Raw genomic sequence first — 144179 nt, forward strand, 5'->3', positions numbered from 1 at the left:
TACCAAAAGGACCAGAATGAAAACGGAGGGCCACGGTTTCTCTGAGGCATTTTATATCAGTAAGTTTTATTGCAGACAAACTAGTGGGGTCTGTGCACGAATGGCTGATAACACATTAGGAAGCCCACTTCCTACTAGTAAAGGAGGTGTAGTTAAAACAGTCTGAAAGGAATAATAGTCTGCAAAATATATGAAATGCCTTAATTTCTCGTTGAACTCCAAGGCACATGATAGGTATGGTGGAATAATGGCCCCCATAATATGCCCACCTCCTAACGCTCACAACACCTGAGTATGTTATCTTGCATGGAAAATGGGGATTTCTCTGATGTGATTAAGGATCCAAATGGGACTGTAAACCTGGATTATCTAGTGGGTTCCATGTAATCACAAGGGCCCTCACAAGAGGGGAGGCAGGGAGTTCAGTTAGTAGTAGGAGCTGTGACACAAGGGAGAGGTGGGAGTGATATGAGGCAGGGACAGTGAGCTAAAGAATTCAGACCAACTGAAAAAACGGAGGAAATGGATGCTCACCTGAAGAAGGAATGCAGACCTGTGATACCTTGAGTTTAGACTTCTGACCTCCAGAACCCTAATCCAATAAACGCTGTTGTTTTACTCTTTAAGTTTGGAATAATTTGTTACAATAGGAAGACATTAAACAGTAGATGTTAAGAAGTATTTACATGAAAGTTCAAAGGAAGGAAATACACATTTAACCATATTCAGTGAATCCCAGAAAAGAACCATTGATGTTCATTATAAACAATGCATTTTGTATTTTTTGGTCCTGACTACCAACAAGTATAGAAAATCATTTCTCTGTTCTTTTTTGTTGCCTAAAAGAAAGGATAAATTCCAAGGTCAAACCTTTACTATTAAAGGACTTCAGCTGTTTCCTCCAAAAATATACAAATGACCAATAGTACATGAAAAGATGTGCAACATCACTCATCATTAAGAAAATGCAAATCAGCAGGTTAGGCAACTCAGGGAGGCCCTGAGCAACTTAATGAGACCTTGTCTCAAAAAAATAACAAGGGCTGGGGATGTGGCTCAGTAGTTAAATGCCTCTGGGTTCAATTCTCAGTACCAGTTTTAAAAAATGCAAATCAAAATCACAGAGAGGTACCATTCACCCCCACTAAGATGGCTATTGTTATTGAAACAAGTAAGATAACAAAGATTGACAAGGATGTGGAGAGACTGGAATCCTTGTACAGTGCATGTGGGAATGTAAAGTAGAGCAGCCACTGTGGAAAATAGTGTGGCATTTCCTTGAAAAATTGAACATAGAATTAAATGACCCAGCAATTCCACTTTAGGATATATACCCAAAAGAATTGAAAGCAGTATCTCAGATACTTATATACCTACATTCATAATAGCATTATTCACAGTAGCCTAAAGGTAGAAAGAACCCAAGTGTTCATCAACAAACAGATAAAATAGGTATATTTATATGCATAACAATGGAATATTATTCAGCCATAAAAAGGAATGAAATTCTAATTCGTGCAATTTATCATGAGTAAACCTTAAAGGCATTCTGTGCTAAATTAAAATAAGCTAAACACAAAAGGACAAGCATAATTCTATTTGTATGAGGAAGTCACATTCATAGAGACAGAAAGCAGAATAATGGTCCGTAGGGTTTGTGGGAAGAAGGGAATAGGGAGTTTGATGTATGCAGAGTTATAGTTTGGGTTTTTAATAAAGTTCTAGAGAATAATGGTGATAGTTGCATAAAAATATGAATATACTTAAAGCTGTTGAATGATACATGTAAAAATAGTTAAAAAGATACATTTTATGTTGTGTATATATTACCACAATAAAAAATAAAAACAATTTTAAGTTTTGTATTTTTAAAAATTTTTTTCTGTTGTTGATTACCTTTGTTTTATTCATTAATTTATATGTGGTGCTGAGAATCAAACCCCAAGTATTCTTGACTCTTTTGGGGGGCTGAATTTATAAATTTTGTCCTGTTTCTGTTGTCTTGGGCATTTAGGCTACAATAACAAAATTCCATAGATTTGGTGGCTTGTGAACAACTGACATTTCCTAAAATTCAGGAAGCTAGGAAGTTCAAGTCAGAGCAGACCTGGTGTCTGGTGAGAGACTGTTTCCTGGTTCAGAGATGGCTCCTCCGTATGTCCTCACCTGTTACAAGGGACAGGGCAGCTCTCTGAGGCCTCTAAAGACACTAATCCCATTCATGCAGTCTGTGCCCTCAAGACCTAATCCCTTCCCAGAGCCCTACTTTCTAATAACAACACATTGGTGACTAGGTTTCAACATATGAATTTGGGGGAGATGTAAACATTCAAACCATAATAAAAATTGTGCACTGCCTGCTTTATATTTTTCTCTGCTCATGACAAATGTAGTGAAATAGCATATAGATCAGTTAAAAAATTTAGTAGCTGTTAGCATTCTCTAGAGGAACAGAACCAGTAAGATATGTATCTGTAGGATTATAAAAGGGGATTTATTAGATTGGCTTACATCATCAGAAGCTAGATAGTCCCGCAGTAGAGAAAGCAGTAGCTGCTCAGTCCAAGAAGCTGGAACCTCTGTCTGAGAGTAGAGGCCTGGGAAACTCATCTGGATAATTGTTAGTCAGAAATCATCTCGAAAAAGTGAAGGAACTGGTGTCTGATTTCCTTGGACAGTGGCAGCAGCAATGGATTCACCCTCTTAAGAAGAATCAAGTTTATAATTGCTATAGCTTCCTCCTCCACCTTTTGTTCCATTTGAACCCCCAACCTATTGGACAATGCTGCCTACATTCAGGGAGGATCTCCCCCCTCAATTTGCAGTTCCACATACCAAATATCTCTGGAAACACCCTTATAGACACTCCCAAAAGTCTCTTAATCCTAGGCATTTTTCAGTCCAATCAAGTTGACAATCCAGATTAACCCCATGCATAGCAGCCCAATGCACTTTGGAGATATATCAAGTAGTCACAATTTATTTTCTTTATAATTTGTTGATCACTAATATTTAATATCAAAACCTAGGTGAGTTTACAATTTTTTCTTTTGTAACTTGAAAATGGAGTAAAATAAAACTAAATTATGTGGTTGGCATCTTTATTACTAGATTCCTAACAGGCAAACATAGTTGTTTACTGTCTCCTTTGACCATATCCTCCTCATTCTTTCCTTGTTTCCTAAGTAGACAGGAACAGATTATGAAGATTATCAACTTCAGGGACAAGAAATGTGAACTTTAACATATTTACAGTGGTAAATCACTAGATATTACTGATTTGGGTGAGCAACCAAGTGATCCACCTTAAACCAATAAATGTATTTTGTCAAATGGTGGTGGTTGTCATTAAAGTAATGCAACAAATGAATTATGCTTTCTTACATTTAAACCCACATGTAGGCTTCTCCCTTATTTACTCCTTGATGGGCCATGCGATTTGCTTTGGCCAAGGCGACAATGGCAAACAATACAACAGTTTAAAAGCACTTGCACATTGCATCCCTGAGAATGTCATGTGAAAGAAGCCCACACTAACATCTTGAAGGATAAGAACACAGACTATGGAGACAAGCCACCTCAACAGAGGTTCTATAGACCAAGCAGCCTCCAGGCTATGTACCAACAGAGTGCGGCTTTATTTTTTTATTTGGATTCTGGGGATTGAAGCCAGGAGTACTTTTACCACTAAGCTACATCCCCATTCCTTTTTTTATTTTTATTTTTTTGTGGTACTGGTGGGGATTGAATTTAGGGTCTTGCACATGCTACATAAGTGCTTGGCCACTGACTTATGTCCCTCATCCCCAGTTCTTATATTTTTAGTTTGAGAGTTCTCATTAAGTTGCTGAGGGTCTCACTAAGTTGCCTGGGCTGGCCTTGAACTTGCAATTCTCCTGCCTCAGCCTCCTGAATTGCTGGTATTATGGGCATGTGCCACCATACCTGGCTGGTTACAGCTTTATTATTGATCCTGGACAAGAAGAGGAGAACTGCCCAGCTGACCCTAGCCAACACTGCTAGTTCATAAAATCAAATGACGACTTTTACATAGGGTCTGTAATTATGTATTTGTAGATAAATGAGATGCAGTATTTACTACAGTTTGGATCCCTCAAACACCCATGTGTTAAAGGCTTGGTCCCCAGCCTGTGGCACTATCGAGAGATGACAGAACCTTGGGAGGGGAGTGTTGGCACTAGTGGAAGTAAGTTAGGTATTGAGGGGGTGTGACCTTGAAAGAGATATTGGAATGCCAATGTCTTCCTTTCTCTTGCTTCCTGAGCATCATGAGTCAGGAGGTTTTGCTCTGCTACATACTTCCCACCATGATGTTCTGCCCTGCCACAGGCCCAAAAGCAAGTGGCCATATGCTGAAACAAACAGAAGGTTGTTTCCTTTCTATTCCCTCAAATTTTAGGTCAATGCTTAGATAAGTTGAAACCACCCTTTTTGTGATCTACCCTTATTCTTTATCTCAATACCAACTGATTTCATTTTCAGTACTTTTTGTGTTTTTGTTTCTCTTTAAAGATTAATACAAAGACATTTCTGCCTAAAAGTTTATTAGTATGAATACTTTTACTTATATGGAGCCTCACTAAAATTAGATGTGTGTGTGTATGTATATTTTAAAGTTATATTCAGAGATTTATTTTCCTATAAGCAATACTACAGTATGTTTCCTTCAAGGTTTAGAGGTCTACTATTTGCTTTTATTGCATTTTATGATTTTTTTTGAAGTTTGGCAATAAATTTCTTCTCTCTCATATTTTCCACAAATCACTTTTTGTTTTAGAGGTTATAAGAAAAAGGCTAACTGACTTGTTATGGTCTTACAATGAATCGGTAGAAGAAACTAGAATGCTATCTAGGTTTCTGAACTTGTGTCAATGTCTTTATTCACAATTTTGCTAAAAGTGTCCAAGGACAAACATTGGGGTTTTCTCTCCAACCCTGTGACTACCTCTAAGGTGGGCCAAGTGACTTAAGGAGAAACAAACCAATAGTGAAGGGAAAGATGCAACACACACTTAAAGATCTACCTGCTTACATTGTCTAGCATTCAAAATTGTCAAATAGTCCCTTATTAATTTTATCCATAGGTGTTAAGGAAAATGCTTCCCATCTTAGATAAGAGAACAGTTAAGGCAACCTTATGGCACATTTAACAGGCTTGTCAGTATTCACCAGTAATAAGGACTACAAATAAAGTAACCCTTCTTATCCCTTATAACTGTTAGAACTCAGCGCTGACTACCGGGAAGGAATACCTAGATGATAATTTAAAACCTGATTTATAGGTGCAGTGGTACATGCCTATAATCCTAGTGACTCAGGAGGCTGAGGCAGGAGTATCTCAAGTTCCAAAGCCAACCTCAGTAACTAAGTAAGACCCCAAGCAACTTAGTGAGACTCTGTTTCAAAACAAAAAATATAAAGGGCTGGGGTTGTGTCTCAGTGATTAAGCACCCCTGGGTTCAATCTCTAGTATCAAACCAAACCAAACCAAACCAACCAACAAACAAAAACCCCTGTTTTAGGACCTCCTCCTCTTTAGTACCTTCTGATCCTAGGTATTCTCTTATGTCCTCTCGTTATGGGCTGATTATGAGGTTCCCCGCCCCAAGAGCACTGTAGTGATGTTCAGAGGTGAAATGATTAGATTATGAGATATATGACCTAATCAGTGGATTTATCCACACAAATTATTAATCAAATGTATTAAGGGGTGGTAACTGTAGGCAGGTGGGATAGATGGAGGAAGTGGGTCACTGGGGGAGTCCCCTTGGGGATTATACATCTTGTCGCTGGCTCCTCTCTGCTTTCTTGGCTGCCATGAGCTGAGTTGTTTTCTTCTACCACCCACTTCTGCCACAACGTTTTGACCCATCTCAGGCCTAGAGCAATGAAATCTGCAGACCATGGACTAAACACATGAACCAAAATAAACTAAGTCGTTCTTGTCAGGTATTATCTTACCTTACCTCTCAGTGTTATTCAAACCTTGTACAGTGTAGAGGTCTATCTACTATCTGCTAAGGGTAAGTGCTGACTTAGCAGTAATATACAGTATGTCTTGAGTCCGTTTTCTGACCATGGGTTTACATTGCCCCAGTTCCGTATTACTCTTAGGGAAAATGTACTCATGTGTTAGAAAGATCATCATGAGTTACAGACCTGGGCTTTCAGTAAATGTCTGCCAGTTTGCCCTTTACTGACTCAAATTATAGTAACTTGGCTCTTGTCAGGGCTAGCTAAGGTGATGATTATTCTCACAAAACAACACAATTAAACACCTTTAAACATGTAATACAGGGGCTGGGGAGATAGCTCAGTCGGTAGAGTGCTTGCCTTGCAAGCACAAGGCCCTGGGTTCGATCCCCAGCACCCAAAAAAAAAAAGAGAAAAAAAAAAAACCTGTAATACAGGTCTTAGGCTCATGTATTTCAACCCTGTTTTTTTTTCTGTTTTCCTGTAACATGGGATGACTAATTCACAGTTTTTAAGAATTACTACATATAGTGGTTAAATGTACAAATTTTGAAGTGAATCCTAGCTCTATTTATTGGCTCTGTGATGTTGAACAAGTGAATTTACATCCTGTGCTTCAATTTCCCCATGTGTAGATGAAGATAATCTCTATCAGGATTGTTATATGAAATGAAGTTTGTCTAATGCTTAGAATAGAATCTGGTACACAGTAAGTGTTCAGTTAGTAACTATCATTGTGAACTATGGGTTTATATTGGAAAACAAAATATCTTCATACGTCCTTGTTTAAATATTGATATAATTATTGGTAATAAGTTACCAGTCTTTATATGAAATAATTTGAATTTGTAAGGTACACTTTGAGACTCTCCAATGTATAAATATTAATTATTTTAGAGGCAAAAGAGCTTATTCAAAATAATTATACTGCTTTTATTTTTTAAAAAAGGACAGATATGAAAGATAGTTTTTGGTTGTGTTTTTGTTTTTGGCACCAAGGATTGAACCCAGGGATGTTTAACCACTGAGCCACATCCCCAGCTCTTTTTTATTTTTATTTTTTTGTTTTAAAACAGGGTTTCACTAAGGTGCTTAGGATCTTGTTTAGTTGCTGAGGCTGACCTAGAATTGGTGATCTTCCTGCCTCAGCCTCCTGAGTCATAGGGATTACAGGCATGGGCCACTGTGCCTGGCTAGTTACTTCTTTTGATGTCATCACCTTGGCATGGCAAAGGCACATTTGGCATGAGGTACTTGTTCTTAATTTTTTTCTTAGGAGGTATAAGAGAGAATGAAACTCTCCATGAATAGCAATTAGTATCAAAAACAAAAAGTTTTACAAAAATGAAAAATGTGAATTTGTTTTTATATAGATATGTAAAATAACTCACTTGCATACAATTTTAACCATCAGAGATTATTTTTAGAACTTACTTCATTTTCTATTTGAAATCCATGTGCCATTCCAAAGAAATTTATTATGAAGACATGGAATGAATGCCTAGGTAAACTATACTTTCTATGGACACCAGTGTCTTTTGAACAACTTCTTGGATAATACTTCATTTAAAAAGAATATCCACTAAACATTTTAGCTTATTTTTAAACAATGTTGAGTGCTGAATTTTTCCTTTATTGAAATAACACAGTGATACTTATTCACAAATGGAATGATTACTTATAGAAAAACAGTATAATCACTGTATCTGAAAATACATTTTAATCCTTATTTTTCTTATATGCTGTAAGGAAAGCTGAATGTAAATCCATTTATTGGAAAACAACAGAAGTTTAAAAATAATTAAATTATTCATTAAAGTGGCATGGAGAGAGTTCCTAGGCTCATGCCCTTAAACATTTTCCATATTCTTATCTTTATTTCTCACCCTTCTCGAAACTGCCTCTTCTTCCCTTCCTCTTTCCATCCTTGATTTGCCCTTCTACTCTTTCGTACTTTTAAAACAATCTCTTCAGAATTCTATTATTTCCATTATCCAGCAAAGATATATGTTACTTTATTGGTTTTAGCACTACTGTAATCACCTGGGTTTGTGTAGCCTATTGGCGTCGGTAGTCTCAGAAAGCATCATGTGTATACTACCGGGTGGGACCAGGATAGAAGAGGCAAATATGTAATATAAAAATTATTTGGACCACTCGTTTTCGTGGGTAACAGCATTTGCACTGAACAGTTGGCAATAAAAAATACAGAATTGGAGCTAAACTAATTATGGCAGCTATGTACACCCCTTTAGCAACCAGGCAGATTTCTTCGGCCTTTCCATAAGTAGGTAACGCTGGTTTCCTTTACTCCACATTTGACTGATTCCTTACCTAAGACAGCAGGGTGGGATGGAGGGGTTTGTTAGTGGAAAATTGCTAAAAGTGAGGAACAGAAATGGTTTCCGTTTAAAGAGCGGGCGAAAACAAGGCAGACATTTGGGGGGGCTGTAAGAACAGTTAGGAGGTTATTTGTAGGTGATGATCAGAGGGCGGAATTGTGGGATCACCTACTTGAGTTAGAGAATTAAAAAGGCTCCCGACACCTGCAGCAAAATTTTCCATCAACAGACGGTATCCTGGGGGAGTGAAGAGGGGGAGCGCGGGAAAGAGCAGGGTTCGCTGCGATTGGTCGCCACCTCCCCCCGAGGGGCAGCGGCCTGCCGGACCCCGCCCCCGCACCGCGGGTGGGTGGCCGGCACCTCCCAGCTGTCACTCTGGCCGCAGTGGCCCTCCGCCCCATCCTGGCACGCACTCCGGGGCCGTCCCCGCCCCCGCCCCGCGTCAGGCATCGCAGGCTTCAGTCACAACACGGTCCCGCTACCTGGGCGCGTCCGGCCCGGCAGCTGCGGGCCCGGCGCCGGCTGGCGGCGCTGAGGGGCCGCTGGGAGGGGCTCGGCAGAGTCTGTTGGAGCCGTTCCCTCGGAGGGCCGCCGGCTAGGGCATGAGAACCCGCTCCCCCTGCCTCCCGAGCGGCGGCGGGAACGGCGAGGCGGGGAGGCGCCGCGCAGAGGCCACCGTCCAGGGCAGCGCCGGGGGACAGCGGGGCAGGAGATGTGCCTGTCCTTAGCGGCACTGGAAGCAGCATGCACCCCGATGCCACCGACAGCAGCAGCGCCGGCCTCAGCCCCGCGCCGGCCGCAGGCGCCGGCGGCCATCCTGCCCCGGGCTTCGCTGGCGGGCAGCGGCCAGAGTTGCTGGAGAACGCCGAGGCGGCGGCGGCGGCGGCGCCCAGGGGTCCGGGCGGCGGTTGCTGGCGGGTGCCGGTGGCCGTGGCCGCACTCGCCGCCGTGGCGCTCTCCTTCTTGGGGCCCGGCTGCTGGGAGGCGGCGGGAGGCGCCGGGCCGTGCACCGTCCTGCTCCGGCTCACCCTGTACCTGAGCTGCGCCGCGGCCGCCTTCCTGCTGGGGACCCTCTTCGCCCTCGTCTGCCGGAGCCCTCGCGCCCCGCCGCCCGACTTCGTCGCCGCCTGGAGCCGGCTGGCCGCTGCCGCCGGCTGCCCGCTGCGGGTGAGTACCCCTCTCCGCTGCCTCGCGCGCCCGCGGCCTCGGCCCGCTCTCTCGCTTCCGGTGCGAGCCTCCCGCTCTGCGAGACCCCGCGGGCCGCGGCGTGGCCCTCCTCGCCCGCCCCGGGCCCCTGCTTGTAGCTGGAAACGCGAGAGGAACGGGCGAGGTGTGTGGGCCCACGCGAGGCGGCTCCAGGCTCCGTGGGTGTGGGCAGAGGCAGGGCACTAGGTAGGCTCTGTAGCCACCCCTCCGCCATCCTGTCACCGCGATCGCCTAACAGGCAAGCCGTGCAGCTGGGGAGTCGGAGTGTTCCGGGGAGAACCTGTAAGGTCTCACTGTGCCTCAGGCACCGCACTCAGCACTGGCGATCCAGTTTGGGTCTGGGAACCGATTTTGTTGGGAGGTAGCTTTACAGCCATTGCCAGGTGAGGAAACTTGGTTAGGTCACCCACCTAGGACCTCACACCAGAGCCGGTACACACTTCCTACCACTCGGTTCTGTCTTCCACCATGTTGATAACTAGGAACCGGACGGCAGAAATCACTGCAGTTTGCAAAGAAAGGCAAGTTATCTGAGCCACGTCTGGGACCTTGGAGCTATGATTAGGGACTGTGGCAAAGAACTGTATTTTAAGTGAGCTTTTCTTGAGTGCCAAGCCCACTACTTTACTTACCTCTTATCTTCTTATAATCCCTTGAAAGGAACCCTATTCTATTGTAGCTTGATGTTCACTGCTTGACTGAATGATACCATCATTTAACTGAAATTGTTCAAGCACTTTGGGGTCAGTGAAATGGCAGTGGCTCAATTTCATAAGAATGTTTGTTAGAGTGACCATCATCTCCAGGGTTTGCCTTTACTGATAACATGACCTGCTTACTCATATGTAAAAAAGCATCACACACTCCTCCAAAATGACTCTCCCCAGAGTCTATGTCGGTCAGAGTGATGTGCTGGAGTAATGACTGACGGTTTGGAGGCAAGGAAGGCATCAGATATCCTTCCTCCGATTGATAATCAACTGGGTGTAGTAAGGGGTAGGAGACTCTTGGTTACATAAGTAGTCCCTCAAATCGGTAATGGTTATTTCTTTTAAAAATCTTCACTTAGCTGTCTAGTTTTTCATTTCTAATGTAGCAAGAGTTGGTGAAAAGATAATGTTTTCCTTTTGCTTTTTTTTCCCCACACTGATAAGAAGGATCCCAAGTTCATTTATAGATCTGTAAAAGATGTCTCAGTTCTTGCTAGAATAGTGTGAGAAGTTATAATTCATTCAGTACATATTTATTGATCATCTCCTAGGAACCAAATTCTACTGTATTCTGGAAGCTGGGGTTGAACTGACAAGACACAGAAAAGTTATTCTCTCTGGAAGTTATATTCCTGTGAAAGACCAGACTATAAATAGATACTTTAGGGTAAAGATAAATGCTTATTAAATAAAATGCGGTTAAGAAGCCAGGCACTGGGGCTAGAGTTGTGGCTCAGTGGTAGAGCACTTGCCTGGCATGTGTGAGACCCTGGGTTTGATCCCCAGTATTGCATATAAAATAAAATAAGTAAAAGATCCATTGACAACTAAGAAATAAAATAAATAAATAAATAAATAAATAAAAGAAGGCCAAGCACTCACCTGTAAACCCAGCAGTTCACTGAGGCAGGAAGATGGAAAGTTGAAAGCCAGCCTCAGCAACTTAGACCCTATCTCAAAATAAAAATAGGGCTTGGAATCAGGCTTAGTGGTTGAGCATCTCTGGGTTCAATCCCTGGTTCCCCCATCTCCTCCAAATGCACACACACACATACATATGATTAAGAGATAAGTGATTAAGAGTGACTAGTACTGTGGGGAATGAAATTTAAATGGTGAGATCAGGGTCAAAATCATGGTATTGTGGGCCACCTCTGAGGGTCTGGAAGCCTGGTGTTATAGATTACCACTATTTCCTGCAAAACACATTCTTCCACATTTCACAGCTCACTTGCACCTCTATGTAGGTAAAATTTGGATTATCATCTAGAAAGATGGTTTCATAGAATTTTGAAAAGAATTCTTTGCAGGTGACAGAAAATGAAACAACATGTATAGTCTCTCCTGTATATCACCCCAAGATTTCAGATAATAGCGGAGGGAAGTATAATCTAAGGAAAGTGATTACTGAGCATTCTTTATGAACTTGAATTCCTATAATAGCTTTAAGTAAGAAAATAAGCAATTAGGAAAATACTTTCAAAGTTATATATTACTGAGAATTGAAATACATGTTTTTCCCATGAAATTGTTTTCTTTACAGTGCTGGGACTAGTTACTTGAGCCTGTAGTTTGCTCTATTTGCAGTAACTTGTGCTTTTTAAAAATATTCTCTTCTTTATGAATGGAAGGATGGGAAGCATAACCATGTGGTGTAGTATAAGATATCTGTCAGTTATGTGGGGGTAGGAGCTGGACCACACAGGTCATTTAACATATGTGGAGGGGGAGGCTGTTTAGCAGTGAACCAAATGGAGCTTCTTTCTTATAATAACAGTGACTACTACAGAAATCTGGATTCTGCACAAAGAAAAAAATCCTCTTTTATTCTTATACATGTTGAATTTTTCCAATCTGAGCTAGATATGCAGATACTGGGATCCATCCTTTTATCTACCCATACCCCCCCCCCCACCTTTTTTTCCTTCTTGGCTTCTTTCACTAGAAGAAAACACATACACTTTTAAAAGCAGGTAACTAGAGAAATCTAAACTGAAAGGGAAAAAGTGTTTTCATGTCTAGAGGTATTTGAATGCTTTACCATATTGTTATTAATTGTAAACTCCAAGAAATCAGGACCTATAATTGACATCTTTTGTTATTCCTTACACCTAGTAGGAGCTCAGGGCTCCTCAAAGTTTGCTGATGATAATGAAAAAAATTTGATCTGTTTGTGGTTACTAACCTAATGCTTTTCTCCTCCAATTAATCCAGTATCCGACATCTCCCATGAATTAAATTTACTTAGATGGGAACCACTATTGGTTAAAGTAATTAAAACAGCTTTTCTCCCAGATAGAAATTGCATCCCAAATGGAATTTTCAGGTAATAGTAAAGCTTTTGTGTAAGGTCAGGAAGGTTGACTTAAAGTCTTGACTGTTGATATCTGGACCCAACTTAAGAAAAACTTGGACTTTGTTACAGGTCAGCAGACTGGATCCGTGATGCTCTGTTGCTGACCAGCTCCTAGCATAACAGATGTTATCCCCACTTTACTGAGTGGGTCATCATAGTGCAATGTTCCTAGTCCAAGTTTGTGTTTGGTATTCTACAAGCCAGTTGACATCAGATTTACTAGCCACAGTTCCTTGACCCTAGCTTCTGATCTCACCAAAGCAAGAGCAAGAGAAATAGGGCAAGTATGAATTAATGGTTTAGGAACTTATTATCATTATGAGACCAGCAATTCAAAGTACATCTTATAACGGAAAAGAGGGAAATATTTCTTAAATTTCCATGATAGGAAGGTAAGAGAGAATAACTTCTTAGACAAGTTTTCTGCTACTTAATCTATGGACTTTTTTCTTTGACACAGTTTAGTAGATACTTAAAAAATTATAATAAATTGGCAGTTTATAGTTGTGTTTATTTTTAAGGTAAAAGGTGATCTGATTTATGAATATAATGTTAAATAATTAAATCAAGCTATATAGCATATTAGTTTCTCAAACTTAACATTTTTACTCTAGATACTTCCTGACTTATACCTCTTAAGTTCAAAATAAATAAGCAATTAATTAATGAGTTTTGAAGGGCTGATACAAGAACATCCACAAAAGTTGAGTGATTAGTAGTATTCAGGAAACTTCCATGGTGGAAGACAGGACCAAGTGGTAGGAAGTGTATACAGGCTTTGGTGTGGGCATGTGAAGAAAACATTAATGAAAGACTTCCAAGTTCAGCCAGATAGAAGAATTTAAGAAGTTCATCAAATATAATTAGTAAGCATTTACTGAATGTCTGCTACACATCTCATGTTCTGAACTTGTTAGCTAATTTTTTGCCTAGTTAGTTTCTGAGTGCCAGTGCCGCGCACATAGTATACTCTCAGTAGGTAGATTTTGATGTGAACAATTGAAGTTCCCAGCGGACAGTTTTAGATTTGAAATTTCAACCAGTTTCCTAGGGTAGGGCTAGAGTCTTGCTAATGGAAGCGTTAAAAGCTTTAATAATAATTTTTTTTTTTAATAAGTGCATGTTATGGTTTGTGGAGTTGAGGAGGATTCAGACATGAACAAGAATATCCCCTGTCCCTGCCCTCTTAGTCTGAGTAGATCAGAATGATAGAGAACCCTGGATGGGAAGGCAGATGTTTACAAAGACAGTAAAAACATTCACACAGCAATCAACTGCTCTAGTTGGCCTGGGTTAGACTTCTAGAATTCCTAAATGGGTTCTTTTACTAATACAAATGTTCTTTGAGTAAAACAAACTTAATTTAGTTACTTGAGGGGAAAAGGAAGAGAAACAGGAATTAGGGAGACTATACATAGCCTCTTTGTGGCTTTCCTTTTTTATGCTAATATGCTAAGCTAATCTTCAATAATTTGATAATGGATAATGGCACAATATATTTACTGTCTTCAGAATATTTGTTAGCATTTTAACTAGAGGATTTAAGTGTGGTGACCAATGAGAAAAAAAATTTTTTTTTTTTTTTTTAGGAATATGGTGTGTAGAAAATCCCTTAAACCATAGGATTCTTCCTAATTTGTGGCGTAAGGGACGTTGTGCTTAAAATTCATAGTATGCATATTTTAATTTTTATAGGTTGTGCTTAAAATTCATAGTATGCATATTTTAATTTTTATAGGTTGTACAATCACATGATTAATAAAATCAAAACATTTAGAAAGGTAAACAATTAAAAAAATTTCCCTTCCCTACAGGCAGCCACTATTAATAGTTGTTTTTTCTTCCAGGTATATTTTATGCATATATAAGTAAATACAAATATGTATTCAAAAAGAAGTTTTTAATATCTATATTTTTTTCAGTACTGGGTTGAACCCAGGGATGCTGTAGTAGTAAGCTGCACCCACTCCCCAGCGCTTTTTTTTTGTTTGTTTTGAAACAGTCTCCCTAAATTGCTGAGGTTGGCCTTGAACTTGTGAGCTTCCTGTGTCAGCCTCCTGAGAATTGGGGCACCTATCATCTCTTGATTTATCAACAGTGATTACACATAAAGGGAAGTTATTAATTTTCACTGTTTTCTGTTAGGAATAAACTCTTCCTTAAGGTTGGGGAATTTAAGACAACTAACAGTAAGACACAGTTATATATGAATAGTGATAACTTCAAAAGGAAGATAGAATACATGGAACATAAAAAAATACCAATCAAATGAAGCAAATGTATCCTAGGAAATGAGGCAAGTGTGTATTTGAATTTGGCAAAACTTTCTAAAGGAAAAGCAATATATATTTTTTTAATTTGTTAAAAGAATCCGGAAAACTGTTTAGAGACAAAGTACATGTACCATTTGGGATTTGAGTTGCTAGTGCGACTATGAGATGAGTCACAGAAGCTGGGATTGGAAAGGAAGTTTTGGCCAGGTTGTGGAAGTCTTCAAATGGGAGAGAGAGTAGCTTTGGATTTTAGTCTGTGGGCATGGTAGCTGTTGACATTTTCTGAGTACAGGAGTGATAGCATCCAAGCTCGGATGCTAGAAATGTTAAATGGAAATGTGATTCTACTGGACTTCAAAGGGGAAATACAGTGTAGCCATAGTGATCAAAAGTGAGAGCTAATGAACCTGTGTGAATGGAGACTAGAGGAATAAATTTTAAGAGTGAGATTTTTCTTTGATGTTAGATATCATTGGTTATCATTACAGAAAGTCTCAAGAGTGTTTTCAATGAGGTAGGTATTTGGGAATAAAGGGAGAGATACTGAATCTCAAAGGGAGTGCCCATGAACCATTGAAAAGCAGAAAGCACCTATAAACAATTGCTACTCCAAAGTGACAGGCCCTTGTAACATGAAGGTAAGGCGGAAGGGCAGGAAAAACTGGTGAGAAATTATGTAGCTCCACTCTGGATCCGCCTCTAGTCAAGGGTATTCAGGAGAACTTCTGAGGAATTCTATAAATATTAACACTCCACACCAACTGGTTGCTGTTTCTGCCTCTGGAGATAAACTTTAAAATGTGAATTCCTTGCTTTACCCCAAAGTATCTCTCTCTTGAGATTGCCACCATTCTCCCTTGAATATAGATCTGTTTTCCTAAATAAACCCCCATCTATTCCTTTAACTGGATTGCTGAAATTCTTTTCTGTCAGGTAACTCCATGCCAATCCCCACTGGTTTTGAGTTAAGTTTCCTTTCCTCTCTGGGAACTCCTCAGATCCTTCTTCAGAGACATCTCTTTTGTGACGTAAAGAGTAGCCTTATATTCCTTTTAAACCATATGTTCATACCCAAACCAGAGGGTCACACTTGAAATACAAATTCGAAGACTAAATAAAGCCTTGAAACTTGAATGTTCTCCTTTGAACCTTCTTAATTCTGGTCATTCCCAGGGGGGTTATTTTTAACTCTTGATTCTTAAACTGCTTTTCGAGGGGAGCATACTGTGACATCATACTGGTGATTGATGTTGCCTCCTTAAAAATATTTTAGGTTTTATTTTCCAAGTATATCATTTTGGGGTAGGAAGTGCCCTAGATTTCCTAAAATGTATGCTTCCTTGTAGTCAGAAATGGTGCACAGTTTTACTAAAAAGGTGACTCAGCAGATTTGCTGCTGAGAGTTCAGGCTGCAGAGAACAGTGTCTATGGGAGGCTGTTAGTATTCAAGTGATCGTGTCCAAACTTGTTTTTTTGTTTTTGTTTTGTTTTGTTTTGAATTACAGCTTTACTTGTGAAAGAAAAAAAACATAAATGTAGAATTTGAATTTTTACCCTTCTCTATTGGGTTAACTTCCAAGCTAGGATCGATTGGTTGAATGGAAAGACATGTTAGTTTTCAGCCCTTCTCTGAAATTCTCCTGGATACTTGAGGGCAAGGATTTAGGACCAAGCCTCACCCTGTTTTGGAATGTGTGCTTCTGTAGTTTCTCCAAACACAGTGGTGCTTTCCAGAAAACCCAATGGGTTTGGATGTGTTTTGGTGGGCTTCTCAACTCATACACTGCTTTGGGAGAAAGTAGTTAGGAGTTTAAGATATGCCTGCTGTGACACTGGAGCTAGCCAGCACTTACTAGATACTCCAGACACTGGCTAGTCCTGGTACCTCTGTTAGCCTGGGGTTCCATGTATGAATAGCCACAAGCCGGATGTAAAGAGAAATTAATACAGTAACTCAAAGTAAAATGCCTTTGAGGTCAAGGAAGAAAGGAGGAATTGTCCTTTTTTTTTGGATAAGACACATGAACTTGTTTAGGCTACTGGGATCCATTTAATAAGTCTTTTATTTTAGCATTGAATACCGTTTTAGTGAGCTTTTAGTGAACTGTTTAGAGGAGGAAAAGTTTATTTTGGGGGGTCACATTTTCAGAGGTCTCATAGAACTCTCTCCATTTCTCAGGGCTCCAGTGAGGCAGGGCCCAAGCAGAGAGGGAGAGAGAGAGAGAGAGAGAGAGAGAGAGAGAGAGAGAGAGAGAGAGAGAGAGAGAAGGAGAGAGACACTCCACTTGCCAGATACAAAATACAAACCCAAACACCCCCAATGACCTACTTCCTCCACCATCCTACCTGCCTTCAGTTACCACTCAGTTAATCCTTATCAAGGGATTAATTCCCTGATTGGGTTAAGGCTCCCAGTCATTTCACCTGTAAACCTTTCATTGTCTCACACATGAGCTTTTGGGGGAAACCCAATATCTAAGCCATAACAAATACACTGTTTGGGAAATTAGTTTACAAATATTCATTGCTAAAATTATCTGAATGTCTGTAGTTCTCACTCACCTGAATGTATGAATGAGTTTATGTAATAGCAGTAACTAAAAATGCTTAGGTGTTTGCTCCTCTCTGCTCATAAGAATCTCATCATTTTGCAGTACTCTTAAGCTCACTTAGATTCTTCCATTCTTGGTGCCTGCAAAGTTTTTGAGGGAGACTTCTGTACTGTGCCACTACTAGCCAGTGTGTAAAATTGTGTGTTGCCCGTTGGAGAACCACTGCCTCTATCCCCAGAGCTGTACATTCATGAATGCTTGCTCCTTTTGTTTATCTTGAACCAAAACCATATTATATATTTTATAGAAGCTTGCAGTATTGCTGGTTTTCTCCCTCAGACAGGTTAAAAAAAAATTTTTTTTAACCTTGTGGAAGCTAAGGAACTTATGACTCTGTTTACACCTCCTGTGAAGACAGATTCTCCTCTCTCCCTGTACTCCTTCTTCTTTCTTCTTTTTCTTCTTCCTTCTTTTTTTCCTGGCCTTATCTTCTCTCCATCTGACCTAGAATAGCCCCTAGGATCAAGCTAGGACCCTCTGGTTTCTACTCTCCAACCTAAGCCTTTGCACACAAACCACCTCTTCTTCCTATACAAATCAGTTCATAGAAATATAAGCCTGAGGGCTGCATGCAGGATTTGTCAACTTGTTAGACATGAAATTAATGTCTTCAGTATTCCAGAAATTTCCATGTGTTTTTTCTGATGCAGACTTATTAATTTTTCTATTCCATTTCAGTATACCTTTCTGAGATTTTGACCTGTAGATAGCTGAGAAGGTTGGTTTGTTTTCCAAATTTTAATCTTGGTCATTCTCTAGGTCTCATTTTTTGATTCTTCCTTTCTTAGGTAGTCTCATGTTGAGCCCCCTTCAATAGCCATCTCTACATTGAAGACTTTGAGGGTTATTCCTCAGATTTAACTGCTTAACTTGACATGTCCATGTGGCGGTCCCAGTGGTACCTGAAATTCAAGTCCAAAACATCTTGTGATCAGTGTCTCCATTTGCCTTTTCTCTGTGGCAGTGAGTGGCACCTCTGGAAGTTATGTCCCACAGCTTGAAGCCTAGGAGTCCTTCCTGACATCTTCTCCTCATACCTGTAAGCACCACATCATCAAGTCCTGTCTTCTTACCTCTTGAGTACTTTGCATCCATCTGCTTCTTTCCAGCTCTCTTACTTGGTCCCAGCTAACATCATGGCCCACCTAGATGATTATGACCTCATCTTGTAATTTATTCTTTTAAAAATGCAAGCCTAGTCATATCCCTCGTAATGAACATGTTTAATTAAAATCCCTCTGTAGTGTCCTGATGTTCTTCCAAGCCTTGTACCCTAATCTTCTGTCATAATTACCCTCTTTCCTCATGCTGTGTCCTTAGACCTTGCAGTGCCAAGCTCCCTCTGTCTGTAGGAACCTCATGTGTGGTTGCCTCTGTGTCTCGTGCTCCACTCTCTGTCCCTTTTACCTATTAACTTCTCTCCTCTTCCTTCAGATCTCAATCATCACTTTGGCAGAGAAGCTTTCTCTGTCTTCCAACTTTATGTTTTGTGGTACTAACTACTTCTTCTTCATTGTACTTATCACAATTGCTGTTTTAGATCCATTTGAATGGTTCCTTGCCCTTTTTTTTTAACCCTTGAATTCCATGCATGCATGCCCTTCTGTATCTTAACACTTAGGTGATTTACTAGATGAGCAATAAATGTTTCTTGAATGAATGAATAAGTGATTGAATTAGTAGTACATAGGCATTAAGAATGGTTTTGGAGTCAGTCATTTTTCTGGATTTGAACGTTGGCTCCCTCCTAATACTCTGTGATTAGAATAACTTGCCTAAGATTTCTAAGCCCATTCCCCCTCATCTGAAAAACAGAGGTAGTAAGGGTTATTTGGAATAATGTGATAATCTTTGTAAAATGTGGAATAAAGTGCTTTGGATACAGAAAATGTTAAGTGGTAGCTTTTACACTTTAATTTTTAAAAAACTTTTTAATTATAAAATTTTTAAATTTAGATTCAGAAAACCACATAAACTAAATGATTAGTGGATGAATGACTTGACTCTAGTACTTTCTTCCTTGCATGTTATAGTTTTATCATCCAAATGTGCATCTGTGGACATCATAGTTTTGTCTTGACCACTGAAAAAAGTTTCCATCTCTCTGTCCTTTTTATAAATGGTTTATCTATTGAAGAACTTGGAATATTTGTGGTATAAAATATCCTACATAGTATGGATTTTGCTGATAGGTCATAAAGGACACAGTTCAGCATGTACCTCTCCTCTCTACAGCCTGCATTTTGACAGCCGGATCCAGAGGCTTGATCAAACTCATGTTTGATTCCTTTGGTAGGACTTTGGGTGGTAATGCTCCCTCATCAGGAGGCACATAATATCTTGTCTTTCTTTTTGTGATATTAGTAGCAGTTACTACTTAATATCTAGATCCAGTAACTTCTAAAGTGTAACAAAATGGTGATATTTTAATTCTGATGTCTATTTTTTAGTGTTATTAGTATAAATACTAAAAAAAGGAGACATGTTTTCTGTCATTTACTATTTGGTTACACAGTTCGTACAGAAAAATTGGATAAATATGTGATTCTTTCACTTTGCCAGTTACCAAGATAATGAGTTGGTTTCCTGCCATCCTCTGAAGGTGACCAATTAGTGTGAGTCAAAAAAAATATTATTCCAAACTCATGGATTTGAATATATTTGAGATTTCAATAAATTCTAATTATGTTCTTTTTTTGAAGCTTATTATGCTATCTTTGGCCAGTGGGGACCTTTTCAGGTTGACTCCTGAGTTCTTTTGACATGACCATCTTTGAGAGGGTCTTTTTTTTCCTTTTTTTTTTTTGGTACCAGGGATTGAATCCAGGGGCACTTAACCACAGAGCCACATCCTCAGCCCTTTTATTTGTCTATTTTTTATTTTGAGATGGGGTCTCACCAAGTTGCTGGGACAGGCCTAGAACTTGTGATCCTTCTGCTTCAGCCTCTTGAGCCGCTGGGATTATAGGCATTCACCACCACACCTGGATTATATGTCTTCTTAATGGCAAGTGCTTTGTAATCTTCTTTGCCACTTGCTTATAGTATATATTGGCATTGTTTTTAATTATTTTTATTTTATTTATTTATTTTTTAGATGTTGATGGACCTTTATTTTATTCATTTACTTATATGCCATGCTGAGAATCAAACCCAGTGCCTCACACATACTAAGCAAGCACTCTACCACTGAGCCACAACGCCAGTCCCTATATTGGCATTGTTGATGAGTTCAGGAAATTGGTTTCTGTGCCTTGGTTTATTTTATCCTGATCCATGGTGGTGAATATAATTCACAAATATAAGTATTACAGGAGTCATAATGTGAATGTTACAAAGTGAGTGCCTTAGCAATTAATAAACTTTAAAATATTTATTGCACTTGGAGTTTGTAGGTACATGATGCATTAACATACAGATCAATATAATCTTTACTCCTCTACCATATGAGATATGGACTGTTTTTCTTATTTCACATGTGGAAAAACTCAGGTTAAATAATGTGCCTATGCTACATTATTTAACATTATTTTACATTATTTAACAAGTGGCAGAGCTTGTAATTGGACCCATGGCTTTCCTACTCTGGAACCTATACACTTAACCACTTTACATTTTTAATTGTCAAAAGTTAGTCTGGCCAGGTATAGTGGCACACACTGGTAATCCCAGCGACTTGGGAAGCTAAGGCAGGAGTGTCTTGAGTTCGAGTCCAGCCTGGGCAACTTAGCAAACCCCTGTCTCAAAGTAAAAAATAAAAAGGGCTAGGTTGTAGTGGAGTGGTACATGGTTCCTGGATTCAATCCCCAGTATTGGGGTGGGAGGGAGTTAGTTGGGCCTGATTCAGGTTTTAAAAAACTCTGGAATCTTTGCAGGCTGGTTTTTGAATCTACTTAGAAATTAGTGTCACTGCAGTCACAGAATGAACTTGAATGATGACACAGCTGCCTCTTCTATGCTCATGACAATCATTACTAATCAAGTCAGGCTATTTTTCTTCCTACTGCCATCTGGGCAAGACCACAGAATCCCTCTTAAAATTCACTAGTATTCACATATAATGTGTGAAACATATCTGCCTTTCTGAGTAGAACTTCATAGAATGACATGATTCTTTGTATTCCCAGATCACTTTTTCTCTGCCTACAGTACTCTGTCATTGCCATACTATATAATAATAGTCATATGCTTTTTTGATCCCATCTGGTAAAACATCAGTCCCCCTGCCCTGGAAAAAAAAATCAGTTTCCCAAACAATGATCCATTAATAATTCTGGTAGGTGCTTTTAGGCGTTCCTCAAAAAGAAAGAGAAAGGACCAGAGGAATACATGGTGGTCACATGAATTTGAAAAAAACTAAATTCTTAAAGTTTTAAAATGTACATTATTATATTAGTGTTCTGAGAAACTCTGTGGTCAAGACACTTGTTTAAATGTTGTTAATCCAGTACTTTCCAACCATGATTGATCCCAGTATCCCCTCTCTCTTTTTAAAAGTTTTTTTAACAATAAGGAGATTTATTATCTTAAGAAGTAACACATAGTCCAGAGGCAAGACAGGCTCAGGGTGGGTAGATTCCATGTGGGGAACATGGAGCCATCAGTGCCATTTTGCTCTGCCTTCCCCTGTGTGTCAACTCTTGTGCTGTTGGTTAGATGAGTGCATTGGTTTCAGGCACCATAGCCACACACATAGCTAATGATAGCAATTAGAAAAATAAGAAAAATGTTTTGAACAAGTAAAAACATCCTTAGAAATGCCCCTGCAGTGTTCCTCTCATATCTTATTGGGCAGGTTTGGGCAAGTGCCTATTCCTAACAAATTTTGTCTAGAGAAATAAAATTTCTGACTGGCCTAGGTCAGCCATTTAGGAGAAAGGAGACTCCCGAGCCAAAGCAGTGAATACTTAACCTCACACAGGAGGTCTTCATGAAGAGCTAACCTCCACTGTTAGCCTTGCCTACCTCTACTCACTCTTCATGCTAACTACTTGCTGTTTCTGATTTTATCTTTGTGTGGCATAGGCATGTAGGCATGCATATACCCACAGGAAGACCCTTGCCCCCATTTTCATGCATTCAGTTCTATTTGTTGTTAGAGGTACAACTCAATTGCCCTTCCATCCAATCAGCTTTCTCATACTCTTCATTTCTGACCAATAAACATTTACTGAGGGAAGAAGGAGAAATTCTAGTTTTATAGGTTTTGACTTGGGTGATGGAGTGCATACAGGTGCCATTTGTATAGGTTTGGTGTGGTGGAAGTTAGGGATATGAATGTTTGGGCCATGTAGGTTTTGAGATGCCTGTGGTAGTCCAGCATGCAATTAGATATGCAGATCTGCAATTTTAGGGAGGCACCAGGGTTAAATAAGTAGATCTGTTGTTAGTTAGAATACCCAGGTTAGTTAAAACTGTAGGGACAATGAGCATGTAGTGGTTGAAAAGTAGGGAGCCACAGGGCAGACAAAGGAGGAGCAGTCCATTGAGAAGTGACAGAGTAAACATTCAGAGACTTGAGTAGGAGAGAAATACCCAGAGGAGCCACAAGAGAGGCAGGGAGTAAATGGCCAACAGTGTCAGAGCAGAGAGGTTCAGAACAAAGATGGAGGTGTCCCCTGGATTTGGCAACTTGTTTGGGGAGGTGAGGGTGGACTTGGGACAGAAATGACATCCTGTAGTTAAAGAGTGAGTGGGAGGTGAAGAAACAGAGAGTGTAGACCTGGTGTTCTAGAAACTTGGCAGAGGAGGAAAGAGAAGGCAGCATTTAGAGAATGGAGTGGTGTGTGTGTATTATGGGATAGATTTTATTGTTTGTTGAGAGAGAGATGTACATTTCTAGGTTAAGATAAAGACTGCAAAGCAGAGAGGAGAGACCTAAAAACCCCAGAGGAGCTGATTGATAGAGCAGTGTTCAGGAACAAAAGGAGGGAATTTAGACTTGAGACTAGTGAAAAAGAGGTAAATGGGAGGACCTAGAACTTTGTGGGAGGTTGGCAGGGAATTAAGATATTCCAAGCTAGGTAGCCTTAAATATCTGAGTAAGTGGGAGGAAAAATTAATAATTGATGTATGAGGAGGGCATTCTATAGAGGGTGATTTTAAGAAAAGTGATAAAAGTTTGGAAAAGATAATCATTGGATAGGATAACATCATACATATTATTTTAGTCCTTACTATATGCCAGGTATTATATTATAAAATATACTCTCATTTAATTCTCATAGATATCTCATGAAATACTATTATTCCCATTCTATGGATTAGGAAACAGGTTTAAGGAGGTTAAGTGACTTCCAAAGGTGACAAAGCTAGTAAATGGTGGATGGTTCTAGACTTTTCATGGTATGACAGGTGAGAGCCCAAGAATATTTGATGAGAGTTGCTCATGTATCATCCAAGCCAAGGGAGGAACTGAGGCCAGGAGGGTACTGAGAACCTGGAGAAAAAGGGCCAGAGGGATGGAAAGTGCCTGCCACGCCAAAGCCTTCTGTGTATCTCTGCGGATGGGTTCCTGAGGTGGAGTGGAGAGGAGCTAAGGGTTGCTGGAGTAGAGGGGGTCAGGGCACGGTGTGGCTGTGATCTGCTCCACTGTTCTGTATTGCTTATTTTCTCTTTTGACTTGAGGAGTTGTAATCCAGAAGTTGCTGGTAAAACACTGTCAGGCATGGAAGATTGCATTGTACATTGTGAATCAGAGGGAATGAGAGAAGCCAGGGATGGGTAGGGTAGAGGTTGCTATCTCTTGACTATTTTGCCCAAGGCCGCCTCTGACTACCATGGTCGTTCAGACATTTACTTGTACCCGTGTGTAGGAACAGTTTCTCTGATTAAATGTAACAGAAGCCAGGTCTTGGGGGAAAAGAATTAATATTTTTCTGCTTTAGAGAAGTATATTTTAAGCACATCGAATTTCCAAGAATGGTTTATTTGCTGCTTGAACACAGTGTAGACAATTATAGGAATATGAATGATTTTTTATTCAAACACTGAATTTAAAACTGCTTATCTTTAATTTAACTGATTTTCCTTTTATGATTTGTTTATATCATTGTGGAATAGAAATTTGTAGAAAAAGAGTTCACAGCACCTCCTTTCTTTATGAGGATACAAGTAAAGTATTTATAATTACCATTTCAATTAACTTAGCAAAGTTTTAAGTTATGAATGCATCTTTTGTGACCCTGATCCCAATTCATATAGAATGATTGTTATATTCTTATATGAAAATGAATCTTTCTGATTTTCTTATTAATAAAATACTTTTTCTGTTTTTATTTAGAGATCATAATTTTTGTCATCAATACCACTTAGCAGTGTATCTCAAAGTGTGGTCTAAGGATTGCAGAAATGATTAGGAATTCTTGTTAAAAAAATACTTGTGTATTCCAAAGATATATCCTAAACTTTCCAAAGTAAGAATCTCAGAAAGGTCTAGAAATGTACGTTTGCACAACTTCCCTAAGACATTCTTGAAAATTGATTGAGAGTTTTTTCAAACTACGGATAGGGTCTTCTGGTGTCAATAAGGATCAAGGAAACTGAGTCACGTTTAATATTCACATGTTTATATATCCACATCTATAAGTATGCATTTCTCAGTCATCTCTGCTCAGAGGTAGAATGACTTCTGCACAAAGACAAGTCTTAATACCGTGTTTCTTTTAAGAGGAAGTTTTAGTTTTTTTAATTCAACACATTTAATTTAGATAGGAATGGATGAAATAATTTTTAGGATCTAGATCCAGGGTGAAGATACTTTATTCACCAGTTAGGAGTGATATAAAAGGTTAGGGTCGTGGCTCAGTGTTAGAGTGCTTGACTAGCACATGTAAGGCACTGGGTTTGATCCTCAGCACCACATAAAAATAAATAAATAAAATAAAAGCATTATGTCCTCCTACAACTAAAAAAATAAAAGAAGTCATATAAAATCAGCCTCTTTGAGTTGATTCAATTGAATTATATCTTTAGTTTTATGCAACCTTAATTTTATGTCAGTAATTCAACTCACACATCTCAATATCTTAAACTTGTGTGTTATCTGGGTCACTCTGCCTGGTACACAGTTTGTTGCTTCAATGGAGCTATGAAATAGAGATCCCACTGAATCAATTTACCAATGTAATATTTTTCTAACTAGGTACTAAATATTTTATCACCAGTTTTTATTTAAAAGTCAGCCAACAAATTAATAAGAAAATGGTATTATCATATTCCAGGGCAATAATGGAGTATGAAAAAAGTGAAAAAAGCACTTCTGTGTGACTCATATAGTTGTTGAATTACATAAAAGCCTTGAAGTAGGGATAACTACTCTGGTTTCTTCATAACTTATGTTCAGTAGTATCAGTGAGAATGCTTATGAAATGGGAATTGTTTTTGTAATATATTTAAATATGTATCAATCTCAAAATTCTTATGAAATGATCTCATGGATTGAGTGATTGAGTGAGTGACTTTCTTCCCTGACCTGGACAGGAAAGTGAAATGTAGAGAGGATTCCAGGATAGAAAGAATATTAGAATTCCTAAGCTTAACCTATCATAGTAGTGTGGCTCATTAGTTACTCTATTATGAGCTTCCATCAACAATAGATTAAGCCCCTAGAGTACAGAGAATGTAATTTCTATATTATTGTCTCTCTAGTACCCAACTAAATGCCAGGCACACAGAGTGAGTCCTCAGTAAATATTAGATTATTGAATGAATTAATGGAAATGTGATTAATATCATGGAAACCTATGATTTCCCCTATGAAACTATGAACTCAAAATTACAATAGAAGCCAGTAATAAAATGATCACAGACATTTTATCACACCAGCCTTTTCAGGAATGCAAAAAACTAATGTCATTATTTTCAATTACCTTTTCCTAAACCAGTTTCTGTTTTTCATTCTTTTTCTTCAGCCCTATTATCTATTCTATACTTGACAATTTATATCAATTTTATGCTACTGTATATTTTCAAGGGCATGTTAGGATATCAGCTTCCAAATCTATGTCTGATTTAAAATATGCTTAAATTTTTCTTAATCAAGTGGAGTATTTTTTAAGGATCTTCAGATTTGGATCTTAGAAATAAAACATGTTTTTCCCCCATAAGTAGAACTCCTCCAACTAACTGAAACAACATTCTTAAGTATTATTATCTCTGTTGATCAGTTAATAGAAATTTTGCCTTTGTGTTAATATCGTTTCTCTCTTAGAAAGCAGATTAATTACCAAGAAATATTACTAAAGGGATCTGCTTATGATGATAAAATCTGAATGCATGACAGGTCATTATACCCACATAATAAACTATAATCATTCTTTGGAAAGGAAACTAGCATTGTACAAAATTTAGACTATGACTTTGGAATTATAATAGCAACCTATATCTGCATACTGCTTTATAATTTTTAAAGTATTTTTACATGCATATCTTTCTTGAATGCATAACAAATCTTTAAATAGTGCAAACATTATTCCAATTGCAGTGAATCTTGAGAAGTAGATATGTTCATTATAATTCAGCAAGTTAATGGCACAGAATCAACTACAGAATACATCTTTCTTGGTTTTAATTGAATACCCCTGCCACAATAATGTGCTCTCATATGCTTTTGTCATAGTAATAATAAAGGGACTATATCACAGCATGAAGCACATTTGAATTTCATATTTGTTCAAAGAAAAGATGTGATTTCATATCCCTTCATAACGTCTATTCTCAGGGCTTATCTTAATAGATGTTATCTTTATGGAAATATAAACATAACCTTGAATGTTACATTTGATACATGCAGGTAGGGTTGATCTTTAGCTTGAGCACAACATACACTTTGATAAATGGTATAATAAGATACTGAAGCTACTGATGATCTAACTCACCATTCATTTCTTGCCAAGTCCATATTAGGTAATATCATGGTAGCAATTTATACTTCAGGAGGCCAAGTGGACTTTATATAGTAGTGAAAATTTCCTGTCTGGAGGTATGCTGCACAGAGTACCTGAATTTTAAAACACATGATTTAGGGTTGGTTGAAGAGGATGAAAAGGGATTTTTTCCATTTTACTTATATATAATTTATACTTCAGCCAGGTGTGGTGGCACATACTTGTAATCCCAGAGGCTTGGGAGGCTGAGGCAGGAGGATCCCACGTTCAAAGCCAGCCTCATTAACAGCAAGGCACTAAGCAACTCAGTGAGACCCTGTCTCTAAATAAAATAGAAAGACTGGGATGTGGCTCAGTGGTCGAGTGCCCCTGAGTTCAATCCCCAGTACCAAAAAAAAAAAAAAAAAAAAACAAACCCACAAAACATAATTGTACTTCACAGCTAGAAAAGCTTAGTCCTCCTCCTTGGCCCCCTCACTGTTTTTTCCTTCAGTTTCTTCTCATCTGGTAAAGACTCTTTTTGAAGCACAAGAAAATTCTTGATACATTAAATCCTTTGAATGAAATTAGAATCCAACAATAGATTTCGTAGACATTTTTAGTATCTTTTAGAACATTTTTGGCTATACTTAGACCAACAGCATAGAAATGAAAATACTTTTCATTTAAAATAGAAAAAAAGATGGAGACAAAGTAAATGAAAATAAGAGAATAGTTAAATTATGGCATAAGTCATTGAAAGCATTCCATTCTGTTATATATCAGGTCTTTTTCTCTTTTTTTGTTGTTACTCTTCATGAACTACATCTACTTATACTTGTTTTAATTGGTGCGTATTAAATATATAGAGTTTCATTGTGACATGTTCATAAATGTACATACTTTAATTTGATCATTTTCACTCCTTAGCACCTTTACTTCCTCCCCTCCTCCTTCCCTGGATCTGCTTCTTCTACCCTAATGGTTTCCCTTCTGTTTTCATGAGAACCTTTCCTTTTCCCCTAGCTTCTATATATGAGAGAAAACATACGACATCTGTCTTTCTGAGTCTGGTTTATTTTGCTTAACATGATGCTCTCCAGTTCCATCCATTTTCCTGCAAATGACATAATTTCATTCTTTTTCATGGCTGAATAAAACTCTGTTGTGTATATATTCCACATTACTTTATCTGTTTACCTGTTGATGGACTCCTAGACTGGTTCCATAAATAGGCTATTGTTACTTATGCTGCTGTATACACTGGAATGCATATGTCTCTAAGATATTCTGGTTTTAGTTCTTTTGGGTAAATACCGAGGAATGGTATAGCTGGATCATATGGTAATTCCAGTTTTAGTCTGTGGAAGAACCTTTATATTCTACAGTGGCTGTACTAATTTATATTTCCACCAACAGTATATGTGTCCCAGGTCTTTTATTAAAGAAAAGATGCTTATAATATAATATTGAGTGTAAAAGGCTATATAAAGAATTGTGGGTATACTATGATCCCAGTTTCTTTAAAAAAGTATACAAATGGGAAAAGAACCAATAATAATTTATAATTATTAATGTGTCATCAGAAGATGATGATATACTTCATGTGTATTCATTCAGTTAATCTCACATTAACTCTAAAAGGTAGGTACTATTGTTATCTCTGTTACAGATGAGGAAATTGAGGGACTGAAGAGTAACTTACTGAAGGTTACTTAGTAAGTGTTAGACACATTAACTAGAAGGAAACACGCCAAAATGTCAGTAGTTATATTCTCGGGATGATGATGGGTCAATTTAATTCTTTACATCTATAATATATTATAGAGTGTATCTCTGCTGTTTATATGATTGGAAATAACATTCTTTTTTAAATAATATTTTGTTTTCATTGTGGATAGACACAATACCTTTATTTTATTTTTATGTTGGTGCTGAGGATAGAACCCAGGGCCCCACACATGCTAAGTGAGCACTCTACCACTGAGCCACAGCCCCAACCCTGGAAATAACATTCTAAAGAGAAATTGTAACATGTTTGAAATGTTGAAAAAGAGCAATATGAGAAAATTTGTAGATTTGAATTAAAAATATAACTTCTCATATTTAAAATAGAAATTAGGGTTGGTTGAGAAGGGGGAGTCTGGTGTGCTATTGATCGCACAGTGGGATGACTATAGATAACAATTATGTACTGTACATTTCAAAAAGCTAGAAAAAAGAAATTTTTTTTCTTTTGAAACAGGATCTCACTATGTTGCCCAGGTTGGTCTAGAATTCCTGGACTCAAGCAATCCACTTACTTCATTCTCCAGAGTATGTGGGACTACAGGCCTGACTTGAAGAAAGGGTTTTTAAAGTTTTTACCATAAAGAAATGATAAATGCTTGAGGAGATAGCTATGTTTAATCATTGTGCAATGTTTAAATCAGGTTAAATGTATGGTACATTGTGCAATGTTTAAATCAGGTTAAACATGGTACCCCAATGATATGTATAGTTTTTATGTTTTGTATTTTTATACATCAATTAAAAATTAATTTGAGTACAAATAATGAAAATAAAAAGATACCATTTTCAAACAAATAAAAGGAGGGTGGGGAAAGAAAAAGACATAAATACACCACTTTTATCAATGTAAAATTACCTAAATGATAACCTCTCAGTATATGTGCTTGACAATTTTCTTTTATTGACAAGGAAAACAAGATATTTTTTAGTTCGTGACTACACATAATAAAACACCTTCCAGGAAAGTGACTTTTCTCAAATGAGACTTTGTTTTGATTCTTAAGTACTTGACCAGTAATAGAAAATGTAAAGGCGCATACACAGTAGGACGTCTCCAGGAAATGTGTACTTTCCTCTTTGTAAAGCTATCCTCCAAGACCAAAATATTCCAGGAATGGTGTGCTCTATTGTCTTACTCTGGGTGCTTAACTTCTCAGCCCTTTGTTGCTTTCATTTCCACATTTCCTGTCCACTTAGAGTCGATCAGTTGGTCATGCAGCCAATTAATCAACTTTCAACTTGTTGAAATTTGGTAACATTGTGAGTTTTATTAGTGATAATAGCTGTACTTTGCCACTGTATACCAGGCATTCTGCCAAGTGCTTTATGTGAGGGAGCAGTTATAGACTAGATGCCCATGGGTTGAACATGGCTCATGTTGGGATGACTTCCCTTGCCCATGTCCCCATCTCTTGTCAGAGTCTTAGTCTACTTGGATAGCCTTTCAAGTTTTTTAGTCTCTTCTTATCCTTCTGAGGAGACATATGCCTCTTTCTTCATTTCTTTGGTTTTGAATAAATTGTGTTTTGAGGCCAAGGCAGGATATGATTGTTTTGAAAGGACTTTGGTTCTGAGAATAACAGTTCAGAAGTGAAAATGCTAGTCATGGGATCTCAGTAGATTGTCACATGCTGAGAATACTTGGAAAGACTCAGCCATGTGGATAGCTCCACGTGGTTAATGATGATTTGGGGGGTTTGTATTTTTGTAAGCTAAACAACTGTTTTAATACTTTACAGGAAATTATACCCCTCATCCACTAAACTGTAGAATTATTGAACTCTGTGCAACTGCTAATCTTTTAAAAATGAATTTTTTAAAAAAATGTGCATTGGAAAAATGTTAAACATACATAATGAAGGAGAGAGGCACTTGTTTATTTGAGTAGTGCAGGTAAAGCATGAAAGGAATTAAAATCACAGATTGGCTTGGAAGCAACCCAGAAAAGAGAGCCATTTAAAAACAGAGGACAGGGTGGCTTATGTATTGGTTGGATTTCAGATAGATCCTGGTTGTTTAATTGTTAATAGTGCCAGAATACCCAGCTTTCTCTGGGTATTGTTTCCTCAGGAGAGGGTGTCTTTTAACCTTGACACAAGGAGAATGTGAGTGTACTGACTGAAAAGTGATAAATATTCAGGAGAGGGTTTATTAGTATGATGTCTGTTCTTGATGCAAAAATCTAGTAATGTGTATTAGAGGAAAGCTTTTAGGTTTTGCCCTGTCTTTAGAAAATGTTTTTATAATTAGCAATTATATGTTGAGAGTCTAATTTTCTTCCTTCTGAGAACTCACTAAATGATTAAAGATGATCTTGGTAAGTTGTTTAAGTTAGATTTAAATCTTAAAATGAAGACAGGCTCGTTTATTTTAATTAAATAAAAAGATGGTTTGTTTGTTTATATAATAGCAATTTGGTTCACCAAAAGTTTTTATGAGTTAATTTTGTGATGTGGATACTAAAATCTTAAGGCAAGAACAAAGTGGTCAGACTACATATGAAGATGTAATTTCTGGACTAGGACATTAAAGGTTTCTAGTACTTATTCTTCATGACAAAGAAATACACGTTTTTCTTTCATCTTTTTTAAACCAGCATTTTAGGAAACTGATTGTCAGAAGGAGGTAGGCTTTATCTCAGTAATGAGGCCTGTGCCAATGCAGATAGGAGAAATTAACATTTGCCTTTAAGAACAAGTCTTTGGAGAAGTTGGTCTGTGGAATATCTTTTTTCAAATCTATAAATGTTTGCAGCATTTTAGTTTCCTTCCTACCTGCCTTTCTTCCTTCTTTCCTTCCTTCCTTTGGAAAAATTCTGCTTTGGGACAATGATTTAGTAAAATCTATCTATCCTGTGACCTGAAAGAAAATAGAGTATGGAGTGGCTAAATTAGATTCATTTCAACATGAGATTCTGGCTCCATAAATATTATATCCTTAAAAAAGGAATTTATGTGCATAGTAAGTCGCCCACTTAGTTTTGGCCCATGAGTTTTGATTTTTGTTTTGTGTTTTATTTTGTTTGAGTTAGGGAGGAGATTCTCTATGTTGCCCAGGCTGGTCTCCAAATCATGAACTCAAGTGATCCTCCTGCCTCAGCCTCCCAAATAGCTGGGACTATAGGTGTGTGCCACCACAATTGACTGGCCCATGATGTTTTATTCTTTCATCTTCCTTTTCTCCTTAATTTTAGATTTTCTATTAGGCTGTGAGGGTGGGATAAGGATAAGAACTTTTTTTCCTTTATAATAAGGGTCGGTGACACCTGGGGGGAGGGTAAGGGAAATCCAGAACCAGATTGAAAAATAATAGAGCTTTTGCTTAAAGAATGAAAACAGAAAATGTTACTCTCATAAGCCACTGCCCCCAATTTATTTAGTGTGGTAAAATACTCATAATTTACCATCTTTTTTTTAAGCATACAGTTCAGTGGTATTAAATAACTTTCATAATGTTGTGTAACCATCACCACCATATATCTCCATAACTCTACTTTGTAAAATTGAAACTGTGCCCATTAAACACCAACCTCTGGTAGCCACCATTCTACTTTCCTTTCTAAGCTTCTTAAATTGAAGGCACCCTGTTCAGATGCAGTCAGTATTTTTTATATATTACACATAGGTATCAAGTGGAGAACTAAAAGAAATATGCAGACACATGGCAAGAAATGATAGCTCCATAACTAAGGACACACACAAAAAGGAAAAAGAATTTACAAATTTAAAGTTTTGAACGAAGTTGTAAAAGAGAGAGGTGCACAGAATGTGCTTCAGATATATTTGTTAGTCAGCTTTCTGTTACTGTAACAAATATTGAGATAAATCAACTTATACAGAGGAAGGGTTTATTTGGCTCACAGTTTCAGAGGTTTCAGTCCATGGTCACTTGTCCCTGTTGCCTTGGGTCTGCGACAGACTTATACATCACGGTGGGAAGTGTATGACAGAGGAAACTGCTCACTTCATGGTGACTGAGAAGCAAAGAGAGATAGGAAGGGGCTGGAGTTCCAATTTTCCTATCAAGGGCATGCCTCCACTGACCTTGCTTCCTTCATCTAGGTCCTAACTCCTAAAGGTTTCATCCCTCCAAATAGCACACATGCTGGGGATCAACCCCTCAACATATGGCCCTTAGAGAATATTCAAGATCCAGACTAAAGCACGTTTGCTGCCTGTCATTTACATTCATATCTGTTTCTCTTCCAGTCTTAAAAAAGAGTTTCCAGTTTAAGAATCCAAATTCAGGTACTTCTCCAATAAGTGTTTGACTTCAGTTTTACCATGTGATCACTATAGGTCACTAAAACTACTGTAACTATATTTGGGAAACTAACCAGACTACTCACCAAAACCTTGAGAATTATGATTAACTCAAAGTTTAACCAAAAAATAAGTTTCTTAAACATCTGTCTCATGTTTTAAAAGCACTAATTTAAAGTTCCTCTCATTTCTTTAGTTTTTCTTCCTTTCATGAATCCATAAAAAGTTAAGTTAGAATAAAATCTACGGATCATATAATTTGTTAGCAAGCTACCAAGAGACTAAAAAATAGTTTTAAATGGTTGAGAATATGTTTTTTTTTTTTTTTTATTGTAAACAAATGGGATACATGTTGTTTCTCTGTCTGTACATGGCGTAAAGGCATACCATTTGTGTAATCATAAATTTACATAGGGTAATGTTGTTTGATTCATTCTGCCATTTTTTCCCTTCCCCCCCTCCCCTCCCACCCTTCTCCTCCATCTATACTGTCCTTCCTTCCTCCATTCCTGCCCCCCTCCCTAAACCCAACTCCAACCCCAACACTAACCCTTCCCACCCCCCATTATGTGTCATCATCCACTTATTAGCGATATCATTCTTCCTTTGGTGTTTTGAGATTGGCTTATCTCACTTAGCATGATATTCTCCAATTTCATCCATTTGCCTGCAAATGCCATAATTTTATCGTTCTTTATGGCTGAGTAATATTCCATTGTATATATATATACCACATTTTCTTTATCCATTCATCAATTGAAGGACATCTAGGTTGGTTCCACAATCTGGCTATTGTGAACTGAGCAGCTATGAACATTGATGTGGCTGTATCTCTGTAGTATGCTGATTTTAAGTCCTTTGGGTATAGGCCAAGGAGTGGGATAGCTGGGTCAAATGGTGGTTCCATTCCAAGTTTTCTAAGGAGTCTCCACACTGCTTTCCAGAGTGGCTGCACTAATTTGCAGCCCCACCAGCAATGTAAGAGTGTACCTTTCTCCCCACATCCTCGCCAACACCTGTTGTTGCTTGTATTCTTGATAATTGCCATTCTAATTGGGGTGAGATGGAATCTTAGGGTGGTTTTGATTTGCATTTCTCTTATTACTAGAGATGTTGAACATTTTTCCATATGTTTGTTGATTGCTTGTATATCTTCTTCTGTGAAGTGTCTATTCATTTCCTTAGCCCATTTGTCAGTTGGATTATTTACATTCTTGGTGTAGAGTTTTTGAGTTCTTTATAGATTCTGGAGATTAGCGCTCTATCTGAAGTATGATTGGCGAGAATATGTTTTTTTAATGCATTGAGTGATTATGAAGTTTTGGATAATTCTTTGGGAAAGTGTTGAATGCTATATGTTAATTTGTAGCATAAAGGAATGTCTGTTCTTTCATATCTTAAGGCTTTGTGAAAAAAATTCTACTTAGAAATATTAAAATAAAATAAATAATAAAATATTAAAACTGCAACTTTTTAGTTGTTTTTAATAATAACATGCATGGATAGAGATGACACTTGGCACTTGACCCATGGATAGCATGAAACTAAGCCAAGGACTAGAAATTATCCACTCCCTATTGGGTGACCTATGGCCATGAAATTGATTGCAGCTGTGCTGGTGTGGCATACTTGAGAACAAAGTGATTTCCTCATGCTTGTTTTTGGATGCAAGTGATAATAATATTAGCCATTTAGATCTCCTAAGTGATATAATGCTGAACAAGCACTTGTACTTTTAGTTTCATTATTTTCCTTCCACACCCAGTTATATTACACATTTCAGTCACTTTGAATATGATCTAATAAGAAGTTTTTCTTTGGGACTGGGGTTGTAGCTCAGTGGGAGAGCATTTGCCTAGCATGTGTGAGGCACTGGGTTCGATCTTCAGCACCGCATAAGAATAAGTGAATAAAATGAGGGCATTGTGTCTATCCGCAACTAAAAGTATTTTTTAAAAAAGAACTTTTTCTTTAATGATATTGGCAAGATAGTGGCATTTTAATATTGTACAGTCTACCTGTTTTGAAAAAAGTAATTTTAAACATTAAGCAGTTATATAGTTTACCCTTTTTAAACATTATTGACATAGAGAGTGAGAAGGTTAAATTCTATGCCTCACTGAGAGAAAAACAACTTTTTTTTTTTTTTTTTTTTGCTTGTGATTGAACCCTGGACACTCCACAATTGAATTATATTCCCAACCCTATTTTATTTTGGTTATAGGGTCTTACTAAGTTGCTCAGGCTGACCTTATACTTGTGATCCTTCTACTCAGCCTCCTGGGTAGCTGGAATTACAGGAGTGTGACATCATGCCCAGCAAGAAACCATTATTAATAGTTTATTAATTATTAATATTTTCTCAAGATGGAAAACGTTCCATGAAGGAATATATATATATAATATATATATCCTATGTATTATATATATCCCTAAAGCATGTTTTTAATCATGTACTATAATTTAGCCTTTTTATTTTTTTCCATCTCTGTTAGAGATCAAACCCAGGGCCTATATGTGCTAGGCAAGTGCTCTCCCGCTGAACTATATTTCCAGCACTACACTCTTTGTTGATTTATACCTGGGTTATTTCCAATCAGTAGCAGTGGAATGTTTTGTACGTATACTTTTTTGCATGCATGCAAGTATTTTTTTTTTGATAGATTTGGAAGAGTAGAATTGCTGAATCAAAAGATAGTTCATTTAAAATTCTAGTATTTGTGATTCATCTGTTTTCTTAAAAACTTTTAGAAATGTTCATCGTCCTAATTATATGAAAGCAACCATTTACCCAAACCCTTGTCAACATGTCTTTCCCATTTTGGCAATCTGATGGTTTATGTTATTGCTCCAGTTTACATTTCTTTAATAAAAAGATGGGGTAGTTTTTCATATGTGTATGTTTATGATTACCCTTTCAGGTTTTTTGCTTGGTTTTCATTTTTTCTTGCTTCAAGATATATGTATAAAATAGTCCTTTGTTCAATATGTTGTAGATATTGTCTCCTAATCTATCATTTATATATTGTTTTTAGCATCTTTGGTGAAATAAGAGTTTTCTGTTTTAAATGGTCATATTTGTCTTTGTTTTCCTTTATAACTTTTACATTTGGGGCTGTATTTTAAAAAAGCCTCTTTATCACATGATTATAAACAGCTTTTGCCATATTTTAATTATTTTTTAGTTTAAGGAAATATTTAGCTCTTCATTCAATTTTGAGTTATTTGTATATAAATGGTAAAACTGTAACCTTTTCCCCACATGAATATAAAATGATCCCAACACTGTTAATTGAATAGTGTTTATCCCTTTCTGTATTAATTTCAAATTTTTCTTATGTGTTTAATTCCCACATATAGATGCTTTTATTTTTTGTGCTTTCTTATCATTCTGTTGATTTGTTTATTTCTACACTATCACCATACTGTTATGGTATGTGGTAGGGAAAATTCTTCCTTAATCTTTTTTTTTTTTTTTTCAAAAAAAATTTTAACTAACTACAGCATTTACTTTTCCAGAAGAACATTATAATCTGATAAAGCTTATCTTAATGGTTGTTATATGACATTTCACACCTTTGATTTTATTTTTATAAGTAATTTATTCATTCAATAATCTTTATCTTTTTTCCCCCTCATATTTCAGAGTCCTGTGTGTGGAAACTTACATGAGACAGTTCAGTCTAGAAGGGTAGTAATTTCTCATAATATGGATAAAGCTCTGAAAGAAGGTAAGGATTAAGTGAGAGTATATAATGACTATGTAAAGCGATTCATTATGTTCTAAAAAGAAATAATCATCTAGCACATTAATCTATCCTTCTTGTAGCATTAGGAATTTTTCTTCATAGTTTATATTTGATGACTAAATAAATGTGTCCATATTCTGGTTGAATGGAAGGGATTTAAACATTTATTGAGTAGGAATTTCTAAATCATAGGAGGTTAGCCAGCCACATGGGGCTTCTTCTAACCATAGGAAGCACAGATCTTTGTTTCCTAAAATAGGGATCAGGAAATATTTTTTTCTTCTAGATATAACCTACAGAAGGTGTGTTGGTGATGAATAGACCCAGATTCACTCACAGGCAAAACAATTAACCAAATTAAGTGATGGCAGGCAGTCTTACAGAAGAATGAAGAGAACATACAAGTGAAGCTGGTATTGAGAGGGCTGAAAGGAAGATTGTGGAAGGTACACTATGGTTCTGTGGAAGTGGAAATAGAAGTTTAGTTATAAATATGAAAAATTTAAGAGGCAGTATATTTTGAAGATCAAATTAAGGTTTAAAAAGATTTTAAAAATCAAATTTCTAAAAACTTCGACAATTTTAGTTATTGTGCAGGAAAAAAATTGAGTTTTTTAGGTGAATGCCTTGTGATAGTATAAACTTAGGAGAAAACTGAGTGATACATAAATAAGCACATATGTTTTACTTATAGTTCACAGAAATAACCACACTAAAATTGAAGATTTGTACTTTGACAATAAAGAAAGTTTGAAATTGTGTGGAGTCATAGAATTTTAGAACTTAGTAAACTATAAACTTTAAAAATATTTCTATTACATTAGTAGTTTAAAAAATGACTTTTCTGTAATTTATTGGATTTAAAATTTGACTTTTATTGTTTATAACCTCAAAATAATGGGCTTAAAGAGTATTGATGGTTTTTCTGAAGTAAAATTTACATATTTTGAGAAACACACAAATATTAAATGTACAATTCAATAATTTTCTTAAATATTTGTAACCATATTCTCACCATCCCAATCAAAATAAAGAATATTTCTACCATTCCAGAAAAATTTCCTCATGCTCTCCTTCAATCAAAACCTACCATCCATTGTTTGAATTCTATCACTTTATATTAGTTTAAACTAATTTACTGTTCCTAGATGGCACAGAAATGGAATCATGTAATGTGTACTTTTTCTGTTCTCAGTTTCTTTCACTAAGCATAGAATTTTTAAGATAAATCCATATTGTGTATATCAGTTTATTCTTTATTATTGCTGGTTTGTATACCATTATGCTGATAATGACCTATTTCAATACATTTATCCTTTTTCCTGTTATACATTTGGGTTGTTCCTAATTTTTGGAAACAGTGAATAAAGTTGACATGAATAAGTATTTCTGTGGATAATGTATTTTCATTTCTCTTGAATAAATACCTAAGAGTAGAATTGCTAGGTCATGGAATAGTCATATGTTAAACTTTATCAGAAAATGCCAATTAGTATTCTAATGTGATTGTATTATCTTTTTAGACTCCCACCAATAATGTATGAGAATTCTAATTATTTTACATTATCACCAGCATTTGCTATTGTCACTCTTTTTATTTAACCCATTCTGATGGGTATGGAATAGTATTTTATTATGTTCTTAAATTGTGTATCCCTGTAAACCATAATATTGAACACTTTTTCATATGTTATTGACCATTTTTACATAATTATATTTTTATATAATTTGTGATGTCTCTATAAATCTTTCTTTTTGATACTTAAAATTTATTTGTTGTTGACAGTACATATTTTGAATTATTTTGCTTTAGTATATACAGGTATAGCAAATATTCTTTTTGTTTGTGAATTGCCTTTTATTTTCTTAATGGTTCTTTGGAAGTTCAAAGGTCCAATTTATAATCATTTTTTTCTCTTTCTGCTTTAGAGGGTTTTTTTTTTTTTTTTTTTTTTTGGTGGAGGGGGCGGTACCAGGGATTGAACTCAGGGACACTCAACTACTGAGCCACACCCCCAGCCCTACAATATTTTATTTAGAGACAGGGTCTCAATGAGTTGCTTAGTGCCTCTCCATTGCTGAGATTGGCTTTGAACTCGCGATCCTCCTGTCTCAGCCTCCCAAGACACTGGAATTACAGGCATGTATCACCACGCCAGGATTATCTTTATGCTTTAGGGGGTAATTTTTATTCATTGTTCTTCACATTCAGTGACCTTTTTTCTCTGTTGTCTTTAATCTGTAGTTAAGTGCATCTAGTGAATTTTTAAATTTTTTATGAGATTTCTCATGTCTAGATTTTCTATTTAGTTTTTTCTTCTTCTTTTTTTTCCTTCAGTTTTTGCTTCTCTCCTAGTGTTTTCCTGTCACTTATCTTGACCATTTTAATCTTTAATTCATTAGACACGTTTATAATAGTTGCTTCAAAGTCTTTATATGCTAATTCTAACATCTGAGCCATCCTGGGATTGCTATTGATTGCTTTATTTCTTGAGTGTGTGCCACTTTTGGGGGTTTCTTGTGTTGTTATTTTTAATCCTATGCTGAACAGCATGAATGCTACTTTTTAAACATTCTAGATTCTTTTATTCTCCTCTGAAAAATGTTAGTTTTGGTTTAATATGCAGTTTGTTGACTGACCACCTTGAAGATAGTTGATTTCATACATTTTGGGGCTAGGTCTGTTTAGATTTTGTCCTTAGTTCAAGGTCAATCCTTTAGTTCTAGCAGTCAATCATCAGTCTCAGTGGGAGACAGTGGTTGAAGTTATCTGCTCAGCTATTCAGTCCTCCCGCTGTTGCTTTCCACCGCCATATGTACACTTACGTGTGTATTCAGTCTTAGCAATGGGTTTGAGGATTTGTACCTAGTTATTGTGTCTCCATCCTTTTTGTGTTTCCTGCCTCCATTTTCATCTTCTTCTGGCAACTCCTATTTTCTGTTATCTGTATCTTAAATGATAAGATATGATAAGATATGATAATACCGAATCTGGTATCTTTAATAATTATTATTATAACACCAATAATAAAAAGTAATCATTCTGAATTCAAACTACCTGTGCTTCAACTGTGGTTGCCTTTAGGGGAAAGTTGTATAGAAACATATCTTATCCAATACCATTACCTTCTTTCAAGGGTAGATTCATCTCCAGTGCCTTTAAATAATCTTTGATGTTTTTTCCAGAGTTTCTAATTGTATTTTGCTATAGGAAGATTAGTCTGATATAAGCTATTTCCAACATCTCTGAAACTGGAACTCTATCCTTAATTAAAAAAAAAAAAGTTAATGGTATAATTGTATTTTAATGTTTCCTTCATTTTTAAGGTTGAGTAATATTCCATTGTGTATATATACCACATTTTGTTTATTCATTCTTCCAGTAATGGACAATTGTCAATTCCACCTTTTGGCTTTTTAATTTTTTAAGTCTCAGAAATTTCTCTGCACTTGGACATAGCCTTTTCTATTGGATGGTCCAGTTTGTTTTAGAAGTATTTATGGAAAAAACAAAGACAGGAAAAGAGCAGTGGCCTAGGTGACAGAAATAAAAAATGCATTGTCTTTGAGCTAATTTTTGTGCAATGATTTCTTGAAAGGAAAATGTTATCCAAAGCCCTTGGGTAAGAGCTTTAGTTAATTACATTTTAGTAAGTTTTTTTTTAACCACATTTCTTAATGTTCAGATTTCCTGTCCTTTGTTTTAAATAAAATAATTTTCAGGGAAGTTGAGCATTGTATGATGTACCAAAAAGAAAGCAATTGAGTGCTGTTGAGTGTTGGAGTAAACTTTATCCAATTGGCAGTAGTTATTAATAAACAAAAAACAAGGCAAAACTAGAATCACCTTCTAAAAATTTTGCCAGTGAAACTCATGGTGAATTAGAATCTAGAAATATATGTTGTAAAAGCTAAGCGGTTTCATAAGCATTTAGAAAATCCACAGTGATTATAATTTGCATGTCTGCAGTATTTTAATTTACATTTCTGAATCCTGGTACCAATATGTTTAATTGGAATTCAGGATATTTTTAGCTAGTTTAATAGACTTAGTGTTGATAAAATTGAGAGTCTCTGTGTTTCTGAAACTTAGTACACTTATTCAGGCTTCGGCTATTTGAATACAGTTTGATTTTAATTGCTCATGAAGTATTTATTTAAAAATTTCCTTTTAAAGTTAATTCCAACTAGATGATAATATTATGCCATTTTATCTTTATATTTTTACTTAATTTCTTTTGGAATATATAATTTAAAAACAGATTTGTTCAAAGAGTTCAGTAAAATATAAAGTGAATGAGCATGGATCTCTGCACATCGGCGTGTTTTACATGTTTTTTTGTTACTCAAGTATTTCTGTTGTAGCTGGATCTAAGTTAGGGTTTGTTGGGAAGGGAGGAGTTATGGGAATAGGAAAGACAGTAGAATGAATTGAACATAATTTTCCTATGTTCATATTTGAATACACGACCAGTGTAACTGTGCATCATGTACCACTACAAGAATGGAAAGTTATAATCTATGTATGTATGATATGTCAAAATACTCTCTGTCATGTATAACTAAAAAGAACAAATAAATTTTTTTTTTAAAGAAAATCACACACCAAAAAAAGAGCCGGAGATGGCGCTCAGTGGTAGAGCACCCCTGGGTTCAATCCCCAGTAATGCAAAAAAAGAAAAAATAAATGACAGTGGCTGCATCATTTTGTATTCTTGATTAAATATAAGGGTTCCATTTTCTCCACATCCTGGCCAATACCCATTGTTCTGATTTTAGCCATCCTACTGAGTGTGAAGTATCTTATCTTAGTTCTAATTTGAATTTCCCTGATGACTAATGATATGGAACACATTTTTATGCATTTATTGACTATCGATATATGTCTGCTTTGAAGAAATGTCTATTCATATTCTTTGCCCATTTTTAATTGGATTATTTGTCATTTTTTTTTATTAAGAGGTTCTTATAGTCTAGATACAAGTCCCTTATTAGACATACAATTTACAAATACTTTTCACTACTCTGACTTGTCATTTTACTTTATCAATGGTGTCCCTTGAAAATACAAATGTTTTTAGTGTTGAAGAAAAAAATGTTAGGGTTTGTCTTAAGTCTACAGATTGAATTATAGGAAGAAAGAAGTATCGTGAATAATACAGGGTAAATAATATAGTTAGGCTTTGTGTAGAACAATAAGAATTATGCTACAAATGCTGGAAGTTAAATGGCATGCTGGCGGAAGATGATCAGAGCACATTATTACTGTTTTGTTTCCAGTTTAAAATCTAAAAACTATATATTTAGAGGTTCTGATATAGTATAAATGAACTACATGTCTGTTTGAGAAGTCAGAACAGTTACTGTTCTATACCAAATACCCTTAAAAGTTTCTCCTTAAAATTACATTTCTTGGAAAGCAGACAGAAGATGGGGGTTAGGGGAAGGACTTCTAAAAATATTTTTGATTTACTATTAAATCTTATTAGATCTGTTGCCTAATTTTCACTAGGTTACCCTGAATTATCTCACTAATGTAAACCAGGTTATTTAATTCCATAATTACCAAGTACTTGCTGTTTGCTTGGTATAGTTTTCTGAATGTTAAATTGAAAAAAAAAATTTTTTTTCATACTGGGGATTGAGCCCCAGGGTGTTTTAGCACTGAGCTACATCCCAAGCCCTTTTTATTTTATTTTTTTTAATTTTGAGAAGGATCTCAGTTAGTTGCTGAGGTTCTCACCACATACCTGTCACAGACCTTGATCTTGTGATCCTCCTGCCTTAACCTCCCAAGTCACTCAAATTATAGGTGCGCACCAACACACCAGGCTAAACTGAAAATTCTTGAATCGCAAGTACAGTTATCTCTAAGATTTTATCCTTTGCAAAGCATTGGGGATGCTGACCTAGACTTTTGTCTTGTGTGACTCTGTCTGAAAGTCTTAGACATACCATTACCTTTATTATTTTTTTGTGGTTGTCTTCACATTGCAATTAATGTTACATGTATATTTCAAGAGTGGATCTATTTCTGTTAGTTTTGATTGAGTCTTAATGCTTCGCTGTTCATTTTTGGTACTAGTCAACAAACCTGTAGCCTTTCATGTGCTAGGCAAGCTCTGTACCACTGATCTAAATCCCTGGCCCATTAATTTATTTTTGAATTTCAGTGGTAAATATGCCTGTAAGTAAATTATCTAGGTTATGCACAGGGCCACAACTTGAAAATGATTGTGATAGCAGAAGATATAGGAAGATCATTATCCACGTGTAACAGAACTTTTAGTTTCTTTGAAACAGGTCTTAGATACGGCAAACCTGATGTAGTAATTTTTTACTAGACTGCCCTTGTGGCACAGGGGTGAACACTTGGTTCTAGAAGATACCAGCATGGGGTGAGTTGTAGCTCAGTAGTAAAGCACATGTGAGGCTCTTGGTTCAATTCTCAGCACCACATAAAAATAAATAAATACAATAAAGGTATTGTGTTCATCTACAACTAAAAATAATAATAAGAAAAAGATGGATGTTCATTGGACAAGGAAGCTGCTTCAGATTTTTCTTATCTTTCATTCATGTGACTGACTTTGTTCTACTTATGTGTAGGACTACAGTGTGCTGAGTGGAAAGGTGTTTGACCAACTGACAGGAGACTTGACTATCACTGCCTTCACTAAGTTATTTCACCTCCTTGAGCCTCAGTTTCCTAAAGGGATGGAACTCAATTACTGCGTAGGAACCTCTTTGTTAACTGCCAATAAATAAAATTGTAAGATTGACCCCATTCCTGTTTTTTGCCATAATTTCTTACATTTGGGTCAGAAATTGTATCTGCTTTCTTCTTAATGGAATAGTCCAATTGGTAATGAGATCGGACAACTTTTTACAAAATCTAGAGAACATAACAGCCACTTATTCAAATTAATATCTGGATGTCTGCATAAAAGGACTGAGAGTGTTAGGAGATGACTTCTTTGGTTTACTTTTATTTTGCCTTTTTCATATTCAGTGGTTAATGGTGTGGATATTGATGCCACCTTATATACTGGAAGCTTCCTGTAAATATTTATTTAAAGAATGGTTAAAGAAGAAGGCAGGATCTCTTTTTCTGTCTCTGGCATGTCTTTATTCTCAGCTAGAAGGCACAATTATCCTACTAAGACTGAAGCTATGGAATCACTGTAAATTTAAACCTTTCTCTGTGCATGTGAACAAAATTCTTTTCTCTATAATGATTTTGAGCAACGAGATTTAAGATACTGTTTTGTAAATTGTGGTAAAGCTGAATGGAAGAAATTTGGAGATGTGAAAAACATTGGATGAACTTCCGTGGTTGATGTTTCAAGAAAAAAAAGCTGTCCCAGAATATCAAAACAAGAATAGTGTTTCTTTGGACCTGTGGGCATTTGCAGATATGTAGAATTGTCATATTGGGTGAATACTGAACCTGAGCTCAAGGTTCTATTTGCCTTTTAGTTTTCTAAGAAATATGACTCATGCCGTTCCTTTTCACTGTCCCCCTCAAAAACTACCTAAATTTATTATTTTTAAGTCTCTCAGTTGGCATATAGTGGTCAAGAAGAATAACATGAATATCAAATACGAGGTTCAAAAATTATTTGAGAATTACACATTAGTCCTTTGTATGCCAGGTGTAAAATAAATCTGGTTCACAAGTTATGTTTTGTTCCTGAGGATTTCTGGGGATGAAATGGTATAACAAACAAGCAAAGAAAAGCAGGAGGATAAATTCATCATTTGAAATAATACATAGTCACATCTGAAATTAAACCAAATCAAGTCATGTTTGAAAATGAAAAAAATATTTGAGAAATAAGAATTCACGTTTTAAAAATTTATCCTGGTTCTTGAACCTGGAATAGGATTGTGTGACCAAATGTTAGTGTCTCCCTTGGGGCACTTGGAGGTGTCATAACTTAAGTCTGGTAGCATTTTATTCTTCAAAAGACATAGTTTCTTACAAAGGTCACATTGACTTTTTTTTTCTCTCTTTTGGGCTAGAGTTATACTGTCCAACATAGTAACCACTAGGCCTATGTGTGACTGGTAAGCACCCAAAATGTGACCTGTCCAATTTGAGATTGCTGAAAATGTAAATATACACCAGATTACAAAGCTTAGCTTGAAAAAAATAATGAAAAATATTTCATTTTTGAACACTGATTTTTAAATATTACCTATTAGAATAATGTTGTGTGAGATGAATGTTATTAAAATTAATGCCACCTTTTAACTTTTTTAATGTGGTTACTAGAAAAGTTAAAATTACATACATGGGTCTCATGTTTCTTTTAGTTGACACTAGTCTAGAGCTAGGGCTATCTAATTTTGAGGCATTGAATTTATTCAGAATTAAGAAAACAGATTAGATAGCTTCCAGTGAAGGTGACAGGCCACATGTGCTGAGCCTAATGTGATATCTGGCACTGATATACGGGATTCATCCTGTGTTACCTGAGGTATTAGGAGATAGTAACTGAGCAGGGAAAACTGAATATAAAGAATCATTACCTTATAGCATGGACTTAACTACTAAGAGGTCAAAAGAACTCTAAGGATATAGGAAGAGCAGATAATGGGAGCTGCCACTACCTCTTTGCTGAGGAAGAGCATCTTAAGAATGGAGTAAATTAGTAAGAAGTGTTTTTCACCCTGGGGTGGAGGCACAGGTCTCATTAGAGTGACCATGATTGTGGTTCTATAATGAGTAAGAAGTTTGGGGGAATACCAAAAGCTGGAGGAAAATGTGTCGTCACTGTGTTAAGATGCTCTTTTATTGTTTGTTTCTTTGATTGTTTGTTCTATAAATTTTAAGTAGAGTGGAACCAAGATCAAATATTTCACAAGATTAGATTCTGTAAGAAAGTCCAGGACATGCGTTCCATATACCCAACATACCAGTTAGTCTTTCATCTTAAAATGTCTGCCTTCCCTTGACTTCTGTTTTCTCTTTAAGTTTTAAACAATGAGTATTAAACAGTGGGTGGCCCATTTGCAATAGAAATGCTTTATTGCTTTTTCTTCTTTTATCTAAGTGTTCCTCACTGCTTTTGTTTATTCCTGGTAGTGTTCGACTACAGTTACAGAGATTACATTCTCTCCTGGTATGGAAATCTCAGCAGAGATGAGGGGCAGCTTTACCATCTGCTCTCAGAAGACTTTTGGGAAATTGCCAGACAGCTGCGACAAAGATTGAGTCACGTGGATGTGGTTAAAGTTGTCTGCAATGATGTTGTAAGAACTTTACTCACTCATTTCTGTGACCTGAAAGCTGCTAATACCAGGTAACTGATAACATGAACAACCCATTCCTCTTTTTCATATTAAAAGATTTTTTTTCTAATTGAATAATAAAATCAAGACAATACTATAGAATATTCGGCCTCTTTCTGGCACTTGAGTTGAAAATGCAAATGTTTCAAGGGGGAATAATTATAGTGTTCTGATAGAATAGATTTGGGGGTGATTTTCTAATAGGTGTATTTAATTTTGTAAATAACTTAAATAGTGAAATGAATTTCACTGAGCCAGCATCATGATAAACTTCCTTATAGTATTATAAGTACCTAAGAATAGAAAAACTTAAATATAATATTTTATAATGTGATCAGTGTCAATGAGTTTACAAATTTTGGAAAAATGTAAATATTGTTCGGGTTTTTTTTCCTTGCGACCCCTATGTTAAGAGCTGAATTGCATCAAAATGTCCTGAAAACTGATTTTAAAGGAACTTAAATTTGGAGCTGTGGTCTCTAATTAGAGGATTTGTTTCATTGTGAAAATAGCTAATATATAGGTTTATTAGCCCCTTGTGTTATTACATTGAAAAGATCTGTCTGTACCTATTAGATAAGAAGGTGAGAACCTGCCCATGAAAGAAGACTTCAACAAAGCCATTTCTGTACATATTACAAATTCTTATTTTCTCCAATTTACTGATAGGATTTTGAATTTATATCTTACTTAAATTTATGTCTTACTCTTGAATAAGTGCAAGGATAATGCCTTATAGCACTTCGAACTTGTTTATAAATATGAAATGAGTAGTCTTCTGTCTGCTTGGGTATGGACTTATTTGGAGTAGGAATGGAATTACCTATAGTTAATATGGCCTAGTCTCACTTTCAGGAAAGAGACTGAGTATTGAAAGTATACAAGGGAATGAGTCAGCATCAGCATCTTATTGGGCAGGTGGTAACTCATATTCTCTTCTCAGAGGCTCTGTTTGATGTCATCAGAAACAGTCCCTATTCTGTCCTGTGATGTTGCACAGGGAACTAGTTGCTAAATGTGGTTGTGCAGCAGATCTTCATTTTCAAGTTCCAGAGCAATTACATGCCCACTCTTTCCCAGTTTGCTGCCCCTGTGTTTTGCAAACTTTAACTATAAAGCATAGTGTGAAATACATTTTAAATTGTGGCACACTTTTATAAAAGGGTTCTTTTATTACCTGTGATAACTTTGGTGTCATTTATTCTAAACACTTTTTTAAAATGCCATTTCAGATCAATTCCGTTTTATTGTGCTACTTCTTGGTCACGACCTGTGGTCTGAAAAATATTACCATAGAGAAATGGCTCTCAGAGTTTTTGGGCTCAGAATTTTTCGACAATCTTAAAAGCTATGAAGAACCTTTTATGTGGGTCATTTCTAATGGCCTGCTGGAGCCAACTGGTACTGGCATGCAAGAGCTGATTGTGCACATCTCTTCCCGACTCTGAGTTCAGTGAAGTCCTATTGTTGACTTGGAATCAACTGTTTACACGGTGGAATGGGCAACTGCTTTAAATCACAATTTTTTTTCCCATGGAGAACCAGTTTTTAAACATTTACCAGCACCACTCAATATTTACCACATTAGATATTAAAACCAAGAAGTTTTTAAAGTGCATACAGTACACTTTCCATTCATTATCAGGATGATGATGTCATCACACATCACTCATCCTCTGGAAAACTCCTGTACACTTGGAGAATATGAGTGAAAAAGAAAAATGCATTTCTGTATTACTTTGAATATAATTTTGATGTCCTAGGACCCCCCTGAAAGGGTTCTTGGGACATGTGGAAGTTTCTGGATCAACCTTGAAAGCCATTGTTTGTAGTGAAGGTAACTTTCAATAGGTGGGTAATGTTCACTGATAAGGGAAATGAGAGAAACTGGACTCTTGGGTCATGCCCCTAGAATATCAGTGGCTTCCACCTCTCCTTTTGAAGTGTTCATCAGTCTCTTGGAGCACCTGCTATATAGTATCCACTACATAATTCTGCCTGACAGATATTGTCAAAGACTTCTTTGAATTCAGTGGAAGCACTTTTTAAAGTAATTAAATCGGAGTCCAACAGAGGACAGTATTTTAAGTCAATGTTTATGCCTCTTAGAAGAATGCTGGATATGAGTTTAGGACAAGGGCAAGTGTTTCAAGACAGTGTTTTTATGATTATCTGTTTTCAACTTGAGAATATATTTTTCATTGAAATATTTACCAACTTCTGAAATTACTGTTTTTGGAGATAATATAAAAATGGTTATGGGTAAAGCATCAAAGAAATAATTCCAGATTAAAAACTGTCGCTTCAAACCTCTAGTTTTCTTATGTCAAGGGTAGATTTTCTAGGCTATTCCTAGAAGCTCTAGTTGATGATAAAAAATGAAGACTAAAGATCAAAACAAAAAAACTACCACTATTCTTAGAGTTATGGGCGGTAGAAAAAGTGCCAGTAAGTCATTGGTGTTTGTATATAAAGGATTGTGTTCTGGAGAACTAATATTATCTGTTTATCATCTTATACAAACCACACAGTGAGACTGGCAGACAGTGACTCTGGGATTGATGATTATAGCTGTATCTAGCTGTCTCAGGGAAACAACTCCTGTAGAATCTTCACTGGTGTGCATATCTCCTATTGGCTACAAAATAACTTAGGTAGCTTGGGGAGCACCTAATCAAATTGTGCACCCTCAGACAAAAGAATAATAAATTACATTAATACAGCAACACATCCTCTGGTTGACTGTTAGGCAATTGTATGAAGGCAGCTTTCCGGTCAGCCCGTGTTTATTTCCAGCCTGTCATTCTATTGGCTGCTTTAGGCCAATCCGGATCACTTTTGGGTCTTGCCTCTGCTTCCTTTTCCTTGGTCCCATCTGTCTTGTTTCAGCAAGTTTCAGGAAAATCCAAAAATGATTGCTTTTATACCATTAATTCAACAGCATCTTTAATTTCATGGTCTCCTTACAATCTGTGTTTTCTTCACAAGTCAGGTACTGGCGTGTTGTTTGAGGAAAAACGTTATTATATATAAATGTTTTTCATATATTTCCATATGTTTTCCTTTTTTATTGCTGATGTTTTTTCCCTTTCCCGTTAGCAATCTCTGTGGTGTCATATAAAGAGTTAACTTGAGAGAATGGAACTTGAGAGTTATTTCTAGCATTTATCACCTCTGTGACTTTAATCCCTTAACCCTTTGGATCTTAGTTTTTCTCATCCATAAAATGGTGGTGATGAAATATTTCTTAATGTGGAAGGGAGAATTAAGCAATATTGTACATACAAAACTTACAAAGGTTAATGTTCTTTTGCCCATTCAGAGAATGAGAACCCAGAAATAAGTAGCATGACCTGCAGTAAACACACAATCAATCCACACCGATAGGAGGAGGAAGCTGCAAAGATTAATGCTGCAACCAACCCAAAGGCTAACTGGACATTTCCTAGCCTAGATATTACCCTCACATAGTCACATCTCATAATCATTTCTTGGCTTCTAATGCTACGCTAGATGTTCGCTTACTAGAGAGCATCACAGGAATGTCCTTTGCAGAGAGAGACTAGGGAGATCTTTGAGGAACATTTTTCCATAGATCAAGCTTATTTGATCAACCCTCTGGCCTTTGGCTGACTCAAGAAAATTTTTCCCTAACTCCTTAGGAGGGAGTGGAATTTGTGACCTTCAGAGGACCAATCCCCTTTTATTATTGCCTTTCATTGGTATGGACAAGTAATGGTGTACACTTTGAGAGGGATTTTGATGCTATTTAAATAAGCTTCTGTTATAAAAGTGTATTTTCTTTTGGCCAGCCTCCTTGAATAAATATTCAAATATAGGTTTCAAAGCAAAGAATTACCTTTAAAAGGGTTTGATGTGGCAAAGGAGTAGCATCTTAATCTTATTATATTGAAATATCAAGTCTAGCTGTCAGCATAACTAGAGTTTAAAATAATTGAAAATGCCATTTTTAAAAGTCAGCATACATGAGTGTATGCATAAAGGCTCACTCCTAGAATTTCTTTTTGTATTGTTGTCTTTGTACATTAGGATAGACTTCTTCTTGATTGTTGTAGAAGACAAAGAGAAAATCATTCTTTTTTTTAGCATGCGTACTCTAGAAACCAGTCTTCAGTCCCTAGTGCAAAATGAACTCACAGTTAATTCCCAAGAGACCTTGGTCATAAAGGCCCCAATATACATTTTCATATTTGTTTGATTCCCTGTATAGTTCCTCGAATGTTTCTCTCCTGCTGTTTAGGGTTTTTTCTCTCTCAGTTTTGGCCACTATACGTTATTATAAAAATCTTTTACACTTTACCTGTTATTTGGAAGATACTAAAAAAATTAGCATCCCAGTCTTGCTTGAATTGCTGTCAAGATACTATGGAAAAAAGCATAGAAAGTTCTTTCTACTCCTCTTCACTAAGATCCTCCAGGTTAGTGGTCCAGAGATGGACTCAGTGCTGACAGGGAAGTCCACATCCAAGGTTAGAAAGTGCTTGGAAACCTCACAGAAGGCAATTGCCATCATATTTTATAGTATCAAATATGGACCTTTTCCTCACTAGAAACACCTGTAGACTTTTTATCTTATGGTCTCCCAGTCAAGAAAACTAGCTAGTAACCCTAGTTTTTTTTTTTTTTTTTTTTTTTTTTGAAAAATAAAGCTAAAGATCACATTTAAGAAGACATCTAGAAGATTTTAAAATAATATAATTAAAGAAATATACCTTTTTGAATTGTTGCTATGATTTGAGGGTTACCTGTAAACTTTGATGGTATTTCAGGTAGTTATCATTAATTTTGAAATCCCAGAAGGCCATATATTTGCATTTATCACAGCCCATGTTTTCCAGATTAGTCTGAGATTAAGGAAGTTACTGATTATTGGTATTGTCAAGGAGGTGACAGAGTTATATCCAATGTGTTGCCCATTTGAAAAACTTTTTAACTTAATGGTGCATAACTGAACTGTTTCTGGAATTTCTTTGCTTCCTTTTCACTTTCTTCATTTACTTGTTCTTTTAGACATGAAGAACAACCGAGGCCTTTTGTGTTGCATGCATGCTTAAGGAACTCAGATGATGAAGTAAGATTTCTACAAACATGTTCTCGGGTTCTGGTGTTCTGTCTCCTCCCATCAAAGGATGTCCAGTCTCTCAGCTTACGTATAATGCTTGCAGAAATTCTCACTACAAAAGGTAGACTTACAAAATTAGTTTACTATTATGATATGTATGTAAACTAATGTGCCATATACTGGGATTACACTTTGTTTCACACCTGTGCGAACCTCATGTACTATGGGACATATGGGAAGTAAAGTAGTATTTTAGAAATTTGAAGCTTTATTGTCATTCAGAGAGCATTTGACCATACATGATAAACAAATTTTTATATAACATATTGCCAAGTGCACAGTTCATTTCTGCTGTATTTTGACAAGAAAACTAGTCCTTATGCTCTCCACAGAAAAGCATTTACTTGGGATAGTTTTTGAGTTGTCCAGGCCAACAGCATATACATTGTAAGATTAATTGACAATGCCTACATATAGGTTGTGAACATGGAATAAACAAAAATGGTACTGTGCCACAATACAATGTGACTACTAGATAAAAGTTAACTATATCCAGAGAAGTGCTTAGCAAGGATAAGAAAAGTGAAAGAAAATATGACCTAAAAGAAACTCTCCCTGTCTCAGAATCTCAAACAAATAAGGAGAGAAGTACTGATTGAATATCTCATTTATGTCAGGATAAGCCAGCTGTGCCCATCAACTGATATAACCAACTACAGAAAAAAGGGGAACTTTTTAATCTACAGTAAGTGGGATAGATTTTTGATAGTGTTATTGATTTTTTAATAACTTCCTCCATGAGGTCTGCTTTGACCAGTTGGGAGAAGACTTTCATCTTTTCACAGATTAAAGTGGTCAAAACAAAAATGAATAAGCCTTATAAAAGAAATATAAGAAAATAAAACAGTGTACTTAATTTTAATAGCATTGTTAGCAACTTGGGTTCCAGATGACTTCTTTCATTTACATTTCACTCATTTATTAAAATGACCACTGGATTGTATATATATGGTAACATACCAGAGGGACAAGCAACCTTGAGTATGTGTGTGTGTGTGTGTGTGTGTGTGTACATGCTTGCATATATACACACAAATGCCTACATGCATGTGCCTTTTTATATATTTGAGCTGTTTATAATTTCCCTCATTTGTTTGAAAAATGTTTCTCAAATGTAATTTCAATTTGTGATATGAAAACAATTCCCTTAGAAGAATATCTTTTTTCCATAGTGTTTTCTTCTCATTTCCACAGTCTTAAAGCCAATAGTGGAGTTATTGAGTAATCCAGATTACATTAACCAAATGCTGCTTGCCCAGTTGGAGTACAGAGAACAAATGAATGAACATCACAAGAGAGCCTACACCTATGCTCCCTCTTATGAAGAGTTCATCAAACTTATCAATGGCAACTCTGATGTAGAGTTCCTAAAGCAACTAAGGTATTTGGTCTTTAATTATAGCACAACAATACCTACTAGTTTTCATCTCTTTCCTAAGTAGGTATATATGCATATACATGTATATGCATATGTATATAATATGTATATTATATATGTATATATTTGTCAGAGAAGCAGAAATAAATAAATGAAGTCCATAAATTTCACCATTAACAATGGAAAAATTAAATTAAATTAACCAGCTTCTTAACAGTGGAATTAGAATTAGGTTTTTCAAATAATTAGGTTGTAATAGATTGAAAGTTCTTCACTTGTTAGGAATTCCTTATTAGCCACTCAGATGCCAACCTCAGAAAAACATTTGAAGGAAATGATGTGTTTTTTAATTACAATGTAGAAAAAACACTTTTGGTTGTCATTTTTCTGGGAAATAGAGACTCAGGTCTAGGAATAAGGGGTTCTTGACTAATTATTTTGAGAGATCTCATTGGAAAATATCCAAAGTCTCTTATAGGGAAGGCATGTCTTCCTAAGATATTTTTCAGGGTGAGCATGTTTTTCCTTTTATAGTATATACATATACAGTATAATTATATAGCATTTCCTAATTTGTGGATTTGCTAGGCTTGTTTCTCTACTTATCCTTCTATTTGACTGTTCCTAAATGATGACATATAAGGAAGAAAGAAAACTCTGGTGTGTCAGTTTTAATTTTCTTTAGTACTTTTGGTAAATCACTGACAGAAAAGTAAAATATTGACTGAAGTTGAATCTTAGAACTATTCAAGGATTTTAGATTTGCCACATTTGCCTTTGTACCAAGGGTTCACATTAAGGTGACTTATGCTACTTAATTTACTGATGGGAATAGTAATTATATAAGAGACACGTTGTAGATGGCACTGTGTTCTTATGGATTATATGTCATCTATTAATCTTGATCCTACAAATGTGTTATGATGAGTTTAGTGATATGGTTTTCTTTAAAAGTATTTTGATTCTTTTGGCCTATAATAACTGAATATTTTATTTGCCTTCTCATTCCATGCATAATCTTAAATGAAATGTGCTAAATGGTAGTTGTTTATTATAGATTTGTGATTATTTGTGTATGAATCGAGAAATTTCATTTTGAGAAATGTGACACTTGAGCTGATGGAGAACCCATGAGCTAATATTCTATATTTGTTATCTGAGGCTTGTTGGTGATACCTACCCAAAGGACTTCCTCACCATGGCTTCCTTTGATTCCTTTTTTAAAAACAAACTCACAATAGCATGTTCTTATTGCCACCTCTTCTCCCTAAAACTCTACGTGCACACCAAGCTCTGGTTCTAAGGATGCCATTCAGACCTGTGCTCCAATATTCCTCCACCTGTTGCATTAATGCCTACTTCCTAACAGTCACTTTCTATTCCCCTCACCCCACAGCCCTTGGCAACCTCTAATCTGCTTTCTGTTTCAATGAATTTGCCTATTTTAGGTATTTTATATAAATGGAATAAAGCAATATGTGTGTGGTGTGGCCAAAGTAGCATATGCTGACCACTCTAAGACACTGTTTAGAAGCAGATCCTCATGTTCATAAATTGTGGGTGCACTCAATTCCTAAGCAGTTTTCTTCTGGTAAACAATCCACAGTAAAGTCAGACATGGACCATTTGGTAACTCCAAGCAAGTTTAATATGATTTAAAGTCAACAGTGGCAGATTGAGTGAGTCGGTATTCACTGTTCTTCCAAACTTGTGGATGAATATTAAATTTTATATGCCAAACATATTTGATATGCCCTGTACACATGGTGAAATAGTGATATTAACAAAAAGATATCAGAGAGATTTTTGAATGTTCAATTATTGGTTCTCTAGCACCATCTGTCATTTTGTATTTAAGCACAATTTCTGTGTGACAAGATGAATCTTGTTAAGAATTAATAGTTCATCTTCTTCAAAATGTACTAGCCAGATGCTTAGAACTATTTGAATACTGCAGTTCAACATTCGGCAGATAAAGAAGTATCTCAGCAAGAGTTGGTCCTTTAAATGATGGTGGTATCCACTGCCCCAGGATGATGGAACAACTTGATTTGGCTATAATAGGAACATCATAGATTACCTTAAGCTGGGTGTCCAAAAATTACACCAATTTTACATTTTCCTTTCCCATCTAATATGTGATGAAACAACAACAGTGTCAGCATTTTAATCTTCCTTTTGACTTCATAAATAAGACAAAATTGAAGAATAGCATAATGGGAGTTCTGGGAATCAGGCCCTTAGTTGAGTCCTCAGCGATTTAAGGGGCAGTAGAAATACTGAACTGAAGGACACCTGTTTCAAAAATTGCGATATAATTCACAGACAATAAAGTTCACCATTTAAAAATGTGCACTTCAGTGGTTTATAGTGGGTTCAAAGACTGTGCACCTAATATCACTGTATAATTCCAAAATGTTTTCATCACTCTCAAAAGAAACCCTATGCCCATTAGCAGTCACTTTCTATCCCACCCCCACAGCCTTTGGCAAACTGTACTTTCTGTTTCAATGAATTCGCCTCTTTTGGATATTTTATATAAATGGAATCATGCAAAATGTGGCCTATTGTGTCTAGCTTCTTTCACTCAGCATAATGTTTTCAAGGTTCATCCATACTGTAGTAAGTATCGGTACTCATTTCTTTTTTTGGCTGAATGAAACGTCATTGGATGAATAAATCACATTTTGTTTATTAGCTAATGGACAATTTATGTTGTTTACACTTTAAAGAATGACTTTTGAGTGACCACTGAGCATCTTCAGTAGCATTTCAGTAGCATTCCCAATGACTCTTGATAAATGAAAGTAAAATAAAATGTGGATTCTAACCTCTTCCTACCACTGCCTGCCCCAGTGTGCCTGTCACCAAGAAGAGATGGAACACAGACACCAAGAAGGCATAGTCCTCTTATGCATTATTCCTGATCTGTATATGATATTCTCTTTTGTGTCCTCCATCATACTGTTCAGGTTTGGATTTCTAGCAGAGTTTACGGAGTCAGTGGAGAGAGCAGCTGGAAGTGTTTTGATGATTAGATAATCAAGAACTTAAGATGTCAGTCTATTCAAAGCAAAATACATTTGCAGGTCTAATTAAGTTGGTATAATGACCGAGTCCAGTTGAAATGGCAATTCTTCTGACCTCTAAACCTTTATAAGCTTTCAGTTCCTCATGTAAGTCTTGGGATATGTGTTCATGACTTCCTGTAGAAAATTCTGTAGTAATAAGGGGTTGAAAGATACCTGTCCTTGAAAGTGTCATATGCATCTGGCAACATCCGCTATGGGATCATGGTAATCTGAAGAATTTACAGTCCCTGCAACAAGCTTGGCAAAAAACTTTAGGAGAAAATACCTTGGGAGGCATTTTTCTTAGTGATAGATATGCACCTCCAGAGTTACTAGCTGAACAGTTTTGTAACTACTGCATATTTTGTAGGGTCTTCCCCTGGACCTATGTCTGTGACACAGCTTCTTGCGCTTTGCAATATAGTAGAATTCCATGCAGTTCTATTTCATATGGCACTGAGATATCTTTATTCATGGGGCATTTGTCCTTATCCATTGCATCTTAGGAACAGACCTGAGGGCTAACCTTCATTCTTTATTTCTTGCACAGCTAGAAGTAGAAAGGCCACCAGGAATGACAGTAATTACAGAGATTGAACTTTTTGCTCTAAAATGTAGATGATGTTACATAAATTGATAGTCAGTATTGCTTTTGATTAGATACTTGTCTAAAATCTACATTGCTGAGGCTTATCAGCCGCCCAGCATTAACGGAATTGCTTTCTTCAGTTACAATTTGAACTCTTCTGTTGTTTTTCTGGCATAGTTAGAGTACTCTGCTGTCCAACTTTATTAGCATTTTAGGTCACTATCTTCAAATTGCTCTCAATAAAATTTTGGGACACGCTGCCTCAGGCAGGGAGTATGTTTTATTTAAACTAAACAGTTGATGAAATCATCCACTTTTATTTCCCACATATTTGGGAGACCGATGCATGTTTTCTAAAGGAAATAGTCATTCCACTCTGCTAAGATGGAATGCATTGAAGACAAAATAAAGTAAAGAACCATGAAGCTGATAATTATATTCTGGGATACTTTGGTAATTTTCTGTGTCAGCATGAGGTACTTTCACAGTAAGATTATACAGCTAGAAAAGCTTCCTTCAAATATACTAAATGAGTTGTTTTTAAACCTGGTAGTATCCAGGAAGTTGAAGTGAAGATGTGGTAGCTAGACTGGTTCGATATTTTGAATTTTCCATGGTTTTGTAGTAGGAGCAGTGTTGAACACTGCCAACAACAACACAGGAACCAAAAATGTGAATGCTGTCTTGGCACAGGGTATTCATGGGCAGTTGGATAGACTTCCTGCTGCTGGTGTGGGTGATGGGATAATGCCACAGTCCAGAAAAGCAAACCAGAGCTTAGAATGAAGGTGTAGCCATTAGTGAGGCTCAACAGTTAGAATCATACTAGAAAAAGGGCTGAGTATTCCCTTATATTGAAGATAATGTGGAGTCAGTATGCAGGAAGGGAAAAATGAAAGGTTCTGATCTTATAGAACCTGTGTAGAGTAGTGTGCAGATTGTGGTCCAAGAAAGAATCCATGCTGCCTTTATTGGTAATTCTTCCACATATTTGTAAGACATTCCCCAATGAAAATTGCTCCTCCACTAAAACATATAGATACCCAAGCTGCACCCTAGGAATTTCATGTAATTGTTCTAGAGAAGAACCAAAGGCATCATAAGTATTTTTAGAAAGCCCCCCCCAAGTACTACCAACAAGTAGTACTGTTAATCTGTTTTAAATCTATTAATCTGTTTTAAATGGAATATTCTTTTTTTTTTTTTTTTTTTTTTTTTTTTTGCGGTGCTGGGGATCGAACCCAGGGCCTTGTGCTTGTAAGGCAAGCACTCTACCGACTGAGCTATCTCCCCAGCCCTTAAATGGAATATTCTTACACATGCTACCACTGAAGTCTTTGCTAGATATAATATAATTGACTGTATTGTAATTCTTTGAAAACTAGTTTGAGATATATGGTGACTGTTGAGGAGAATATTGATTGAGGAGACTATTGATTAGTCAGGACACTTCAGTTTCTACACTTCAATCTGAACCAAAGGTTTTTTTTGGATTTTCTTTTTTCAAATCACTGACCTTCCTGGAAATTTTTTTCCCCTAAGGTTTCTTGGTAAAATAGACATTTTGGGCTAGATAATTTTGTTTATTTTAGAATGTTTAGCAGCATTGCTGGCCTCCACTCACTGTGTGCCTGTGGTATCCCTATAGTTATCACAATCAGAAATATTTCTAGGCATCACTGAATGTGCCTCCCACCCTGGGGGAAGAAGTTGCCTTCAATTGAATGTTTCTGGTTTAACTCTAGGAATAAATTAGAGGTACTTTCTGTAGTTGGAATTAGATTCAGCTGAAAGTTACAGAACTATCCCTCAAATAATGGTGATTTACCCAAAGTGAGTGGTCCCTTGCCAGCTTTATTGAGGTACACTTGACAAATAGAATTTGTATATTTTAAAGGTAGATAATATGATGTTTGGTATACATGTACATAGTAAAATGATTATCACAATCAAGCTAATTAATATCCATCACTCACAAAATTACCATTGTAACTCTCAGCAGATTTGAAGTGTACAAACAGTATTCTTAACTACAGTCACCATGCTGTGCATTAGATCTTCAGAACTTACTTACCCCACATAAATGAACCTTTGTACCAATTGACTAGGATCTCCCCATTTTCCCCACACCCCAACCCTGATTTTGCTTTCTGCTGTCATGACTTTTTGTGCCAGGAAAAGGTGCTTTCACAGTAGGATTGTAAAGCTGAAAAGGCTTCTTTCAAACATTGTAAATTCTACCCACCAGGAAGATCATGTAGTATTTGTCCTTCTGTCTGCCTTATTTTATTTTAGCAATTGTCCTCCAGAGTCATCCATACTGTTATCAGTGGCAGAATTTCCTTTTTTTTTTTTTTCCCTAAAATATTGCTCATTTCACACAAGGCTCATAGACGGCTTCCTACATATCCCACTTCTTTAATTTTTAAATGCAAGTGGTGGGCAGTTACTTTGAGTTCTCAGATCCTTGTTCTCAGGGTACCACAGCCTATTATAACGACACAAAAAAGAATTAGTAGCAAACATATCAGAATTTCCTTATTTTTAAAGGATGATTAGTGGAGTAGCAGTCCAGGATGCTACCCCACTTAAGGACCCGTACTCCCTCCAGCCCCTACTCTGCCATCCTAAGGGTATTTTCCAGAGTCCTTGGGGTCCAAAGTGACTTCAAAGTGCCATTCATCAAATCCTGATTCCAAGGAACAGGACAAAGGCAAAGAAAGAAGGTAGCAAAGCAACATACACTAGTTGTCTGTTAAGGAAATTTCTGGAAGCTGCCACATGATATTTCTGCTTATATCTTATTAGTCAGATAAATGAGATATACTAAACTTATTCAGGACAGTCTTAGGCACAGTTAAAAATGGAATATTCTGTTACTAAAGAAGAAAATAGAAAGGATAATGGAATAGGCAATACCTGTTTGTGCTACCATACCACATGTTTTATAGTTTAGGGAGACAGAATAACTCATTTGCCACACAATCATAGAAAAATATAACTTTCCTAGCTAAGTTTAAGCAGATTACAAGCAAATGCTCTATTTCACTGAAATAAAACAAGAGGAAATGAGCTTAATGAATGAATTAACTTAAGATATCATAATGAATTAATTAATTAAAGACATCATAATTAGCAATGGAATGAGTTACTTAGGGACTTTACTAAATATTTTTTCTTTGAACATTGTATTAGTCAGCTCTTTGTTGCTGGGACCAAAATACCTGACTAGAACAACTAAGAGGCTGAATCAGGAGGATTTCAAGTTCAAGACCAGCCTTTTCTACTTAGCAAGGCCCTAAGCAATTTAGGAAGACCCTGTCTCAAAATAAGAAATAAAAAGGGATGGGATGTAGCTCAGTGGTAAATTTCCCCTGGGTTAAATCTTAAGTCTCCCCTACTATCCATCCCAAAATAAAACAACCAAGAGGAGGAAAAGTTTATTTTGGGCTCATGATTTCGGAGATCTCAGTCCATGTTGGCCAACTCCATTGCTCTGGATCTGGAGGTAAGGCAGACCAACATGGCAGAAGAGTGTGGTGGAAGAAAGCTGCTCAGCTCATGACAGTCAAGGAAGCAGAGATAAAAAGTATGAAGAGCCAGGGACAGTATATATCCCCCAAGGCTATGTACTTATCTCCTCAGTGACCTTTCTTCAGCCATACCCTGCCTACCATTACCACCCAGTAGTTCATTCCAATTATTAATCCATATTAATCCATCAAATGGCTTAATCCGCAGATGTGGTTACAGATCTTGTAATCTAGTCATTTCACCTGTGAAAATTCCTTCATTGCCCATTGCCTAACACATGAGCTTTTGGGGAGTTACCTTATATCCAAACCATAACATACATTAAGGAAATGGGTTTTTATCTCTGGATTGGTTTAGAAGCATTAGCACTTGAAGATAACATGTTAACATTCTTGAAATTGCATGCTTTTGTGAAGAACTTAAATTGTTTGAACATTTGGCATTTTAAATGATAATTCTGAAAATATATTGTGAATCTGAGTAGTAAAATAGGATTACATTGTAAAGGAACATGAAAGAAGAAATCAAGTACATCTCAAGACAAACTAATGCACCATGTCAGAAATCAGTAAGCATGCAACAACTACTAAGGAAAAGATTAGTGTGGGTGGACAAGGAGATGAAAAATCTTAAAGTATAAAACAGAAGATCCTGACAAACTTTTATCAAAAGAATAAATGAATATGAATTTAGTTTTAAAATCACAATAAAACACAAGGTCACTTATGGAAAATGTTCTAAAAGATCTTTCAATTTTCTGAGAAATAAAAGTACTTTAAGCTGGGCATGGAAGTGCTTGCCTGTAATCACAGTGACTAGGGAGGCTAGGTAAGAGGATTGCCAATTTCAAGGCCATCCTCAGCAACTTAGCAAGGCCCTAAGCAACTAAGCAAGACACTGTCTCAGGATAAAAAAAATAAAAAGGGTTGGGGATATAGCTCAGTGGTACAGCACCCTAGTAGGTTCAGTCCCCAGTACCCTCCCTACCCCCAAAAAGGAGTATTTTGAATTCTTTCATAAGGATTACCTTCTGTTGGGAAATAACAAAGGATACAGAAGTGTGGGAATTAAACATATTGGAGGACACACCTTATTTTCATTTATCGGAGGAAAGGTAATTGAATATTGACAACAATATAAAATTTGATAATGGGGTAATTTTGATGTTAAAGAAATTTATGATCTCTCTGAAATTAAAAAAAATTTCTTACATACTTATAAATGGAGCAATACTGGAATTGTGAGTAGTTGTATCTACTTTATGAATGACTATTCAGGCCACAATTCAGTTTAAATAAAACACTTAATGCAAGATCTGGCACATTCCCCCAATCATTATTCACTGCCATTATTGTTGTTACAGTCGTTAGATCTATAGATTTCTTTTTTGGAGGGTGTGTACTAGGGATTTAACCCAGGGGCAATTTACCACTGAGTCACATCTCCAGCCCTTTTAATTTTTATTTTGAGATAGGATCTCAATAAGTTGCTTAGGAGCAGAATGAAATTAAACCCCTATCTCTCACCCTACACAAAAGTCAACTCAAAATGGATCAAGGACCTTGGAATAAGACCAGAGACCCTGCATCTTATACAAGAAAAAGTAGGTCCAAATCTTCAACATGTCAGCTTAGGGTCAGACTTCCTTAACAGGACTCCCATAGCACAAGAAATAAAAGCAAGAATCAACAACTGGGATAGATTCAAACTAAAAAGCTTTCTCTCAGCAAAGGAAACTATCAGTAACGTGAAGAGAGAGCCTTCAGAGTGGGAGAAAATCTTTGCCACTCATACTTCAGATAGAGTGCTAATTTTAAGAATATATAAAGAACTCAAAAGCAATCAACAGGTATATGAAAAAATGTTCAACATCTCTAGTAATAAGAGAAATGCAAATCAAAACTACCCTGAGATTTCATCTCACCCCAATTAGAATGGCAATTATCAGGAACACAAGCTACAATAGGTGTTGGCGAGGATGTGGTGAAAAAGGAACACTCACACATTGCTGATGGGATTGCAAATTAGTGCAGCCACTCTGGAAAGCAGTATGGAGATTCCTCAGAAAGCTTGGAATGGAACCACCATTTGACCCAGCTATCCCACTCCTTGGCCTATACCCAAAGGACTTAAAATCAGCATACTACAGAGATACAGCCACATCAATGTTCATTGCTGCTCAATTCACTATAGCCAGATTGTGGAACCAACCTAGATGTCCTTCAGTTGATGAATGGATACAGAAACTGTCATATATATACAATGGAATATTACTCTGCCATGAAGAATGATAAAATTATGGCATTTGCAGGCAAATGGATGAAATTGGAGAATATCATGCTAAGTGAGATAAGCCAATCTCAAAAAACTAAAGGAAGAATGATCTCGCTGATAAGCGGATGATGACTTATAATGGGGGGTGGGAGGGGTTAGCCATAGGGTTAGGGTTAGGTTTAGGGTTAGGGATAAGGAGGGTGGCAAGAATGGAGGAAGGAAGGACTGTATAGAGGGAAAAGAGGGGTGGGGGGGAATAACAGAATGAATCAAACAACATTACCCTATGTAAATTTATGATCACACAAATGGTATACCTTTACGCCATGTACAAACAGAGAAACAACATGTATCCCATTTGTTTACAATAAAATAAATAAATAAATAAAAAGAACTATAAAAAAATTTTTAAAAAAAGATAAACAAATTTCCTCCTTCACTAGCAAATAGCAAAAGGCACAGAAGTGGGAAGTTAACATATCAGAGGACACACATTATTTTCATTTAAGAGGAAAGAGAATTGGAAGGCTGAGGGGCAGGGGTGGGTTGACAGAGACCGGAGATGAGGCTTCTTATACTTGGAATGAAACATCAAGAGTTGAGTGTATGGGGCTGCGGTGTAGCTCAGAAGTAGCGCGCTTGCCTAGCATGTATGAGGCACTGGGTTTGATTTTCAGCACCACGTATAAATAAATAAACTAAAGGTCCATCGAAAATTAAATTTTTTTTTAAAAAAGTAAAAAAAGAAAGAGTTGAGTGCAGGTAATGCTCTTTTCTTTATTAAAAACAAATAAAAAATATGATGCTACGTACTTCCAGCAGAACAGTTTTATGATTCACAGGGTCTGCTAAAGGAACAGTAGTGAAGAGTGGTAGAAGTAGTGTTCTACTCTCTAGTGTTAGTACTCTAGCCGTGCCAGTTCAAAGCCACCAGCACCATGTCACTAAATGTGAAGTTGGAAAGAGATTTGCAGTAGTCCTCCATTTTGTTTAATATTTCCATCATGCTGATATAACAGATGTAAGCCACCTGATGATGGCTTACTATTATCATATGTAATAAGAAAGTGAATATAATTACTGGGAAATGATAAGTTTTAGAACTTATTACCTTTTAAAATATAATTTATTTAATTATAACATTGTATAACTTAATTTTTAATATTAATTGATTTAATTCTTAAAATATTTAGCAACCAGGTATCATGAACTAGCTCCAGCACAGCACTGAGTGGTAGTTATGCATGCTATCTTGATGAGCCTGAACTAAGAACTACCGTTCTTCTTGGAGTAGATAGGGTTAACAACACAAAAAGTCATCTTACAGAGATCAGTCACCTAAAGTAGACCCTGACCGAGAACTTGGGCTCAGCAGTCAGACAGACCCAGACTCAAGAGACCTGGTTTGATTTTGGTTCTGCTTCTTACAAGCTGTGTGACCTTGGGCAAGTCACTTAAACCCTGAGCCCCAATTTTTACTAGAAAACATGGTTCCTATTTCATAAGATCGTTATGACAATTAAATGAGATTTTTTGCAGGTGATTTATTAATACAGTTCTCAGGTCATGCTAAGTTTCCAATAAGAGCTAAAAAAAGAAAAATTTTAAAAAAGAAAAATAGCAGTTATCAGGACAAGGCAACAAAATTCTCAGATACTGACTTGAATCTGATTAAAAGACAGTAATACTTTAAAAAAATTTTACTCAAAAAAGTAGTACATTTTCAACAAAGAACATTAAAGTAGTCAACCAAAGATAATATTCAACAAACATTCTGAAAAAAATGTGCTATGCTTAATGTAAGAATAAAGAATGAAACATAGCAGTGGTATTATACATATATATGTATATATATTTATATATGTGTGTGTGTATATATATATATATATATATGTATATACACTAATGATACTAATGACTGACATAAAAAGAAGACTAGCAGAAACTAAACACAGAAGACAGAAGAAATTTGACTTTCTTAAACAAATTGCCCTGGCCATCCAGTAGTAACATAGCTCTGGCTGTTTCTGTAACATGTAATTTCTGTAGCCTCTGGGAACTAGAAAATTAATATATGGTAACATTTGTTATTTAGGATCATCAAATATAGATAAACAAGATTAAGAAAGTAAGAATCACTTTTATAAACATAAACTATTAATACCTAGTATATTTCAGATTTTTTTATATAGAGTATACATGTTTATAGAAATGCAAGACACCTCACTGCTCTGGTTCAGAATTTCCTGCCTATTGTAACTCAGATAGTTCACAGGTATATGGAAGTGAATTTCTGCAGTCCTTGGAGGTGAGGGCCTGGAATGACTGGTTATATCTATGTTCTGTTCACACATCCTTTTTTTATGTGTAGCTTGAATGGGAAAAGGTCAGAAAGTATTCCTTCTTCTTTCTGTAGAATCAACTACCTTTTGCACACCAGAAAGAAAACAGGTTCAAAAAACTCTTTGGCAGAAAGAGCCTCTGATTCCTCCCAGTCCTAACTTAAAGTTAGGACTAGTTTGTGCTCCTGACATTCTCTATTTAATGCCACTTAACATTCCTCATGAAAAGATAGCTCCTAACCTTGTTAGTATCCTTCACGGTACTCAAAGACATAGGAAGTAAAGTGAAGATACCTTTTTTGATTCATAATATTGATGAATATTAAAAATTTGATGATACCTAATATTGATAAGGGTGTTAGAAAATAGGCAACCCCATGTTCTACTGTTAGGTGTATAAATGATTACATAACAGTTTTATAATGTGAAAATGTAAATTCTTTTTTTTTTTTTGAATAGTTAGCCATTTTTTTTTATTATTGTTCAAGAATATACTCCAATCTTGTCACAGGCAGAAGAGTTGTATGGTTTCTGTTACTGTAGTGATGAATGACTTGAAGACAATTTATTCTCAATTTAGAATAATTATAATTTTTTTTATTATTATTGTATACAAATGGGATACATGTTGTTTTTCTATTTGTACATGGAATCAAGGCATACCATTTGTGTAATCATATGTTTACATAGGGCAATGATGTTTGATTCATTATTTTTTTTTCCCTTCCCCCCCACCCCTCCCACCCCTCTTTTCCCTCTATACAGTCCTTCTTTCCTTCATTCTTACTACACTCCTTATCCCTAAACCTAAACCTAACCTTAACCCTATGGCTAACCCCTCCCACCCCCCATTATATGTCCTCATCCGCTTATCAGTGAGATCATTCATCCTTTAGTTTTTTGAGATTGGCTTATCTCACTTAGCTGTAAATTCTTTTTGATCCAATTTTTACTATTAGTAATTTTCTTAAGTAATCATGAGTGTATGGGAAGATTTTTCCAAGAATGTATCTTTTTTTTTTTTTTCCCGCAGTGCTAGGAATTGAACCCAGGACCTTGTGTTTGCAAGGCAAGCACTCTACCAACTGAGCAACATCCCCAGCCCAAGAATGCTTCTTAATCTTTTATTTAAAATAGAGAAAAGTTTGAATTAACCAAAATGCCTAATAATAAAGATTTAAAAAATTTTTTTTAAATTTGGTGAATCTACACAATGGATTATCACGTGTTATTGGAGAATAGGATTAGAATATTTAAAAATAATAGAAGATATTAACTATAAATTGATAAATTTAAAAAGGCTCTGGAACTGTATATACATCATAAGCCCAGTCTTGTAAAACAAGAAATATTGTTTGCATTAAAAAAAAAGATTAAAAGGTAGGCATGGTTGCCCACACCTGTAATCCCAGATACCTGGGAGACTGAGGCAGGAATATTACATAAGTTTGAGACCAGTCTAAATTAAAAAGATAAAATATGCCATATGTTAGTAGTGGTTAACTTTAAATGTTGTGCTTTTTGTATTTTCTAATTTTCTTCAGTGAACATATGCTACTTTAAAGTAAGATTGGCTCAGACTAAGAAAGTCTGCCCAGCCATTTATCAGACTGGAATAACAGACACTAAAGTCAGCTACATAGTTAACAGAAATAATGTTTCTCCCAAGTACACACTACCACTGTAAAATGTCATTATGAGCCCATTCTTTGAGTTTTCTTATTCTCTCTGAGAAATTTTGTTCTCTGAAATTTTAGACTTTCAGAAACTTTGCTCTTTGGAATTAGATCAGTAAGAATGACATATTCTTCTCTTGCTTGGAGAATCTAAGTAAGGTTGACACACAGAAACAACTTTGACTTATAACCCAGATGCAGAGCCTCAAATTAGGGGTTTTGGGATGCAACATACCTATTTTAGTCAGCTTTTGCACTGCTATGACTAAAAGGATCTGACCAGAACAATTTTAGAGGTGGAAAAGTTTATTTGAGGGCTCCCAGTTTCAGAGGTCTTAGTCTAGGAAGGCCAGCTCCATTCCTCTGGACTCAGAGTGAGGCAGAAGAGTGTGGTAGAGGGAAGCAGCTCAGGTGATGATTAGGAAGCAGAGAAAGGAACTCCACTTACCAGATACAAAATATATACCACAAAGCCACGCCTCCAATTCCCACCTCCTTCAGCCACACCCTACCAGCCTTCAGTTACTGCTCAATTAATCCCTATTGGGATTAATTCATTGATTGAGTTAAGGCTCTCACAGCCCAATCATTTCTTTTCTAAACCTTCTTGCATTGTATCACATGTGAGCTTTTGAGAGGACATTTCATATTCAAACCATAACAAATACCATATCTATCTTAACTTTTTAACTTTATAACTCCCAAAAAAATAGGACCCTGGGTCTACCCAAAATTGATCTCTTGACACAACCCTGCTTTGAACCTGTGAAAATACTGCTTTATTTAAATTTCATCTCTTCTCTAGTTCCCAGAGTAACTATCTTTCCCTTTGGGGGATTTCCACCAGTTCCTCTGGTATATAGTCTTTAGCTCATTTCTGGGTCCATAAACCTGATTTTGTTGGACCACAGTAACCCTGGTACCCATGGGTTGATAAGACTGAAATACTTTTTATATTCAGGAAGAAGTACCACGACTTGAAAATATTTATATGTATTTTACAAACACATGCATACCATTTCCCTTGATACATTTAAAGAGTCAACGACAGTGGCAAGAAATAATAAGTTAACACTTATTGAACTCTTTGGAGTAGGCACTGTTCCAGATTTTTAGAGGTATTATCTAATTTAATCTGCATAACAACTCTATGAGGCAAAATACTGTTATCACTCTATTTTTACAGATGAGGACTCTTAAGATTTAGAAAGCTCATATAATTTTCCCAGGGAGAGACAGTCTGTATTAGAAATAGGATGTGAACACAGGCCTGTCTGATGCCAGAGCTCACATTCTCAACTACTCTGATTCATGTTCTGAATGATCCCGCAGACCCTTTCAGTAGTGCCACGGATATGAGAAACAGTGTCAGCTTGGCTGACTGAAATGATCACAGCTTTTACTCAAATGCTTTAACTGAAGTTCCTCCAATGAAAACATTATCCCTAGCCTCTGGCAACTCTGAAAAGATTATCTTAAAATTTTTTAGTTTTTCTTTAACATTTGTACTTATATGGGAGTCTATAAAGTTTTATTCCCAATTTTAATACAGTGTTTTAAATCATTTGCTATATTATATACCTGAAACTAAGATTTTTTTTCCAGTCTGTGATTCCAAGAAATCTGAAATGTACATGCACAAATAGCTCTATAGTAGTAATTTAAAAAAACTGTTATGTGTGCCTAATGAAACACGGAAGAGTATATATGTATACACATAAATACGTAGACAGCATGTGTGTGTGTGTGTGTGTGTGTGTGTGTGTGTGTGTGTGTGCGTGCGCGTGCTTGTGTGTGTTTGGTTTGTAAGGTTTTTGTAAGCATTTCAAAACTGTTCTGAACATAAATAGTAGAAGGGCAATGAATCTAAAGATGTCTAAGGTGATTACTTTGAAGTACTCTGTACCATTTAGGTGTTTCAGTTTAGTGGGAAAAATTCTTAAGTACAAAATTTCTCTCAGTCTTTATTTATTTAACCGAGTATATAAAACAAAAGAGAGGTGAGGTGGCTACACAGAGGAGTAGGTAATAGTTACCTTTTGTGACTTTGTCCCTGGGACAAAGGGATTTTTCCAGAGTTGTGAAACAGCTTAACTCTTGTTATGCCACTTCTCCCTGATACTTGACTTTACATTATCATTTGAAAAAAACATATACAACAGTCTGTACACTTCCAATAATTTCTAACCAAACTCTGCACCAGCAAGGCTATAACCTCCTCTAGAGAAAGAAAGCCAGATGAGTGCTGGGTATCTCTCAGCAGCTTCCTGGAATTCAGAAAAGCCTGGGCCCACAAGGACAGTCGAGACTTGGTTATACGTGTTGTATGCTTTTGTTCAGAAAAGTGAGAATGAAAAAGTAATTTTCTACTTTGCCTTTTGGTGTCAAGTGAAAGTGCATTAACAGACTTTCATCTTCAAATGCTGACTATGTGCGAAACACTGTGTGAGGCAGGTCTGGTGTATGTAACGGTGGGTTGTGTATCTTTGGATTCCACTCTGCCATCAGGATTATGCCGCTTATAATCCAGCATAGGAGAGCCACGTGGATGTAAATAGCCAAGTGTATGCACGCAGTGACTAATGCTGTGGAAGTGGAGTAGAAAGAGCCAAGAGCTGGGTAGGAGCAACTGTTGCCCTACAAAAGAGAAGAACCTGGGAAAGCTACGGAGAGGACTGGCCATGAACTGAATGTTTAAAAACTAGCAGGATTTCAACAGATGAGCAGGGGGGGTGATTGTACACAAGAGGGAGAAGAAACAGGAGAGCAAATACCAGAGTCAGGGAAGGGCTGGAGCGTGTGGGATACTGCGTGTGGTCTGAATGGTAGCCGCGGAGTATCCAAGAGAGATAGAGAAGGCAGCAAGGCTCATTCCATCTGGTGTTGGCCATGCTTATGTACTTTGAAAATCCTTACCAGATGAGCTTTACCCTATATTGAATTTTGTAGAATTGCAGAAAAATGGTAAATAGTATGAGCTGTAAGTCAGGCAGCTCTCCGTTGTATTTCTTACATGAGGAGACTACATATAGATTTCTTAGTCGGTTTGAACACCAGTTTCCTCCTTTGCAATGTGGAGATAATTATAGTCCTCATTGTGAGAATTAAGTGAGTTCATGTGAATTAAAATATCTAAACAGTTACCCCCCACCTATGAAAGAATTCTATAGATCTTAGCTGGTATTACATTCTGATTTTATGATTTCATTAACAAATGCTAACTCTTTACTTAGATGGTACATATTTTTTTTTCAGTATCATCAGTGACTCATTTGTTCCAAAGCCTGAATCACTAAGACTATCAAAAAAACAAGTTGTCCAGAATATTATGCATACCTGTTAAGTGGTACAGATGTTAACTTTTACTAATTTAACTTATTAATATTTATTGAGTGTCTAAGTTCCTTCTAGTAGTTCTGATATTTACCTGTTATATAATCATAGTGTAGTGAAAAACTATGTACCTAAATCATTGCACATATATCTTGAGATGTATCCCTGCCATAAAGTCTTAGAAGAGTGCTAGATTGATGAATTCTTGCATTTGCAATTTTGATAACTGTTGCCAAATCACCCTTCATAAAGGTTGTACTAATTTCCACTCCCATCAAAAATATATATTTATTGAGTGTCTACCATATATTTTATGCCAAGATAGGTGCTATAGAATATAAGACACAACCCCTTCCTCAAGAGGCTCTTCATCTAGATGGGGAGAAAGGAGCATGTCTTTATTTTAGATAAAACCACCACAATTCTATCTTCAGCTAAAAATGTGTCATCATTTTTTGAAGGAATATTAGGCCCTGGAATGACTGAACACACCATTTTCTTGTTTGTAGCACTCTTGGTGGAAGTGTCTCTTTAAAATAGTATTATAAAGTAGCAACAAATAGGTATTGTTATAGAGCAGGAGTAATTTAGGATTTGAGAAAAGACAGATATTAAATGTGTGTTACAGGTGCTGGGGAAAACTTGAAGAAGTAATACATGTAAGATGGACAAGTAGGGAGATTGTCTTCTGAGGCAGAATATGAGCAAGAGCCTAGGGGAACTGTAGCTTTGAGAGGACAGTATAGAAAGTGGCCTGGCTGAAGTCCACATTTATATTGAGGGGAAAAGGAAATTGGATTGGATAAGAGAGCCAGAGCTAATTTGTGGAAGAAATGGCAGCCTGGAATGTAGGTTTTTCCTTTGAGGAGTTTGCTGGAGGTATTGAGCACAGGAGGTTAAATGATCCTGTGAAGGTGTTTCCATGGGGCTGCTCAAGCTGTTTTCATGGGAGAGAGAGCAGGATAGCTTTAGGCAAGCAACTAAAACTGTTCAGCCATTGCCGGGACCCACACATGAGGAGGAACCCCAAAATGAGGTGGTAGCCAAAGGAGAAAAAGAAAAGAACTTAAAGATGTTCACAGGACAAGTCAATTGGTCTTTGAGACTGATGATTCCTAGTAGGATATCTAATTCAGATAATAAGATTTTGATAAGATAAGAAGATTTTGGTTATTAGTGCAGAAATGGAAAGGTAAGGAAAGCCTATGCAAGAAAGAAGGTAGTTTGAATAGGTTTAGATAGGGAGGTAGGGAATATAGGAGAGAGAAAATTGTTTGGAGAAAGTTAAAGAATGACTCATAATTCCACCAGTTTAACATAACTGCCTTTAATTTCATCTCTATCTCATCTTGTAACCCTGATTTATGTACCCATATAACATATCTGCTATCATAAATGTACATGCCATTTTGAATTTTTAAAATCAGTGTGTCGCAACATTTGTTTTCATGTAACCTTAATAATTATAAGTAGTATTGGCTGGGAGCTTTACTTTCAATCTCATATATCCCCAGAGCTTTCTGAAAACAGGGACCATATTGCTGTTGTTCATTCCTGTGTCCAGAACATAGGAAGAGATTAAAAATGTTTAATAAATGTATTGTAGACCCCATAGATTATTCCCATGTTTTTCTTTACAGAAGTTGCTATAACAAATGTGTATGGTGTGTTTTTGTTTTTGTTTTTTTGGTTTGTTGTTTGGGTTTTGTTTTGTTTTGTTTTGTTTTGTTTTGTTTTGTTTTGTTTTGTTTTGACTGGAGGATGCTTCTGTTAAATTGTTTCCTTATGATAAGTTTTCAAGATGGGAATTGTTTTGTGGATGGACATTGGACATTAAGTCTATTTGCAGGACATCCAGATGGCAGTGTACAAGGTGTTCAAAGACATGTTCTAGAGTTGAATGAAAAGTCAGTATATTCTAGTAGTAGAACCTTACTCCTAAGGTTAAATTAGGGTCTTCATTCAGGAATGTTGGGCTCTGATAGTTCTGGGTTTGTATATGCTTCTTATATGTGTTTCCTCATCCATGTAGTAACTAGCATGAAAATTCACATAATGAACCATTTTTGTGCTTTTCCATATTTTGGAGGAATTTCCGTTCCCTTAGTGTCTGTATCAGTGAATGAAATCGTTGCTTCATTTGAATTGCCCAAAGACAGGGGCAACACCTCTCTTGGGAATTTCTCAGTGGGAAGCCACCAGTCGAAAATTGCCCAGTTGATGGTGACACCCTGCTCAAGGGGGATTCTGTGTTAGCCACAGAATTTATTAGTTCATAGTTCATTAGTTATTAGTTGATAAACCCTAATGGGGCTGTTTTACCCACAACTACGGTTTTATTTATCTTGAAGAAACTTTCTTACAATAAATCCTTTGATGTTTACACCTATATAATAAGCGTGCTGAGTCTTCCTCCACCACAGGCAGGCTTTACCACTGAGTCCCACTTTTTATATTTCTGTGTCTGGGTGTTTTTTCTAGTTCCCTCGCTACCCAGTTCTGGAAACTGAGTAAACATTTTGCAGATAGTGACACATTAGAAAACTTTATTGGTCAGTAATGTCCTAGCAAGGCTTCAGTTTGGAAAATAGCACCTGGGCATATATTCAGCCCAAAGTTATCTTCTGCACGTGAAGTCCTTAAAGAACTTCAGGTGGGATGGCATTGATCACAAGATAAGATGACATATTGTGACTTCAGTAATTCAGGGGTTTATTTTCCTTATGCAGCAACATACCCTGAAATGGATAGTTTGGGGCATCTTTGATAACTCAATGATGTCATTGGAGGCCTAAATTTCTGTCCCCTGACTTCACCATCCTCAGCCTGTGGCTTCAATCCTCATGGTTGCTAAAGGATGAAGGTGGCTGCTGTACCCTGTCCCACTGCATCCCTTTTTTCTCAGCTTGAACTATGTCAGACGGTCATCCCTCACTTAGGGAGAAGGTTGGCATGTTCCACTTCAAGCATTGCTTTCCCTGATTAAAAATGTGATTCAGTTAGTAAGAAAGAAAGGGAGAATGAATGTTGGCTACGCAGCCAGCAGTGTCTGCCACAGTCTTCAGGGGACAGGCCAACACTGTTTCTGACAACCTGCTCTTTGAGGTGGTGAGCATCAGACATTGATATTTATATTATACAAGTGAAAAAATAAAAAAGATGTGAATTTGTCAGAAGGACGTGAATAACTGTGACTGATGAATTTGTGTCTCTTTTCTAGGTTTTAGTTGAAAAGTCAAAGAATATATGCTCTATTTTATGGGCTAAAAGCCAGTCAAATGTAGCATTAAATCTTAAAGTGCTTCACAGTTTGTGTCCAAAGTAATAATTAATGTTAAACAGCTTTATTGCAAGCAGATTGCAGTCAATGCAATTAAGGTCTGAGAACACTCAGGACAGAAAACTTTGGTTAGGGAAATCCTAGTAACCATTTGCCAGCCCTTAAGAATTGGGTTTATAAAGCCTAAATGAATATGCTCAAAATAGCCATGACTCAGATTGTACTCAGCACTTAAAATGCAAGATTTTGTTTATTTTTCCTAACTCAAGCCTTCTAAGTTATACATGCATATAGCTGGTGCTGTACTCCAATAATTCTCAACTCTCACTCTGCATTATTTACTGAGAGAGTTAACATGAAAATACAGATATCTGAGTCCCACTGAAAATGTTCTTGACTCTGTAGGTCTTCTTAGAATAACAAGGTAACGTTCTAAGGCAGTACCTGTGGAGCTGGAGAGGGGAGGCAACCTGGAGAAGTGTTTAGGAAGTATCATCCAATAGAACTGTCTCTGCCGATCAAAACGTTTTTTCTATTGTAACATCTAATAGGGTCTACAAGCTGCATGTGACTGTGGAGTAGTTGAAATGTGTAACTGAAGAACTGAACGTTTTATTTACTTGGTTTAAATATTCACATGTAGCTCATGGGCATCTTGTTGAACAATGCAAATTTAGGAGATTAGAATTGACAGGCTTTGGTTTCCAAAGAATACTGAGGAGAGGCAGGAGTTGAGTCTAACCTCAAGGTTTCTGCCTTTAGGGGAACAGGTAGTAAGGCTTCTGGTAGAGGAAGAGTGGGGTGCCAGTTCATGATTCTTGTGTCTTGATAGCACGTGACACAGTGTGCAAGGGAGCTACTCAAGCCATGATGAGTTGTTCTGATGAGACCTGAGTAGAACTCACACCTTCTGTGTTGTACTTGTTTAGTATAAATAAAGATAATCTCTGGAAATAGTATTTTTTTCCTATTCAATCTATTCTCTTTCTCTTTCTCTTTTAAAAATCAGGTATCAAATTGTAGTGGAAATAATCCAGGCAACTACAATTAGCAGCTTTCCCCAACTGAAGAGGCACAAGGGTAAGAATCTATTTGTTTTCCATTATACATTTTAAAGGTCCTAGGTTGGTCCTGTCTTCTGTTCAGATATTTGGCAAATTTGAACATTTTTCTGACTTACATTTAAATATTTCAAATTGTTAAAAATAACAGTATAGTATTGTCACAGCTCGGTCCCTGTCCCCAGTGCCAATTCAAAAACAGGACACAGTTTTGAGAAAAAGGAAAAATAAGTTTTAGTGCTTTGCTAGCAAAGGAAAAGCATAGGGGACTCCTGTACCAGAAGCAGTGATTTTGCCCATCAGCAGTAATAGGGAGATTTTAAAGGAGCTATTCAAAGGCCACTTCCAGGTGTTCCCTGACTGGGGGTCCCTAGGAGCCCTGATGGTGTGTTATCATTCACTTGTTAATTTGGGAGATATTCACTTCTTAGACCCTCTGGCAGATATCTCCTTCTGTTGGAGCAGATAATTCAAGGTAATCTTGTTCCTTGCCCCCAGGGTTAGGGAGAGGGAGAAGAGGGAAAGGAAAAACATGTGCCTTTTAAAAATAAGCCTCAGAGCTATATTCAAAAGGTGAAGGTGGACCATTATAATATCATTAGAAAAAGTAAATATAATTTCATCCTAACTAAAACCTTTGTTTTTATTTCTGTATCCTAGTAGAAACTTCATTCTCTGTAGTTGTAGATTTTAGAAGATTAAAATAAAATTGAGTATTTGGTGTTTCTGTTCTGTTTTTAAACTAAACATGATTATACATTTTTTTCTCATTGAGGTTTAAACTTCTTATTCATTAATATTTGTCTTGATATATGATCTTGATAGTCATTTAAATAACTAGTGAGTGCTGTTTCATAATTCACTTAATCTTTTCCTTTAGTTGAACATTTAGATTGCTAATGGTTTTTTCTCTTTACATTAGTGTTGTTGATTTTATACACACACACACACACACATACACACACACACGCGCGCGCGCGCGCGCATATACACTCTATTTTATCTGTTTGTTTCTCTTCAAATGAAGTAAGGTTTATATCCAGGCTTGATTCGGAGCAATAGTAAGGTGTGTGGATGGCTTCCAGCTCCCTTGTAGTTTGCTGGTGCTAGCATATTCCCCTCACATATAGGAAGTTGGGGGGACATATTAAAATCTGGAGTGTAAAGCAAACCTTGATTTGCTGTTGAGAGGCAAAACACTACTTTCACCCCATAGTGGACTTTTCACAAAAATCTCCAGGCCCACTAAAGTCTTCCTGTCAGGGTGATTTAAAAAAAAAAAAACAGGGACAGGGAAACCTTGGGCCGGAAGCTTTAAAACATGCTCTCTCCCCAGGTTTCTAGTTAGCACAGAGAAGCAAAGGGAATGAATATTGGTATATTGGTTTGGGGACTTTTTCTTTCTCCTTGAGTCACTGACAGAAGGTAGTAGTTATGTAAAAAAAGGACAGGAAGGTGTTATGAAAGCTTTGTCTTTATTCCCAGTAACCAGGACACAGTTTTGAGAAAAAGGAAAAAGAAGTTTTTTGTTGCTTTGCTAGCAAAGGAGAAACACTGGGGACATCTCTCCCAGAGGCTGTGATTCTGCCCATCAGGGGAAATGGGCATTTTAAAGAAATGCTTCAAAGGCTACATTCTCTGTACACAGCTGTAATTCACTTGTTAATTTGGAAGATAGTCATTTTTTAGAGCTTCTTTCTGGTGCCATCCCCAGGTCTGAATTATTTAGTTCCTATGGTGAGTGTGTGCTCAAGGACAGATAATTGGGGAAGAAAGGTAATCCTGTTTCTCCCAAAATTAGGGAGTGGGAAGGAGAGAGGAAGAGAAACCTGTCCCTTTTAAAAATAAGTTTTAGTGGCAGAGGATCAAGGGCTATATGCAAAGCATACAGTGGACCATTGTTACAAAGGTATCAACTGTGAAGAGGCACTAGTTTTTAATCTTAGCTCAGTGAGGAGGGCCGTGCAAATATGTTCAAATTTATGAGTACCTAGAAATTTCTGCATCCATTGAGTCTCTAAACCAGGCTGGGAGGCAATTAGGCAATAAATAAAATCCACAATCAATATTTCAGGTGATGATGTGTGCCTTGGAGAAAAAAGGTATGTGTTTTGGGGGAAATGGGGTGGTAGGGAATGTTAGTACAGCTGGAGGGGAGGCTGATAGTGCATTCAAATAGTGTGATGGGGAAGACCTCACCAGATGGTGACCTTGAGCATTGCCTGCAGACTTGTTTGAGGAAGAGCTTAGTTGGAATTGGGAAGCTCAACAGCTCCAAGGCCCAATCAAGAAGGGCCTTTACTGCTACTGAGGGGACTTTGGCCTTGACTCTGAATGAGGAAGTCTTTGTAAGCTTTTGAGCAAAGGAACCTGATCTGATGAATTCCTTTGAGAGAATAGTTCTTTTACTCTCCTAATTCTCATTGTTCTTGAAGGGGAAAAACTTCACTTTCAGACATTTTGACAGATATTTTAAAAGAGAATACAAATAAGGATTTATCCTCCCCATGATTACCTTCTATGAGTGCTCCTCTCTATTATCATGAGTTGAGTCAGAAAAATACCTTTCTTAATTTGTTATTTTAGTTGTTCAGTCTGCTGACAAAGTCCTACAGAGTAGGTGACTTAAATGGCAGAAATTTATGTTCTCATGGTTCTGGAGACTAGAAGTCTTAGATAAAGTTTTTAGTTCCTTCTGAGGACCATGAGCGAAGGATCAGTTCCAGACCTTTCTCCATGGTTCTACAGTAGTTTCCCTTACGTTAGTTACTCACAACCAACTGTGGTCCAAAAATATTAAATGGAAACTTCCAGAAATAATTTATAAGTTTTAAATTGTACACTATTCCGTGTAACATAATGAAACCTCAAACCATTTGCTCCATCCTCTCTAGGACATCTTGTGTATCCATACTGTGTATGCTACCTGCCCATTAGTCACTCAGGAGCCATCTTTTTTATCAGATTGACTATGTATGTGTTCCAGTAACCCATATTTAACTTAATAATGTCCCCAAATGCAAGAAAAGTGATGCCAATGCTGGCAATTTTATTATAGTATATTGTTATAGTTGGTCTATTCTATTATTGTCATTGTTAATATCTGACTTGCCTAGTTTATAAATTAAACTTTATCAAGTTATATATGCATAAGAAAAGCACAATATATGTATGTTCGTATGTGTGTGTATATGTATATATTATATTTATAAATTACATATACATAAAGGTGTGGTACTATCTGAAATCCCAGGCATTCACTGGGGTTCTTGGAATGTATCCACTGTGCAAAAGTGGATACTGCTGTAGATGGCCATTTTCTCCATTTATCTTCACATTGTCTTTCCTTTGTATATAAATTTCCTATGATTACAAGGACACCTGTCCTATTGGATTAGAGCCTACTGTAACAACACCTTATCTTAATTGACCTTATCTTAATTCATAAGCAACAAAAAATAGTAAGTTGGACTTTAAAACTTAAAAACTTGCGTATGTCAAAGGACATTATTAAGAAAAAACAATGCAGAATGAGAAAAATATTTACAAATCATATCTGACAGGGAGCTTATGTCAAGAATATGGAAAGAACTCTTATATTTCAATAATCAAAAGACAAATAATTCAAGTTGAAAATGGCAAAAAGATTTGTAGACATTTCTACAAAGATATACAAATGTCCAGTAAACAAATGAAAACCTGCTCAACATCATTATATATATTAGGGAAACACAAATCAAAACTAACAGGAGATACCACTTCATACCTACCAGGGTAACTAAAATAGCTAATAATATGCTGGTGAGGATATGGAGTAATTGAAACCCTTATTCATTCCCAGTAGAAATGGAAAATGGAAAACAGTTGGTAGTTTCTCAAAATTTTAGGCATGGAATTAACACATGACTAGCATTTCTATTCCTAGGTAGAGCAAAACTCGGAGGCAAGTGCCTGCAGGCTTACTTGGTCCCCTAATAGTCCTTCATTTAGGGATCAGTGACTCTAGCAAGGAATAAAGTAGAGAAGAATAAAAGTGACCAACTAACTCATCTTTTCTATGAGTAAGAAAATTACACTAGGTATAATGGGAAAGGTTCCTACAGAAAACTTATGAATATAGGATTGGAGATGTAGCTCAGTGGTAGAGTACTTGTCTAATGTGCATGGTGCCCAGAGTTACTGATGTTGCTGAAAGTTCTGTTCTTGTCCCCAGTGCCAACCCAATAACAAGGACACAGTTTTGAGAAAAAGGAAAAAAGTAGGTTTATTGCTTTGCTAGCAAAGGAGAAACACGGGGGACTCCTGTCCCAAAGTCTGTGATTCTGCCCATCAGCAGGAACAGGGGGCTTTTAAAGAGGTGACTCAAAGACTACATTCCATGAGTTCTCTGTTGTAATTCACGTATTAATTTGGGAGATTGTCATTTCTAAGATCTTCTGGTTCCATCCCCAAAGTCTGGATTATGTCATTCCTATGGTGGGTATGTACTTAGGGACAGATAATTCTGCCTAGGATGGGGAAGAAAGGTAATCTTGTTTCCTCTGAAATTTTGGAGGGGAAGAGATTAGGGAGGAGCAGGGAGAGAGGAAAAGAAACGTCCATTTTAAAAATAAGTTGTAGTTGCAGTGACAGAGCAGCAAGGGTTATATTCACAGCATAAAGTGAACCACTGTTACACTGAACCTTTAAAAAAGAAAACTTATTTATACTAAACCATTTGAAACAATGAATCTCAGAAGTTTTAATTTTTTGCACACAAAATTTTCTTGCTCTGACCTTATTCAAATCTGGGACCAAGTTTATTGACTGAGGCCTGAAATGTACCCCCTGGAGTTACATGAATTGCTTGTTGGTCATGGAATTTGAGAAATCATACTAATTTCAATGATTTTTTTTTTCTGGTCCTCATCTTCATGATGTTGGACAGCGTTTGACATTGTTGACTAGTTCTGTTCCCTTCCCCTATTTAATACATATTTTCATGCTTAAGTCATAGTGATTTTTTTAAAAGTCAAGGTCTTACTCTGGCCTCTGTCCCTGTATTAATTTCCACTTCCTGCCATTCCACCCCTTCTCTTTGCACTTCAGCCACATGAATTATTCTTGTTCCTGAGCTCACCACATTGGTTCCTCCTGTCTCATAGTTTTTGCATGCTCTCTTTCTTCTTGAAATGCTGCCTTTCTCTCAATCTCTCTCTGCCTGGGTAACCCCTACCTGTCCTTTGTGTTTAATATCTAAAATCTCTTTCTTCTCTGTTTACAACCCTGCCTCCCCTGAATGTAGGTAGATGAGAGAGCTCTTGAGTTCTCTTAGGACATCTCATGTCAGTAGAGAGTTTCTCAAGAGGACAGCTTAATCACTACAAGTGGGTTTTAGGTTATTTAGAAAACATTTTCTGAGTACCATTGTGGGTTAGGTACAGCAGTGCAATGAATAAAACTCTCTGACTTAAGGAGCTCATAGTCTTATGAGGACACAGTAGACACGTACAACATGATGATGCTGTTTGATAAATGCAGGGAGAGTTGCTTGTTCATGATAAGTAGTGGCACAGAAGTCTAGGGTTATCAACCCTATCTGGAACACAGATCAAGAGTAACACTAGGTTGAGTCCTAAAGGTTGAGTGGCTCTCATTCCAATTTGGGTTTGTCTCGTGGATATGGGCAGATGGTACCACATGTTGATGACAAAGAAGAGAGTTAGGAAATAACTCATGTGAAGTGAGAGGCAGGATAAGTAAACGGGCCAGTCAGAAAGAACCCTGAAACCATCCTCAGAAGTTTAGACTTATGTCTGTAGAGCAGTAGTTCCAAATGTGTCAGTCTCACTTAGAGGCTTACTAAAAGCAGATTCCTCAGCTGTATTTCAGAGTTTCTGACTGCTGATCTGTGTGGGCCTTAGGGGTTTGCACTGCTCACAGGCTCCCTGGTGAGGCTGGTGCTGCTTATCCAGGAATCACACTTCAGAACCACTAGTGCAGATGACACAGAGCCATTGGTGTATTTATATTTGCATTTAATATATAACTTTATAGCTTTATATTTATAACTAGGCAGAATGGACAGAGCAGTTCAGAAATAGTCTGTTAAAATAAGCCACCTAAGAAGCTACCCAAGTATAGGAATTCTAGTAATAATGAGACATATATGAAGTTTCCCCCTGTAGTTTGATGCAAATAAGTCCTCCATGTCAGCTGCCTTATTTAAAACTATCTCCTCTGCTGTTCTGAACCCTGCAGTGTTATCAAGAATAGTTAAGGCAATTCAAGAGTAACACTTATTCAGCTGAATAAAGCAAAGGACATGAAGTTGATTTGAGTGTGCCAGAAATCTCTGTAGTACATACTTAAGAGTGATAGACTCACAATATAGACTTTTTATTCATTTGATAAAATTGAATAAAACATTCTGTCTTACCCAAGTATAACTAAATGGTTATAGAATTTAATAGATCAAGTAGAACAGTAGAAAACAAAAATTATATCAAATATGTATATATACATGCATAAACACACATACACTGTTACTTTCTGTAACAATTTCTGTAATAGTTAGGAATTTTTTTTAATGGTATTGTATAGTTTCATTGTCCAGTCTAGAGTTTAAAGGCATCTCTGCATGAGAGAAGGGAGCTAACCTGTGGGTTCTAGTGAATTTTCAGGGTCGTCTCTAATGCTTCGATTTTATTGGATGTTTTAGCATTGCAGTGTAGTGATACAAATAGTCGCTAATTTATAAATGAACTAAACTTACAAGATCTGCTATGATTTGAGTATTTATGTCTCCTAAACACATGTTGAAACCTGATGATATTAGAAGATGGAGTCTTTGAGTGGGGTTAGTGCCCTTAAAAGTCTGAGAGAGCTCCGGGGTCCCTTGCACCATGTGAAAACATGTCAAGAAGACACCACATCTGATGACACATTGATTTTGGACTTTACAGCCTCCAGAATAACAAATTACTATTGTTTTTCAATGTATCTGTTTATGGGTATTTTTTAATGGAGGTCTGAATGGATTAAGACGAGACCCTGGGCTATTTTCTGCCATTGCGATGGGGACTCTTGCTGTGGTTTCTCCCTGCCCAGTCCTCGACTGTGAGTATAACTTCCCAGCCCCTGTATCGCTACCTAGCTCCCCTCTGTTCTCTGCCTTGAAACACTAAGGGCTCAGGCACTTCCATTGCATTCATTGTAGTCTATGATTTTTTTATAGTCAACTCTACTCCTACTCTCTCCCCCTAGAAAACTATACTTGTCACATTTTCTAGCACCTACATTTTGTAAAATAAAGTTCAAGTCCGGAGATGTTAAACAATTTGCCTCCTTTGAACGTAGAACTAGTTAGTCACCCACACGATTCAGAACTTGAACTCAGGTCTCCTGATTTTCAGTCCTGAACTCTTTCCACTGCACTACTTATTTACATGGGTAGATGTTATGAGAGTCATGCTCAACACTTAAAAATGGTATGAATCCAGTCTATATTCTAAGAGTGTCTATCAGATTCGTTCGCCTCACAGTGCTAATTTGGAAATAGGATTCTGAATGTAATGTGTGAATTTAATCGCTGTGATATATTTACCTGTAAAATGTAAGCATATTTCAGGGCCTTAAACCAAAGGAAATGCGAGAAATTCCAGCACTTGAGACATCAGAGGAAGGCAGTGGAAGGCAGGCTGCAGGCATATTCTGACTAGGCCACCCAAGGTCTGTGAGGTTTCTGTGGTCTTTTCCACTGTCAAGTGAGTGGGTCTACCATCAACTCTTGCTGGTTTCTTCATATTCCTCAAGTATGCTCTCTACTAAAGTGGAGTGACACTTTAGACTATGGAATTCCAGGTGTTTGATGTGATAAGAGAATCCTTTTTTTTTTTTTTTTTAAAGCACATACCAGCCTCAAATTGAAAAGCAAGGTAAATATTTTTTCAGTTTCTGAGAAGCTTTTGAGGTGATTTTCAGATAATTTTGAAGAAGTTTGTGACAGTAACTATTGAGAATTGTTGCCAGCTTCATGTCAGGAAATCAAGTACCATTAACTCATTTTGAAACTTGACTAATCCCTGTGAGAATATATACCTATTATGAGGGGTCCCCCCAAAACTCCTGTATTAATGCAGGACTATTCAAAGGTAAGATGATTAGATTATGAAAGCTGTAACCCATCAGTCCATCCTAGTTTATATGGACTGACTACGTGGTAACTATAGACAGGTGGGGCATGACTAGAGTTGTGTCACTGGGGCTGCGTCCTGGAAGGGTGTGTCTTCCCTGTGGCCCCTTCCCTTTTCTTGCCATGAATGGAGCTACGTTCCTCCACCCCACCCTTCTGCCATGATGTTCTGCCTCACCTTGGCCCTAGAGCAATGGAGTCAGCCCATCATGGACTAAATCTCTGAAACTGTGAATCAAAAGAAACTTCTGTAAGTTGTTCTTGTTGGTTATTTTGGTCACAGTGACAAGAAGCTGACTAATACATCTTCCATCAAGAGGATTCGGTAAAGCTTCTATTTAAATGTACAAGAAGATTCAAAGGCTGTTTGGCTGTTAGAGTACATATGGGTTAAGGAATGAAGGCCCAGCATTTTTTATTGAGGAAGTGAAGTCCCTATTTCTTACCTTGACTGCTGGGGGACTGTGAGAAAATGTGTGAATTCTGCAGAGAAGAGACCCCATGTTGAGCAGTCGGGAGAAGGGAAGCGTGTGCAGCCTTGTCCCCTCTGTGGTCACAGAAGGTGTACTTCTCTGTCAGTACTTCTCCTTGGGACCTGGTAAGGTTTGGGTGAGTTTTGCTCCCATCTGACAGTGTCTGGAGTCATTTTTGGTGACCATTTCTGGGAGAAGGGATGCTACTGGCATCTAGTGGTGGAGGTTAGGGATGCTACTTAATATTCCTGCAATACACAGGACAGCCCTCCACAGCAGTTACAGCCCGGCCCCAAATGCCCACAAGATTGAGAAACACTGCTGTGAGTTCTCCTTTAAACTCTTCAGTCTGCTGAGAATGCTACTGTTAGTATGCTTGGGAATATAGTAGCATACTGTGACGGAAGAATAATTTTCTGTTGACCTTTTTTTATACCTGAAAAATATAGAGGTGTCCTTTTTAACCAGTTATACATGCTGTTTCTAGAGTCATCAGTTTGCACTGTAAATTGCTTTACTCTCTGTTGCCTCGTGAGAAATAGCTCCTAACTGTTGTTCTTTGATGTTTTATTCAAGGCACTTCACTTGCTTAAGAACAAGTCACATCATGGGCAGATTGATAGCAAAAGGCATTTCTAAGATGTTATTCATAAGTCTGTTGTAGTGTCATGGCTAGAACAGTCCACCTAATGTATAATCTAAATGTCTTTTTCAGCACATTAATCCATTTGTTTTTGCTGTGTTCTCAATAGAATCTCGACTATCCAGGAGGGGAAAAAGTAGAAGTATAATTAATTGCTTTAGAATATTGTATCACTTGATTTCATCTTGGCACCAATTTAAAGAGCTGCCACCCGACACTTCACCGGCCACTGTTTGTCATCTTGGCCTTCTTTTTCTAAGCTAGATTAAATGGTGTGTGATTAGCCCAGTTTTAACAATGCACAGCGTTACTACTTTAGACTGCACAGAAACTGGCTATATGAATCTGGCTTGAGCTGGGTCACAGCATGTTGTCGCACACCCGCTTGCCTATACTTTTCTTGACATGAATATTTCTTGGATGAATGGTTTCAAGGCCACAAAGGAGTGTATTCATCTGCGTGGCTGGATTTACAAGGATTTTTGCATGCCAGAAGCACGGGCTGCATGCGCTCCATGTTAGTCACTTTAACTCGTAGCATTAGTTTTCTGAGGCAAAAATAAACAGAAGTGTCTAAGCAACAAGCTGCTACTGCATTTGTTAGCAACAAGCTTTGTGATCAGACAATGGCTTTGTATCACCCTTTAACAAACAGAGCGCATTCACGTGAGCAGGCTACGTTGAAGCCGAACACGAGAATATTCTTCTCAGCCTTGCAGCTGGGTTTTAAGGGAAGGTTTATTCTCTTTCATTCTTCCTTCTCTTTGGAATTTGCTTCTAGTTTTTGTTCTTTAAAATGGCTTTCAAGCTTTCCATGGAGAAAAAGAATGTGGTAGTTGATAAATGTGTACCATTTTCTTCCTAGACGCGTCTCTCTGTATTCACATGTTTTAACCCCAAATTAAGAGTTTGTTTTCTCAAAGACAACGTTTGTCCCTGAATTTCAGGGTAATTAAAACGTTAAATGTCTAAAAGTTTAACGAAAGGTTCAAAAAGTAAATATTTTTCTGAAAATGCATTTCCAAAGATACATTTCTTTAGGTATATCCACAAAGCATCTTAGTTTGCAATAGACTCATTTGGGGCCAACTATGTATAACTTTATCCTCACACACAGGGGACTCTGAAATACTATTTTCCCATGTTGAGATAAATGCTGAATTAGTGAGTTCTTTGGTCAGGGCCTTCGAATAGCCAAACATAGAACAAGTTCGGAAACCATTATTATAGTCTTGTTGAAAATATATGGAAAAAAATTGAAAATATATGGAAAAAATTCCATAATATCTGACAGATCATCTTAAACACTATAATCTATTGACCTGAAGTCTGCCTATTACCCTTTGTGACAAATATTGGGAAAGTTGCTTCTGACAGATAAACATGTTTTATGATGCCGTGTTTAAGTATTTCTAATGACTGCTCAGCTTGTGAAGGTACTATTTTGTGGATTGGCACACATTGACTATTAAGTGGGACATGAGAGAGGTAATGAGCATCCTAGGGATTTGAGGTCTCCACTGAGGGTCTATAAAAACATTTGAGACTGCACTCTGAGGGGAACCAAGAAATTAAATGCAGAACTTTGTCTTTTATTATTGTAGCTCCAAATCTCACCAAGTGTATGCATCATGACTCACCTCCAGGGAGCATGATCTGTACTGCCTACATAGTAGTTACTATATCTAAGGAGGATATTTATATTTTATCTAGTGGTTTTTTAGGCCCTAAACGTTGCTAACAATCTTACTGAGTTTCTGAGGTGAGTATACTCTTCTGCTTTCTACTGTGGATCTCCCTCTTTCCCCACTTTCTTCTCACCTCTGATCACTCACTTTTACCCACCTCACTCTATACAGATAACCTCACTCATTTGGAGAAAACAGAATCCTTGTAAAAGGAACTGTTTCAACTTCTAGCCACCGTTCTCCAAATTTCTTGTGTCTTACATTGATTTGGTTGCCTTCCATGTTACTCTCACGAATGAGGTCACCTTTTTCCAAAGCTAATCTTTTCACTTTTTTTCTAGATTCCATTCCCTATCTATGGCCCTTTTTGCCTTCAACTGCTTTCTTCTCAACAGCATTAAAACCACTCACTTGTCTCCCATTTTAAACAAACAAACAAAACACACCTTCTTTTACCCGAACCCAGCCTTCAGGTTGTACATGCAAAGGCAGCCCATTCCCCACAAGGTAAGACTCAATGTTTAGTCATTTTAAACTAATTTTGTAGAGGCTGGATTTAGTGGTACACACTTGTAATCCTAGCTTCTAGCACGTGTGAGACCAGATTGGGCAGTTTAGCAAGACCCTATCTCAAAATAAAACATAAAAAAGGCCAAGGATATAGCTCAGTTATAAAGCACCACTGCATTCACACTTAGTATAATTAGTTAATTAATTTTGTAAGAGTTTTCTGTTTTGTTTAAATTATGTAATATTAATCTAAGGAAGCAAACCATGTAGTTGTTTTTAAACTAAATTTTAAAAAATTCTTGCTCAAGGCCATATAGCTTATAAATAACAGTCAGAATTTGACTCAACTCTGATTGCAGACTATACTGAAAATTTTCCACTGGATTTGGCATGTGATCACTAGTGATCTTGGCAACAATGGATTGTCAGGGGGAGTTAAGAATACTTCACTCAGCCAGACTCGGTGGCGCATGCCTGTAATTCTAGCCACTTGGGAGGCTGAGGAAGGAGGATTGTATGTTCAAAGCCAGCCTCAGCAACTTAGTGAGGCCCTAAGCAACTTAGTGAGACCCTGTCTCAAAATTTAAAAAGAGCTGGGGATGAAGCTCAGTGGTAAATCACCCCTGGGTTTATTCCCCAGTGCAAAAAAGATAAATAAATACTTTACCCTGTTTCTCTCCTTCACAGCCACAGTTCTAGAAAGAGCACAATGCCTGATACATAGTAAGTACTCAGCAAAATGTTAGCTGTATTGTTATTGGCCTCTCAGTAAAATTTGACATATTTCATTCATCCACTCAGCAACTGTTTCATGAGTTCCTATTGGGTTTCCTGGCACTGTTGTAAATGCTGGAGATGCAGCAGTGTATAAACAGATAAAGTGTCTGCTTTTACACAGATATACCTGTAACCTGGCCTTTGAGTTTGTCTTCTCTTACCACTGAATGTAAGGTTTATTTATATCATATCCTGGGATCATTTTGTTTTTTCCTGTGTTGTTTTACACATTCCCCAGATGCCAGTTACCATCACAGAGCTGAACATTTGTGAACCTATTAGGTAGATCAAAAGTCCTCAACCCCATTTTGCCTGTTCTAGTTATCATTTGCTATATAATATACCACCCTAAATTACAGTTTCTTAAACTGTAGTCATTTATCTTGCTCATGAATTCACCTTTTGGCAGAGGCTGGGAGGAATGACTTCTCTGCTTCACATGGCATCAGCTGGATTAAGACAATTTGCTTTCGAGGTAGTGCACTCCACATGGTGCCAAGTTGGTGCAGGATTTGGGCCAAGGTCTTCACCAGAGCTGTGGTTTAGGGAACCTTGGTTCCTCTCCATGTAGATCTCCCCATTATCTGATTGTTCAATCTTTTGTTTGGAAGCCTTGGGGCAGGTGGATGGTGTTCATGGTGGCTCAGAGTTCCAAGTAAGTGACTTTTGACAATCTAGTCTTGGAATTTACAGCATAATCATAAGCCCATTCATATTCAAGAAAGGAAACATATTCTACTTCTCAGAGGGAAAGTATCAGAAGTGACATTGTGAAAATAGAATGAAACATAAGATATTGAAATTATCTTTGGAAAGTCTCTACCACATTGTCCAAAGTTGAATTTATAATTTTCCACATACCTGCTTTTTCTGCCTTGTTCTCTGATCCATAATTGGCTCCACCACCTGCATGACTGCTCATGTTAGAAACCTAGAAGCTGTATCTAACACCTCTTTACCTGTTTTCTTTTCATTCCTTGGGAAACCTATCCTCTGCCCTGTCCAGTGGATCACTGTCATCGTCATGACAGTGTCTGTCATCGTCAAAACTTCCAGTTCTTTCTAAGGCCACTGACATGAATCTAGTTTAGACCATCACTCTGTCCCTCTGCAGTTTTGCTGCAATGATTTTCTAACTAGAACCTTCCATCTACTTTTTTCTCCTGCTTCCTTTGTAATCTTTTAAAATACAAATCCATTCATGGCCTACCCCTGCTAAAAATCCACTTAAAGCTTCACTTTGGGGCTAAAGAACAAAGTTCTTCCTCAGACCCCAAAATTTTTGCATCTCCTGGCTTCTGCCTATTTCAAATTCATTTTGAATCTCCCTTTCCTTTTGCATCTTCTATGCAGGGCCTCAAAGTTTTATTTTCTTTCCTGTCTTAGGGTTCTCACTTTCAACCTTGCTGTTTTTCCTGTCTGCCATCCTGTATCCATATTCATGTATGAATGTAATTTCCTTGAGGAAACCTGGGTTAGAATTCTCCATTAAACAGTTTAGTGGTACCTGCTCATCTCTTTATAACCCACATTATACTTTTAATTGCTTGTATCATCTTTGGTTTTCTTCTTTCCTTGACTCTAAAAAGTTTCTGTGGTTCAACAATTGGTCCTGAATCTCAAAAGTCAAACCAGTGCCTGACAGACACATAGCACTCAGTACAGGCCTATAAATAAGAATGCATACACATCCATATCAAGATATTAAATACACAGACAGTGATTTGTGAACTTTTGTGTTCAGAGGTTTAATAAGAATATTTTACACAAGTTAAATTGTCAGTGTTATATTTAGAAATTACTGATATTTGGGAATATAGATGTATTTATCATGAGTTCTATTCTATTGCTTAATATTTGCTATTTTTCAAAGTATAGAGAATTGTTGTGTTCCCTCTTTTATACCTTGTCCTCTGACTGGGTACTGTTCATTGCTTCTATTCAAGGTAAGGAATCTGCTGCCATGAAAGCTGATCTCCTGAGGGCCAGGAATATGAAAAGGTACATTAACCAGCTGACTGTGGCAAAGAAGCAGTGTGAGAAGAGGATCAGAATCCTGGGAGGTCCTGCCTATGACCAGCAAGAGGATGGGGCCGTGGATGAGGGGGAAGGGCCTCAAAACCAGAAGGTAGAACTTTGTGGTTTCTTATTTTGACCTTATCAATTTTATTATAAACAATGATGTAAGCACATATATAGTCTTTTAGCTTTTTAGTATACCACTTAAGATACATGTTCCATAACTACAGACCCACATACTTGTTTTTTGAGTCAAAGAACCCTGTTACTTGGTGTCCTTGACTTCTATCAGTAGTAATAAGCATGATAAGTAGGCATGGCAAGTGTGTGCAGGTGTGCGCATGTGCAGGTGTATCTTTTCATCCCCTTGTTGTTCCCCAGTTCCAGAGAAGCATGTTTTTATTTGCGGGGTCCCAATCAAGTCACTCACTCCCAGCTGGATTGAAATAACCACCTGTGAAGTAGAAAGCATGTCAAGTGTTATTTTGCTTAACTCTTGCTACAATGCTATGAAATATGTACTTGATATCTTCATTTTCAGATAATAAAATGGTATATTTAAGTAACCTGCCTAAGGTCACATGGATAGGATGAGGCAGAACTATATTAAAAACAGATGTTGTTGATCACAAGTCTCATATGCTTTCTCTCTAAACCATAATGTCAATGATTTTTTGTATTACAAAACTCCGAACTGTGTTGATACCAAGTCTTTAAATTACAGAGGCTAGGAACATGATCTAGTGCTACTTTTGTGTCTGTCCTAACTCTAAAGGACCAAGTTTGTCTTTCAAGAGCTGGAACATGCTGGGACGGAAGGAAACTGTCACAGCATACCCTGAGGATTTTGGCTGTACCACCTGGGAACAGGACTTAAAGATCCTTTTTTTTGTAAGCTGTTGTTTAGTCACAAAGAAACCAGCATCCATATAATTTAACCCCAACCCTGACCCTCTAACCATCTGTTTTGATTTCTTAATCTTTCCTGCTCTTCTTGGACTTGGGTCAGATGCTTATCTGTCACATTCCACTGCCTCCCTATTCCAGTGATGTGCTTTTTACCTTTTCACTTGTTCCTGGACTAGTCTCCATTAGAGCCTCTCTAGGCAGGTTCTGCAGTATCTTACATACATGGCACAAATGCAGTTTCGAGGCACTCTTATTTTATAGAGGGGTGCCCTGCCCATAAGAGGTCTATTAAGTTTGCTATTGGCAATGAAAACTTTCTGAGATTTCGGATTTTGATCCAAAATGAAAACTTCACATTTTGGTGAATCTTAGAGTAACTTGGCAGGTCGAATACTGTCCCTCCTCTTCCTTTCCCTCAGCTTTTGGTCTCTTAAATAAAAGTCTCAACCCATTTGTCATAGATGAAGTCTTGGTCTAAGTCCTGTTCATTCTTAATTCATCTATTCATTTAGCAGACATTATTGAGGGCCCACAGTCTCTCAAGCATAGTGCTAGGTACTAGGATACAAAATGAATATGATAAAATCCCTATTCTCAGAGTTTAAGGTAATTATAAAATAAAAAGGTAAGTGATCCATTAGAGATAGTAGAAAATATATGGGATTTAGAAATACGTGACAATACACCGTCTAACCTTTTCTTTATAACCAACTTTCACATCAGTTTATTCATTTCATCCAAGGCCAATCCAAAATGAATAGTATCAATAGTCCAAGATTCTGTACTTGAGTCTGAAAGGTCCCCTGGCTCCATCTACTGCTGGAGCTGTTGACCCCATCTTCTCTAACTAAAGTTGATTTGAGTTCTTTTAAGCCTCTTTGTAGTGTATAGAGTTAGGATTTGTGCTTCAGACTGCCTCATTGGTAGGATTTATACGAAGTAAAGATATCTGTTGTGGTGTTCCAAAATTAGTAAACTGACTAAATACTAATACCCTGAAATATTGTGGAGACTGATTATAATAGTCTGCATCAATGAATGGCTGTCACCTTTAATTAGGTCCCAGAAGTTGTTAGAAAATGCCTTCCCCTTTCTACCCACAAAGCACATTAAGCAGACTTATTGTTGGTGATAGAAGAGTGGAGTGTGCATTGATTATATGTGCTTGACTTTAGAAATATCTTACTGGTAATAGTTAAGAAAATTTGCCAACTTCCATGATGTTAATTTTAAGAATCTCAAAATATGAGTTTTTCTTAATTTTTTTGAGTTCCACTTATTGTATACAATTTTTACCACTAATTCAGATTAAGGATATGGACCTTCTAAATTAATTTGAGGCATTTCTCCTATTGAGATATATATTGTTATGAGGGTCACCTACTTTCTCATATTAGAGCAGTCCATACTCAAGGTTGTTCCTACTGTAAGTTCAGTTAGATTCCTTTTTCTTTTTCTGTGAACATACAAAGTAGTGAACAATGAATAGTGGAATTGAATTTGGTACATCCATACAATTAAAATTATGCTTAACAAAAGATTTTTTAATGAGTGTGGTATTATAAACAAAAAGAATATTCCTCAGCTCTATAAAAATATTATGGAAAGCAAAATTCCAAAATTTTAGACCTCAGCTTCTTGGTCTTTTATACATTCTTTTCAATTTTTCAATTTTTTTCAATTTTTTTATCATTGGCAACTGTTGATTTTAGGCATAGAATGTACATCTCTTAGGGATTTTTACCTGTTTCATTTCCTAGAACTGTGCCTGATACCAAGTAGATGTCAAAGAAATATTTGTTGATTGGGGAATGGTTAATAGAAAATTGGTATCTCTTGAATATGTGCATTTTGAATATTCAGCAAGTTTTATTCCTTTTAACATTTAGGAAGATTATAGAAGAGATATTTCATTTACCAGGTACACTATTACATTGGCTATGACCTTAAAAGTGCATTCATCTCTGAATATAGAAGTGAATCCATTGGAAGCTGAAGCAAACTGGTATTTAAAATCTGATTTAAAAAAATCTTTTTCTTAAATTTCTATTATAGATTCTTCAGTTTGAAGAGATTTTGGCCAATACTTTCTACCGAGAACACTTTCGAATGTACATGGAAAGGATTGACAAAAGAGCTCTGATTAGTTTTTGGGAATCTGTGGAACATTTAAAGAGTGCAAACAAGGTAGTGTATATAGGTTGAAAGGATTATTAATTCCTAACTGATGAAAATTGCATGTTAGGCATGTTATCTTTTTCTCAACACAACTGTAATTTAAAGAATATTTTAAACTAAACCTAATATTGTCATTATATCTCAGCCTAATATGACAAATAAAATTATATTTTGGGATGTGTAGGCAAGGGGAAAAGAGATTCATAAGTGTATTAAGAGACTGAATTACTATTATAATAAATTTGGTCTTATTCACCTTGGTCTCCTAACCTTGCCATTTATTTTAGCATAATATTTGTTTTTCCTTTTTGTTCCTTTTTATTCTTCACTTTATAACATGCATTTTTTGCTGTACTCTTCTTTAATTTCATTTAAAATTTGATTGAGTAAAGGAACATAAAATATGTTTGTGTACACATGCCTCTTACAATGAAGAACACAGTGGTAAACATTGTTCTTTGTACTTGCAGGTTCCCAGTATATAATAAAAATTAACTGGGCAATGTGGTATAGTCCCATCTACTCAGGAGGCTGAGGTGGGAGAATTGCTTTAGCAATTGAGACAAGCCTGGGCAACATAGCAAGACCCTATCTCAAAAAGAAAAAGCATGAATATCTATGCATTTTTAGTGTATGTGTATGCATATGTCTATAAACATACATAACAATGTTTATCATATATGCATGTCATATATATCAATGTGTAACATTTCTAGAAATTTATTAATAGAAGCACAAAGAGCATTTTTGTGTATTGAATTGCTCATTTGCATATGGATTTTACTAGAACAGAATGCCAATATTTTTTAAAAACAGTTTTTAGTTGTAGATGGACACAATACCTTTATTTTATCTATTTATTTTTTAATATGATGCTGAGGATTGAACCCAGTGCCTCACATATGCTAGGTAAGCACTTTACCACTAAGCCACAACCCCAGAACAGAATGCCAATTTAAAATGCATTATAAATCACAAACTGCCTTGGTTAAGGAACTAAATCCAGACCTACAGTATTTTTAAATTTTCTTCTTAGGAATCCCTCTCATTATTAATTTACAAATCACAAATTACCTCATTTTACCCAGCATTGTATTTGCCAACTTTATTGCTCATTTTAATCAACAGGTTTAGCTCCAGATGACTTTTAGCTCCTTTCAAAAGAATATGGTAAAAAACAGTCTAAAGAGTTTTCTTACACAACTAACTGTGTTTCCAAAATTCACAAGAAATAAACCACATTTTTACCTAACAACTCATTATGTCTTTGATTTTCATTACTGTTGAGAATTTTACATACCATTCCTAGAGTTAATGAACCACCTCTAGAGGAAGTATAAATATTATGTCAATCAAAAGAGATGTTGGCATTTCTGTAGGCTAGTGATGACCCAAGTGTACTGCTTAAGAGTAAGCTATTCAATATAAGGTCGATGACAATGTAATCATTATGAATTAATCATTCTCAATAATATTTTTTTTCCCAAAATGTACAACTACTATATTGATATCTTTCTGGGATAAAAATTACTTATATTAGTGGGTGAGGACTTACAAGTATTCATATTACATGAAAAGTCAGATGAGGGGGCTGGGGATATATCTCAGTTGGTAGAGTGCTTGCCTTGCAAGCACAAGGCCTTGGGTTCAAATCCCCAGCACCTCAAAAAAAAAAAAAAAAAAGTCAGATGAATTTTAGTCAGTAATTTGTAGCCCTATGGAATTGAGACTTATGAAAAGCAATACACTGTAGAAAGAGAACTATTCTCATTCTTGTGTTTCCTCCACGCTGGCTTTTAAAAGAAATTGCAGATGTTAACTATTTAACATAAAGTGCTTATTTTAAGAAACCAGTAATTTTTAAAGGGTCTAACATTTACCCCTTAAACTCTGAACATGGACACAGAATTCTAATAAGCTCTGCAGTGGTACCAGTACCAGGGTACATCCTATATATCTTCCTTCCAGCTTTAAAATACAAACAATTCAGTGGAAAATAATTTCTCTCAGAGATATTATTTACCCTTCTTGTTCTTCAACTCTGTCTTCACAGAATGAAATTCCACAATTAGTTGGTGAAATTTACCAGAATTTCTTTGTGGAAAGCAAAGACATATCTGTAGAAAAATCCCTTTACAAAGAAATCCAGCAATGTCTTGTAGGAAATAAAGGTATTGAAGTGTTCTGCAAAATCCAGGGAGATGTATATGAGACCTTAAAGGATAGATATTACCCTTCATTTATCGTCAGCGATCTGTATGAGAAATTGATGATGAAAGAGGAAGAAAAACATGTCTCAAAGTTGATTTCCAACAAAGATGAAATGGTGAGTCAAATTTAATTTTCAACTTCCTTTTCAGTGAATAAGTTTTAAATATTATTAGTTGGGCACATATTAGAGGAACCAACTTTGATGGATACCTCTATCTTTTAATGTACAGGATTTTAAGTAGAATGTAAAGTTAAATTAACTCATTGCTCCTGGTCTGGTACACTTCTTTCTTCCCTTTTCTGCCCTTCTAAGCAACTTGCTGCCACTGTCAGTATTGAGTCAGCAACCTTTGTCTGCCTTAGTTACACCCCTAGTTTGACTCCTGAAAAATGAGAAGATTGTGGCTTAGACCAGCTAAAGGAATCAGTGGAGCTATTGTCCAGCCTCCAATTAGTTAGAGAAGGGTTGGGAGAAAATTGAAAAGAAAAGGGGTATGGAAGGAGTTACAGGAAGTATTTTGGAGTTTAAAAAAAAAAAAAACAGTGAAATTAAAATGTTCCAAAAGAAACCTTGCTAAGCCATACCTTAGGTCTTATTTTTTTACAGTGTATACTCAATCATTTTGGATAGCTCCAGGTGGCGTCTCTCATTTACTAAGGGTGACTACAAGCTTTAAGATTGGTACATAAAAAGATTATAATTTATCCTAGATTTTTTTCTTTCTGCCCAGTTCTCTGTGTCTCCAGTTCTGAGGAATCAAGTGCTTATTCTTAAGAGTAAAAGTTAGCTTAAGGTCTCTGAACTGTTGTTAAATTGTATGGTCTTTACTTAGAATTGTTTAAAGTTTTGTTACTTAGTTCTTTACATACAAAATTAGTGAGCCAATTGGTCCAAACCCATTATTCATTGCAATTTAAAAAAATAAAATAAAAGTTTTTTTTAATTGTCATCTTTCTACCTCAAATATTTAAATGGTTAATATTTCAGCAACTGCTGTAAAATATGTTATCCAGATTAGTAAAAAAAATTGGTACCAAACAGATAAGTCAAATAAGGACTTGAACTGATGGTTGAGATGAGGGGTAATAGTAAACAAACTTAAAATGATCCACCACCTAGGATTAAAAAAAGGCCAATGTGTATTACTGACCTTTTGAAAACTGTTGGTACTCTTTGTTTCAGTAATCCTGGAAGTGGGAACTTCTAGAAATGTATCCTAAGAAAATGATCAAAATGTAGGAAAATTTTTAAGCATGATGGAGTTTGTTTTAGTACAAATAAGACAGTGAGACGATGAAAAAAAAGAAAAAGAAAAGAATCAACCCATAGCGGTAACAACAATAGAAATATACCTCAGTAAATTATCAGTACAGTAGAATATAGTAAAGCTAAAAACAAATTAAAATTTTGAAGGCTATCATAGTCTTAAAATATTCTGCTTTGTGTTTTTGAAAAGGACCGAATACCCACTTAAATGAATACAAAGTATAGGATTACATAATAATGTGTATAGTTATAACAATGACTAGAAAGAACATACAAAAATGAAAACATCTTGTTCTAGAAAGAACTGCAAATACTATTATTTTTCTTTGGAAAACAACTTAACTTTCTGTTTGTTACAGTTAATAAAGATTAGGCCTGGTGCAATGGTGCATATCTGTAATCTTGGCAGCTGAAGAGGCTGAGGAGGGAAGAAGTTCAAGCCAACCTTAGCAACTTAGTGAGACCCTTAGCAACATAGTGAGACCCTTTCTCAAAAAATAACAACAGGGACTGGGGCTGTAGCTAAGTGGTAGAGCACTTGCCTTGCGTGTATCAGGCACTGGGTTCGATCCTCAGCACCACATAAAAACAAAATAAAGGTATGAAAAATAAAAATAAAAACAATAAAAAGGGCTGGGGATGTTGCTAAGTGGTAAAGCACCCCTGGGCTCAGTCCCCAGTTCCAATAAATAAATAAATAAAATAAATAGTGAATGAATGTACATATGTTCAAATTAGAAGAAGAAAGTCTGTAATAAAGTTAAGGACTGAACAAACCAGAAGATAATACTCCGCAGTTCCATTCAGTGCCCTGGGTGCTGTTGATTACTCTGGACTCTGATTCATGTGCTCTTTGGTAATCTGTTCAGACTTTTCCAAGTAGTGTAGTTCTTTATGGCACTCAAGTCCCTTTCAAATGCTACTTTACTGGTAAAATCATCTGCCTGTTAATTTACAAAATACATCTTCAAGAGAAGTACATACTGAAAATGTGTTCGCTGGAGGAATTTGGAAATTTTATTTTAAAGTGACTTACATTAGTTTCTCAAAATATTGTTAGGAAAGAAGCAGGATCTCTATTGAAGATTACGTATAGAATATTCAGATCAAGTCAGGATGATAATTCAGCTGCCTTCCATTGCTCTATGCAGATTTCCTTGGATGTACCAATTGGAAAATAACAACATGCAGCCCTGCTCTTCCACCTTGTTTAGGTTATTAAATATTGCTCTCTTCAACACAATTCTGAATACCAGTTGCTTCAGTTTTTTTTTTTTTTTTTTTTCTTTTCTGGAAAAAGAAAAACACTCTGCTTCTAAGCATTCTGTTTCAGTATTCTTTCCTGTATTGGAACCTAGTACGTTTTAATGGTGTTCTGTAATGATATAGCATCTGCATAATAGATAATAATCACTGAGTTTTTTTAATCATCATTAGACATGGTGGTCTGTGGCTCTTCCTCCAGGGCCTGGAAAGTGAGGCCAGTGAGGAAACTTTAGATGAAGGTGCCAGTGGGATTAATGAACATACCAGTTTTGCTGTCAACAAACTCCGAGAACTAAACGAGAAACTTGAATATAAAAGGCAAGCTCTAAATTCTATTCAAAGTGCACCAAAACCTGACAAGAAGGTAACTCTTTTTGCTTTCAAGATTGTCTCTGAGTTTCTATTTGTTTAAGTATTAGTTTTCAGTTTATGTTGAGAAGGGTCGGTTTCTTTAAATTTTACCTATGAGCAAGTTTCTTTTTTTTTTTTTCTCAGTCATCCATTGTGAGTTAACTATGTTCTTTGATTCTGATTTGCCTACAGTACCTTTGGGGAAAAGAATTAAGCTTTCTCTTGTGCGAAGTCATTTCTCGGAGGAAGTTAAATACTCAAGGACAAATTAAAAAAATTTTTTTTTCTACTCACACAAGTAGAGAGAATCTCACAGAATTGTTCAGAAAAAATAAATTGCTTTGCTAAACGCAAGAGAATTGGAAAGTTAAAAATGTAAACATTATCTTGCTAATTGGCATTTCTCAAACCAAACTATGTTGCGACTTTTTGCTTTGTCTTCATGCCTCTTTGGAGTCTAACAAGAAGTTTTTCCTCAGGGATGTCTCAGGCTCTTTGGTCAGCCAAATGGGTCTTCTCTAGCAGTTCCTGAATGTGTGTGTGAAGGTTTCAAACTGGTCAACAGAACAACTTTGAATAAAACAATTTTAGTGGATCATTTTGGGCTTTCTTCTTTAGCACTTCTTTAGTACTTTAGTACTTCTTTTGTGGATTTGTAGAGAATATTCCTGAAATAAAATGTAAGGACCAATGTGTTCTGTACCTATTAATTATACAGACAATATTTCTTTTATCAGTTATCCAGTTAAACCAATGGGTTTTCCTTTAAAAAGGAAAAAAAGAAGTTCTGCAAAGGTGTATAAACTCTGTTTGTAATAATTTCTTAAAAAATTACATGAGAGCAGAGCACCATGGCACATACCTATAATTCTAGCAACTCAGGAGGCTGAGGCAGGGGTATCACAGGTTTGAAGCTAGCCTGGGCAATTTGACCAGACCCTGACTCAAAATAAAATATAAAATGGACTGGGAATATAGCTCAGTAATAGAGTGCCCCTAGGTTCAATCCCCAGTACTGAAAAAAAATTATCAGGGAAAAGGAAGTTTCATATGAAAAATATTTCAGTAATCATTAATGGTTCTCTGAGAAGGAAAAAAATTATCCAGGTTTCCTGGGTTGTCATAAGAGAGGTTTATCTTCCCCCTTAAATAGAATCATTCCCGGTTAGTACATATAGAACTTGGAGAGCCCTGCAGTTTTCTCACTGATAGAAACATCTTTGGGATAATAAGTAGAATTAGCTGGCATGGTAGATGATCAGTATCTGCAATATGGTGTGTTCTTTAAGAACAGTTGTCTTTCTTATTCTGGATTCATCTCATTATAAATTAAAATGTATTTTGGGGGAGTAGTATGAAAGATGAACTAGAAAATGTTCATTATTTTCTGTTTGGTTCATCCTTTCAAAGTTATTCTTTAGCTATTCCTACATGAACTTTTAATAACCACAGAGTAAACACTCTGAACTATAATTATATGATGAAATTAAGAGATTGGAGAGATTCACTGATATTATAGGTTAATTTGAACACTAATCTTGTGATCATAGCAAAGAAAGTCCACATTTCCTGTTAAATCCAACCATCCACTGGCTGTTTCAGGAAGCACTCTGCTTTCCAGCAGTTTTATACTGGGCACAGAGGGTTGTGTGGATGTAAGGGAATTGGTACTTTTCCCCAGATGGACACAGTGTGTTCCTTCTATGTCCTTCATTCATGTTGATAAAAATAAATCTAATAATTAACTTATTTAAGCTTAAGGTTGATTTTGAAGAGGTTTTAGTAACCTAGCAATGAAAACACACGCGCGCGCACACACACACACACACACACACACACACCCCACAAAAATCTCATGCTAGAAAGACTTTTATGGATTAACTGTCTAATTATGAGTCAGGTCATTTCTCTATAAAATAGTGATATAGTCTTCTTCCCCTCAAGAAAGGAGTTTGCTGACCACCCTTCTTCTCTTGTATTTCTGCACTAAAAGTGACACTGGGTACTGGATGTCCAGTTGGCCTTTTAGCTTGATTTCCTGAAATCCAATGCCTAGGTTTTATTTTGTTTTATTTCTCTAGAGAAATTTTGTGAGTCTGGCGCAAGCTTTCCAATTCTAGGTCAATACTGGGAGTAAATCACTAACCAGAAAGAAACTCAGTAATGGAAATGATGAGTAAATGCATAATGCTGTGTTAGTCACTGTGAAGCAAAGTCTGACACCTGCCCTCATCTAGCAGGAGTGCTGTCTACGAAGTCACAGCCCTTATTGATGATAAAAGGGCACAGTCGGGAGTACTTTCCTTTAGGCCTTCTGAGGAAGGAGAGACCTGCGAGACGCTTCATATTCATAAGAGTTCATTCGGAGACAAAGCTGCAGTCCTTAAACTACAGGGTTACATAACCCTGTAGGTTTTCTCGTAAAAGACATCCAAGGAGATGGCAAGCATAAACTTTTAAAATATATAGTTTTATTTTAAAACCATGGTAAAAATACATGACAAACCTTACCACCTAAGCCATTTTTAAATGTACTGTTCAGTGGCATTTATGTTGTTTTACAATCATCACCACCATCCATCTGCAGAATTTTTTTCATTGTGAGAAACTTAAATTCTGTATGCCTTAAAGAGTAACTCCCATTTCTTCCACCCTAAGCCCCTGGGGACCACCATTCTACTTTCTATCTCCTGAATTGAGCAATTTTAAGTGCCTCATATGACTGGAATTATACTGTAATTATCCTTTATGATTAGCTTATTTTACTGGGCATGATGTCTTCAAAGTTCTTCTATCTTGTAGCATGTGTCAGAATTTCATTCATTTTTAAGGCTGACTAATTCATTGTAGGTAAATGCCATATTTTGTTTAGTTTATCCATTCATCCATCAATAGACACTGGCCTACTTCCACCTTTTTGCTATTGTGAATAATGATGCTATGAACTTGAGTATATGAATATCTCTTGGAGATTCTGTTTCTAATTCTTTGGGGGTATACCCAGAAGAGGAATTACTGGGTCTAATAATTCTTTTTTTAATTTTTCAAGAAACCAACCACACTATTTTCCATAGCATCTATACCATTTTACAGTATGCAAGGGTTCTAGTCTTTCCATGTCCTCCCCAACATTGTTATCTTATTCCTCCTCTTCCCCCTTCTTCTCTTCCTCCTGGACCTCCTCCCGCTCCTCATGGGTGGGAAATGGTATCTCATTGTGGTTTTGATTTGCATTTTCCTACTAATTAATAATGTTGAGCATGTTTTCATGTGCTGCTTTTAGCCATTTGTGTATCTTCTTTGGAGAGATGTCTATTCAAGGCCTTTGCCCATTTTGTAATTGGTTTGTTTTGTTGCTATCTTTGAGTTTTAGAATTTCCTTAAATATTATGGACATTAAAGCTTTATCAGATATATGACTTATAAATATTTTCTCACATTCTGCTGTATGCCGTTTTACTGTGTTTATAGTGTTCTTTGATTCACAAAAGTTGTTAATTTTGAGGAGGTCCAATTTGTCTATTTTTTCTTTAGTTGAGTATGCCTTTGATGTCATAGCCAAAAAGCTGTAACCAAATTTACGGTTATGACAAAACTGTAGTGTTATGACAAAAATCTAGTGTTATGACACCTTCCCCCTATATTTTATTTTGTTTTTATAATTATATACTTAGATCTTTGATCCATTTTCAAGTAATTGTTTCATGTTATGATGGTCCAGCTTTATCTTTTACACATGGATGTCCAGTTTTCTAGCACTATTTGTTGAAAAGACTGTATCTTTCCCCCACTGAATAGTCTTAGCTCCCTTGTTGAAAATCATTTGACCATATAGGGGAGTGTTTCCTCTGGGGTTCTCTTTTATATTTCATTGGTCCTTATGTCTGTCTTTATGCCAGTTCTGCATTGTTTTGATTACTGTAGTTTTGTGGTAAATCTTAAAGTTAGAAAGTGTGAGTCTTCCAGCTTTGTTCTTTTTCAAAATTTATTTTGGCTATTTGGGGTTCCCTGAGATTACATATGAATTTTAGGATGGGAGGCTTCTATTTCTACAAAAAAAAAATCCATAGAAATTATGATAAGAATTGCATGGAATGTGTAGATTGCTCTGGATAGTATTGACATTTTAACAATAGTAAGTCTTATAATTCATGCACTTGAGATGTCTTTATAAATATTTGTTGTCTTTAATTTTCTTTATCAATGTTTTATAGTTTTCACCTTTCACTTCCTTGGTTAATTCCTTAGTATCTTATTCTTTATGCTACTATTGTAAATGGAATTGTTTTCTTAATTTCCTTTTGGGATTGTTCATTGTTAGTGTATAAAAACACACCTGATTTTTGTGTGTTGATTTTGTATCCTGACACTTTGCTGAATTGCATAGTGTTTTAAGTGCTTTCATAACTCTCGGGATGTTTTCCCTTGGCAGATTGTTTCTAAGTTGAAGGATGAAATAATTCTAATAGAGAAAGAACGCACAGACCTTCAACTGCACATGGCGAGAACAGACTGGTGGTGTGAGAACCTTGGTCTGTGGAAAGCATCCATCACCAGGGGAGAGGTAGGCTTCACTACTTTTGTCCCAAATTTATTTTAAAAGTTTGACTTTATAGGGCAAAATTTTGTCTGTGAGAATTAAGACTGAGGCTAGAAAACCTCTACTCATTCATTTAGACCATATTTGTCCACTGCCTTCATTCCCTCATTATTTTTACTCATTTTTGCCTGGAACTGGTAACTATCCCAGCCTTCTTGATATAGATCTGATCTTACTCTGCTTTTACAAAGAGTTGTTCTTATTCACTAGAATTGCAAGCAACTTTGCTATCGGAGCATTTAATATCTTTGAATTACCAATTTATTTTTCCAAGGATAATTGAAATAAAATGAAAGTACTTTTTGAAACATAGAGATGAAAATTTTAAGTATAACTGATTGTTCCATGTTGCTGACTTAAATTGCTTAAATCTTAGAAGTTCTAAGTTCTTTAATAACGAATTTTTTCCTTTTAATTACTTGACTGTTCTTTGAGAGATATGGGATAACTGTATGCAGTTATATAAACTGGACCCTAATTTCACTTAGGGGGAAAGATACTTATAGGCATAACAACCAGTCAAGTGGAAACCTGGAGTCATGTCTGCCATACACAGATAACAATATCCTGAGAAGGTAGTGTTTTTGTTTTGCTTTGTCATTGTTTCAAACTGCTGTCTTTGTTCTTCTCTGCTATCATCTGAGTGACTTGGCGCTCCTGCTAGGGGAGAGCTTAAAATTCACGATCCTAAGTTCAGCTCTAGACAGATGACAAAACAAAACATGTTCTCCAAGGGCTTCCCTGAAAGGACACACAGAGCTTAACGGATTGCCCTTTGCCACTTGTTGGCACTCCCATTAACTCAGCTACAGGACATTATACCTTTTCAGAGGAAAGGCAGGAAGCAGTGGGTCAGGGAAAGCCTTGGAATACCATATAGAAAATATAGTAGTTGATAATTGTAGAAGGAGATACCATTTGGGGGAAAATCTAGAAACATTATGGGCTCATGGGTATATAATGTCAAAGGGTAGCAGGGAGGCCTGTGGGAGGGAAAAAACATAAATTCTCTCACCTCAGCTTTACTTAGAGCTGTCTTTGGCATTTCCAGTATATCAAAATAATCTTCCAAATTCAGACATTGAGGGAGGGAAGGAGAGGGGGAGGGAAAGAGTAGAAATCCCCAAAGGCACTTTGCCCTGGTAATCAGCTGTTACACAGAGATTTGCTGTGGTACTTGTCACTGAAAAGATACAGGAAATGGGGCTGGGATTATGGCTTAGTGGAAGAGCACTGACCTAGCATGTGTGAGGCACTGGGTTCGATCCTCGGCACCACATAAAATAAATAAATTAAATAAAGGTATTGTGTCCATCTACAACTTAAAAAAAAAAAGATAAGGAAAATGGAAACAGGAGTCTTCTGACAGCCAGCAGTCAGACATACGGCTGCTGGGAAAACAGTCCCATATACGAATGTGTGGAAGATGCATTTACATGGAGCCAGACTTCTGACTTCTGATCCTGGTGGACCCATCCATTAGATGTGTGGTACCAGGAAAGTCCATTACCCTGTCTGTGCCTCTATTTTCCCATCCATACAAGTGAACAGTTCTCTTACCTCACGGGGCATGGTTGGTTGCTCAGTAAACTTTGTATCTCTTTTCTTTGCCTTTCTTATTGACTCCTTTTCTCTAATTCAGTTTTTGATTCAAGTTCATTATATTTTCTTATCTATTTAGGTTAAAAATAATAGTGACCTATTCTGAATTATGATGGCCAGTTGTATATATGTGTGTGTGAGAATTGTCTTAAGTTGGGAGGTAAAGGGACTTATGTCTTCCAATGTAAAATTTCACAAGAACAGCAATCGTGCGAGACCTGAAATTTACTGAGGAGACCCTTACGCCTTCCCTGAGAGAAGCTCTCGCATATCTGATAACTGTTTGCTTGCTATGAATATGTTTTTTCAGAGAAGTACAGTTAAGAGGCTAAGCCTACTGTATTTGTTTTCTTTTGCTATACAATAGATTTCTTAGCTTAAAATCGCACCCTTTATCAGCTCACACTTCTGTAGGTCAGAAGTAGGCACAATATGAATACATTCTCTGTCCATTTTATCACAAGACTGAAGTCAAGGCATTGACCAGACTGAGCCCTTATCTGGGACCTCTGGGTCTGAAAAAAAATGTGTCCCAGATTTTCAGGTTTTATTGCAGAATTCAGTTCCTTATGGTTGAAGATCTAAATGTCTCTATTTCCTTGCTGTCCTCCTTGGACTGCCAAACTTTCTGACTTCCTTTTCTGTTACTAGCCAGAAAAAAAAAAAAAAACCTCTCTGCTTTTAAAAGGGCTCACAGGATTAGGTTAGAACCACCCAGATAACTCCTGTCTGAAGATGTGTGCCATATTGCATGTTCACAGACCCAGGCAGTATTATACAGGGCACATCAGGGAGAGGGTCCTCTCATAGGACATTTAAACCTTCCTACCACATCCTCTCACCTTGCCTTAGGTTGTTGATTTTGGATTTTTTTTTTCAAGGTTACAGAAGAGAATGGTGAGCAAATGCCTTGTTACTTTGTCACGGTAAGCCTACAAGAAGTTGGAGGAGTTGAAACTAAAAACTGGACTGTCCCAAGAAGGCTCAGTGAGTTTCAGAATTTACACCGGAAACTTAGCGAGGTATGAATACTCCTGAATACAAGATTCTAGAATTACTGAGCCCAAAGCGATTCAAGAGCTCATTCTAGTTTTCACACATAAGAAAACTGATCAGTGTTTCTCTTTGTTGTTGATACTGGCACAGTGGCATTTTCAGCCTGACATTTGGAAATCACTCGTGGGTCCAACGAGTCGAAATCCTTCAGGACAGACAGTTGTCTGATTCTCATTATAAATTGCTGTAGAGCCCCAGAGCTGGAAGTGACCAGGGATCACATAGGGTCAGTGGTGTTGAAGCTGCCAGTGTGACCTTTTAATGAGTAGTGAAATCAATTATGAGTTACAGCAGTAGCAAGAGAGTAGAATATATTGGCACTCCTCACATTTATTAACAGAGGCAGCAGAGTGGAGTGGTTGAGAACGCAGCCTGGTTGAGAGCCAGACTGCTCGACCCTGAATCCTAGCTCTACAACTGAATGGCTGTGTGGCCTGGGGTTCATCACCCAGTCTTTTTGTATTTCTGTTTCCTTATCAATGAAATAGAAATATTAGTTGTTCCTATTCACCTACCTCACAGGGTTATTGTGAGAATTAAGGGAATAAATGTATACAAAGCATTTAAAAGAGTGTGTGGCACATAGAAGGCATTATTGTGTTTTTATTAATAGTAATAGTTGTAATAATGACCATTGTTTCACTTTGGTTTTATATTTATATATAATATACACATAAGGATGTGTGTATTTACATTATGGTTGCATTTCCTGCTGTGGGTTTTAGTCAGTAGTGTTTCCAAACCACTAATCTAGGTCAATTCTTATTTTGATAGATAGGGAAAATGATTCCAGAGCTTAATTGACCTGTCCGTCATAAGACAAGTACATAGTGAGCAAATCAGATTAGAATCGAGATATCTTACTTTCAGTTTATTATTCTCCCACTTTTCCTCAGGCCTTGAATCTCGTCTAACTCTCCTTCTATGGGAGGTTAATTGCCCTTTCCCCACCAATGAAAAGCTCCTAGTCATTTTACTTTAATTCAGGTGTATTTTTCTCTTGCACAAAATAAACTACAACTGGCAAAATCCTGTGGTCACCTCTTAGACTCCTCTTTTGCAAATGAAATATGTCTCTTTCTTTTAACCTTGTCTCCTAAGGCGATTTTTTTTAAAAACCTTTTAATCACTAGCTTCTGAACACTGTAACTTCTTCAACTGCTTTTTAAAAGACGGTGCCCCAAACTGAATATCATACATACTATAGCGTTTCTCAAATTGACTATGGTCACTCCAGCAACAAGGAAAGCAAAATATTTATCTCAATGTAAGAATAAATTTTTCCCAAAGTTGTTTAGTAAAATTGATATTACAGAAAATTGTGTTGTTTGCCCTGTGACAAATCATTGTGAAACCAAAGCTTAATATTAATCTAATTGCTAATAAAAATGGAAGGAGGAAAGGCATTTAGGTGCAATTTTGAAATAAAATGTACTCAGAAAATTAAATGTACTTAGTAAATAAGAAATAATTGCACTAAAGCATTATAAGAGACAAATCCTGAAAATGCTTGTGTATATCCATTGTCTCGTCATCTTTCCTCATTTGTAGACCAATGGCTGGGCTCCTCTCTTACACTGCTATTTCCTACCTTGCAAGATTTCCTGTTGTGAGAACCTTTCCTGTTGGCAACTGTGACAGGAAGCACCTTTTTGGGTCCTGGTGATTTTAATCTTCCCTTCCAGCCTCTCACTGCCTGTTTTGTTTCTCTAAAATTTCATAGAGCTGTTATAAGGATAAAATAACATGCCACATTTCTAGCACGTTGTCTGATAGGATATAGGACTTAATCCGTAAAGGGCAATATATTGTTATTATTTATTAAGATGTTTTATTATGATTAATGTATTTACATTCTACAGTTTGACATTGCAGGGCAGTAATAAGAGCTACAACCCCCCCTTTTTTTTTCTTTTGTTAACTTTGGTCACTTTGTTTACAAACATGTTAGAAATACAGCTGTAGTAGGAAAACTTGGGTGAACCAGATTTTCAAAACCAAGCATAATGTGCCGCTGTGCGCATAATTACGACTCCACATTATTAGCCTAGCTTCATGATTTCCCATCTTCTAGGTATTACTAGCTCTGGGGAAGAACTTTAACTTTTTCCATCAAATGCCCTATTCATCCATATACTTTAAGTCCAGTTAAAATGGATAATTTTCAAGGTCTTAAATCTCAGAAGAACAAGTCTAGGAGGTAGATATTTGTTTTGTTCTAATTATAACTCTAAATCTTTTAAAAGGTTAACATGTAATTTCAAAACACTAACATTTAATTTTCCTCCCACAGTGTGTCCCTTCTTTAAAAAAAGTCCAGTTGCCTTCTCTTAGCAAGCTGCCTTTCAAATCTATAGATCACAAGTTTATGGAAAAGTCAAAGAATCAATTAAATAAGTTTTTACAGGTAAGCAAGTGAAAAGTTTTGGATATGAAAGGGAAACTGAGCTATTTGGAGTTAAGTAAATTATTGTCCTAAGAGCTTGCTAGTTTGCTTTTTGTTCTCACCAGCCAGGCTGAACTTGTTTTCAGGAGCTGCTAGCTTTTTTGCATCATTTACCCTCACCAAAGTTAACTTACTACTGTCCTGACTTTAAGCAACATAGTTTTCATTGCTTTTGAACTTGATATAAGTGAAAATATACACAGTGCGCTTTCCTTTGTCTTTTTCATTCAACATTATATTCATGAGATTCATTCAAGTGTTATTTTAGTTGTAGATCATTTATTTTCATTACTGCATAGGTTTTTCTTTTGTGCGAACACACTACATTCTATCCTGTTGGCATTTGAGGCTTTTACAAAGTAGCTTTGGTAAACTTCTGGTGCATGTTGTTTGGAGAATGTACATTGAGTAATACCTAAGAGTTGTAATTTTTCAGTTTTCAACGTGGGTGTAGCAGTTTTTCCATCACTAGTAGTGTGTAAGGGTCCTCATTGCTTCATATCCTCATTAACACTTATTTCCTGTCTTTTACTTAGCTGGTGGTTCATTGTAATTTTAATTATTTATTTATTTTTTGGTGGGGAGGTGTTGTTCCCTTGGCTCCAGTTTCCTAATATTGAGCCCTTTCACAGGTTCTTATTCTAGGTGGGGTTGTAGAATCATGTTCAGGTCATTTGCCATCTGAACAGATACATGAACCTCCTGAACTAACACTTAACCTCTGCCACTGGCCCAGTTTCTGTTATCAGGAGTATATTTGGCTCCACAGTGTTCCATTTCACCTAGGGGTGACCATCATAAATGGCAATAGTTTCCATTGGTTTATTCACTCTTAAATGCTATACTTTATAATAATAGACACATTTTTGTCATCACATTGATGATCTTACTGTTATGTTGTACATAAACATACTCAATTTATGTTCTGCCTCCTCTCCCCTAGGCCAGATAAGTACATTCAGAACTCCAGGAAATTTCCAGCTTAAGGTCCAATAAAAACTTTTATGTAATTATGTAAACAAGCACTGTTTCAAAGGTGGTGGATCACATTGAAATGAAACTGTTGCCTGGCAGGCAGGGCCACCATGGAACTCAGAAGTTCCTTTTTCAGTAGATGTACAAAGTCTGAACATAGCCATGAAAGGGTGTGTAGTGTTATCCATGTATAATTTGCAAACATTTAAGTTACCCAAGCACAGATAATGAATGTCATCTTTCAAAGGCAGTGGCCCAAGATCTGTGAGTTGTTTGCAAAGTAGGAGTTTTTTGTTGCACAGAGTGGTACAAAGTAGAGTGAATTCCATCCTCTGCACAGTATTTCCCACAGGCAGTGATTAGAGCATTCACCCTGGAGAGGATTATTTGCCATTAAGATCATTGAGAACTGATCTTATATGTAGTTTATTTTGGGAAGAAGGGAAGTGGTTAAGTTCTGAATTATGATGAAAGTAAATCCATGACACAAGTTTAACGTAAGTGCCCCTCACTTTTAATCTCCTCTCCTATGCCTGAGTTGCAACCGCACGCGTCACTGCCAGTCTTCCACAGTATACGTGTTTGCCTTACTTGTAAAGCTCCCAGGAGCACAATCATTTCTTATCTAGTAGTGATTAATCCTCTTTCTTCTGCAGAAACTACTTTCAGATGAAAGACTGTGTCAGAGTGAAGCACTTTATGCCTTTTTGAGCCCTTCTCCTGACTACCTCAAGGTTATTGATGTGCAGGGGAAAAAAAACTCTTTTTCATTATCCTCATTTTTGGAAAAACTTCCTCGTGACTTCTTCTCCCATCAGGAGGTGAGTGATCCAAAGGCTGTACCACTTTTGTAGCATGTTTAAGTCGATATCTTTTTGAAGGCTATTTGAAGTAACATAATCTTATCAAATGCTTATTACCAAGGAAGGGAAAGAGCAAATGCATCCATCTTCAGTTATTATCTCTGTTATATTTTGGGTCTCATCTGCTTGTCTTTCCCTATAAATCACCTGGAAAAGTTCAGATACAGAGATAAAATGATTATTAACAAGGTGAGTAAGTGAACTATGGATGAGAAGTTCTGTAGGAGACAATCCCTGGGAGTAGGATAGCAGAGTGAGGGCTGTTATTATGGAGGAGTTGGATTGAAGGATCAGAGGGAAGGATGTGTTTGAGGGAGAGTCAGTAGGTTATTGGGTAGACTAAAGGGTTTCTGTGATGCTCTAATGGAAGGTAAGACAATGTTCATGCCAGGCTAGGGAGTTTAAACTTTATCCTCAGGAAACAAGAGAGCTGTGGAATATTTTGAAGCCAGATAAACCTGTCAGCAATGTGTTTGAGTAATGGAATGAATAGAGACTGTAAACATTTTCAATCTCGTGTTCTGGATCTCAGGCTCTTGACTCATATGCAGGTCACTGAGACGCTTGTTTGACTCTCTAGCAAATTACAAAAAACCATCTCTGAGATTTGACTTCTTCTTGGTTCATTGGCAAATGCCATGCCTCTTCATCACGATTGACTTAATAAGTTTGCACAAAGGAACTGGCCATGAAAATGAGCACAGGCACCTTGTGAGCCAGGAGACCCCTATGTGTCCTGTAGAGCGTAGCCTCACCTCTGTTCAGGTGTGTGGACCTGCCTCCCTCCCCAGCTACTCTCCCATCTCTTTCCTTCATGTCTGTCTAGACTTGGCTAGTTTCTCTCTCTTTTATGCCTGAAACTCTTGGAATTTACACAGGGCTCAAGCACTCTGAAGCTTCTATTTGAAGGTGTCAGTGGCTTCCTCTACTGCTTACCTTCCTCTACCTCTTTGAAGCATTTGATGTTGCTGGAATTCTGTGAAACTGTTTTTAGGGAACTCCTTCCTCCAGGAATTCTCCTCAGTCTTTTCCTCTGCTCACCTGATGTGGTCCAGAGTCCTGTCATAGTCTGCTGCTTGGTTCCATGACTTGGGCTTTTTCTTCTGTGCAGACATGAGAATGACTTCCTCAGCTGTCCTTGCACTGCCTGGTGTTTGAATGTCTATATTAGTACTTCATCCTATCTTGTGAAAATAGCTGTTTGTGTACATGTCAGTCTCCCCAGATTGCTGTTAGCCAAGAAAAGTCTGGATCCACATTGCATTCATTTTCACTAGCCTGGTGCCTGACATATAAGAAATTTTGAACTGAAACTTGCTGACTTGCAGATTAAAAAATGAGAATAGCTGAAGTACAGAATAAAAGCTTGAAGCAGAGCTTTAAAAATAACTGAATTACTTTAAAATGCACATATTTTTAAAAAGCAGTGAATGTAAAATGATTTGCTAGACTTTACTTTTAAAACTCAGAAACGGTTTTATTTTTAGAAAACTATTGTCTGCAAATTCACTGATTCTTAATACCATCTAATGTTTCTTAAATTAGCTTATTCTAAACTTTGAATTAGGCTTTGGAATCTTGCTTTTTCCTGAGATTAGACAGATTTTTGTCCTCCACATTCAAAATGATAAATTTCTGCATAAAAGTTGAAGGATTTTGTGAAGCTAAAGTATGAGCAAATAGTTTGGAATTTATACTTGAAGAAGAACAACAACTCTGCAATTTTCTTGGATAAGTGACCTGCTTCCTGTGGCTTTGCTGTACCCCTAGGAGGAGACAGAGGAGGACAGTGACCTATCAGATTATGGTGATGATGTGGATGGGAGGAAAGACGCCTTGGCTGAACCATGTTTCATGTTAATTGGGGAGATTTTTGAACTTCGAGGAAGTAAGCCTCTTTGTTATTATTTAGTATCATTTACTGGTGAAGTAGGACTCATTTAATGTCTCCTTATTCCTGAAATGCATTAGACATGTATTTATATTCACATATTAGTTTACTCAACAAGTGCTTTTAAGGGCCAACCAAGTACTATGCTAGGTATTGATGATACAGCCTTAAAACAGGTAGCATCTGTGGTACTCATGGAGCTTGGGGTTTTGATTTACCCTATACCGTATTCTCCTAAATACAGAAAGAGTGCTTTGGATTTCTTTCTGTGTGATTCAGCATAGCTTTATTGCCATATTATGAAAGTCATATAAAAATTATTTTGCACAGCAGAATAATAATCTTGGCTAAAGATGCAGTTTTGATGCTAGTATACCATTATTGCCAGGGATGCAGGAAGGCCTCAGTCCTATTTTTGCCTCCTTTCTTCCTCTAGAGCAATAATTCTCAGTGTAGGAAGGGGAGACATTTGGTGATATCTGGAGACATTTTTGGTTGTCACAACTTAGGGTGGGGAGTACTGCTGGCATCTGGTGTATACAAGCCAGGGATGTTTCTGAATATCCTGGAGTGCACAGGACAGCACCCCTGACAGAGTTAGCCTGCCCACGGTGACATGCTAAGCCTGAGAAACCCCACCCTAATGATTCTGAAGGAGATATACTTAGAAGAAACAATGGCTCTGTCCACTCAGATTAGCATCTTTTCCTTTGAGGCAAAGTTGGTCCTACATACATTCCTGAACATATTACTCAAACATTTTTAGCATATGAAAAAGTGCTATTATAAGTTTGAATACGTCATGTCTTTTAATCCTCAGCATCTACAATGTCTGATCCATAGTAGGTGATTAGTAAAAATGCCCAGATGCATGTGCTGATGAGTAAAGAGGCAAGAAATTTTAAGTGCCAGAATTATCTTTGATTGTTGAACTTTTTTTTCTCCTAAGCCAAAGCTAAGAAGATATTTAATTTTAATCACTCTCCCTTGAGTACATATAGAGAAACAAAAATGTAGAGATTCTGCCTTCAGTGAATTTACACTAACAGGGATCCAAAAATGTAATTCACATTGAGCAATAGATGAAATTTGATTCTACATTGCAGGCAGAGATTTATATGTAAAGAGGTTCATTTTAAGCATAATTTCATTCACAAAAATTAGAACTAAGATAAACTTTAGAAGAAGAGGATGGTTAAAATAGTTGAGAAATATCCATGTAATAGAATATCATTTGGGTATTAAAAATCTTTCAGATAAAGTGTCTATAGCCTTTCCATTTTTTAGATACTTTTAAGATTATATTGATGTTTTTTATAATGTACCAATAAAAAAAGAGATGTACACTGATGTTTAACTTAATTCAGTATGGAAAAAAAATAGTATTCAACTCAACATCTAACTCTCCCTCAGTGAAATCTGGCCCATGAAGTCACGAATCTTCCCAGTTTCCTATCGGGGTAATGAGGACACACTATACTAGATATTGTTGGTGTTGGTGTGTTCTTTTTGATAGGAGCAAAGAGATTAAGAGACAGGGTAGGTATATCAGAGCCAGTCACTGCCATAGTAGAGCTCAAAATGCTCTTTGTATTCTGCACACCCTTCATCAGATGCATGCTCAGAAGTACATTTGGTTTTGCTAGTGACATTTCAGAGGGGAATAAATAGAACATCCTTTATAATGAGATGTGATATATTTGCCATCAGCAAAATCCTTGTGCTGCTGCAGCTGCCTCTGTTGCTTTGAACAAACAAAACCTTGAAAGGAGACATTAGGCCATTTTGTTATGGGGGTGGGATGGGGACTGGAGAAGGATAAGAAATAATAGTAGACAAAGAGAATATCAGTGACGAGAGGGAATATTTAGCAAAACCAGTTTTGGTTCCTGCTCATGTTCAGGATACAAAATGGAGCCAGTAATGCAGCCCTTTCTATAGCCACTGTGCAGTCAGGCATGCCTCCCAAAGCTGCACTGTGCTCACACCCTCTGGGAAGAGCTACCTCTTTCCTACCCTAGAAAGGCAGCCTGAAGTCATCATCACCGACAGACATGCTCATCCCAGCCTGAATGCCACCCTAACTTGAACGAGTCTACATACTTGGTAGCATTCCAGCAAATTCCATCAAGAAGCTTAAGGCATTTCTGAGACCTGGTTCTGACTCAGAGACTTGATTTTTTTCCTGGAGGATTAATACTACTTTAATGGACATTTAGATCCATTCAAAAAAAATTAGAAAGGACTTTAGAATGTTTTAGTCTAGAGGCAGGTCTGTGTTTATCTTTACTTGTGTGGCTGCCCTTGTGCAGACATTTGTGAATTTGCTCCTTTAGTTTTTCTTGCTAGGTGCAGGAGGCCTGCACTCTTAGCTTCATTATAGCCAGGTCTGAATTTCTCATTTCCTCAGGTGTCAGTAGCCAAACATCACAGTGGCTGGAGGTGAAAATACAAATGAAAATTTTAGTTTATATTCCCATTTGTGGGTGTATTCTCTTAGCTTTTTTCTTTACTTATAAAATATCTGTGTGAATAAGAAAAGTTTAGACCCTTCACATATCAAGAAGAAAAAAAAAACCTCAGAGAACATTAATTCTTTCCTTCTTTAGATGAAAAAAATGTGGTTCAGAAGGTTCAGAGAACAGGATATGTGCTCAGCTGCTCTCAGAGACAGCACAGGAGATTGCAGAATCCACATTCCATTCAGGATCCTCACTCTTTGCAGTTCATCATTCTTCCCCCAAACACATAAAATATATAAAAGTACACATTATACAAACTACTATTCAAATGGGAGCAGTTAGAATTGTCACTTCATTAATATTTCACAATATTTGTCAACATTTGACTACAGATGTTCCTCATTCAGAGCCATGTGTTGGCAAATTTTGTTCAGCTAACTAGACAGAAATCTGTAATAAAAATCACACTGTCTGCTAATAGGAAACAGGCATTGTTGCCAGTATCCATGGATACAGGAAGTGAAGTACTGTTTGTCCTTGCTCAACTAGCTCTTCTGTAGCCATCGAGAGCTGCAAAAACTCTTAGGTTTCTTATCAGTTACTTAGTAAAAAATAAAAACTTAGAGTTTTCTTGAGCAGAAGTTTGGTAAGCTAGATCCAAATTCTGCAGAAAGCATAGCTTTCAGGACTACAGTTGAATTAAGTGGTAAGATTTTATGCTTTGTACAGCTATGAAAATGTCTTAATTGTGATATCCTATGATGAGTTTTCCTTTGATTTATATTTTAGTGTTTAAATGGGTGAGAAGAACATTAATTGCTCTCGTTCAGGTCACTTTTGGAAGAACCATCAACAAGTGAGTGGTACAAAATTAATATTTGAATCTACGTCCTACTGAATAGTCCATTTACCTTATGGTATAGTACCCAACGATTTAACTAAAAGTATCTTTCTCTTTTTGTTTCTGATATGATTCTAAGATTTGATAGGGAAGCAGATTTCTGAATTTCACCTGCAGAAAGCGTGGTGAATTTGATGCTAAAAGCTTGAGTTAGCTAGTACCAGCATTCTGACTGACAGCTACAGCTACTTTTTGATCAGGATGACTAGTCAGTATCATATAGTAGGACTTAGACTAAGGTTTAGATGTTAAGCTATGATGAAAGTAGGATGGTCATCATATGGCAAATATTTTCTTGGAGGGAAATAAAACCATATATTAACTTTTTTAGAGTTAAGGTAGCATTAACATGTCAACTCTTCTTGTTAACATCTGATTATCCATAGTGGGGGTATGTGGGTCTATCATATAGCACTACTCTAAGCCATATGTAAATTCTAAACTAAATTACATTATCCACATACATAAAATATTACATATGTATGTATAGATGCTTATATATATATATATGTATACATTTTTCTGATGTTCTTTATAAAAAGAAATCAACATATTTTCCTGTTTTTTATGAAAACTCTTGGTCTGTTAATAAGAACTCACTGTCAAATAATATTAGTTTCTAGGAAATTATTGGAATTTTTCATAACTGCAGAATCATGCAGTGACTAAATGTCAAATTGAAATTACTTAATAGATTCAGTTCTGAAAGGGTCTTAGAGATTAGTCTAACTCCTCATTTTATTAGTGAGGAAACAGAACCTAAGAAATCATGTGAATTGTCTGAGATTACCAGGCAGGTCAGCAAACCCAACTTGGCCTCCTGGCCTGTGCCTGCTCATGCAGCTATGTCTCATGAGTCTCTGTGCCTGAAATTTGGAACTTCTATTATTTAACTTAAATAGTAATTTCATAATCAAAACTCTTTAGGAGATAAGCATTATGACTTCCTGCAGAAGAGACATGTGAATAAAAAGTTACTTTTTTTGTATGGTAAGATACATTTTAATATGAAATTGTCAGTTTTTCCCATGTAAAATATTAATTTATTGCTAAATATTTATATAAGGTTAATATGGTAGCATTATCATACAGTTATAAATTTTTATAGGAAACAGAAAATTTGTTGCTCTTCTATACAGATTTACAAATAGAATATATTTTTCTTGTGGTTGTAAACTAAAGTTTACTTTTATCTCTAAGAGTAAAAAAAAAAATAGTTTAAGTTGCCCTTCAGGCCTTGTTTAGGTGACTTAGTGTCATAGACTTTGGTTTTAATCAGAAAAATGGCCTCTTTAACTTATGTTTCAGTCTAAAGCAAACTCTGGTATTGACAAGCTTTAAATAAAGAAATTTCCAGAATGACATGATATTTCTCAGTACTTGAGACTTGCCGATTTATTTTTCTAGTAAGTTTCAGCAAATCATCTGTACTCTTCCTTGTTCCTTTTTATGGTATTGGCTCTTAATTATAAAATGAGCAGCTGTAGTTTGTGAGTGGCGAATACATTTGGCAATTATTTTCAAGCAGATGGGGGACAGACTTGTAAAAAATTTTCAGGCTGTTTATTTCAGTGGTCTTTTACCAGGTGGAGACTTATGAGCACTTTTCATTTTGCTATTTTTGCCTTTAGCAGATGATAATACCTAATAAAATCATGCAGCAATGTAGGGTAGGCCTCTTGGCTTGTAGCAACCACAGTCTCATACAATGGAATTGCTTCAGAAGCTTCCTCCAGGTTTAGGCTAATAGAAAAATCAGAACTAAATTGACAAAAAGTAGAGAGGTGTTGCTCTTTAGTAAGAGTCACTTAATTTTAAGTTGTAAATTGAAAAGTTTTTACTTCATTTCTTCACGGAGTGCCAGTGATTATCCCAAAGGAAAATTACAGAAAGAAAACACAGTGCTGGCATGATAGAGATTTTTCTTAGGAAAGTAAGCAGGCAAGTCAGCAGATTTTTTCTGAAGGCAGGAGTTCCACCAAATTAATTAACACAATTATTTTCCTTGGTCTAAATTCGAATTGCACAGTTCTAAGCAATGTAAGTGTCTTAGAAGATGTGCAGTTTCAAACAGAATTAACATTGCAGTGTGACTCACAGTAGTCTAGACCTTCATTCAGTAGTGAATGACCACCATGTGGAAAGAACTACTACGTTTGAAACATGTATTTCGATAGCATTTTTGAAACCCTCACGTTATCCTTTTAAAAATCTGGTTGGGAAGTCAGATTCTTAAAGAGCTTTTTGATTTATTATTGCTCTTGAATCAAGTTTGACAATTCAGGTCTTTCAGGCACTAACAATCTAAAATAATTCTTTTCCCCTTCTCAACAGAGGCTTTCTCCTCCCAACCTCACTATTCCTGGACTCTCTGAACTTTGTTTACTTGCCTCTAACAGCGGAAAACCTGTAACTGGTTAAAATTTGACTAACTACTGAAATAGGGCTGTGTGGAAGAATGGTGTAACCAGATAAAAACCATCTATGCATAACTGTGCAAGTCAAATTTTCATTCCCATGGAAATTTGCAGTTTGCTAGATGGTATTATATCTTTGAAAGGGAGAATCTTTTTTCCCTTGCGCTGAGCACGTTGTGAGATGCTTTCTCTGGGTTGTAGTATCCTGCCCAGTGTTATCTGCCATAACAACCCTTAGAAACATCTAGTGAACAAACTTGTTTTCCTCTAGGACTTTGGGGGCACAAGGAGGTTTTCCAGTCCGCTTTTAACGCTCTTAAAAGGGGACTTATGTTTTCAGTTTATAGTACTTCATGGAGAAATTGGTGTATTAAGTGTTATGCACAGTCACAAGCTTCAAATAAGCAAATCTCTCAACACAGACAAATGGGAAAGTTGATGCCAACTAAAATGTTAATTCTAGGAATGAGTGGTCATCTATTATTAGCAAATAGAAAATAACATTCATGGCCAGAATTTAAAGATATAATTCCTAGTTTGGTCATCAAACATTTAGATCAGACTGTATCTTGACCTACCCATTGATGAATGCCTTTTGAGAATAGAGTATAAAATTTTTAAAAACTTCATGCAGACATTCTTTTTTCTCTTAAAAGACAAATCCGGGACACAGTGAACTGGATTTTCAGTGAGCAAATGTTGGTTTATTACATCAATGTTTTCCGGGATGCGTTTTGGCCAAATGGGAAATTGGCACCACCAACCACAATCAGAAGCAAAGCTCAAAGTCAGGAAACAAAACAGAGAGCACAGCAAAAGCTACTTGAAAACATTCCAGGTGAGGCCTGGGAAATAGCCCGAGAGGATAGAGATAAAAAGGGAATATGAGCCCTATTAAGATGTTTGTCATTTGCTGGGCATGGTGGTGCACACCTGTAATCCCGGCAGCTCCCCTCAGGAGGCTGAGATAGGAGGATCTCAGGTTCAAAGCCATCTTCAGCAAAAGTCAGGCACTAAGCAATTCAGTGAGACCCTGTGTCTAAAGAAAATACAGAATAGGACTAGGGATGTGGCTCAGTGGTTGAGTTCCCCTGAATTCAGTCCCTGGTACCAAAAGAAAAAAAATTTCTTCATTCTTCATTTATATCTCTCAGGAAACATTATTTAGAATCTTTAAAAAATAATTGTACTCTTTAAAGCCATTTCTTGTCACTTGTTAAGAATTCATACTGAGAATTTTTTAACTAGAGAAATGTTCTAGAGCAAATAGTAAATTTTGTGCTTTAGAGGTCTGACTAAAGTATACTATAAATTTTAGGAATGTTAAAAATATATTGATTTTAATTGTTTAACTAGTAGTGGCAGTGTATTAAAATTGTAGTTTTTTATAAATGCCATATGTTGAAAATTCTAAATAAATTTTTCTTTTCAAATATTTGAGAGAACTGTCCATTCATGTTCCTAATGCCTTTATTTACTATGTATATATGATGTGATATGTCTTTCACTGAATATTCACTCTGTACTTTATCAATATCAACACAGAATAAAAACTTAGTTTTTCAGGGTGGGGGCTGTAGCTCAATGGTATACCTGCACACACAAAGCCCTGGGTTTGATCCCCAGCACTGCGAAAAATGAAAAACAAAACCTAATTTTTCAGATACGCTTCAGAGCCTTGTTGGACAACAAAATGCCCGCCATGGTATAATAAAAATATTCAAGGCACTGCAAGAAACAAGAGCCAATAAGCATCTGTTATATGTGAGTAAATTAAAGCCTGCCAGAGAAATTAAGCCTTTGTTAGATTTAATATTTCTGTTCACATATTGGGGTAGATTTGAATCCATTACGTTCTATTTCTTCTTCCTTCTAACTCTGAACCCATGTTTGTTTCTGCCTGTTCATTGGGTGAAAGAGAATAAAAGTACCTCCAAGGCAGGCAGCATTCTCAGCCTGAGTTAGCTCTCTCCCGACTTCTGATGCAACATTTCTGCCTACTTGGTTTTCTTAACTTCAGCAAATCAAACTGTTGCCCTGTCACTATTACCAATTAAATATTGTTGATGACTTGATATGGTCAATAGGTCATGAAATAAATCAAGTTTATATAATTAATATTCCTTTTGTTTGAGGGTCATTTGTTTACTGAGAATAACCTCAGAATTAGACATTTATTTTGAGGAAATCCTTCAAGGGAAAACTCAACTTTCTACTTTTTCCCTCTTTTTCTCGGTACAGGTGCTGATGGAGCTGCTGCTAATTGAACTGTGTCCTGAGCTGAGAACTCATTTAGATCAACTTAAAGCTGGTCAAGTTTGAGACTGCACAAATAAACCACCAGAGAAATGTCTGTAATAATAGACATGAAACATTTTCCTCTTTTCCACAGAGGGCTTGACTGAGAACCATATTGATTTTTATTTTAGTTACCTCCCTGTAGTTTTATGTGAAATAAGCAGAATTGGGGGAGGGGTCTTGATGCTGTGGTAGACAACAGAAATTTTAAAAAACCTGTTTATTAATTTTTAAGTAATAAAAATACTTTCAAAAGTTCAACAATATTGATTGAAATACAAATGTTAATATGTGATGAGACCCTAGGAAATATTTTAAATATTTATGAAACAGTTTTGTTTTACAATGAACTATGAATATTGTACAGTTAATTTCCTCACTGAGGATTCTGAACATTCCTATGTTATTTCACGTGTACTGAAGAACATTGTTGTGCAATGCTTTGTGTAAAGTTATTGTGAAAACTTTATTGTCTTTATTTTTACCAAAGATTTCCCATAGTTTGAAGCATTTGAAGCAATAAAATATAAAAAATCACAGTGCTTTATGTTTAATGTTCTCAGAAAGAGATTGAAACAGGTGGGGCATTTCACGTATTTATTGAGTGCTTTTTTTTTTCTAGACACAGAATTAATATGACACCTATGACTTATAATGCATAAAAAGAACCAAATTAGTGTTTGAAATGAAGCATTAGAGAGGTCAGATGTGAGCTGAACCTTAGAGGAGATAGGCAGACATAGGAGTGAAGTTCCTGATAATCAAGTCTTATGAACTACAGGGGGCTTTAGGAGAGATTCAGAGTACACATTTTGTGGACAAATCAATCAATTTTCTTGGGTTTCATCATCTATTAGGCAGTGATAATAAAATACCTTCTCCCTAATCTTTAAACTATTGAAAACAAACAAACAAAAGGTACAAATTCAGTGTAAATCCATAAAAGAAATATTCTAAATATATTAAAAAGGTATGTTATAATAGCTCAGACCTTACAAGTTATTGATAAGAAACAAGTTCTGAAAGATAAATGATTGAAACCTAGTACACCAGATTTCATCTTTGAGATTCTTCTAGTTACGTCTCTTTGATTCTGTTTTTCAAACGAAGATATTTGACACTGCAGGACAACCCAGAGTTGACTACTGACATGCATAAGAATTATCCTTCAAAGGAATGTTGAAAAGAGCATTTAAAATACATCCAGGAGCAAGAAGTAATATGAAATTGCTAAACCCAAAGAACTCATCATAACTCAGTTACTGGAAATTTCTGTCCTATGTATAATTCTATGCTATCATTTAAACTGCAGTTGTTAAGTTTATACTGCAAATGACAAAAACATTTTGATTTCTCAATATTTCTTTATTAATAATCATTTTTTCACATGATATCAGCTATAATGGGTCTAACAGAAGCTATTTTGTTTTGTTTTGGAGTAATATTCTAGAAGCCTTAGCTCACTGGAGTTAGACTAACTCTACCTGCAGGTTAAGGTGTACACATATTACTGTTGGCAGTAGTGGTAGTTCGTAAGTGCATACCAGGTAATCAGCCTTCTGGTAACTACAGTGAACTAAATTTTTAAATTCTTTGTTGGGTTCATATTTAGGCATAGCATATTACCACACATGACACATCAAATTCTTACATTTAGGCTTTCAGAAGCCTATTTTTTCACTGTTGTTTTGTTGAAGTACTGGGGATCAAACCCAGGACCTCAAGGGTACCAGGCAAGCGCTTTACCAGCCCTGAGATCTGTGTTTTTAAAAAGTGGTCTTTAGGATGAAGAAAGAAAGTAGATCAATTAAATGTGCTGAGAATGTCAGCATTCACTGCTTTATTGTGTCCCTAGTTTGAGACCAGCCTGACCAACACAGTGAGACCTATTCCTGTTTTAAGATTCCTGAGGAAAGTTTTAGGAACCAGATTAATTATGGAGTTGGGAATTTGGATTTTCATGTGGTCAAAGGTATCTTGTATGGATGGTATTAAGAGTGCAAAGCAAGTTTATATTGTAGAAAGATTTAAGTTAGGTGTTTTAAAATCTTGTAAAATCTTGAGACATTGAACAGTTTTACTGGGGTCTTAGAGTATTCAGCAGTAATAAGAAAATGATTTTCAAGGATGGTTTAAGTGTATAATTTTTGATATATGAGGCTGAGAGATCTTACAGAACTAAGTGCGGAAATTTCTTCCCTTTATATAAAGACAAATGGAATTCGAGAAATAGAAGCAAGTCAGAACATAAAACAAGAGCAAGTTATTTTCTGCTATATAACACTAATGCAACATATTATTTGCATTTTCCCATTACTAAGAAGAGATCTTGTTTAAATTCACTAGTGAAAAGAATGTTGTGATTTATAAAAATAAAGGCATACTAGTTTATTACACATTGACAAAAAAAGAACCATAAAGGTATCTTGAAGACATATTGTTTTCAATTTATTTGTTTCACAATATATCTGAGGTTGCTATGCAACCTTTTTTATTTTGACCTTGGGGATCAAGCTACATCCCCAGCCCTTTTTATTTTTTATTTTGAGACAGTGTCTCACTAAGTTGAGGGCCTTGTTGCTGAGGCTGGCCCTGAACTTGTGATTCTCCTGCCTCAGCCTCCTGCATCACTGGGATACAGGCACACGTGTGCCACTGTGCCCAGCACTACACAGTCTTATGGAAATGAATCTTACTATTCTTATTGTCACCTTTTGCCTTCATAGATGTCACTGACAGAAGGAAAGACTTACTCTTGGAGTATAAACTTTAAAAACTTTAGATGTAATTCTTGTATTAGGTGATTTTGATGAGATCTTTTTCCACATTTTTATCTTGCACTGAAATGTATCTGAAGTTTGCGAAATGAGGAAAATGAGTTGAAAGACAAAGAAGCATCGTGCTTTGATGGATTATCTTATGAATATTCATCAGGGATGTAGTAATGGTGCTGCTCATTAAACAGATCTTTAAGGTAAGATTTGGAGGAACAAGATTCTAAGCAATTTCTTAGGCCCTCGTTTTTAAAAGTTTATAATGTTAGGTAATTATTTAAAAGAATATTTTAGCTTTAATAACTTCAGAAGTAGAAATGCTATACACATTTACCAAAAATTTTATTTGAAAGTATAATACTTTATATTTCTTTGGCCCTATTTTGTGAACTTAAAATTTTTTCATCACTGAAAAAAATTAAAATTAACAATGAGTTATTCAAAATTTATAAAACTAAGCACCAAAGAAATTTAAAGAAACTTTCAAATGATGTTTTAAAATAAGCTTGTAGCATTTATGCTTTGAACTTATTAACTAGAATTGATAAATTTTTAAGACACTGTATGTAAGAAAGGAAAAACACATTTGATTTAAGGAATGGCTTCAAATTTAATATGGTCTAGGCTACGCTATAGGTTAAGAGGTGGATCTCCAAGGACTCTTCTAGCAATTTGATCCTGTGGCTAGGTTTCTGGTTGCAAAAATTATAGAATACAAATTCAAGGACAAAGGTGACATATCATCTGTAAAATACCCAGGATAATATAACTTGGGATGCAGAAAATAAAAAACAGAGCTGCTATAAAAATACACACATTATATGGTGTTAGGATTGATGATCTTTGTTGAAATGCACTGTGGTCTAAATTCTTTGATGAATAAGTAAGGAGTGAAGTTCATCTGCCAATGCTGGATTCAGACGACAAGCCTTAAAATCAAAAGGAGTCAGTTATTAAATGTATTCTAATTGTTTGAGTCTGTCTCCTTTTTTTAATGAATATTAAGTAAAGTACAGTGAATATCAAGGAAAATTCCTAAGATACTTTCTATTTTATATTTCCTACTAGAAATAAAGGAGTTTGAAATTCACCCATTTAAAATAGATCATGCTCAAAACATCCACTTACCATTTGAAAGAGATAAAATTTTATCAGGGCCAAGGATAAAGAGAATTTAAGCATTAATGACAGCCTTATATGTTAAGAATTAATAAGTAAAGTATTGACATATGGCCTCAAACTTGCTATTTTTTCATTTACGAATATCAGTATCTAAAATAATCTTATTTTAAAATACGTAGTTTTATGCCTAAAATAAATTGTGATAAGATCCATCATTTCTAGAATGTCAGGAATTTGGGAGAGATATCAGGTTATACTGTCCAAACCAATGTGCAGAAATTGTCCCTTTGGTACTCAGGGCAATTGGTCACTAGGTAATTGGTTGCTTCTAGTGGCAGGAGGTCACTTGTAGAGAAAACTGTTTTTGTTTCCTGGTTCAGTTGTGTCAGGCCTGGGTCTCATGACCCTAGGTCTTGGCTCTCCATGAGTACTGCCTTACCTTTTTCCATAACACAAGAACACTGTCTCTAGTTGCTTCTCCCCACAGTTCCTTTTTTATAGGACACTATCAGTTCAGTGAGATCACTTCAGAACCCCCTCATGTCCTTTTGCTCTGAATAAACCATTCTCCATTTCTATTCCTGTGCCCCATATGACATGATTAGATCAGAACCTTCACTAGTTTGCTGCCTCCAAATTTTCTCCATTCATCAGTATCTCCCATAGTAAATACAATAGCCAAAATGGACACTGTATTCTAAATATGGTCTCTCTCTCTCTCTCTCTCTCTCTCTCTCTCTCTCTCTCTCTCTCTCTCTCTCTCTCTCTCATCTCAGCCTCCCAAGTTGCTGGGATTATAGGTGTGCACCACCATGCCCAGCTTAAAGGCAACTTTACTGAAGAGTAATGGGGTGATCACCTCCCATGATGTGGAAGAGTTCTAACATCGCAATGTTTGTTTTGCTGCCTTTTCAGGATGTATATACCACATTTCAAGATATTTTTCCCAGGATTTTCTCTGCTTGTATTAATTTAGAAAGAACACTAAGGATAGTCTAAAACCTGAAATTGACTTGGTTTGGGAATCGGAATAATGCAAAAACATTTAGATTTAACAAAGTTAACTTATTTTGTTCTAAAGCTTACTTTAGAGTAATATTGTCGAGCCTTTGCTTCATCTTTTGTGATGCCCAGGCCAAGCTGAAGACACCGCGCATGGTAGAAGGACGCCATGGCCATGCCTCTGCTGATGAACTCCGGGAGGCAGTCCGTGACCTGGGCTATCACGGGGATGTCATGAGCTTCATCGTAGTCAGCAATCCTGATAGGACGTTAGGTTGTGAAGTTAAAAGAACATCAGATATGGTTTACATCCTTACAAAATGATGTGTCTAGGAATTGTCCTTGTGGTCAAAGTGATGTTTCTCTGTTCTTTGAGAACGAGGTGTTCTGCAGAGTGGTGAGGGTTCATGGGACATCATCCGCTGATACCAGGGGAACATAAGCTAACTAAAGCAGTTACTTTACAGTTTCCCTATGACCATATTCATCAGGCTTAATAACCATTAGAAAAAGACAGTACTTTCCTCATAATATTAGTATTTTAAGCTTAAAATAGAACCAGAAACTAAAGAAGCTAGCACATCTATTTTCTTGCCTAGTATGTGTGAGTTACTGGGTTTGATCCTTAGCACCACATTAAAAATAAACAAAATAAAGGCATTCTGTCCTTCTACAACTACAAAAAAAAGTTTGATTTTTTTTAAAAAACGTCATCTTTTGTAAACGAGAGGCAAATATGGAAAATTGTGTGACAATGAGATCCAGTCAACTCTATGCTAACCACACTGTTAGGGGGAATAGGAATGTGGAAGATAATGGAAAGTTCCACCAATTTCAAGAAATAGTTTAAACTCTTAATTGGGATGGGCATGTGTTCAGGGTCATTGTAGGTGGCTCATGTAAGTAACCTGCTTCCTGAAAGCTAAGTTGGGAGACGGGAGAGCAGGTCCTTCCTGCTTTCATCTTTTCTCGGTCACTGTCCCTCACTTGGGCTCTGTGGAACTGCATGATCATGAAATACATCAGCAGATGCGTAATCTGATGATGACTCTTGAGAACATCCAGGTCTATTTTTCCTTGTGCATTGCTTTTGTATAGTATGTAGAAAAGTGTGTGGAGCTTTATGGACTCGGAGAAAAATTTCCATATATCTTATAAGAGTGTCAGGCTTATAACTAGTTTCATTTTACAATCATGAACCTGTATTGTGATTGTGCAGCAATAGAACTGCATGACTGAGGAGCACAGAAAAGAATTAAGACTTAATTAACAGACATTTCCAATGTGCTGACCTGCTATTTTAAATGCACAATTTTTATAACCCTGCTATAAAACTCTTTTCTTCTTACAAATAAAGCAATTAATGTTTTAAAAAGTTAACCTTGCTGCACCTAACAGCACTGAAATCCTGAAGATAATGGCATAGGATTGTGTTATCCAGTATGGTAACTACTAGCCCTCTGTGGCTTTTTCATTAAAATTAAATAAATTTAAGTGTCTAGTCCTAGATTGCATTAGACCCATTTCAAGTGCTCAATAGCCATTTCCAACATTGCAGAAAGTTCTAATGAACAGATTGAGTCTAGCATAGAACATCAAGTATTTTTTAGTGTGGGGGTGTGGGGTGTCTTTCTGAACTTGCTATCCTGCCTCAGCCTCTCAAGTAGCTGGGGTTATAGGCGTGTGCCACCACACACAGTTTACTGAAATAAATTTTATCCAGAATCTTACTGTTGCTGTTCAAATGTGTCCTCTGCAAAATTCAGGTATTGCCAAGGTGACTAGATCACAAGGACTCCTCCCTCATGAATGAGATTAAGGCTCTCGGGAGTCTTCACATAGCTTTGGGCTAGCTTGCCCTTTGACATTCCACTACATGAAGACAACATTCATCCCTTCCCCAGGAGGCAGCCCTCCCTAGTCAACTGAACCTATGGTGTCCTTGGGTTTCCTAGCCTCCAGAACTGTGAGCAACAAATGTCTATTCATTATAAAGTACCTAGTCTGTGGTGTTCTGTTGTAGCAACACAAAATGGATTGAGACAGTCACCTTTTGGAAAATGTGACACACTTTGTAAAAAATTTCATCTTGTAGTAATACTCCACGAGATTCCCTTGCGCATAGACGTTCCCACGTTCTGCTGCTTCTCTTAAGCAATGCAGCGCAGCTTCAGTATCCTGACGGATGCCATGTCCATAAAAGTACATGAGACCAAGAGCACCCTGGGACTCCAGGTTTCCATTGCCACACGCTTCTGAATGCCAGTAAAATGCCTAAGAAGGAGCACAAATTAATCATTTTATTATTAACAACTTGAAATTGTAATGGAATTCTGGAAAGAAAAAACTTAACTGTAAAATAGCACTGTCATTTGGCTTCAGGAAATAGTTCTAGGCCCTTGAACGTATTGCACAGGCCTGCAAGACTGCTACGGCAAGTTCCTCTGCTGTCCACCTCATGCAGGTAAGGTCATAAGCAACAGTGGACTGCAGGGGAGACCAGCCATCATAGGTTTCAGGCTTTGAACTTTCCAGAGCAAGGATCAAGAAGGTGTGAAATCGGAAGAAGGTTTGAGGACACCTGCAATGAGGCTCCCAGGGGAGAGAAGAACTGCTGACACTAAGGAAAAGTGAGAATCACAGCAGGATGGAAGAGAAGGCAACTGCCAAGATCAAAGACGACTTACGAAGGAAGTTATATGTGATCTCAAGTGCATTTGCTTGATGCTCAATTATGGTGAAGTTGAATTACTTTAAAAAAATTATCTGCAAGTGGCTGCTCAGTTATCTGAGGATAGTCTTAGTTGTTAACCACCTCTTACTAATTTGCCATTAATTTCTCTCTTAGAAGCAGAAATCAGTCCTCCCTATAGAATTTCTTGGAAAATGTTCCCATCATTGATGATGAAGATATTATGTTTCTGTAAAGACCTCAAATGAATTTAACTTTTAATTCTTGGTATATTTTATTATTTCATTGGCTACTTCCTCAAATCAAAGGTGATATTATTTATTCACACTGAAAAGAATCTGGGGATTAATTTCAGGACTCTATCATAGCTTTTATAATGTCATACTTTGTATATGTAACTTTATACAAAATACTCTCAGATCCATGGTCTCCTGTGGTAGAGATAGAGAAGACAGCATTTACAGATGAAGGAAAGGTGTGAAACGAGCATGGAAATCCCCTAATATAAACTTTCTTTACATTTTTAAGGAAATACAAGGCTTCATTCGACCCTGCACACTTATTTCCCACTGTCTTCTCCTAAAAGAAAGAGTGAAACAAATGTGAATCTAAGTGCCATGCTAGCATTAATAATAAGAAGAAAGGGAAATGTACCTTTTCTAACTCTTTGGGTTCTTTTGTTGAATAATACAGTCCTAGGATACACTGAGCCTTCACACTAGCTTTTGGATTTCCATTGTCTGCAGCAAAAAGCCACAGTCTACAAGAGAAAGCAAGGCAAGTTATTCTTTGTTTCAGCATTTCAGTAGAACAAAATCTAGCTTTCAGGTTACATTACCTTTCAGCTTCCTCCTCTGATCGTGTAACCCCGTTTCCTTCATAATAAGCTCTTCCAAGGTTGTAAGCGGCAGCAAATTTTAAGTGTCTTGCTTTGGGACATGAAGAATCAAGAATTTTTTTCATATAATCCACTCCTTTTTCCTTCCACAAAGGAAAAGAACAAACAAAACCTAGTTTTTAGTTTTACCCAAACTGAGTTTTTCTCCCAACAGTATACAGCGTTCACCTTGGACATGACTGTATGATGTCACGGATCTCAGCCTAAGGATTGTTATGGATTCTTAAAGGCTAGGAAAGAATGTATAAAAGTACATCTGCTAGGGGCTGGGCATATAGCTCAGTTGGGATATAGCTCAGTTGCAAGTACAAGGTCCTGGGTTCAATCCCCAGCACTACAAAAAAAAAAAAAAAAAAAGTATATCGCCTAATTGGGCATTCCCAGGAGATCTGGGTTATAAGAAATCTTCATTTTATAGCTTCCAGAATTGCATTAGTCTTAATATGGGTTCATTTTCCTCTCCTCTCTCCCACTTTGTACCCTTTATCCTGAAACAGCACTTACCAAAAGTAATTAACACTCACCAAAGTATAAGAAGAGCCAGTAACTTCTTTCACATTTTTTAAATTAGTTCTTTTTAGTTATACATGACAGTAGAATCCCTTTTGATAAAATTATACAAGCACGGAATATATCTTATTCAAACTAGGGCCCCATTCTTGTAGATGTACATGATGGTGGGGTTCACTTAGGTATTTTCATTTATGTACATAGGAAAATTATGTCAGATCCATTCCACTGTCTTTGCTATTCCTATGTCCCCTCATTCCTCTATGTCTAATCTACTGAACTTTCTTCTCCCCCACCCCATTATTGTGGTTTAGTTTCCACATATCAGTGAAAACATTCGACCCTTGGATTTTGGGGATTGATTTCTTTCACTTACATGACAGTCTCCAGATCCATCCATTTAATGGCAAATGTCATAAAGTCATTTGTCTTTATGTCTGAGTAATATTCCATTGTGTTTATATATACCACAATTTCTTTATCCATTCATCTGTTGAAGGGCACTAACTTAGGTATTGTGATTTATGCTGCTATAAACATTCATGTGGCTGTGCCACTGTGGAATGCTGATTTTAAATCCTTTGGATATATACCAAGGAGTGGGATAACTGGGTCAAATGATGGTTCCATTCCCAACTTTTTGAGGAATCTCCATACTGCTTTCCAGAGTGGTTGCCCCAACTTACAGTACCACCAACAGTATATGAGCATACGCTTTTCCCCACATCCTCACCAACATTTATTGTTGCTTGTATTCTTAATAATTGCCATTCTGACTGGAGTGAGATGAAATCTCAGTGTAGTTTTAATTTGCATTTCTCTGATTGCTAGAGATGTTGAATATTTTTTCATGTATTTGTTGACCTTTCTTATTTCTTCTTTGGAGAAGGTCTGTTTGGTTCCTTTGTCCATTAATTGATTGGGTTATTTGTTTTGTTACTGTTAAGTTTCTTGAGTTCTTTGTATATCCTAGAAATTAATACCCCATCTGAGGTGTAGGTGGCAAAGATTTTCTACTATTCTGTGGGTTCTCTCTTCATGCTCTTGATTGTTTCCTTTGTTGTGACGAAGCTTTTTAGTTTGATGCCATCCTATTTATTGATTTTTTATTTTATTTCTTGTGTTTTAGGAGTCCTGTTAAGGAAGTCAGTTCCTGAGCCAATATGTTAAAGTGTTGGGTCAACATTTTCTTTTAGTAGGTGTGGGGTTTCTGATGTCATTTGTAGGTCTATGAACCACTTAGAGTTGATTTTGGGGCAGGGTGAGAGAAAGAGGTTAACTTTCATTCTGTTGCATATAGATTTCCAGTTTTCCCAGTACCATTTGTTGAAGAGGCTACCTTTTCTCCAGTGTATGTTTTTGGTGCCTTTGTCTAGTATGAGGCAACAAGTATGTATTTATTTGCGTTTTTATCTGTGTCTTCTGTTCCATTGGTCTTCTTGCCTGTTTTGGCACCAATACCAAGCAGAATTTCATAATGTCTATTTCTATGAAGAACATCATTAGATTTTAATAAGAATTGCATTAAATTTATACAGCAATTTTGGTAGTATAGCCATTTTGACAATATTAAATTTATACAGCAATTTTGGTAGTATAGCCATTTTGACAATATTAATTCTGCCTATCCAAGAATATGGGAGGTCTTTCCATCTTCTAAGGTCATCTTCAATTTCTTTTTTTAGTGTTCTATAGTTTTCATTGTAGAGCTCCTTCACCTCTTTTGTTAGGTTGATTCCTAATTGTTTTTGTTTGTTTGTTTGTTTTTTGAGGCTATTGTGAATGGATGATTTTCCCAATTGCTCTTTCAGCTGATTCATTGTTGGAGTATAGGAATGCAATTGATTTATAAGTGTTAATTTATATCCTGCTACTTTGCTGAATTCATTTATGAGTTCTAGAAATTTACTGGTAGAGTTTTTTTTGGGGGGGTCTTGTAAATACAGAATCAGGTCATCAGCAAACAGAGATACTCCTTTCTCTTCTTTTTCCATTCATATCCCTTGACTTTATTTCTTCTAATGACTCTGGCTAGAGTTTCAAGGACTATGTTGAATAGAAGTATTGATTCTGTTTTTAGAGGGAATGCTTTCAGTTTTTTTTTTCTTCTTCTGTTTAGAATGATGTTGGCCTTGTGTTTGTTGTGTATAGCTTTTGCAATGTTGAGATATGTTTCTTCTACCATTGTTTTTCTAGTGTTCTAAACATGAATGGATGCTGTATTTTGTCAAATGCTTTTTCTCCTTCTCTTGAGATAATCATGTGTTCTTGTCTTTAAGTCTATTTATATGATGTATTACATTTATTGATTTCTGTATGTTGAACCAACCTTACATCTCTCAGTAATAACACTGAATGTAAATGGTTTAAACTCCATCAATCAAAATACATAGACTTACAGATTGGATTAAAAAACAAAACCCAACAATATACAGTCTATAAGAGACTCAACTCATAAGAAAAGACATTCACAGACTGAAGGTGAAAGGATGGGGAAAAAAAACATCATTTCCAAGGATCTAGTGAACAGGGATTTCTATTTTCATATCAGATAAAGTGGACTTCAAACTAAAGTTAATCAGAATAGACAAAGGCGGCCATTTCATAATACAACAACAAGAAATAATAGTTGTAAATATTTATGCCCCCAATAATGGAGCATTTATGTACAACAAATCCTCCTCAATATCAAGAATCAAATAGACTACAATACAATAATACTGGGTGACTTTAACATGACTCTCTCAACACTAGGTAGATCATCCAAACAAAAATTAAAGGAAGAAGCTACAGAATGAAAAAAATACAACTAATACTCTAGACTTAACAGACATCAATGCCTTAATACACCTTATCAGCAACACATGGAATATATTCTGAAATAGACAATATTTTAGGCCACAAAGTAACTCTTAGCAAATACAAAAAATAAAGATAATGCCCTGCTTTCAATGATAAGACAAAAAGTAGAAAGGGCTCTAACAACTGGAGATTAAATAATTCACTATTGAATCCTGAATGGATAGCAGAAGAAATCAGGGGCAAAATAAAAAATACTTAAAAGTAAATGAGAATAGTGACAGAACATACCAAAGTCTTTGGGACACCACAAAGGGAATTCTAAGATGAAAGTTCACAGCATTGAGCTCACTCATTAAAAGAATAGAAAGATACCAAATAAATAATCTAACATTACATCACAAGGTGCTAGAAAAAGAAGAAAAAATCAACACCAAAATCAATAGAAGACAGGAAATAAAATCAGAACTGAACTCAATGGAGATTTTTTTAAATTTAAAAACAAATCAATGTAACAAAAAGTTGGTTCTTTGAAAGAATAAATAAAATTGATAGACCCTTTGCCAAACTAACTAATAGAAAAAAGAAAAACTCAAATTTTTAAAATCCTGGTGAAAATGGAAATATCACATTTATCATCCTTATAGTACACTTGTGAATCCCTACCAGACACTGTCTTCTCTTTAAACATATTTTGACTGTGTGCTTAGTGATAATATCCAGTCAATATACTAATCTTCATGATATCTACATAATCACAAAGAAATCAAGAAGACATTTTAACCACTAGCAACCACTTTTTTGTGACCCTCCCCTCCAGTATCCATCAGACATAAATCTTTAACTATAGCTCAAAAGTATAAATTATAACATTGGACAATCAAATATGTTTTCATAGGCTTCATTCTAGCTTTTACCCCTTCACTGTGCTATCACATCGCTATTCCTGGATAAAAACCATGATGATGGATGAGGTCAGCCCCTACTGTTTTTCCCTCAGCTAGATAATAAGAAGGAGTTTAAGGTAATAGTTGTTGAAGTGGTTGTATGAATCCTATCACTGATAACATTGCTTAAATATGGACAGAATATAAGGAATAATGTTTAAAGGTAGTGCAAACTACTAAAGTGAACTGGAAAAGAGGTTATTTTTGAATTCAAAACTGCAACTGAAAGAGATCCAGAAAATTCAATTAATACCAGGTGGAATAAACACAAAAGCCCTTTCCTAAGCATACATCACAGGCAAGCTGCTGAAAGTCAAAGAGAAAGTCTTGAAAGCAGACAGAGAAAAGTGACATGTTACATATAGGGGGAGAATCAATTAATGAGTGACTTCAAGGAGAAATAAGGAGGGCCAGAAGATTTTAGAGTAACATATTTAAAATGCAGAAAGAAAAAATTGTCGACTAGAAAAACAATTAGCCAAAACTGAAGGCAAATTAAAGACATTTTTCAATAATCAATTTTGGAGATAATTCACAACCTGGAGACCTTCATTGTACAAAATGCCCTTTAAAAACCTTTAGGTTGAAAGAAAGTGGGGAATAATGCCAGATGGCAACTTAGGTTGATAGAAGAAATGAGCATCAGATATGGTAAATATGTAAGAAATATCAAAGAACACATACAGACACACATATGTATGTACTTAGACTTTTTTCAAAACATGTGTGACTAACCCAAAAATTATAACTGAATTTTTGAGGTAATGGAATTATAACTGAAATATTTTGAAGTTGATAACATTTTTTTTAATTGTTCTATTTAGTTATACATGACTAATGCATTCTGATTCATTGTACACAAATGGAGTACAACGTTTCATTTCTCTGGTTGTATGATAGGATATTAATGTAACATATATACCACAGCAAATAGCACCAAGGTTGGAGAGTATTAAATAAAAACCTCTCTCTGTAAGTTGTGATAAGTTAGAGATGCATACTCTAAGGAAACTACTAAAAACAAAAAAATGTCAAAAATATATAGCTCTAAAATTAATAAATCAAAATAGAATACCAAATGGAAATCAAATTGTCCCATCACTATTTCCTATAGATTTGAATTAATGATTTTATGATACGCTAAATACCCATACATCTATGTGGGTCTTTCTGAACTCAATCTTTTGTTATTTTTTTGATCTACTTATCTATTCCTAAACAAATTTCACATTGTTTTAAGTACTATGGATATATTTGCCTATTTATTAGTGTAAGTCCCTTCCCTTCCCTTTGTTCATTCTTTAAAATCAGACTAACTATATTGCATATTTGCCCATATGAATTCTAGAATCAACTTAAGATTCACAAAAACTCTTGTAATAAATTTGATTATGATTTTATTTAATACATAAAGTTGAAGGGTAGCAATTAGAGATAAGATATGAAAATAGTGTCTCTGGAAAATAGATATACTGACAAATGATGGCCAGGACTACTGCCTGATCAATCTGTATACCATAAGCCACATAAATCAATGTGTCCTGAATGTGGTGCTAAATTCATTCAAATTATTTCTGCCTTATGCTATAGAAAGTGTTTAAAACTTTTTCAGAATTCTGAAACTCAGGTACAACAGGCCTCACCACAAGTTTATCTCAGTGAAAAATTAGCAACATTTCCCTCTCAATGCTAGTTTCAAATTTTACTTGTAGCTTCCCCTAATGTTGGGGCCCACATGTCATTATCATCTCTTTAGGATAGCATTGACCTTTTATTGCTCCCCGAAAAAGAAAAAAGACATTTTAAGTCTTTCACATAAAACATATATGGTTCAACCAGGCTGTGAATCAAATTAGTATCATGAATAATTTGGTAAATTAATGAGAGAAGAGGAAAAAATTAATTTTATTTTTGTACCTTTACCTTGGGAAATTATATGCTAAAAATGTAATCCTAGGTAAACAGGAACCCACAGATTATTTTTGCTTCTTTGATCTTATATAATTACATTCAAGCCATAATGATTTGGAGTTGCCAGAGGCAAACCATTGAACCTACCGATTTTCATTGTCTCTCTACTCTGTTGGGTTCTGATTTCCCATGTTACCAAAGTGATTTTATATCTATCACCAAATTTTTTATATCCATCATCTATTTTTATTCATGACATGGGCTCACCTGCCAAATGTCCCATTTTTCTGCTTAAGCAGCTGAATATGGTTGAAAAACCCCACAATCATAATGACAATCTTTCTTTAAATTCATAACAACAGATTTGAGAAGAGTCCCTCAACACTGGTAAGCAAGGCTAACAATTTGTCTCCTCAGTTATCTCTTCCACTTACCTAGGACCTTCCTTATTTCTATTCAAGCTTCCTCACCTACCTCTCTTGTCCTCTTTCTCTTATCATGATTTCACTTTTTTCCTCTACTTTTTAGTTTCATAAAGAACATGGATGCTTTACAAATTTACATGTTATCCTTATTCATGGGTTCTGCTATTTTTCTCTGTGCTATTCCAATTCTAGGACATATACAGCTGAGGTGAGCATATAGCTTTACTTTTATTTCACCAAGAAAACAGAGGAAATCGAATGAAACACCAGACCTATCATCTTACCTTATTTATCAATTTTTCCTCTGGATTTTGTGTATGAACTTTGAAACATACAGTGGTTTCTATGAGCAGGGGAGTAGGGAGAATTTCTCTTGAGCCCAGGATCCCCTTCAGCTACTGTTCATGTCATTTGTTCCACTTATAAGATTACAAGATTCTGTGCTTCTCTCTCCTTCCTTACTTCCATATAACTCCTCAACCAATTAAGGTCCATTATGAATCAACTGAAAATGCTTTTATCAAGGTCTCCAATGAAATCCATCTAAACATATAGTTAGTGCTCATTCTACTCAACCTCTCAGCAGAATTTGAAGCAGATGATCACTCTCTCCATCTGGAAATATTTTCATCATTTGACTTCTCCAGATCACCATGCACTTCTTTTTTTTTTTTTTTTTTTTAAAGGAACGATGGCACGTTGGTTTCACAAACCCAGAGTGCTGCGGACTCGAACCCCGGCCTCCAGCATGAGAGGCAGACCCTCTACGAGATGGGCTATATGGCCTGCACCCACCATGCACTTCTGATTTCCCTGCATTTTCCCTGGATGCTTCTCCTTCTCCTCCTCCTTCTCCTTCTCCTTTGTAGGTTCTTCTCCTCTCACCATTAGATATTGGATGGTTCCAGTATGTCCATAACTGGCGTCCCTATCTGTGTTCACTCATTCATCAATTTTGTCCAATCTAATGCCATAACTACCACTGCTCCACAGTTAATCCACTATTTAAGTCTCCACTCCTGACTGCACCACTGAACTCCTGACACTCTACTTGACATCTCCAATTTTCAAATATAAACCTTTGTGTATTTCTGTCATCCTTCATATCTGCTCCTCACCCAGTCATTCCATTGTTTTATTAAAAGCCAACCCACTTTTAGTAAAGTTCTGCTCCCTCTAAAAAATATATCCTAAATCTGCCCACTTTTATTTATTTCCATAATCACTATTATAATTTTTGTTAAAGTCATCATCTGAACTACATAGCTTCATAAATATACGTCTTCCTTCCATTCTTGCATCTATTCAACCCTCTCTTTACATAACAGACAAATGATTTTATAAATGTAAGTCAGATTTATTCCACTCCTCTTGAGTGATTTCACATTGCATTGAGACTACAAGTCAAGCTTTTGGCCATAGTTTGTCAAATCTCAAGAGTTCTGACCCTTGCCTCACTAACTCTTGACATTTCAGCCATATTGTCTTTCTTTTGGTATCTTAGGCCTTAGAACTAATTATTTCTTCTCCCTGCAATGTTCTCCTAGGCCTATCTGTACATGGTTACTCCTTATTGCTCAGTTTTTAGTTCATCATTTATTCAAAATGGCTTTCTCAATCTGAGACTATAAAGATCTTTATGATCTAAAATGGTCTTTCTAGCCACTTTCATATATAAACCTATTTTATATTCTTCATAGTTCATCTAATTCATTATCTATCCTCTTGTGTAATGCAGTGTCTTCAGTGCCATGAAAAATATTAGGTCAATGATGGGTGCTAAATAAAAATTTATTAAAAGAATAAATGGAAGATCATTCTAGGACTGTGAATGTGCAGCTTAAAGATGTGGTGTGGGGAGTTGCAATAGGAATAGATGAAGAACAGATATTGGTTCCCGGGATCACACATGAGGTTAGAGTTGAATATGAAAGTAAATATATTAGAAGAGACTACAAGACTAGAAGAAAATGGAGATGGAAGGATTGTACTAAGATGCCAGAGACTATTCAATAACAGTGAGGGAATAAGAGACCTGGAGGGTAAAGGGATATGGTCATGTGGTAGAATACTGGGGTTTGAGATTTTCATATGTGGTTTATTCAAGATTTTTCAGGGAATGACAAGGGGATGGCTGGATGAAATGGACACTGGAGGTGCACTGTGCCTCTATGGTTAAGGTTGTCCATTCTCATGGACACTGAAGTCAGATCAAATGATGGAATGACTTGAGAAGGAAAACTAAACAGAGTCAAAGCCTTCAGATTAATATAAAGAAATGACCAATGACCTGGAAGCTGATAGAACTAGGAAAGCAATGGATTGGTACAAACTTTAAAGTAGGTACTTTGTGTGGGTATAGAGATGAGACAATGGTTGAAAAATGAATTGGGGGATAAAAGCAAAATGGCAGTGCCACCTTTGAGCATGGTACATTGGAGACTAAAAGGAAAGCTCTTTATGTAAGAGGGCTTGCTGGTGGGACAATCAAGTGTCTGATAAGACCAGGAAGCATTCTGAGAAAAGGCTGGGCACATGTGGGAGACATTATTTGCCAATTATAAGGTTTTAGAAGAGAAAGCAGCAGGAGAGGGAGCGATAACAAAAAGCCGATGGAGTCAAGAATATGTGAGAGGGGGCTGGGGAGATAGCTCAGTCGGTCGGTAGAGTGCTTGCCTTGCAAGCACAAGGCCCTGGGTTCGATCCCCAGCAACCCCCCCCCAAAAAAAAAAAAAAAAAAAAAAAGAATATGTGAGAAAATAGATGTCCTGAGAAGTACAGTATATATTTTGTGGTAGCCAAGCGATCCAGCTGTGACACTTGGTGGGACCAACTGAACTCAAGTTTCCATGTGGAATCCTGGTGCCAAGTTCAGATACAGTCATATAGGGCTGGGCCTGAGGTTATATTGTAAAGCACCTGATGGGAGCAATCAAGCAGACACAGGAAATTTGGGGTTTGTGTGAGGGATTGGAATGACAGTTATTGGGTTAGAAACTAAGGAAGAGTGCTGTTTTGATAATATGATCATAGAAGCCTCTCAAATGCTTTCAAAGATTCCTGAATGATGGAAAGGTTATAAGAGAGATGACTAAACTGCTTTCTGTGAGAAAATGAGATGAATTTGCCTCTACTTTGGTGACTCAGAGCTGCCTTGCGGTTGTGATGTGTTGTTAAATAGTCAGAAATTCAGTAACTTGATTTAGCTAGTATCACTCAGATTTCCAAAAGTTAATCGACCTGTGGAAAAGACATGATAAGTTTCTGGAATTGAAAGGTTAAAAGCCAGATTCTGAGCCAAGGAGAATTTACCAAATAAATGTTACTTTATATGACCTCTCCTCTTGGCAGTCAACTACCTGGCTTTCCATGGGAACATCCCACCTTTATGCTTCTTTATTTTGACCTTTTGACACCAAAGACAGGACAAGATTGATTTATATTTTGAAAAGATAGCTTTGGTGGCAGTATGAATGATGAATTTGCTACATGGCAGAAGTAGGGGACCTGCTTTTGTTTTTAATTAGGTAAGGGTACTGTGGGTCTGAACTGAAAAGAATGAGAATAAAGAGCTGGGGACGAATTTGAAAGATATTCAAAAGACAGTGAAGAAAAAAAGCAGAGGTGACTATTGAGAATCTAAATTACTTGTAATTTGAAATTCTTTGATTTTTATAATCTATGAATCTGTAGTGGTGGAAGAAAATTGGATACATTTATTTAAATCTCAAGAAATGGAGTTTTCACACACAATTTTCTGTGTTGGGGGGAGATGCTATGATTTTCTTTGTGCTCAAACATAAAATATTCAATTTTGGTGCCTCAACCAGTCTTAAAAAGTCATGTAAGAAAGTTTATGGTTTGGATCCTACAGTTTATAAAATTTACCCATCATTTACTGAAAATCACCTATCATATTAAGAAATCAAAATAATTTAATTTTAATAAATTCACTTATTTTATTTTATTTATTTATTTTTTTGTAAACAAATGGGATACATGTTGTTTCTCTTGTACATGGCATAAAGGCATACCATTTGTGTAATCATAAATTTACATAGGGTAATGTCATTCTGTTATTTTTTCCCTTCCCCCCAACCCCTCCCACCCCTCTATACAGTTCTTCCTTCCTCCATTCTTGCCCCCCTCCCTAACCCTAACTCTAACCCTAACACTAACCCCTCCCACAACCCATTATGTATCATCATCCACTTATTAGCGATATCATTCGTCCTTTGGTTTTTTGAGATTGGCTTATCTCATTTAGCATGATATTCTCCAATTTCATCCATTTGCCTGCAAATGCCATAATTTTATCATTCTTTATGGCTGAGTAATATTCCATTGTATATATATACCACAGTTTCTTTATCCATTCATCAACTGAAGGACATCTAGGTTGGTTCCACAATCTGGCTATTGTGAACTGAGCAGCTATGAACATTGATGTGACTGTATCTCTGTAGTATGCTGATTGTAAGTCCTTTGGGTATAGGCCAAGGAGTGGAATAGCTGGGTCAAATGGTGGTTCCATTCCAAGTTTTCTAAGGAGTCTCCACACTGCTTTCCAGAGTGGCTGCACTAATTTGCAACCCCACCAGCAATGTATGAGTGTACCTTTTTCCCCACATCCTCGCCAACACCTGTTGTTGCTTGTATTCTTGATAATTGCCATTCTAATTGGGGTGAGATGGAATCTTAGGGTGGTTTTGATTTGCATTTCTCTTATTACTAGAGATGTTGAACATTTTTCCATATGTTTGTTGATTGCTTGTAGATCTTCTTCTGTGAAGTGTCTATTCATTTCCTTAGCCCATTTGTCGATTGGATTATTTGCATTCTTGGTGTAGAGTTTTTTGAGTTCTTTATAGATTCTGGAGATTAGTGGCAAAGACTTTCTCCCACTCTGTAGGCTCTTTCTTCGCATTGCTGATAGTTTCCTTTGCTGAGAGAAAGTTTTTTAGTTTGAATCTATCCCAGTTATTGATTCTTGCTTTTATTTCTTGTGCTATGGGAGTCCTGTTGAGGAAATCTGGTCCTAAGCTGACATGTTGAAGCTCTGGACCTACTTTTTCTTCTATAAGATGCAAGGTCTCTGGTCTGATTCCGAGATCCTTAATCCATTTTGAGTTTAGTTTCGTGCATGGTGAGAGATATGGGTTTAGTTTCATTCTGTTGCATATGGATTTCCAATTCTCCCAGCACCATTTGTTGAAGAGGCTATCTTTTCTCCATTGCATATTTTTGGCCCCTTTGTCTAGTATGAGAAAATTGTATTTATTTGGGTCTGTGTCCATGTCCTCTATTCTGTACCATTGATCCACCTGTCTATTTTGGTACCAATACCATGCCGTTTTTGTTACTATTGCTTTGTAGTAGAATTGAAGATCTGGTATTGCGATACCCCCTGCTTCACTCTTTCTGCCAAGGATTGCTTTAGCTATTCTGGGTTTTTTATTCTTCCAGATGAATTTCATAATTGCTTGCTCTATTTCTGTAAGGTACATCATTGGGATTTTAATTGGAATTGCATTAAATCTGTATAGCACTTTTGGTAGTATGGCCATTTTGACAATATTAATTCTTCCTATCCAAGAACATGGGAGATCTTTCCATCTTCTAAGGTTTTCTTTAATTTCTTTCTTTAGTGTTCTGTAGTTCTCATTGTAGAGGTCTTTCACCTCTTTTGTGAGATTGATTTTATTTTTTTCGAAGCTATTGTGAATGGGGTAGTTTTCCTAACTTCTCTTTCTGAAGATTCATCACTTATGTATAAAAATGCCTTAGATTTATGTGCATTGATCTTATATCCCGCTACTTTACTGAATTCACTTATGAGATCTAAAAGTTTTCTGGTGGAATTTCCTTGTTCCTCTAAGTATACAATCATATCATCAGCAAATAGGGATAGTTTGAGTTCTTCTTTTACTATTCGTATCCCTTTAATTTCTTTGGTCTGTCTAATTGCTCTGGCTAGAGTTTCAAGGACGATATTGAATAGAAGTGGTGAAAGAGGGCATCCCTGCCTTGTTCCAGTTTTTAGAGGGAATGCTTTCAGTTTTTCACCATTTAGAATGATATTAGCCATGGGCTTAGCGTAGATGGGCTTTATAATGTTAAGAAATGTTCCCACTACCTCAATTTTTTCTAGTGTTTTGAGCATGAAGGGGTGCTGTATTTTATCAAATGCTTTTTCTGCATCTATTGAAACAATCATGTGATTCTTGATGTTAAGTCTATTGATATGGTGAATTACATTTATTGATTTCCTGATGTTGAACCAACCTTGCATCCCTGGGATGAAACCCACTTGATCATGGTGCACTATCTTTTTAATATGTTTTTGTATGCGATTTGCTAAAATTTTGTTGAGAATTTTTGCATCGATGTTCATTAAGGATATTGGTCTGAAATTTTCTTTCCTTGATGTGTCTCTGTCTGGTTTAGGTATCAGGGTAATATTGGCTTCATAGAATGAGTTTGGGAGGGTTCCCTCCTCTTCTATTTTATGGAATACTTTGAGAAGTATTGGAATGAGCTCTTCTTTAAAGGTTTTGTAGAACTTGACTGAGAATCCATCTGGTCCTGGACTTTTCTTTGTTGGTAGGCTTTTGATGACTTCTTCTATTTCATTACTTGAAATTGGTCTATTTAAATTGTGTATGTTCTCCTCGTTCAGTTTAGGCAATTCATATGTCTCTAGAAACCTGTTGATGTCTTCGAAATTTTCTATTTTGTTGCACTTATTTTAATTTAAGATATTTTGTTGACTTTTAGCACATTTTATGTAGTCTGATGCTATGATGTTTGACACACATAGGCTTTGTATTTTTATGTTTTCCATATTGACTATGACTTAAGTTATCATAATATAACTTTATTTTTTCCATTAAGTTTCAATGAGTGTTTCTATGCATACTTCTTTGGAACAGCCTCAGTTAGCCATTTGAAAATGTTTTCTGTATCATTTGCTTTAAGTAAAGCAATGTATTCTTTTTTAAAAGAGAAATTTATGCAAATTATATTTGTTCCATGACTGAATTGAGTTTCTGTGAGTGCTCTTTACTTTATATATAAAATTTCTAAGCATACAGGAAAGTAAAAAGCATAATGCAAAAACACTATGGCTACTGTACAGATTCTCAGCAACAATATTTTGATATATTTACTTCCTATTTCTATATATATTTGCTGATCTGTTTTAAGTTATTCCCAGACATGTAAATATCAGGATACTTCTCCCCTAAATCTTTTAGTATACTCTGCAAATGAAGACCTTTTCCTGCATCAGCACAATACCAGTGTTACTTCTAAAAAAGTCAAGTTATGAAATTGTGAATGCTCTAAGTTTTTGAAGAAAAAAAATTTAAAGATTGGTTTTCACAAATTTAACTTATGTTACATTGTAATTTTCTCTCATTCTTTCATATTGGATTGATGAGACTAGAATTGAAATACCATTAATATTCATATTATATTTCTCTTGGTCAAGTCCTGCCAAATTTATTTATGGCTTTCTGCTCTTCTATTTCTGTGTAGCAAATATTTTTCCTTGACCCCAAGTTTTTTGGGAATTTATTATTTCTTTGGAAAATTTAAATTATTTATTTTTGTTTTTGTAAATTCTCTCTGATTAGACTGTATATTTTGAAATTTTCAAAAGAACATGATGGTAAATATAATCCTACCATTACTGTCATTTCCTAAGCACTTATTTCTAAATTTCATGCTAAATAATCCCATAGCTCATGTGATGGATTAGCCTTGATAGTATTCAAATGTAAATAGGGGACCACTGAGTTAGAAAGCACAAATAACTATAACACCAATACCTCAAAACAATTTTCATTCTAGAAAGAGACATGGGAAGTTTCATGGCAACTGTGTTTAGGTAATAAACACAGTCTGGCATCAACTTGCTTCATGAAGGAATAACTACATCCTTCATAATTTTTTTCTTGGTCCTCCTTTACTTTTCTAGTTCCCAATTAATTCTAGAAGTCAAGTGACTAATCTTTCATTATAGCAAAACTGATAACTAATAAAGAAGAACGCGGCATAACCACAGAGTGCATCTCCAAAAGGTCTTGAGACTTTGTGTAATATTTTTTAAAAAATACATTGATTTGTTTTTTCAGTACTGGAGATGGAACCCAGGGGTACTCTTCCACTTACCTACATCCCCAGTCCTTTTTATATTTTTTTAGTTTGAGATGTTCTCACTAAATTGCCCAGGCTGGCCACAAACTTGCAATCTTCCTGCCTCAGCCTCCCTAGATTTTAGGTGTGTGCCATTGCGCCCTGCCTTAAATGCTTTTCTTATCAAGAAGTTTCAGTGTGTCCACTGTTCTATGAAAACTTGCCTGACTCCACCACCTTTGAGCCTAGTGAGTATCTGTTGCAATACAGGACACCCAAATGCATCAGGTTATCAAAGTCTTTTATATTCATCTTTGACTCTCCAGCACCTGGTATTGTTTACGACAGCATTCCAAAAGTTGTGGAATTATAAGTAATTAAATAATACATTAATCTAACTATCTAGGGCAAAAAGACCACAAAAGTGAGGGGAAGTACCTACCTATGGATTGCACAGCAGGTGTTTCCATTACAAAAAAATATAAATGGATTTTCTAACCACATTTATGTCCTTCAAGAGCAATTTAAAGGACAACAATAGCCACTATGAACAGTATTAGTTCACAACTTCCACTGCCTTAAATACTAGAATTTGTGTATATTTCAAGTGGTGAATTTTTAGAGGAATTAGATGTGGAATCAGAGACAGGAAGATGCATACTAAACATCTACAAAGAGATCGGCAACTGGCTATATGATCTCAAAATGAAGTTCTGGTAAGTTGTTTTCATAAAATAACAAGTGTTAATGTTGATAGTAGAATTTGGAGTGATTTTATTTTTGCTTATTTTTTAATTGGGCATGTGACTTTGGAATAATTTTTTAAATAAAGGAAATCATTTAAAAAAGAAATGTTATTGAAAGCAAATGGTAGAAACATTATCTCTGGAGAAGTTAAAAATTCTAATTGACCCTTCATGACTCAAATTATATAACTAAAAAGTTCACAGCAAACTGATAATATAATTGCTCAGTCAGGAGCAACTTGAATTTCCCCAGTATCTATTTCTGACCTAGTATCTCAAAATTTAGAGCAACAGATAGGTATCTTTACTATCAATTCAGTGCAAAAATTCCATTTTTATCTAATGTCACTTGATTTGAAGAAAATATCTATAATATTCTTAGGAAATATTTCAACATGTTCAAGAGTCTACTGTTAATTATGAGATCTATGATCAGCAAAGGGATCTGAATCCTCTCCCTTCCCTGAAAGTGAACTCTCAATGAGAGAACTATATGTTCCAGAAGAGACAAACTGTCCCAAAATGTGTCCAACGAACAAGATTTTGTTCAACTGGTGTTTGCTTCATTCTGTCTGCTCACCACATGAACAAAAATATAGTGACCAATTCAATATAAAAGCAAGTCCCTGGGATAATCCTAGCACAAGAGAGAAAATTAATAGAAAATATTTTTCTAGCATCTGGGGAGAATCATTCAAAGTATACTTATCAAAAATTCCAGTATAAAGAGGTCTATTCTTTTTGATAGTTGAACCTGGTACATAAGCATCTGGAAGGGTTTTGGAAGAGTTGATAACCCAGGGTTAGAGTTGAAATGGAGAGGGGGGAGACAGACAAACATAATTTTTTTTTACATAAATATGAATATAATACCAATAACCTTTAAAATGCTAAAAATTAGATATTAAAATGTAAATGTAAAAATAGAGATGTATTATTAAAACATAATTTAATTGTATCAAATAATCCATTGACAATGAAATCTTAAACACTGTAAACAAAACAATAACTTACAGCATTTGCAACGGTCCCCAGGCCATCATAATACATTACTCCTAGCTGGTAAGTTGCTTGGTGATCTTTCTCCTTGATTTCTTCAAACTGTTCTAATGCTTCTTCATACCATCCCTATAAGCCCCCAGAAAATATTTAATTATTTTTATTATGATAAAGTAATCCCAAACTGAGGCATCGTGATGATATGTATTTGTGCCCAAGGATACACAGTTAATATGTGATACAGCCATATTGGAACCCATGGCCAAAGCTGAGAGGTCACAGTGTTAGCCATTGGGCTATGTGAGTTCAGACTGACAAGTGCATGAGTCCTCAACAAATATTTGTTTCCAGAATAAATGAATATGCCATCAAAAGTTTAGAGAGTAAGTGGGATATGGGTGAATAACTGTCCAAATAGTCAATGGATCATGAAGGATTGGGGATGGTCCCTTTTCAAGTCTATCTTGGGGTTTGATGAAGAATCGAAGCTATTTTACTGCAGTTGGGACATTTAGTTGGCATAATTTTTGTTAGGTTCACCTCCCAGGCTATTCCAGCACAATGTGAGTAAAAAGGGAAATTGCCTCTTTACACTATAAAGTCACTTTTAAGAACTAGGTAAGAATCAGGGCCTTCAACTGTTATTAGTATGAATATACCTTATAAATAATATTAAATATTTTGAGCAAAAATGTATGAATTCAATTTTTAACTTATAATATGAAAATGGATTTTTATACCAAAATGACTCTGATAAATGACATTATTAAAATGATTTTTGCGAAAAAAGATTAAAGATCTCCTTAGGCTGGTAGTCGTCTATCATACTTAAAGCCACAACCATAATCCGTATAATTTGACAGAATTTCCTGGTATAACAACATAAGGAATTCTACATGAAATTTTGCTATGAGAATTATAGGGAATGAAAACAAATTTTTAAAAAATGATACCTCTTCAAAATATAGTTGACCTCGTAGGAAATAAGCCAGAGCATCTCCTTTTCTTATTCTTTCCTTCAAGAGCTGCAATGCTTTATCCACCAAATTAGAATGGCTGTAATTATCTGATTTTAGAAAGTAAACATTCTATTAATCATA

The 144179-nt window shown here is 36.3% G+C and overlaps 2 protein-coding genes and 1 non-coding gene across 9 annotated transcripts in view; 1 reads left to right on the forward strand and 2 right to left on the reverse strand.

The window, feature by feature from the left end:
- Positions 1-8727: 8727 nt before the first annotated feature.
- On the forward strand, positions 8728-118669 carry Snx25 (sorting nexin 25). Of its 7 annotated transcripts, XM_047549494.1 has the most exons (20): positions 8728-9503; positions 37059-37143; positions 46253-46469; positions 51490-51662; positions 52796-52982; positions 74088-74158; positions 86314-86349; positions 88350-88531; positions 91387-91518; positions 93563-93835; positions 96453-96617; positions 101037-101168; positions 103688-103828; positions 106156-106269; positions 107940-108104; positions 109917-110034; positions 113289-113355; positions 116474-116655; positions 117481-117581; positions 118059-118669. In XM_047549494.1, the coding sequence occupies exons 1-20, from the start codon at positions 9081-9083 to the stop codon at positions 118137-118139; spliced, it is 3045 nt and encodes a 1014-aa protein (XP_047405450.1). In that variant the 5' UTR covers positions 8728-9080; the 3' UTR covers positions 118140-118669. The 7 variants fall into 7 exon arrangements, 5 of the variants coding, with proteins under 5 accessions (XP_047405450.1, XP_047405453.1, XP_047405452.1 ...); XM_047549497.1 differs by lacking the exon at positions 116474-116655; XM_047549496.1 differs by lacking the exon at positions 86314-86349.
- A 2839-nt stretch (positions 118670-121508) lies between these two features.
- Positions 121509-144179, reverse strand: part of Lrp2bp (LRP2 binding protein) — a 24825-nt gene continuing 2154 nt past the window's right edge. The window contains exons 4-10 of the mRNA XM_047550937.1: positions 144033-144145; positions 143095-143208; positions 126544-126686; positions 126360-126465; positions 125064-125287; positions 123098-123272; positions 121509-121818 (exon numbers count right to left, since the gene is read on the reverse strand). Coding sequence (XP_047406893.1) covers positions 121753-121818; positions 123098-123272; positions 125064-125287; positions 126360-126465; positions 126544-126686; positions 143095-143208; positions 144033-144145 — 941 coding nt within the window. The 3' untranslated portion in view covers positions 121509-121752. The remainder of the gene's footprint in view (positions 121819-123097; positions 123273-125063; positions 125288-126359; positions 126466-126543; positions 126687-143094; positions 143209-144032; positions 144146-144179) is intronic.
- Positions 133305-133411, reverse strand: LOC124984093 (U6 spliceosomal RNA). Its single transcript, XR_007108557.1, has one exon. It is a non-coding gene; the product is annotated as a U6 spliceosomal RNA (small nuclear RNA).

This window comes from Sciurus carolinensis, chromosome 4, assembly GCF_902686445.1.
Source record: "Sciurus carolinensis chromosome 4, mSciCar1.2, whole genome shotgun sequence".
Classification (NCBI taxonomy): domain Eukaryota; kingdom Metazoa; phylum Chordata; class Mammalia; order Rodentia; family Sciuridae; genus Sciurus; species Sciurus carolinensis.

What these genes read in the sequence shown, in the direction of transcription:
- Snx25 (XM_047549494.1), top strand. Translation starts at nt 9,081, where the DNA reads ATGCACCCCGATGCCACCGACAGCAGCAGCGCCGGCCTCAGCCCCGCG. An exon ending in CACCAAAACCTGACAAGAAG is followed by an intron (nt 96,618 to 101,036) that starts GTAACTCTTTTT and finishes TTCCCTTGGCAG; the next exon opens with ATTGTTTCTAAGTTGAAGGA. An exon ending in AATTAAATAAGTTTTTACAG is followed by an intron (nt 106,270 to 107,939) that starts GTAAGCAAGTGA and finishes TTTCTTCTGCAG; the next exon opens with AAACTACTTTCAGATGAAAG.